Genomic DNA, 116746 nt, shown 5'->3' with positions numbered 1-116746 from the left:
CATCGCCACCCGGCTCCGGATCAACTCCATCAGGGCGACAACTGCAGCGGGCAGCGGGTAAGAGACGGTAAACCGAGCCGGAGGAGAGAGGTCGCTATCCGGGCTCGGTTCCTAGTGCGCGTGTGTGTTCGGAGCACCGATTACAAACGCAGTTTCTTTTTTTTTCTTTTTTTTATGAAGGAACACAATGTCTCAGTGACGGGCTGCAGAAGGAATAGTTGTCTATGAGTGCATGCACGCGTTTAAGAGATTAGGAAGTGAATGCTCCACAATTTTGAGTGACAATGCGTCATTTGTTATAGTGCGTAAAACCACTTATTTTACGCTTTGTGCGTAATTTCTCCCGACAGGTCAGTTGTCGGTGTTACGTATCAAAGTCGATTTACTTTCCACTTCCGAATTCTTTATTGCACTTTGCAGGTGTGTAATGTAACGGTTTCTGCGTTTATCGAGTAGGTTTGTGCTTCGAATCCTGCAACACGAACGGTTCGGTGCGCCGTCCACTCCTCCTCCACCTCACCGGTCTAGACGCTCGCTCTGTGTTAGGTTACGTAACGGAGGGGGAGCGGACTCTGGCTCGGTGCTTGATCCCATGGAGCCAGTTCATACCAGTGGATGTGTGTGGATCTCGTGAACGCACAGACGCGCTTCTGCCGCGCCTGCGTGCGTCCGTGCCGAGTTGAATACGTCCGGTGAAGAACTTCAAATTAAAATTGAGACATTGCGTGCATCTCTTTAATATTCACAGTGGGACATTTACACTTTTCTTAGATTAAACGTATTCAACATTATTTAAACATGCATTTGCGTAGTTTTCTTTTTCTCATTGATCGGTTTTCGGTTAATGTGGTTTTTTTTTAAGGCTCATTTTCCTCATAAAGTAATTTATGTGAATGAACGAATGAAAGACAGGTTCCGGCCCCGAGGTAGAAGTTCATTGTTTGGAGTAAAGCTCGAGTACATGTGTACTGTGTATAAAATGTTAATTTACTCGATAATATCCCACGTGGGACCCAGTTCGTTCCCTCCAGAGACCCTGTAATACACTTCACATGTATTAAACTAAAACGGCCTCTAAGATCCGATCTGTTGTTGTGATTTTTATTCTATTAAATTGCCATCGTTGAAACATGAACACGTTAAAAATGTCATTCTATCTAGCTGCTTTTTAACTCCTTTCGTTGATCTCATCGTTTTATCATTTTAGAATAATCTGTTACTTAATCACCTTTTCAGCCCCCCCCCCCCCCATAAAATATGACCATTCTTTATTTTCCGCTGGTTTTTTTTTTCATCTTCCACTCTTTTTGTATTATTTGTTCACATTTTCTATTTCAGGGCAGTAAGGGAAAATGCCCTCATGGATGAGGCCTGAGTGAGGTATTGCTGGCATGTAATTTGACCCAAAAAAAAAGAGAGAGAGAAAGAATAACATGCAAGGTGTAAAAAAACAAAAAAAACAACTCATCATAACAGACACTGGATTTTACGGTGGTGTGTTTGCATGAATGTAGTAGAGTCAGATGCCCTCTTCATGTGCTTGTGTTTGAGGGAGCCTTTCACTGTACACACTCACCCACCGACCCCACGACATCAGTGTTACTGGCGTGTTCACCTCACTTACCCAGACTACCGATGGCCTAACATGAATTAACCCACTCCATCAAATTTGATGAAGATCAAACTCCGCCTCTGATTGTCTTTTTGTTGTCGTCGTCTCTCTGCAACTGTGCGCCGCACTCTGCTCTGAGCGCACTCCTAGACAGGAATGGAGGAGGCACGTCTGTTGTTTTATTTAAGAGCTGTGTGTCGTCATGTTGCAGTCATCCGACGTCATGTTGCAGCGTGGCGGAGATCATGTCTGTGCTGTTCTTTCATACTATGAAGTATCATCCAGAAGACCCCCGTAATCCCAGCAATGACCGCTTCATCCTCTCTAAGGTAGCTAACACATCCTCGCACCAACTACTACCTCCATAACAGACCGCCACATGAAAATAAACCCGCTCCCTATTTATTACTATGTTGCAACATTTCTGTGAAACCTTGGATTGATTGAAATGATGTGAGAACCAGCAGCGGTGCATTGATGTGCAAGAATGTCCAGAAACAGATCTATTATCTCCTTTATGGACTTAAAACCTTTGACCTATCCTCAACCTGTCCTCTCAGGGTCATGCAGCCCCTGTGCTGTATGCTGTGTGGGCAGAGACGGGCTACCTGAAGGAGAGCGAGCTCCTCAACCTCCGTAAGATTGACTCCATCCTGGAGGGACACCCTGTGCCGGTAAGGTGATGTCCCAACTGAAATCTCCTGTATTGCAATCTACATATTTCATACTTAAAATACCTTTTTGGATTTATTTGGTGTGTTAGAAATATTATTTGAAAAGTAGCTCAGACAAGACTGTGTGATAATGCAAAACAGTCATGAAACAGAGCTCAGAAGGATGAGGCAATCAGCTCAAACTTCATGGTGCAAATGTGTCCTACATTGGGTAAATGTTTATTTTGCTCCTGGACTCTCCCCACATGAGGCCGCCTGTCAGCCTCTCCCTACCAGCGTGCATATGGAGGACAGCATCCAAGAATGTTCAAATATTAATACGACATGACGTGTTTCACCGGCTGCAGCCATACTGAGACTTCAGAAGCTTCTTTAAAGCTGCTTAGTTTAGTCTCTTCATCCCTGCTGGGATATAACTTACGACGCACAGTAAACACATCAGCCAATAAGCTTCAGTAGGTGAGGTGTTAGCTTCTTTAATCATGAGGAGTTAAAAGCCTAGAATAGTTTATGAATCATTTTTTTAAAGAGCGTGTTCTCCAGCTGCACATTACGAGACTGGAGCAGCGACAGCCGGTGTGACAAAGATGTTCTTGTGTGGCCGAGATGGCGCGGCCTCAGCTCCTTTCTCCTCCGCTGCACACATTAATGACCTTGTGTTCCTATAAACTCAGACGCTGACACACTTTTTGGCTTGAAAAAGTAATAATGTTCATCTGAAGACTTGAACATTGTGCAGTTACTGAATACTCTGTGTGTGTGTGTGTGTGTGTGTGTGTGTGTGTGTGTGTGTGTGTGTGTGTGTGTGTGTGTGTGTGTGTGTGTGTGTGTGTGTGTGTGTTAACAGAAGCAGCAGTTTGTGGATGTGGCCACTGGATCTTTGGGTCAAGGGCTGGGGGCTGCTTGTGGAATGGCCTACACTGGGAAGTACTTTGACAAGGCCAGGTAACACACCTGCAAAAACACACGTGCACAAACACACACACACACACACACACACACACACACACACACTAAGTGCCTTGATTGAGAGGGAAATAAACCTAAATGCAGTCAGAGACCCTCCCAGCGTCATTTAACGTACAAGCGACGTACTGCACTCGTTGAGGTAGACGGTACGAAACGCCACGCCACGCTGGCGAGTGACATTTCAGCCTGCAGATTTGGATCAAACTCTCCCTGACAGGCCTGGTCTGGCTTGACATTTAGGCAGGAGAGCTGACTTCTGATCAGTTTTACCTCATAGTGGGAATGAATGAGATCATGAAACGTTCCAGTGCAGAGATCAAGAAGGAAATTGAAGGATTAGGAATCACTGTATTTTGCTCAATCTGAATTTGACGCTGATCAATTGATTTTCTTACACTGAAAAACAAAAACATTCACACTGATTATTCTGCAGCACCCATTATAATGTGAAAGGTTTTCCTATTTTTACATCAAAATGGATATAACAAGGCTTGTAATACACACCGGCCACTCAGCAGAACTTTAGTGGTGCAGAGCTCAAAAGGAGCATGCGTGTCCTTTGCTCAGCCATGTAGAAAGAACCATGTGTGTTTCAGTGTGATAGCAGGGAAAACAAGAGAGCTGTGTGGCCTGTAGGACATGGTGTGATCCACTCACGTTTGTTTGTTTTTATATAGAAATGGCACCAGGGCTAAATTTTAGGGACATAGCTTGACACATTTTTTTTTGTAAAGTAGAACAAAAGAGGATTGTCTCAAAGGTTGTATTTTTTGTTGCAGGAAACAGAAGCAGTGAAACAGGCGTTAGGGTAATGCTATATTGCTGTCTCTCTCTCTCTCTCTCTCTCTCTCTCTCTCTCTCTCTCTCTCTCTCCATGCTCTGTGTTCACTCAATTGTTTCTGCTCTAATAATCACACATGCAAGAGCAAATTCCTCCCTCTTCTCTTCATATCGCATTGTGCATCAGTCTCCTCCGTCACATTTGCGTCCAAATTCCTTGTCTGTGTCTCTTAAATACACTCATACACTGTACAGTACTGATTAGACTGTGTGTCTCACCACATGGACATGGAGGGTCCACTGTGATGCTGCAAGCAGCTTGTCAAGCTAATTTCATGTAGCGTAAGAGCTCTGCGCACAATTAGAGGGCCACATCACTGGTTTCATAACATAATTGAATCAAAGCTGCTGAATAGACACTATATTGGTCCTATGACCCACTGTGCAGGACAACATGGATCCCTGCCATGACCTTGATCAGGGGCTCATCAGTTGGTTATTGAAAGACATTTGTAATATATTACATTTAAAGGTATTTCTGTAGAAGGAAATGAATCCTGCAGAGTGAAGAGCGCATCAGGGTGTGGTGATCGAACCTTGACACATGAATGAACCTGTCAGATGCACTTATGTGCAGGGCTGAGGTGAGATTGAGAACCAGACGCTGTTAATTACCTCAGGGGTTGTGCTGATCCGGTCCAACTCTGCGACTGGAAATATGGAAATATGAAATTATTGAATGAAGCACCTGCAGGGGTTCTCTTCATGCTCAGAATGCTTTGTAGCATTGAGGAGAAATTACAACAAGTGTGCTGACTGGTTTCTTCTTGACTGGTTAAGCAGTGTGGGGTTAATGGTATAGAAAGTGTGTGTGTGTGTGTGTGTGTGTGTGTGTGTGTGTGTGTGTGTGTGTGTGTGTGTGTGTCTGTGTGTGTGTGTGTCTGTCTGTCTGTCTGTGTGTGCGCATTGAGCTGTTTTCAAGGAGAGTTTTCACCTTGTCCTGATCTGTTATTCTCACATTGCAAGGGTAGACTGAAAGAGACACACACACACACACACACACACACACACACACACACACACACACACACACACACACACACAGAGTTTCAGTGATACTTCAACCAAAATGTATATTATGTGAAAATACAAAATACTAACTAGAAAAGGAATGATAAGGAAACTAAGAGTATAAGACCAGTAGAATAAAAAGACATAGAAAGACATGTATTGAAATATACAATGCAGTAATATAGAGATATACAGTATTATACAGAAGTATTAATGGACTTTAGATGAGTTAGTGTTAATTGCATTCATGGTACAACTCAGTTTTTCTCAGAGACTTAAAGATTTTGAAATCTTTTAAAAGAGGCTCAGCAAATGAGTTTGACAACTCTTCTTCTAATATCTCAAACTTTCCTATCTCTCTAACAAAGACATCAGTTCAGCAGCTGCTGAAATGATGTCGATGTGATTGATCAACACTGGCAGATTTTCCAGATTTGCTTTCGTGCATCTCATTATTATTGAACAGGAGGATCATGAGAAACCCACCTTTCAGGTTTAAAGATCCGTTTGACTGGTGTCTTCTTCTACTGCTTTTCTCCTCCAGTCACACGTCTTTCCTCCTCTTCTCTCCATCTCCACCTTTCCTTTGTCTCCCTCTCTCTCTCCCTGTGCCGTTTGTTTTTTCTTTGCGTTCAGGGTTGGAATGCGTGGTGTAATGTGGCGTGTCTCAGCCTATCTTCCAGCTTTAATGAGAACGCGTCTATTTGACCGGAAAGCTGTCAAGAGTTGTTACTCCCCAGGAGCAACTAGTGAGGATGATCAGAGTGTGGCGGGAGGGGCGATGGGGAAGTGTGTGTGTGTGTGTGTGTGTGTGTGTGTGTGTGTGTGTGTGTGTGTGTGTGTGTGTGTGTGTGTGTGTGTGTGTGTGTGTGTGTGTGTGTGTGTGTGTGTGTGTGTGAGGGTCAGCCGTCACATTGAGCCCTATCAGGAGGAATCAGATGTGACATGCCTCCTCTGTGTAGTCCGTCGTGGAAGCTGTCCATCTGAACTCTGAGTATAAAAATACAAATCTCCTCTTCTTGTAGCTATCAGGTGTACTGCCTGCTGGGGGATGGAGAGATGTCCGAGGGCTCGGTGTGGGAGGCCATGTCCTTTGCCTCCTTCTATCAGCTGGACAACCTGGTGGCCATCTTGGACATCAACCGCCTGGGTCAGAGTGATCCAACACCCCTGCAGCATCACGTGGAGAAATACCAGCGACGCTGTGAGGCCTTCGGGTGAGAAGGGGGAACCTGGCATAGAGCGGACCCCTATTGAGCTAGAATTTTAAGAAACTGGAGTTGCACTTCCCATGTTGGTGTCAGACACGACAGATTAACTTTATAAAATATTTATAAATTTACAAGGATTACAATGCTAGTAGTGCTTTATGTCACATCTCATCCAATGCTAGCAGGACGCAGTTATGAGCCAAAATCATAGGTACAAAGATTCCGGCGCTATGACAAGAGCCATTTGGGTGCTGAGGATTTAAGGGGTCTCCAAAACCTCCAGTATGATTGAATTTAAAGCTGGACCTTTCCTGGATTCGCAGTTGGCATGCCGTCATCGTGGACGGTCACAGTGTGGAGGAGTTGTGTAAGGTCCTGAGTCAGCCCCGCCACCAGCCGCTCGCCATCATCGCCAAGACCATTAAGGGGAAGGGCATCCCAGGTAATTTAATCACACGCGCGCACACACACACACACACATAAATCTGGATAGCTCGTTGTGGAACAAAACTCTGGGTGTTATAACGCATCAAAAGAATACCAATTCAGAATCATTTCATAACTGCGACATCAGCATTTACTTCTGACCTGCTCCTAAAACCTCTTTTTAACTGATGACTTGGTAAAATGGTGGCAACTGACTGGGAATAATAGTTCTGTCAGAAGTTTTCTTAACTACTCCAGAGGCCCGCCGTCACTCCAGTGTGCCTTAACTCGCTGTAATCCCGACAACGCTTTAGTGCCTAGCTGCTACTGCTCCGTAATCCCTGAGAATGTGTAGAAGACACTCTGGACAACAGCTCATTGTGCTCATGTTGTTGTAGCAGCGCAATGGAGTGTTGGCTGGTGTGTGTGTGTGTGTGTGTGTGTGTGTGTGTGTGTGTGTGTGTGTGTGTGTGAAGAGGAAAGAAGAACATGTCAGTGTCAGAAATATTGAGGGCTGTTGTAAGTGTGTGGCTGGATGATTCTAACCTTTGACCCCTGAAGCTGCCTGTTGTGAACTACTGAGCTGGAAAACAGCGACACCTGGCCCTGGTTGATTTTATAAATGCAGTGTGTGTGTGTGTGTGTGTGTGTGTGTGTGTGTGTGTCTGTGTGTCTGTGTGTCTGTGTGTCTGTGTCTGTGTCTGTGTCTGTGTCTGTGCATTTCAGCGGCTGAGGATAAGATGGGCTGGCATGGTAAACCTATTCCCAAAGACATTGCCGAGAGTCTTATCAAAGATCTGCAGAGCCGCATAATCAGCACCAGCAAGCGCCTCTACCCGGCTCCGCCCACCGAGGACGCATCACCCGTCAGTCTCCGTAACATCCGCATGCCAAACGCACCGAGCTACAAACCTGGAGACAAGGTTTGTGGGATCCGCTGCAGGAGAAAGGCTGAATTGTCTGGAATGAAGCTTCATCTCAGTTAGCATATTTAGCGTACCTCAATAAATAATCTGTCAGGCTTTGATCTGATTGATTTGTCTGTCTGTGGTCAGATTGCTACAAGGAAGGCGTACGGCATGGCTTTGGCCAAGCTTGGCCGCTACAATGAGCATGTGGTGGCTCTAGATGGTGATACCAAGAACTCCACCTTCGCCGAGCTCTTTAAGAATGAACACCCCAACCGCTACGTGGAGTGCTACATTGCCGAGCAGAACATGGTAGGTGGGCTCCTCAGCCTGGCAGCTCGACAGGGTTTGTGGCAGTGATGTCGCCGAAAGACACTGAGTTGTTCACTTTTATAGTTTAAAAACTCCTTTAACCGTGAGATCAAGTGTGATAACGTCAGTATCATGAACTCCTGCCAAGTTTCCTCATCAGTATCGTCGTAGTTACCGCTGTAGGCTACTCATTTCCCCATCCAAATTCTTTGCCAACATTTTCTATGTCTACAAGAGCAGCACGATGAAATTATTTCACCACGTTCAAGTTAGCACAGGGCTGAGTGGAACAAGTCAGCTCTACCAACAGAGCTGGAATGTCGCCACCTGCGCCATCTAGTGTGAAGTGTAGATGGACTGACGGTGCAAAACGGTGTAAACCATCCTATTTCTCGAGGAAAAGTCTGGCACCTCCAAATACTTAATGACAGAATGAAATCTGGATCCTTTATCTGACTGAGGTTTGTACCAGATTGAGGCTTTGGCTGATAAATCTACGGAGCTGTCCGCGGTGCTGAAGTTGCAAACACCCTTTTTTTTGTGTGCTTCTTCCTCTCCGAGTCCCTCCTTCCTCTCTGTTGCTTCTTGGATCTAGAATAAAGATGATTCTGAAATGTCAAGTTACGTTAAAAGTAGGGATACTACATATTTAAAGAGCATTTTACTTCACTGAAACAGAAAATAACATTAACAGGTAGTTACAGTATTTTTATTGATATTTTGTATTATGGGCCCATTATTATTATTATAAGATCAGGTTTACACTGTCACATTACCATTATAAAAATTACTGTGCTTTGTAAGTCAATTGTTAATTCGGTTCATCGTCTGCTGGTGTGAAAGCGAGTGTGAATGGTCGTTTCTCACCATGTCCTCTTCACTCCCTCGTTACAGGTGAGCGTGGCGATAGGTTGTGCCGTGCGGGACCGTAATGTGGTCTTTGCCAGCACCTTCGCCACATTCTTCTCCCGGGCCTTCGATCAGTTGCGCATGGCCGCCATCTCCGAGAGCAACATCAACCTGTGTGGCTCCCACTGTGGCGTCTCCATCGGTAAAATAGCCGACCCCTCGTGCCGTTAACCAGCTAGTGATCAGTGTTGCAGTACATGTATGGACTGCTGTGGGTTAAACCTCTCCTCAGTAGTTCTTCCTTTTATTTTCCTTGAATCCTAAACTTTTCCCCCATCTTCTCAACCCTCCCTCAACTGTCCATCCACCTGTCCCGGTATCAGCACCCCTCCTTCCTCCGTCTCCCCCTCTCTCTGTTTCTGAGTCACGGAGGTGATGACCACCACCTCCTCCTCCTTCCCTTTCACCTTCTCCTCCACCTCCTCAGGTACACAGCATGCCCACTTCTGCAGCCTGATTGCATGCCAGTCTGCTAGAATTAATTCACAGACTAAACCAAATGTGTGTGAGTTGTACTTTACCTGTGTGCTGATGCTGAAGTGTGTGTGTGTGTGTGTGTGTGTGCGTGCGTGCGTGCGTGCGTGCGTGCGTGCGTGCGTGCATGCATGCGTGCGTGTTTAGGAGAGGATGGGCCCTCTCAGATGGGTCTGGAGGATCTGGCCATGTTCAGAGCCATTCCCACGGCAACCGTCTTCTACCCGAGCGATGGTGTCTCCACTGAGAAGGCCGTGGAGCTCGCTGCCAACACAAAGGTACCTGCACTCACTCGTCATTATTTTAGTGACAAACCCTGAAAAAAAAAATACAACACAGTGATTTGTATGGGATGTGTCCTGAGTGTCTTATTATCCTCTTTTTTTCCAGGGCTTGTGTTTCATCCGAACAAGCCGCCCAGAAAACAACATTATCTACAACTCCAACGAGGACTTCCATATCGGACAGGCGAAGGTTTGTGGTATTTAGCTGTTCAGCTCGTGCAATGTCTACTTTGTTGCCTAGCAAAACAATTGACAATTTACATTTGACGAGAAAAACAGTGGAAAACACTAAAAAGAAAAAAGAAAGTCCCTCTTTTTGCATGATACTCTGAGGAGTCCATAAACAAATATATCTCCCCTTTCAACTCAGGTTGTATACAAAACTAATGATGACCATGTGACTGTGGTCGGAGCAGGGGTGACCCTCCACGAAGCTCTGGCTGCTGCTGAACAGCTGAAGAAAGGTACCCAGCCACTAACCAGCTCACGTCATGTCTTTTTATATTTTCATATTCAAAATAAAAACCTAAAGTTTCTCATATGTCTTCTTTCCACTTTTCCCCAACAGAGAGAATTAACATCCGTGTGATCGACCCGTTCACTATCAAACCTTTGGATTCTAAGACCATCATCGACAACGCCAGGGCGACCAGGGGACGCATCATCACAGTGGAGGACCACTACTACGAAGGTGAGGAGTTGGGCAGCACTGGGAGAACATAACCTGATACTGATGAATTATTTTCTTTAATTTCAGTAAACTCGGGCACAGAATCGACTTTTCAACACAAATCATTGTTCCTGTATCTCATCAGTTTCTTTATACCAAAGGTTTTCTAATAAGTAAATCCATTTAAAGGAATATGTTTTTTTGAGAGAGAGATACACTTTTTATCCTTCCCTCGAGCCAGAAAAGATGAATGATACCTTTGTCCTCTGTGTGTGCAGTAAGGAGCTAAGACCCAAACTAGTTAGCTTAACACAATGAATGGTAGCGGATGGGAAGTGTTAGCATACCTCAGGCAAAAGTCCAATAGACAAGGCTCAGGATTGTGGTTTCTACGGTAGTAATCCTCCTCATCCTCTTACAAAGTTGATTAATAGCAGCTGGCACTCTTGTAGTCATCAACTGGCGGAAGTTACTACGGGGTTTTAAAGGTGTTGTGCCAAATCCCTCCGCCTAGTCAGGAAAGTAGTCCTGACTATGGTCTGACTGTCACATTATTGTAAAATGCCTTGTCATTTTAAAGTATTCCATAATGGTTGTGATTCACAATCCTAGTTTTATGAATTCTGACAAAGTCTGCTTTATAGAAAAGTGTATTTGATGACTTTTGACAGAGGTGTGCTAACATTTCCCACATGCGACCATTCATTGTGCTAAGCTAACTAGCTGTCAGCTGGTCTGTGTGGGTCTCAGCTCCCGAATTCAGCACAGAGGAGAGAAAGGAATCCAGTTTCTTGTCTGGCTCTGGGAAGGATGACAAATAAGTCAGTCTCCCAAAACGTTGCTGTGTTCCTTTAAGATTCATTAAGAAAAGAATACATCAGGTTATCAAACCACACTTCAGAAAGTCAAAGGGAAGCCATTTTTATTATTTCCTGTGGTATGTTCATAAAATAATGATTTCTAGTAGTTTAAATAGAATGAATGCTGAATGCATGTCCCATCCAGACAATACCACTTGATCAATTATGGACTATACATTAATCAGAGACTAAATCCACTGAATGTTATTATCACATCTAAATAAAATGAGGACAGTCAGATCTGCAGGGGGTCTGTGGCATTATCAGGAGCTTTAACTAGCAGGCGTAGAGATTATTATGCAGCTGCTTGTGTGTGCATGTATCAGCTCATGAATCAAAAAAGCCAACCAAGGACAAAGGTGGAGAGAGAGAGAGAGAGAGAGAGAGGGAGAGGGAGAGGGAGAGAGAGAGAGAGAGAGAAACCATGAGGATGCTCTATGTGCCAGAGAATCAGAGGGAAGGTTGTGGGTACAAGAAGTAAAAGAGATGATGTGGACGGGGGAGGGGGGGGGGGGTGAAATAATAAACAATATGTGTGTGTGTGTGTGTGTGTGTGTGTGTGTGTGTGGTGGTGGTGGTGGTGGTGGGGGCGGGGGGGGGGGGGATGTCAGTGTTTCTTAATTTCAGCTCCGGCCTTTGGGCTCTCGCTGACCTACATACAACAGCAGCATGACAAAGACGGGTGTCCGAAACGTTTTCTCCCTCTCCCCAGTTGTGTTTTTATCCTTTGTGATTAAAAATGCAGACACGCACACACACACACACACACACACACACACACACACACACACACACACACACACACACACAACTGTAGACAACCATCAGTCGTTGATAATATAGATAAAAGTGTGCACTTCTTTCTTTCTATTTTCTACTCTTTTTGCCATTGCTAAACACGTTTTGGTGCCGCTACATCATTGCAAAGATTCCACTGGTCTCTTCAACTCATATGTGTCACATACATGTTTTTTTATTTACTTCATTTTAGATACATATTTAATATACTTTTTTTAAGCACAAACAGTTTCATGTACTCAAGGCATTTTACTCTATTCCAAAAAAGAAAAGGTAGTTCAGGTTTAGGGAGCTTGAGATCCCTGATAGTTCTAAAACAAATTTTTTATTTCAATTGAACAAGATAACCTGGTTGCTAAGGATAAATGATTTTTAAAAAAACACCAAAAAAACCATCACCTTTCAGGAATGTGGAATGTTTCATATGTAGAATGTAAGAAATTCCTTTAACAAAAGTTTGTGGAAGAAACTCAGCCACGTAGTTTGGCCACAAAGCCTTGAATGTTGGGAATGTAAACAGTTCTAACTTTAGGAATATGCTTGAATTTGAATGTACCCTTGAAATGTGTTTCATCTAAAGTCTGAGACTGTCAGGATCCTGTAAAATTTTTCACAATTGGATTTAATGTAATCATTTTGATGTGTTGATTCAGGCCTCGAGAATCGAGAAACTTGTAGTTCAGTTGCAATGAAGTGCCTGAATTTTACTTAAAATACCCTGGGCTTACTGTAAAGTAGACAGTGGCTGTGTACTAATGCAGTAATGCTGCATTCATAAGGATTCAGGAAGACTGTAGATGGGACACTAGATATTTTAGCGGATGAGAGCTGACGGGACAAATTAGTTGACTTGATAGTTGTTGTTTTTTTTAAAACAACAACAACATGGCAGCTGAGGTAACAAAAGATAACATGGGAATAGCAGTTAGTTACCAGCATAAACCGAAGGAGTGGGAAAAATACAGGAATGACTTATTGTTTTTTCATTTCTGAGCTTTCCAGTTCACTCAATCAGAAATATTTGGGTGACGGTTAAATCAGAGCTAGATGAGGGTGAGAGAAGGAAGTGGAAGATGTGGGAGTACAAGTGAAATGGATGACAGGAGAGAAAGTGGAAAGAGGGCGGCGTTGGTCCTGTCAGTCCACATCCCGTCAGCGCAGGGCTCAGTCGCCTGTGGAGGTGTGAGGGATTTAACGTGACAGAGGGGTGGAGTTTACTGGATGGATGGAAAATAAAAGAGACCTAGATCCATCAGATTCTGTGTGTGTGTGTGTGTGTGTGTGTGTGTGTGTGTGTGTGTGTGTGTGTGTGTGTGTGTGAGTGATTAAGATGGACTAACCCTGTAATTATTCTGTTATCCATCAGGTGGTCTCGGTGAGGCAGTGTGCTCCGCGGTAGTGAACGAGACTGGTTTCACTGTCCACCGCCTGGCCGTGTCCCAGGTGCCTCGCAGCGGCAAACCCCACGAGCTGCTCCACCTCTTTGGCATTGACCGTGACGCCATCTCTCAGGCAGTCCGCAAGGTTCTCAGCAGCTCCGCCAATGCCAAGTAAGAATGTGCTGCAGCAGCAGCAGCAACACGGTGAAGGACTCTGTGGTGAACTCGTTATCTCCATGGAGACAACAGACAAACGAAGCAACACAGGAGGGGGGTGCACTTCTGTCCCACGTACGCTCTCCTCTTCATAAAACAACCTCAAACATTCATATGAATAAAAAGAAAGAAATTGTTTTAACTGTCATCTATGTGTTTTAGACACCCCCCCCCCCCCCAGATCAGTTTGTGAGTTCAGTAAACACCCCCCACCTCTTTTCCTCACACACGTCCACCCCTAACCCCTTCCTACCTCCCAGAGAAAGTTCTGGTACTACTTCAGTAGTGTTTCAGTAAAAGCAGTGAATGTGATTTGGAGTCAAGTGACGTCTCTTTTTTCTCTCTTTTTTTAAAATCAGTTCTGTGGAACCCCTCTCTCATTTCTTTGGTGCAGCCAGTACAACTCTGTAAACCCCCATTTGAGTCAGAGTAAGGACAAACTCTGGTTTGGCCTGGTTTCTTTTTTTGAGCACTGACTGTTTTTAACCCTTTCGAACCCTGACTTGGATGGGACAGCTTCACACCAATAAAGGGATGGTTTCTTCACAACACTAGTGTCTGAGGTCTTCCTTGTGTCGTTGCTTGAAATATCACATTGAAAAAAAAAAAGATCTAAGTGGGAATTTTTTGACTGATATTGCGATATGATTAGCGATATTGAAAGGAAAGTTTATTATTGTTTTCATTTTCATTGGAAACCCAGTTCAAATGATGATGTAATTTGTGGGAACTTTGTATCAAACAAAAAAATGGTTTCTTGAGTCTGCAATATTGAACTTAAAATGGCATTTTGATGTACAAAATAGTCTTTAACTCATATTGAGCAGTTAGCCACATATCAAAAATGACAGTTTAAAAATCCTAATGTGCATGACTATTCCAACAGTATTCCAATGCTAACTTTAGCATCGTAGCAGGACAGGTATTAGCATGTCCCATCTCTAGCTGTATGCTGGCATACTGATGATAATTGCAATGCATCATACATCTACATTTGCATTTCAAATAGGTATTTTAAAATACAAATGCTGCTCGTTGGTACGGCTATGTTGCTAACGTTAGCATGGCTTAGAATCACAGAAAAAAATGATAGGAATTGACGGACTAGCAATGTTCATCGGTCAACAAGTATGACTTTTTCCACAGAGGACCTGTTTTCGAGGGGAAAAGCACAGGTGGGAGAAATGAAATTGATGATGGCTGAATTCCACCTGGCTTCTTTAGCTTAGGGTTGGTTTCTTATTTGCTGAACAGAGATGAACTGTTGTTGATGTGATTAGTAATGCTTATGCTTTCCCAAGGCCCACACAGGGCATTGGTGACACTGTGAATAGTTAGAAGCAGACAGTTTCTTCCACTTATCCTGTTAGGGGTTGCGGGGGGGGGGGGGGGGGGGGCTGGAGCCTATCCCAGCGGGGGGTTCACCCTGGACAGGTCACCAGTCCATCACAGGGCCAACACATAGAGACAGGCAACCATTCACACTCACAGTCACACCCACAGTCAATTTAGAGTATCAATCAGGCTCGTCCCCTCTTGATGTCTTTGGACTGTGGGAGGAAGCTGGAGTACCAGAGAGAACCCACACAGGAACAGGGAGAACATGCAGACTCCACACAGAAAGATCCTGTGCTCGAGCTGGGACTCGAACCCGGAACCTTCTTGCTGTGAGGGGACAGTGCTGACCACTGCACCACCGTGCAGCCTGTTTCTGTGACTGTAAAGGGATTATTTCTGATATACGGTACAAGAGTAGCCAAATAGAAATTCAGCAAAGTGACTGTTAGTTCTGTCTGTTGTGTAGAAATACACAGTGACAGCTAGCAGATCACTCAAGAATGCAGCTAGGAAGCACATCAGATTGAGTTGAACCAAAGTGATGATTATTTTATCTGAAATCAATGTTTAGTAAGGAAGAGAATGTGTCATTTTCTCTTTTTAAAGTTAGCGTATTGCAACCCGCTTCTCTGAAAATTAAATCTTGTCCAAAATTCAGACACAAAACACGTATATATTACATATATTCCTAATTCCAAATGTCATATTTTTCAAAATGGTTGATAAATAAGGATTAATGAGTGATTCAAAGGTGTTTTTTTTTTTAAGGGTATATAATACAAATCCATTCTTGGACCAAACTCTTAACCATAACGGAATGATTTATTATTAATAAGATACAATTAGACTCTCAATCCTGATTGTCTGCCAAAACATCTCACTCATCAATACTAATGTACCAGTTAAGCAAACACTACTGTGATGTAAATGTAAATTAATATACTACATACTTCTTACTAATTTACTCAGCAGAGAAACAACAATTCACTTTGTGCAGGATAAAAACCTGCTAAGAATATCTGTGTATTTCAGTATAAATGAGGACCTCCGTCAGCAGACTTGTGATAGCGTTTAGATGAAGTGTGTGTTGTTTAAATGTGCTGACAGCTGTGTGTGTCCAGGCCTCCCATCCACTATGTGACGTGCATATTTTATGTGTGTTAATAATTTAAAGGCCTATTGAAAGATTCACCTTTCTGTCGTTATTCCTTTGAGTCACAACTGAAAAGAATGAATGAGAATCTCATACTGTTGCAGCTCGATGGCAACAGGCCTAAAGAAAAAAAAAAGACTTGAATCCGTAGATGGTTTTTACAGTTTAACCAGCAAGCATCTGATCGGTTTTACTTTTACTTTTTCGATGCAATTCTAAATTCAGAAAACTATTTTTATTGCTGATGGGAAATTTCCTACAGCTAAGACAGCACATAGATCATGTCATTTTAGATTTCAACACATCCACTGCTGCTGAACCTGTTCTCTTGATGTCTCCATGCAGAATAAAACAAGTTCATCTCGCCTTGGTGTCGCTACTGTCCCTTTGTGTACTGTACAGAGTGAACCCCAGCCGGCGCAGAGCCAGGATAGATTAAATGTGAGATCTGGGACGACCTTTGACCCCATCCCTATAGCGCACCAGGGGTCTGTCTGGTCCATGTGGTAGACAGTGTATGTCAGCAGTGTGTGTGTGAGACAGACAGACATACATGTAAAAAAAAAAATTTTTTTTTTTTTTTTTTTAAAAAGGCCGACAGATTGTACATGTGCATATACAGTGTGAGTCTGGGCGTGTCGGCCATCTGAGCAGCTGTCATATGGATTCTTCCCCACCAATGAACACACACACACTCACTACTCTATAGTATGTAACACGTGGAGTGGCTCTCACATTCCCTGTCAAATAAAAAATGCTACTACTTAGGCACATTGAAAACACACACACACACACTGTAAATTTAACCAAAAAAAAAAACAAATAAGGACACAGACTCACTATTCACACAAGGAAGCACGTATTTATGTGTATTATTGTGGGAGTTCCAGATTTCTGTTAGTGAGGGTAGCTGGTGCTACTCCCTTTCTTCCACCTCACTGAGCCCCCGCCCCCATCAGTTTTACACTAACCGACGTCCTCACAGCAGTTTTCTCAGAAACAAAGAAAAAACAATCGTCTTATATCGTTTTAAAGGCTCAGTTCACCCAAATCACGCACAATAAAGGGGGAAATATTGTGTGCCGCCATGACGCTCCCCACCATGCTGGAGGAATCTGTGGTGTTTAAAATCAAAAGTGCTCCAAGCATTATTCTTTCTAGAAATAATCCCTGAACACACCACATGGCTGCACACCACTGACATTGTGAGTGTGATTTGGTCCAACAATGAATGATGAACAATTGTTTTTATAATAATGTACAAACAGTAATTTCCCTCTTTTTTATTGTATCTGTTTTATGCTTCGTACATTGTTCATATACGTTCTTCCCCAGCTGTGGCATTTCCACCATGGCGCTGTTCCGTCTTCTCCGCCTCCTTCTCCTGTCAAATCCACTCAGTCACTCCCCTTCTCCCCCCTCTTAACTCCTGTACTCGTCCCCACAGTCCCCAATGAGTACCACGAGATCCCTGGAGCGCTGTGTTACTGCTGCAATGGCGGCGAGATCTTCCGTCGACAGCTTTAGGTCAGGGCTACAGCTAAGCAGGCTGTCGCTGATGTGCTGCCCCGATCCTGCGACGCCCAACCGACAGCCTACAATGACCCCGCCCACAGCAGGGCGGTCCAGCACGTAACGCATTGCCACACTGGCCACTGAGCAGTCATGTCTCTTGGCAACAGTCTCCAAGGTGACGAGGAGGTCCTGGAAAAGGCTCCATCCACCCCAAGTGTCGATCATGTTCTTGTACTTAGAGAGGGAGGCGGTGTAAAGTTCCGCCCTGGAAGTAGGCTCCACCTTCCCAAGATAGCGCTCGGAGAGCAGACCTCCCGCTGAAAGACAGGAATGTTGGAGGGAAGATGGTGGATGTAAAGAGGACAGGAGAAGAGGAGGAGGAGGAGGAGGAAGAGAGAACACAAGGAAAGGGAGGGAACAGTGATGGGGTGTAGAAACGGAAGGAGAAGGTCAGTCAAAATGAAAGATCAGAGAGGGAGGGTGGAGGAGGAGGAGGACATGCAGGCACTGACTCCATCTTAGAAACCCTCCATTTTACATCTATACACACCCCTGGTCATCTCATAAAACACCTCTCTATAGAGTAACTGCTCCAGTGGAGTGATCTGGAGTGAGTCTCACCCAGAGTGCCGTAAGTGAGGAGCTGAATGTTGTTTGCCAGACAGAAGGACTCCATCCTCGCCGCAGGTCGCTGGTCAATCAGGGAGTACTGAACCTGCAGGACCGACATGTGTAAGACCACAGAAGGAAGAGAGATTCAGAGTGTGGGGGGAAGTACTACCTGGTTACTGGAGATGCGGATGCCTCTGTTGGAGATCTCCTCCAGTCTCTGTGTGTCAAAGTTTGTGAGAGCGAGTTCTCCTGGCAACAGAACACATGGGTCCCCATAAATGTGATAAATCACAGAAATCCCACTTCAGGTGAGCAGCTGCGTACGTACGTATGAGTCCCTCCTGCTGCATGTCAGACAGGTGTCCCAGAGCATCCAGGTATCTCTTATCTCTATAGTCCCACCAGTGGAACTGTACACAGTCCAGACTGTCCACCTGCATGCGCGTCATGGATCGCTGCAGCGCCTTTTCCACCACCTGCGTAAAAGGTTGCCTCAGTGTCAATTTCAACATCATTAAAAGCAACAAACTCCATTTAATGGTGGAATTGTTAAAAGGAGCACCCCGACTTTTTGGACAATACACTTATTCATCCTGCCTGAGGCCACATGAGGGTGGATTCCCTTCTCTCTTTTGTGTGATTATTGAAGAACAACGAAGGGAAGCATGCTGACTGCTAGTTAGCTTAGTACAATGAATGGTAATGGGTGGGAGGTGTTACCATATGTCCATAAAGTCATCAAATATACTTTTCTCCAAAACGGTCTTTGCCTGTATTCATATCCTAGGGGCGTGCGTACCATTCGTTCAGAAATACTTTAAAATTACAGGACAGCGTGATCTCATGTTGGAAATTGTTATATTCATATGCTACGTCATGTTTACATGAGCTTAACTTCTCGGCCCACCCCAAAGAAGGTTTAGGAATTCAGTAATGAAGTACAAAGTGTCAGTGCTTTTTATCTCCAGCAGGAGTTGTCAATAGTGAAGGACAGTTCCCATGAGGATGAGCCCATCACAGGGACGTGCTACCGGTCTGCAGAGCATGCAGACTGGACATGACTCGTAACTGCTGTGCACTCTTGACCTTCAATGGATAAAGAAGCAGGTGGGGGGAAAGATGTGTGAGTGTGTGTGTGTGTGTGTGTGTGTGTGTGTTTGTGTCAGATAATTATGCTTCTCAACAGATCATCACCGCCATACACAGAAATGAAAGAGTTGTCCATCCAATCAGAAGAGGGAACCGCCCCACGGTTGGGAAGATCTACTTACATTTGAAATATTGTTTAACTCTCTATAAAACACTCGTTCAGGGACAGAATGGCGTCTTTGTCAGCCTGTACGTGTCAGGTGAACTGACACATACTCTGTTGTGGCCAGGGAGCAATAGACATCGACCCAGAGCTCTGAACAACTTGGGTGATTCATCTTGCACTGTGCAAATAAATACTCTTGATTGTACTCATTGGTCTCCTGCATGTTTGTGGTTACGAGCGCCAACCATCAATGAACACGGCAGGCTAAGGTCGAGCGAGGTTCTGTGGTCGAACCCGACACTCAGAATCACATGCACAGTCGGAACTACTTTCCTGCACTGCGTGGAATGATTTGACACAGCACCTCGACCTTCAGTAATAAAACCGACTGAAAAAACTTCAGTTGCGGTTCCAGGATGTCCTCTCTCTAATGGATCAAACTAGCCTGGGTGGGAGTCAGTCAGTGGCTCACCTTGCGATCCATTGGTCCTGGTCTTGGCACATATTTGGTCAGACCCTGCAGAGCTGGGGGGGGGCTCCCAGATGATTTGGACTTCAGCTGCACATCACATAAGGAATCAAACACATGACACGTTCAGCTCTGGTTTGTTTCTGTATCTGGCTCTTAGCTAGTTATACCCCGCCCGCTCCTTGATCACTTGACAGAGATCAGATATTTGCACTTTAGTTTTGAACCAAAGTCAAAAATACTGCACTACAAATTTTGGTAAAAAGAAAAAAAAGTCTTTTGAGACCCTAAAAGCCGGATGGAGAATCACTCACCGGGCAGGAGTCCATCACAGGTACCTCTGTAAAACTGGATTGAATGATATAGGCCGCTTATAGTTTACTGACGTTTGAAGATAAAATGTGAAAAAGTCATATTTCTGACATATGTGCATCAGAAACATTTATTCTTTCAGTGATTTCCAGGATACTGGCATTTAGCATTTTATTTGCAGAAGGAACAGTTGATGTTTGTAGTTTTCTTTTTTTTCCTTCTTTGTTTTATTATTTATCAGAGGACAGAATGAGAGAGTTTCAGGAGCCTCATCATAGTAACGTCTTTCTTGTTAACCACACACAAGCGCCCCTCTAGGGGCCATTTCCCTCAACTATACTGCATCAGCGCCCTCTGGTGGCTGAATCGAACAAAAATTCCACTTTTGCTTCACTCTGCTCTGTGACTGACTACTGGAGTTCAAAACTCCCTAATTTATAATATTTTTGTCACAATAATGTTGAGATATTTTGCTAATTGTTCCAAATTAGGTCAGATAACTCCACATCTGCATTTTTCTGTTCATCTATGATGCTTTAAAACATCTCAGCACCACAGAAATCAGCTGTCCGAACACACAGCTCTCAAATATTGCACGTTCCAGTGCTGTAATTCCAGAGCTTCTCACAGCACACTTTACTGCGTGCAAGATGGATAGTTTCTCAGTTCACATTAATTTATCAAATGAAAAAAGAGGAATTCCTTACACCTGAAAGGACTATTATGATTTACAGCCACATTATTGCCATTTTACTGAAGTTTCTCCTATCAATAAGTGACTGGCTATTTAACTGTCATATACTTAGTTCATCTGTGTGTGTGTGCGTGTGTGTGCGTGTGTGTGCGTGTGTGTGTGTGTATACCTGGCTGTTGAACTGTCCAAATATGTCCTCAGCGGGCCCATAAATGTCTGCCATATCAAACGTGGTCAGCCCAGCATCTACATAGGCCTGCATAGCTTCCACTAGAGAGATGAGAAGAAGCAGCAGTTTATGGATGGAAAAGACAGATGGATCACGAGGCTGTATTTCATTCGGAATGTTCATTTTTATTTACATTTGATTACACACACACATTGCAACTTCCTCAGACCTACAACATGTTCATCCTTGCACTGGTTTAGTGAACAATCGCTTTATAAAGGAAAAGTTGCTTCATGTATAAACTTTCTATTTATTCATTTATTTGCAATGCTCAGGCACACCTCGTTTTATAGGGGCACACAGGTCAACCTGAATGTAACAAAATTTTGACTAACAATGTTGTCTTCTTAAATCCCGTTTTCGTTACCTGCTCGGACTTTATCCACCGGGCCGTGCGCACCGGACACCTGCCACATCCCGTTCAGGACCCGGCATATCTCAAGACCTCCGGAGAGTCTCACTTTGGGTACCGGGGACATCCTGCTGGAGAGGCCGTGGAAGGCGAAGCGAGAGTCGGCCAAAGGTTCTAATAGTCGCACGGTTGATTAATATCTTCTATGGTAAATAAGAAATAACATTGCGTTTTTTTCCGTTTCCCATCATTTACAAAGTCCAAACCATTTGACAAGTAATAGTTACTTACTTTCCTTCAACTCGTGCTTTAACTGACAGCGCAACGACACCCTTACAAAACATTATCTACGCAAGTTACGAAAGGTTTTGTAAGGATAACAGTGGATGTTTTGGCCAATAGCTGACTGTGTTTGACCGGAAATTATCTTCTTCTTCGGAAAAGGTTCACTAGTAACCTACACCCACGTACAGTACTGCCCCCTGCCGGACACCAGATGTTACGTCTTTTGAAGAAAACTAAAGAAAAAGATCTCTAAGAAAAACACAAATAATAATAAATGGGGAAGTTTTAAATGACAAAAGACAATAATTCGTGATAAAACCAAAAAATAACCTTTACTTTTGTCACAAATACTGCTTCCAGGCAACATAGAAAAGATTTTCTTTAGGAGCAGTCCCTCCCGGTACCATGCTGCCACATTTTAAGGTGCTTCTTCCTCCACTGCAGCTGCCACCTTCTTTTTCTTCTTCCTCTTCCTCCTCTTCTTCCTTCCTGGTGTAGTTTCCATCTGTCCTGCGGCAGGTGTCGGTGTGTCCTCAGTCTCTGCTGCTTCTTCTGAAGAGTCTGCAGATCTCCTCTGGCAGGCAGGGGGACTGGATGGTGTCACCTGAATGTCACTTCAACAGAACACAGATGAGTGAAGCTGGCGAGCTAATTTCAAAATAAAAGCGCTCATTTGGGCAATCATTAAAAAAAAAAAAAAGGTCTTTCAGTAGCATTCAGCACCTCATCAAAAAGTGATAACCGCACATGTGGATTTACCTCATCTGGACAGTTGGCTCCTGCGTCTGACTCCCACCATCTCTGTGTTTCTCCAGCAGAGCCACAAAGAAGCCGTGTGTGTGGGTCCTGGTGACACTGGCACGCAGACACTGGGTGAATGGCTGCAGGCCTCTTTCAGGCCACTGAGCCAGCAGAGGGACCAGTCTGTAGCCAAGAAATAAAACAAAACGCAGATCCACATCAAGTTATAGTTCCATTCTAACATTACAGCTAATTTGGGATAAAAAAAAGTTTGCTCTATTTGACTGATTGTTGCTACCTGAAGCTGGGGTTCTGCTGCAGAGCCGCCGCTACCACGTCCTCATTCTCCTGACGGTGGACGGAGCAGGTGGAGTAACTCAGGCGCTTCAGTCTGGGGAACCTGAGGCCATGGTTCAAGCAACGTAGCTGGAAGGAGGCCAGGGACGCCAGACGATCCACGGAGGACGTGTTGTCCCTGAGACACACCATACCTGTAACACACACTCTGATTAGAGAGATTGTGTAAACCACACACACACACACACACACACCTACACCTGCTTTGGGTCTCGACCAATTGAATTTAAATTATAAATGGTTGAGTTGTCAAATAAAGACACTGTACCTGATCCGCTGCAGGAGGGATCCAGCAGGATGTACTCCACATCTTTATACTGCTGGCTCTCAGGGTCCACCTTTAGGAAGTCCTGGTGGGCCAGTTGCTGACAAGTGACCCCTGCCCTGAGCAGGAGTGTGGACATGGTGGCCAGACGCTTTGCATCTAAATCAAAGGCAAACAGCTTGCCTTTGTTGTTCATGATGGCAGCCAGGTGGCTAGTCTTGTTTCCAGGAGCGGCGCAGGCGTCGATGACGTGGCTGCCAGGTGGGGCCTTGAGGAGAAACGCGGGGAGGCAGCTGGCTTTGTCCTGAAGGATGATGTGGCCTGCCTTGTACAGGAAGTGGTTATGGAAGTCCATTTTAGGGGAGAAGACAAGCAGCTCTGGCAGGTGAAGGTCCCTCACAAACTCTCTGGCCTTCAGGGTCAGGTCATCCACTTTGGAGGCCTCACCCAGGTAAGAGAAACCGTCCCTCTTCAGGTAGTCAACAGCATCCTCCACGGTGGTCTTAAGGGTGTTTACACGCACATACCTGGGCAGCTGGTCCCCGTCGGGCTGCTGGACGCTGCTGGGGAGCAGGTCTTCGTTCCTGCTGACCTTATGCTTGACTTTCATTCGAGCCAATGCAGCCTGCAGCCGGGAGCGATGCTTCATCAGCAGTGCTTTCCAGGAGCCGCCGCACTTTAGCCCTCGGCCCATCAGCAGATCGTAGACCAGCACTTTGGCCAGGGGCATCTTCAGTTTGCTCTGCTTCAGGAGCCTGGTGGACTCGATGATCTGCTGCAGGATGGAGGAGAACTTGTGGGCCCCACAAACCAGCGCGAACAGCTGCTTGATGTTGGCGAACTTGCTGTCGTACACCAGAGTTTTGAGAGCCCCCTGCTTCATCTCGACCCTCTCCAGGATCTGAGCTGCGGTCACGTACAGAGCCATGCTGGAAATTCACGCGTAGCTAGCGGAGAAAACTGGACGATTGTACCGCAGCCTTTTCTACTAGTATTAATTCTGCTGACCAGACGCACGCACTTCTTATCATGCTAGAGGATCGATAAGGAGATAGCAAGACATTTTTCTGCCTTTGCTGTTTAAAATCAACAACGTGACTATATAGCAACCACATGCATGCTTTACAGAGGACGGTCTAACCCGGAAGTACAAGCTTATTCTTTGACGTCAGAAGCCTGTCAAGCCAATCAGCGGTTGCGTTAGACAAAATCCCTCCTCTTCGCAATTCTGATCATATGAATTGACTCAAATATAGACAATTCATTTTTTATTTAAAAAATAAAAGAATAAAGATTAACATTTTTTTTACTAAATTCGGATACTGTAAGGAAAATGGAGTTCAGGCAAATTTGTTCCGTTTTATTCTTAAATATATAGGTACATTCTCCAAATAGTTCCAATACCAGCTGATGCATATTCAAAAACAGAGGTCAACCAAGTTGCAATATGAGCAATTTGCAATAAATTCAGTTAGCTGACATTCAATGTGAACTTTTTAAGAAACTGAACTATCGATGTGAAATTAATATAAATGGAATTCCAAAACAAAACCACCAAACATAACTACAAATTCAAGAGCAGCAATCATCAAGGCTTTAGAAAAAATATTCTTTGCGGCACTTGTAAGATAACACAGACAAACATAACAACAACCAGTAAAAGGCTTATAAAATGAACATGGTTTTAAGCGGCAGTCGCTCAACCTGTTACTGCAATAAAACAAATGCATTACAATCAGTGAACAGGGAAAAAAGAAAGCGTTTTAACAGTGCAATTAATGGCAGCTTTTACAAAACTTGACGCTATGCACTCCCTGCAAAAAAAATAGTCAAAGGCTTGGTCTGATGCTCAATTCAGTTGCTTTCAGTCTGATGTTTGAAGAACTTAGGCTGAGCAGGATGGTGTATATTTGCAATTCTAGGAGTTGTGCATAGTTTGTGTTTAATGGAATGTCCAAGTGAGGTGAAGCAAGTGGGGATCCTCTCTGAGGAGGGATGAACCAACGGCACTATCGGTGCTTGACCTATCGAGCTTTGGAGGGTTTTTTAACAGCCTTTGCCTTTAAAGAGTTTTTGTAGAGAAGTAGTCTCTCCGTGGTGTGAGGGGGCATGCGGTTCCTTTTGGCTCTGACGATACATGCTGCCATTGGGCAGAGCCGGTCAAAGCCTCCTGAGGTGGCTGGTACAGCTAGCAGAGTCTTAGCGATGCTCTGAAGTTGAGGGAAGCGAGTAGCAGCTTTCCAGTACAGTAACACAGAGCTGCTCTCCCACAAGGGTTCGGACAGATACGTGTCAAGTTCTGATATCTTCATCTTCTTGGAGGGCAATTGTCGGAAGTTGAAGATAGACTTGCGCTTGAGGTCACTTTCGTTGATTCTGTCGCAGCTACTGACTGAACTACCATCTGTCTGCGCGTCGGCTTGGCTTTCCTTCCCGTCATCCTGCTCCTTGCATGTTTGGTTGTCATCTGCCTTCTCACAGGGAACAGCTGCAGCTTTTAGGCAGCTCCCCAGTGCAGCTTCCACAATAGTGTGAACCTGATTCTTTGAAGGAGGCCTCAGGAAGCCAGTCTGGTCCTCTATTTTGGCATCGGAGAACGGCTGGGAAAAGATTTCCAAGTTAAGTTCGGAATTCTCGGAGAAGACAGCTTCAGTATGGAGGTTTATCAAAATAAATGTGTGGCTGAGCAGAAAGCACAGCAATACTCACATTCAGTTTGTTCCTGGGGTCCAGGACAGCTGCGAGTATCAGGTCTTTCTGGTGAATCAAGGACTGGAAGTGAGTGTGGAGACCTGAGCGCAGAGCCTTGCTGAAGTGGGTGTAGTTTGTGGCACAGCTCTCCAAAGCCTTATCAAGGCCAATGAGGGCGGGTACAATGTAGGAGATGGTCACACCATTTCCTTGCAGGACCTGGTATCATGAGGCAGACAGGAGATGCTCACAAGACCATCTCAAGGCATATGCTGACTGCACTTTATCAACAGGGGAGGCTTGGAGTCAACAGTCAAGAGTTACCTGCAAGGCTTCCTGGAAGAGCTCAAGGAGACCCAGGATGTCAATGACTTGCTCCCTTTTGACCATGATCAGAGGCGGGGCACTTGCTGGCTCACTGGCCTCGATTCGAGCCTGGGCCAGGAGAAGCATGACAGTGCTCCAGGTGGACTCCTGCACCATTCGCCGAATAGACACCATCATAGAGTTCCAGCGGCAGTTACTTGAGGACGGGCACAGGGACACACTGGTCTCCTTCATCAAAACCTGAACACAAGGACACACACAAGGCTGGAGTAAACTCACAGTCGGAGTCTGGACTGTACACAACATCTCAAATGACTAAGTAACTCTTGGAACTGAAATAGAATTGTGTCTCCACAGTTTGAACGGCATTTGTATGCTGGGATATCTCTGCAGCGTTGCAATACATTATTTAAAATGGCATTTTGACATGTTGCATTTCTCCAACTGTGCTCAGTGTGCTTTAGCAAAGCTAATATGACCCTGATAGAAAATAATCCTCCAAAATGCATCTGACTGTGTGGTTTTTCCTACCTCAGTCCAGTAGGCGCTGCTTCTAAAGAAAGCCACCACATTGTGGACCTGTGAGAGCAGATTCTCTACAACCCTGGAGTTCTTCAGGGCCTCCTTGATCACTTGCTGTAGTGTTCTGGCGACGCAAGTGGTCATGGTCCCGATCTGCAGTTCTGAAAACGGGGACTCCGTTTCAGACATCTGGTCTGATAAAAATGCCACTATATCATCTCCATCTGGTTCTCCCCTATTAGATGAGCACATGATCTTGTAGTCGCAGAACAAGTTGTTAGCTAGGGCTTCTTTGGCGCTGTTGACAAGGATGTAACCGATGCTGCGGGGGAAGATGCCATAGCTCAGCAGCACGCCTTCGAGCTCCCCGGCCACCGCGGTGCTGAGGTTTTTGTGGCTGAGGTGGCGGAAAGCAACGACAGGACGGCGGATCTGCCAGGAATCGCTGATGAAGTGGAGCTGCACTATGATGATGGGCTCTTCTACTAAGCTGGACTGATCCCCTGCCCAGAGGTCGAGGGTGACATGAATGGCGCCCTCTCCACCTTTCGTTTTGGCAAGACAGGCTTTGAGGTCGCGAATGAGCTGAGGCTTGATGGTTCTCTCCACGTCATCGTACAGCTGTAGGCCGATGGCTCGCTGGGACAGCTTGTTGTACTCAGGGCTGACGGTGCTCATGAAGGACCTGAAGCCAGCTCCTTCAACAAAACTGGCCATAACAAGCAGAGAATACACATTCTGATCAACATGTTTTCAGGTCGTTGAGGCCACTTTTTATAACCACACATTCTATGTGTTAACAAATTAATAAAAAGAAAAAAAAAGAAAAGACAAATCCCTGTCAAAATACACCACATATAAGGATACAAAATGATCGTGTAAGTAAAACCAGGAACTCTTCTACATAACGTCTCCAGATCTGAAAATTATTGTTGTCAAATTCCATGACTGCATAAACTCTTGTGCATTTTAAAATGACACATCTGAGTTTGTTATTGGGACAAACTAAGCATGAATCAATATGGGGTCCACACAGAAAAGATGATGTAACTACTGAAACTACTTGCTCTTAAGTGAGGAAACATGACATCATGAGTTTGGATAATATTCTAGTGATGAATATCAACTCTACGAGTCACCTGAGCGGCAGCATGTCTTCAGCAATCATCCTCAATGCTGCATCAGTCAACTTCTTCTGGTCCACCGGTGCTGCTGCCATGGCTGTGGTGCCTGAACTTGAGGTGGGACTGGGAGTTGAACTGGGGGGCAGTGAGGGACTGCGGGACTGCACCTTTGCTCCAGACGCCTGCGTCTGTGGCAACGGAACGGCTGGTTTCTGCTTGACTTTCTGAACTTCCTTCTGCTTCATCTCTCTCTCAAGCCTGACCTGCAGCAAAGCCCGGAGTGGGAGGGTCAAAGTAAGCTTTGGAGAAAACATACAGCATTCTTCTGTACAACATCCACGCAATTAAAATCGCCTCGTTTAAATAACATTTCTCTGAAAAATTGAAATTTGTTCATTAAAAGTAAATAAAAATCCTTACCACTTCAGGATTTACTGGTTCGGTGTCTAACACAACGTCACATTTGAAGTCCACCTGTCGAGCAACATAAAACGTCTTAGTGCTGCAGAATATGATGCATGCATTTTTCTCTTAAACTTAAGTAGCAGGACTTGTGGGATACCAAATGATTACCATCTTTGTTTTTACATTTTTTGAGAGTAAGGCGTGGCCATATTTGAATAAAAGAGTGGAAGACCCTGAGGAAGTATTGTTGCGCCTCTGACCACGGTTAAGGGATTTTAACGACATTTCTTTTTAAAATACCCCACTTTCTCCTCTATGTTACTCTGAACGGAACCATTATTGATGTGAACTTCAGGAGGTGATACTGGGAACTCATTCAGTAAATGCTGAATAATTTTCTCGGGCTTCCTTTATCAACTCATTTCTTTTTGGAACCAGAGGCACCGCCCCCTGCAGCCCATTATAAAGAATGCAGGTTTAAAGATGTTCTGTCCCAGTCTTAAATAACGTGATTTATCAAACTGAAATAAACCAAAAAACAAACAAAACAAAACCAAAAAAAACCAAACAACACCATTTTTAATTGCTTTTGTAAATTTTATATCTTAACTATTGCTTTTATTATTTTATATTGCATTCAAATGTATTAAGTTGTTAAAAAAGTAAAACACAATTATTAGAAAAATCTGTAAAATAATGGAAAATTTTTAAAAAACAAAAAGAAAAAACAAAGTATGTAGAGTCAAGCAGTGCTGTACCTCTCCTTCCATAAACTGTTGAATATCTAGGGAGATGGTGTCAGACTCGTTTTTGAACTCGCCTGACGCAACTTTATGTTTGACAGTGGCGTTCCAGTGGTTCTTCACGTCACTGTCGGTCCTGCAAGAGAAAATGTATAGGTATGTCAACATTTATGAGCAGCGACTGACTAAAAAGGCTGTAACCAAATCAAGCACCTTTGTCCAGCTTTTTCATTTCAAACATCTTAAGTATCATTTTACATTTGTAACACAATGCAGCGTGCGGTATAGAGGAGTTAAATAGACATATTTAGAAGGGTCTGGGTCTGAGGATGGGTCCTTGCACGTGTGTGTAATCGTGATTTTTAAAGTGATGGGAACAATGGTGTGTAAATCCCTGTTGACTGACCCACCTTCCGGGGAGCAGCCTGGCTATATCCAACCACCGGTTTCCCAGAATGGAATGAGCCTTGTAAAGTATGACCTCTTCTTCGTTGGTCCAGGAGTTCCTGTTGATCATTGGGTCAAGGTGGCTGTGCCAACGTTGACGACAGTGTCTCCCTAACCGCCCCTTTAGTTCCTTGGCAACTAAAGCCCAGTGTCTGGTGCCAAACTTGCCGACGAGCTCTATTATCTGCCCAGAGCAACAAAGTGAAGAAGAACATTACTACATGGAGGGGGGGGGGGGGGGGGGGGGGGGTGGTATGGGGCTCTGTATTAAGACTGTGAGTTTTCAACCTTGTCATCTTCCTCTTTGGACCACAAACCGTTGCCAACATTCGCATCAGGATCCAGGTGGGTTTTCCAGCGGTGCATACACTGTAACTCCGTCCGCCCCTGTCAAAACAACTCCTCCTCTTAAAAATTCTATGACAGGCTGCAAAAATTTTAATTGTTTCATTGTGTGCTTAGCTTTCCAAGGTTATCTTCTCCAATAAATGGGAAAAAACTTTTTTTTAATGTTTCATTAACTTTACAAGTTCACTATTTTCTATTTGATCAAATTCTCCCTCTTTCCTCCGTCACCATGTACATTTTGCAACTTGTAACATCCCTCTCATTCTGCATATCTGTTGAATTATTTATGATTATCTAGAAAGCTGCTGAGATAATTTTATACCAAATGACAGAGCAACAAACTTTTTGTTCAAGTGTGACTTACTGGTAACAAACTGGCAATGTTTTTCCAATCCTTTTTTCCAAAATTTTTTATTAGGATTTTGAGATTTTCATCCTGCAAAGAGGAGGAAATAAGTTCAGACATTGTGTAACTTCAAAATTTGATTCCATTTATATGTTGGTGGTCTTACTGTAAAGACTAACAGATGGTAAGATGCTTCATATTGGGTTAGTAGATGGACATTAGCACTACGTTTAACAGACAATAGTTGTTAAAATCCTCACTCACCTCTTCCTGGGTCCATTTGATTGTACACTTGGAACCATCCTTTTTATCCCCGTTTTCTGAGTCAATGTCAAGGCAGATACTACCACCACCCTCTTCTTCCATTCTACAAACACACACTGATGGTGAGACACATCTCATCGCGTGCAATATGATGTAGTAGATGTCACCTTCCTAGCGGTGCTACATTTTTCAAACGTCATCCTGAACAAATTTTTAAAAATCTGGTTTGGTAGTAGTTTGAGGGGTTTTAGTCGCAGATGGAAAAACCTGCCTGGACATCAACAGCTGTTATTCTCTTTGAGTAGATTGAGCATAAAATGACTGACATGCAGCTGCTCTAACCATGACTCCTACAACGTTGTATATGGTACAAAAATGCCCATTAAACTTGCACCTCACCATTAAGTGCACTGCAATTTCACTATAACATTGACTAGGATGACATTATTAGTAAAGGAAATACGTGCAAAATACATAGTTCATAACACAATTAACGACACAGGTACTGTCTGATATACATCAACTATACAAACTCATATTGCTTTCTCATGCAAACACTGCACATTCCAGATGCTGCCACATTCTACCATGTTTGACAACCAAATGCTTTGCAACAACCACATCCAAAAACTGCTGAAACTCAATTCATGGTAGAATCCACCAATGTATGATTCGAAACAGTTGACCTGTAAAACATATAATGGTCCACAAAAAGCCATGTATGGTCAAAACACTTGTCCGTCTCCCTCACGTCTAACAGTCTAGCCGCTAACAGGAAACACTGAAGAGAGCAGTTGCAAAACTATCCACATATGTTCAACGTATACTGTTACCAGAGCAAACGTGTTCCTTAAATATCACCACGCTATTAAACCACTTATTGACAGCTGTCTGTGTGTTAATCTGCGTGCATTCAGACGTTAATACGGACGCTAGCATCAGGAGTTTACAACAACACGCCATCTCTGCCTCCCAACAGTCAGGAAAGGTCGTGATGTTAGCTAACACACACTCCCACTGTTAGCCAGGTTGAGAGAAAAACCTCTAACTTTCTCACTAAAACGATAGTGCACAAGTAGATGAAGCCCAGACAATCAGCACCGTGTACAAGAGTTTTGAACAAAATCCGACACATTAACAGTTGTATCTAAACGTTTGCTTCGTCGTTTTTCCTGTTACAAGAGCTCTGTGTTCCACCCTCCCCACGGGAAACCTTCCCAAAAAGCATGCTTGTTGTGCCGCCTCCACAGCCTCGAGCTAGCAGCGTTAGCTGGCTACAAAAAAACCTGAAATAGTATTCGCGATAGCAAACCAAGAGAATTACATACACTTAAATGAGAAAAGCTGTTTAAACACGTCGCTGCCGTCATGAAAAAATAGAACAAATAATGAACCAAAAGTACATAGAAACTTACATTTTAAGTTGGCAGCAACTTTGGGCTAGCTAGATATCCTGCATGAGCACTCTACAGTGGAGTGAACTATGCTTCTAGGAGGGTAGAGTGCCCCTTGCGGCGGACGTTGCTACTGCACCGCTGACTTAACGTTAGCATGTCGGAATGATAATGCTTGTGGTTTAGTGATGAAGTTAACCTGGATGTCACTTCTAAAGAACGCTGAATTATGAACCTAAATTTCAAACTTTCCAACTGGTTCTAGTATACAACGACTTTTAAACACACTTTTAATTAAAAAATGATAATGATAATAATAAAAGTACCCCCATATTTGACAGCGCGACATCGCTCCTTCTTTTGTCTTAGCTAGTTTGCCTCAACTTTGGCTTGAATTCGGCTAAAGTAACGCAAACTAAACACTTGGTCACATACTCGAGTAACAAACAACCACATATTTGATAATGATTTTGTAAAATACATAACAGGTTTCAGGATTTGTGCAGCTGTAGGCTACTGGTGAGAATTTTCGGGAGAGAAATGGCAGAAAAGGGCCGCGAAACCCGTCTGACCCTCCCAGATATATCGAAATGTTCGAGTTACTCAACCGTTGACTTCAACAAACAATCGTGGCTGTTCTACCAGCATAAGGACTGATTAAATTAACCTCGTAGATAATTGCGGTCTTTCGTCGCCCGATGATTTTTTTCCACATACCGGTGCAGTAGGTGGCGCTGTGGCGCCATGTTATCTGTAAGGATGTTGCGGAAGTTGTAGAGGTCTAACAAAACCACAGTTAGGAAAACTTGTCAAATGATCCAATTTCAGGAAAAATGCCCCCCCCCCCCTCCATTTAATTCTAATATATGGGAATTTTCACAGTCACAACAAGAAATAGTCACACAACACACACACTTCTGAACTTTTTTTTATGAAGAACTGCATGTAAAATAACTTTAGGCAATGAAAACAGTGTTTCTGAAAAATGTGATGGAGATTCGTGATAATTACTCTCAAAACGAACAGGCCATCAGAAATAAGACTGATGCAGCTATCAATGAATCATTGAGTTGATTGGCAGGGCCACTGCCAACCTCTAATATATTCACGAATAAACAATAATAGATATTTTTACAAAACAGACCACATACATCCAGAGTGATACGCAAAGAGATATCCACATGATCTTTATTTCAGTGACTGACTGAAGCTATCAATTAAAATATTACAATATGGATTATGGACAAAGTATATCTGGGTACGGTTTGTGTTTTCAGATCGACTTCTACTACCTACTACTACCGCTACTGTTACTACTACTCAAAAGATGATATCCAGAAATTAAAAAAAAAAAAAGCCTCTTAGTGCACGTTTGCTTCAACACCCAACATCTTCTGGGATCTCCCAGTGATGGCCCAGTACCAAGTGATGAAATTAATGACTATCGTCTTGATTAACCAACAAATCAGGAACCAGTGAATGAAATGATTAATTAGTTATCAAAATAGCTTTGAATTAATTGTTGCTACTCTATTAATAGCTTTAGCCACGTGGATGCATAATCTGTAATCTCAGCAAAGGTCACTCAGGTCCTCCCTAAAGTGACCGCATTTTAGACACAGAGCCTTACTGAGATGTTGCTCTCCGATTGGCTGGTTTCCCCTGTTATGCACACATGTTAAATGGCTCATTGAAAAAGAACACGTAAATGTTTTGACAGCAGTTTGATTTATTAACAAGCACTTACACACAAACACGCACAGAAACGTGGTTTTGGCATCAGCCCACCATGACGCTGCTGCTGCTGGCAGCGTGACCTGGCGCTCTTTTAACGTCAGCCTCTCTGTTTACAGGATCGGCCAGGGACCAACAAACTGGCACGCAGGGTCACAGTTTGAGGAGCAATAAAGCTGACAAAGAGGGTCAGAACGGGGTTGTTCCTTGAGGGCTTTTCTTCTAACTGTTAAGAGCACGAATCATACGTTTTTTTCTGATACAGACAATACATGAAAAATAAAGCCAACTCATTTTTAAAGGAGGTAAATAGCAAAATAACATATTCAAAGATCTCAGGTTTCTTTAAGGTTGAGAAATAACAAAGACTTCATGTCCTGGGCAGAGCAGCACTGACAATATTTCCAAAAAAAAACATATTGCAAAGTTGCTTCCGCATATTCACAGATGTGGCATTTATTTCCTATTAAATATCAGCTGTTGTTTTTTTCCTCTCTACATACTAAACTCAAACTTATCTTGAGTTAAAATACAGAAGACAAAATACACTGCAGTCCACATCATAATAATGTGCACAACAGGGACTATTTCAAATGTGAAGCTACACGGAGGATTTTAGAACATGAACAAAAACAAGACTACGAGGCCCCACAGTGTCCTACAAACCGCTTACAGTGTTTGACTGAGTGTTATTTTTCAGTAAGTTTTGCTAATTTCTTGGGCTGTTTGTGGATTTTAATTCTGCACTTAAATAATTTCTTACGTTCACTAAAAGAAATGGGTTCGTTTAGTCCAGTTTCTATAAAAGTTGGTTTAGCGAAACAAAGTCACATGATGAAATAAGCGTTTTCTTCAACCAGACACGTGATGATGATGATGATGATGATGATGATGATGATGATGATGATGATGATGATGATGATGATGATGTCTGTGTGTCCCTTTATATTAGATTTTTCAGACTGTGAAAAAGCTACAAGCAAAAACAACAACAACAAAAACTTACTATACTGGACTTTTCCACTACAGGCATTCTGTTTTGAAATTCTGCTACATCCTCAAGTGGAGCATCCCAGAAACCTCTGCGGTAGTCAAACACAGCGGACGCCATGTTGAACGGGGACCAGCAGGGTTTCATATTTAGTTAGATCTGAACTCAGAAGAGGTGTGATCCCTCGATGATCATCAGTCACCCTGTCCCTGGTGAGCAGAGAGCTGGAGGTTCGGTCACAGAAAGCTGTCCTCGGTAGCCACAAAGGAGAAGCCATTGAAGGCGTTGTTGGAGCTGGTGCTGGCGTTGAACTCTGGGGTCCGACTCACTGAGTTAGAAACCATTTCTCTGGTGAACTCCGGGTCAATGTGCTGCGTGTCAGCTGGGCCTCTCTGAAAATAATGAAAGAAAATGTCATCGACAGTGGGCTGTGCAATAAAATACAGCCACATGTACCGCAACATTTTTTTTCACAATAATGCGTTAATATTCTGGTCCTGATGCATTAAGAAAAAAATAAACATTCCTGCTGTGCCTGCAATTTTGAAAGCTGATGTTTGTGCTGTTTTTTTTCTTTGTCACAATGCAATTAGGTATTCAGGAATCACTGTCATGATCATAAGATCATTTAGAGAATTTCCCAGTTTGGGACAAATAAAGTACCTATCTTATAACAGTTGCCTGTGGAGTTTAATGCCATGCAACTGTGTTAAGACCACCCAAATCCATACATACTCACAGCAAAGCTGCATTCTCTGCTCATTTAAAAAAAAAAGAATTGCAGTAAATTATGTAGAGTGTTGCAATATGTGCCAATACCCGTTAATAAGTAGCTGTTGTGATATTTTTAAATGACAAACAAACTACAGAGAGCCATCACTGACTTATAACACCAGAAGAAACTGTCGAAAAAACTACAGTAGATGTCAAATCTCCGGGAGTGAGAACTTTAAGACAAAAGAAAAGAATACCGGGTGTCATTTTGGAGGCCCAGCACACTGGAATGATTTTACAGAGTTGTGCTGATGTCTGGGCAGCTTCACTACGAGGAGCGAACCGTCGGTTTAGAGAATGAGTTGGATTGACTGGAGCTCACCACATTGGGGTTGTAAGGAGGAGTGATCCTCTTGTGATAGATGTCGTCCCAGTTGATTGGAGAGAAAAAAACGTGGTTCTTTATTTCTAACTGTAGATAAAAGAAAGAAGTGTTATCCAAATGTACATCATGATGTTTACATTTCTGTTCAAACACATTTACTGGCCAAGTGGCAGCTCTGGCAGAGCGACTGAGTTTATATCAGTCTGAATCACTGCTGAGGGTTAGGATTAATCCTCCCCTCGAGCATTTAATGGAATTCAAACCATCTGTTGATGTGCAGCCACAGCTGAGATATATTCTTTTACTCACAAAGTCAGCGATGGCCCCGAGGCGTCTGTGCTGGTCCTTCTGCAGGAGCCCCCCCAGCAGAGAGCAGACAGCATCAGACTTCCCTGGTGGCAGCGGCAGCGGCTTGTGGAGGATCCCATCGTACATTTCTCCAACGTCGCGGCTGTAGAAAGGAGGCTGAGGTGGGCGAATGGGAACAGACGCCGACATCCACGTTACATGCCGGTAAAGGTATTAATAATGTGTCTAGTTCTCATTTGTTCACAGTTAATACAAGAGATTAAATGTGGCCTCTTACTGCATTCTTAATTAATCAATTAGTCCCTTGAAAGAAAATGAACTCCCAGTTACTCTGACAATCAATTAATCATTTCAGACATTTTTCTATCAAGGAAAAATAGCAAAAATCCAAACTCCAAACTATTAAATAAGAGGATTTACTACTTTTCTTCATTTATGACAGAAAATGAAGAGTCTTGCACTGTTGGACAGGTGAAAGAATCCGTTTGAACGCATCACTTTGGGCTCTAGGAAACTGTCATGAGCTTCATTCAGATTTTGTTGACATTTTATAAAATAAAGGATTCATTGTTTAATTTTTTTTAAAAAGACAGATTAATTGATAATTAAAACATTAAGGCTCCTGGTTTTTGGGGTAGTTCTTTTAAAATAGTTGCTTGATCTGTCTCGTTGGTATCAGAAAACCACGTCCCGCTGGTTTCAGAGGCGTGTTCAGCTTCAGCGTAGGTCGAAGCATCTCTTTGACCAAATATTTTAATGACTAGATGTTTAAAACTACATTTCCATCCCGCTCTGACCATGCCTCCGGCCGCACCGTCAAGACTGAAACTCCCACTGGGGATCGAGAATCTGATGGGCAGATCCCCAAGACTGCTGTTTTAGACATCAGATTTCCAAATTAAGGTCCAGACGTTCTCTGTTCCCCGTGTACTCAAGACGTGTCACTGCAAAGGAACTCTTGATTATGAATGAACATACCAGGCTGTAGATCATCTCATAGAGCACCGCTCCCAGACACCACCAGTCCACTGTCCGGTCATACGGTTCCTTACGAAGAACCTCTGGCGCTAAGTACTTTAAACATGGGGAACACAGTAAATTGTACTTGTTGGTAAGCGTATGTTATATGATAGCGTGGCGCAATTTTCAGATTTACTTTGGGAATTTAGATAAACGTACCTCTGGAGTTCCACAGAAAGTTGATGTGGTTCCTTCTGGTTCTACACCCTCTTTGCACAGACCAAAATCTGTCAGCACCACGTGACCCTGCACACACAGAAACACGAGCAGGAACTTACTTTGACGCCCTTGTTCCACAAGTCTAATTCAACAACAACATTAAAAACTGTGAAGAGGAATACTGCATTGCGCTGATATGCCTCCCTGATGTCTTTCTGTCCCGGTGACTTTGCCTTTTGAGCTTTGACAATCAAAAGACTTTCAGGTTATCCATTTCTTACTAAACCTGAACTCATTTCCTTAAGGTGTTCCTGAGATATTGCGTTCACATGAGGAGGGCGGGACAGTGACCTTTGACCACCAAAATAATTCCAGTTCATCCTCGAGCCCAAGCGGAGGCTTGTGTTAAATTTCGGGAGTCCCTGAAAGTGTTCCTGACACATCAGGTAAAAGAGAGTGGGAGTGAAAACCCAAACATCTACAGTAATACAGTGAGACATTAAAAGAATTCTTAGAAAATGTGTTACCTGGGAGTCTAGGAGAATATTCTCTGGCTTCAGATCTCTTAAACAAGCAAGAAAAAGCAGATTAGAAGCGGACGCTTTGTTAATTTTACGCTTTGCGATAAAATCCTGGTCGGACCTGTAAACGATGTTGAGGGAGTGAAGGTAGCCGATGGCGCTTGCCACCTCTGCGGCGTAGAACCTGGCTCTGGGTTCAGAGAAACACCTCTCCCTCTGGAGGTGGAAGAAGAGCTAGAGAGAAGGAAAGGGATAGTGGATACAATGAAGAGGGAGGAAGAGGATGGAAGGGGACAAAGAAATGAGATCCAGCCCGTTGACGATTCACTTCCAGACGTTTACCTCTCCTCCATTCACGTAGTCGAGGACAAAGTAGAGCTTCTCTGAGGTCTGAAAGGAGTAGTGGAGCCTAACCAGAAACGGGTGTTTCAGACTTTTCAGCAGCACATTTCGCTCTGCCATGATGTTCTTTTGCTGCAAGACAGAAATGAAACAGGACAAATGAAATGGAGAGGGCCAGATGCCTCCGCCTCGATCGTCACTGGGATACATGAGACAACGGTGGACCTCAGTCATGAAAGGTTGAGGCACAAATTTATCCTTCCACAAAAAGTGCCAAAGACGTTTTCAGGTCATCCTTGAATCCCAGTGGCTGTTTGTACAACAGCTAAAGATATTCATTCCAGGTGTTCCTGAAATATTGGATTTGTTTGAGATGAGAGTGACCTTTGACCACCATTTTTTGTTTTCAAATGGGTTCATCCTTGAGTCCCGGTGGACATTTGAGCCAAGTTTGAGGTCATTCTCTCAAAGTGTTTCATAGAAATAGCGTTAAAAAGGACAGAACAGACAGACAGACATCCAAAAAACATAGTGCCACCCATCTACCGCCGTCGTGGAATCATACCTCCGTCTAAGGTCATCAAATCCACCGCTCTTCAAAACAGTGTCTGCCTGCATTATTATAGTCCCTAACATTTGCTGTGAAATAACAATCTACAGCGACAAGATACTGTACTCTTAGAATCAGACAAAGGATCAGATGCACTTCTCTGACTGGACGCAATGATTTAATGCAGGTGACGACTACAAGAGCATCTGCTTCAACTGATCATGGCCGGATTTGTAAGAGAGGATGAGGAAGATTCCAAAAGGGTGGAAAACTAAAAGGAAGGAAATCTACTTTAGTTTGCTTCCTTGTTAAATGTTTGCCTGTGATGAGAACAAATGGAAGGTGATGCTGACTCTTGATTCGAGGGACTGGAAGTGCAAGAAAAATAATAGACACGGGAGGGAACGGCAGGAGGCGAGAGGCTCCTGCAGACTGAGAGGTGGCGCAGGAAGGTGGTGATAATACCGAGGATTAGAGGCTGTTAGAGAGTTACAGTCAATAGGTCATCTGTCACATCTTCTACTTTCACTGAAGCAGAAGGAAACACTCCAGATGAGAGGGCATGTGTGTTTGATAAACACACACACACACACACACACACACATATACAGTATTTATTTTCCGGGAGTTGTAAAAAATGTCCTTTGTACAGAACAAGCTGCAGATTAGATAAGATTGAGATCGTGTTGCTGGGTGAAAACCCTGTTTACTAAAAACACTGAAAGATACTCACACGCACAGACTTTTTCCTCTCGGCTCACTTCTGCCCGATTCAAAGGAATCGTGGAAAACTCAGTGGAAGACTTTAGTTGTTCTTTCTCTGGCCAGATTTGATTTAATCTGATTTAATCTAAATCAGCGCAGGCATGTTATCTTCACACACAGGGAACCTTGGTAAGGAAATGGAATTGCAGCTCGGCCAGAAAACTGTGATAAGATATCAATGTGCATGAGGGGGGGGGGGGGGGGGGGGACCCACCTCTTTTTTCTTCAGGATGACTTTCTTCTGCAGCACTTTGACGGCGTAGAACGTGTTGTTGGCTTTGAGCTTGGCGAGCAGGACCTGCATGAAGGCTTGTTTGTTAGCAGTTTGTTTAGTAAACACGCCAAGCCAGCATCTTTGTCAAGACATTACAGAGGATTCTGAGGTGTGCAGATCCTGTGGAGAACTCGAGTTTATTGTGTGGTGGATTCATTCCATTGTCTCGTATTTTACTGTAGCGCTGACTTGGTGATGTCATGTGACCTTAAGAGGCCTCAGTAGACTGCAGAGTTAATGATTCATGAAGCAGGCAGCACAATTTGATCAGACAGTCAGGTACACTTTCTGACCCTGTCTGTCAATGTCAGACACACACGCACACACATGCACACGCACGCACACACACAGCTCTCTCTTGTTCTTGTCTCACAAGGTCAAAGTTATAAAGCAGTGCCTGCTAACACTGGATCGACGGAGAGGAAAGATCTAAACAGAAACTAGTGCGAAAGAAACTCCTTGTCGACGTCAAAGAGACTGATCAGGAATAAAAAGAGACGTAGATGAATTTCAGCATCACCTTTCCAAAAGTCCCTTTGCCAATAACAGCCAAGAAGTCGAAGTCGGTGGGTTTGGCACTGAAACAAACACAGTAATTGTACCACAGTTACACAACAACCTCCGAGGCGATGCATTTAACAGAGGACAAACAGAGGCGTCAGAGCTGAACTTGCACTGTATTTCTAACTCTATGCACATTTTTCTTCTTAAATATCTGATCTATACTGTGAAATTACAAGTTTTTCCACACTCGCGGAGGGTTCCCGCCTACGTGGCTAGATTGCGTGCTTGATGAGAGAGAGCGACGAGGTGAGTTACTGACTGTGGGTTTGCTGAAGGCCCCAGGTTGACATCGTCATGAGGGGAGGAGGATGGTGACCGCAGCTGGAGGACAAACACATACAAAAACAAGTCAACACAAGGATTGAGACTCAGTCATGTGGATTTTTTAAAAATGTTGTTGGATCACTTTTTTGTTTGAGCCGTGTACAGAGAGAGGAAGACCCTCTGGCGACTACTTCAGATGGCGTAACGCCACAGGCAGCAAGGTTTACGACTGTTATTGATGTTAAGTAAGGATCGACGATGAAAGTTTCCTCTCACCTCAAATTGCAAATGGCAGGAAATAACATGTTCAATAGTGTATTACAATTACTGTGAGCGTCCCTTTATCAAATTTTAAAAATAGTGGGGAGGAATAAAAGCACAACTTTCCAACTGGTAGTGTTTAATATGCAGGTGTACGTGGTGCACTCCATTAAGATTGTACTGTATTTTACTTGAAACTGGTCAAGGATGTATGAGCATAGTTTATGTGAAGGTTTTTAGGAGAAACACGCTGAAACCTGCGCGATTGTCACCGAATACGAACGCGATCTAAAACACAATCCTGTTATGTAACTAAAACACGATCCTCTTTCCTCAGTGAGCACAATTCAGAAGCAAGAGCTGCATCTGTCTGATTATGACTATTTGGAATCAAGCAGGAAAGCAAAGTATTGGGGGGGGGGGGGGGAATTCAGCAAGCTATTTTCAAAGACGGAAAGTAGCCTCCTGGGTAATGCGTCCCCTTGAAATTGCAATCACCATCAAAATTCTTGCAGCAGATGGAAACTTGAGCTTCTGAGATACAGCTAATGAAAAGGACTTCTCGATATGTTCTTTTTTATGTAATTATAGTTACATTTATTCAAATTTGGAGTAAAAAGTAGCAGGTAATATTGATATAGGGTGAAAAGAAAGCTCCCAATGTGAAAAAAAATCCTGCAACAATTTTTTGTTTTAGCCTCTAAATACCTACTTTGGAACAGCTTCAAGAGTGTGTGAGGTGTTTGCAGGTGATTGGAGGTAACCGAGTGTGTGTGGAGGGAAGGGGGTCAATGAGATCGTCACGGTGCAGCACTCTGCACTAGAAGTTTAGTTTAGAGTTTATTGCCATTTGTACAGGTTAAAAATAATTTTAAACAAGTAGATTGGAATTCTTGTGCGTGATCCTGAGTCAGTTGTAACAATAAAAACCTTATCCTACAAAGAAACACAAAGAAAAAGAAGAACAACGTGTTATATACAAAGTGCTAAATATATACCAGGGTTGCAAAATTTACAGAATTTACAGTCAAAATCCCTATTTCCAAAAAAAAGGAGAATAAAACTCAAAGATATAAGTTATTGCCATGCTTTGATTCATTTGCAGCTACGGAATTTGACTTTTTCCCACAATTTGACGCACCTTTAACACTCATTTGCATGTTAAAGTCCATCAAATGCCAAACAAAAAGAAAAAACATTCCTGCCTCAGTATACAAGCAAGAACATTGAATGTTACAACAGTGGTAAACAGACCTCTCTCTGTCTAAACACGCTGAATTTTCCCCAGCAACTCGAGTCTGAGATTTATAACCGCGAGGAAAATCAACGTCTGATTAAAAGGCGAAACTTCTAGGAACAATGTTGTTGTTGTTTGTGTGCTGTGTGGAAATAGCTTGAATGAAACTGCCCGTTACCATCTGTAGGAGAGATGCAGCACTGACAGGAAGCAGTCGAGTATTTAGAGCACATCTAGCATGTGACGTTTCTGTCAGAAATTCGTCCTATTTGTTCTAATGCGTTACATACAATGGTTTCCATGGCCCCAAGATGACGCATGAGGCTTCCATCACATGAGAACCACAAGAACTGTGAAGAACGTTCAGTGTTCCAGAACTGTTAGAGATCATTTGTTTGACGGTTTTGTGCCTTGGAGGATTCTTTTTTTTTTTTTTTCAATGTATTTTTGAATATTCTGCAAATTTTTTACTTGACATTGAATGATGTCAGGTAAAATCAACAACACAACAAACCAACAGAGGCACTGTCAAAGATCAAGGGGGCGAGTGATCACATCTGAGATGGACGACGTTCCCGATGACAGCAACTAAAATACACTCACATTAGAGTGCGCCATAGCTTTTATCCATTCCACTTTCACAGGGAACCAGCATCAGTGTTTGACCTGAGAGGATAGGAGGAGAGGAAAGGAAAGGAGAGGAGGGGAGGAAGGGATGGGGGAGGAGAGGAGAAGAGAGGAGAGGAGGGGACAGGAGGGGAGGGTAGAGGAACAGTTTACCTCATCAACTTTCCTCTTTTTCTAATTTAACAGACAAGATTGATTTTCATGACTCAGAAGAAAATGTGGCATGTGTGTATGTGTGTGTGCGTGCATGTGTGTGTGTGTGCATGTGTGTGCGTGTGCGTGTGCGTGTGTGTATGTGTGTGTTTATGTTTCCGAATCAACTGCTGACCTCAGTCAGAGAGGCCGGGGATCCAGAGGAGCTGGTAGTTCTGGTTTGTAAGAGACAAGATGCTGGAACAACAGAGACACAATGAAGGACATTTTGTGTGTGTGTGTGTGTGTGTGTGTGTGTGTGTGTGTGTGCGCGCGCGCGTGCGTGTGTGCGCACGTGTGTGTGTGTATGTGTATCAGTGAACACGTTTACATGGTAAATATTGATGTGTCATTCTCATACCCGTCATCAGATACAGGATGACCCCCCCAATAACACACATGCACACACACACACGCACACACAAACACACACACACACACACACACACACACACAAACACTGAAGTAATACCAATTCTTCTTGTCTTAATTATTTACTATAGGAGTAAAATGATGGGCACTAACAATGACAACAGTTGATGAACAGAGACTTTAAGGCCACAAAGATATCCAGTTATGCCAACAAAGAAACACACAAGATTTTAGAGAGTTTGTCCGTCACAGAGCTATGAGACAAACCAAAGAACATCCGAGCAGCAGACCAGAAACAAATCTCTAGTTTTGACACGCCCATTTGGGATCTTCACTCTTTATTTCTCTCTATCAGAGAACTTTTGCAAAAATGCTTTTTTACTCTTAACTCTCCTTTCCGTGTCATGTAAGAGTCTTTCCACAAGAGCAGACAGCTGTAAAAAAACAACAACAAAAAAACCCTCGACTGAACAAGCTGATGCATGACTCTAAAAAAGTGAAGCAAAACATGCATAAACTGGAAAGTCTGTTTTTATTTTTGCAGAATAAATGCATAAATTAACTCAAATAAATCATGGGCTAGAGAGGTGGGATAAAAATGACCATGGCTTTCAGTATAGCAGCAGGGGAAATCCAAAGCTCTGTTACAAAGGTTTATTCCTCTAAGTGAACTCTCCATTTTCATTATCAAATATCACCGTAAACTCCCAAAATCTGCACTGAGTGACGAACAACTTTGAGCCCTTGCTACTTTTATTATTAGAATCATTATTGCAGGATTATCAAGGGTTTACTGTGAGAAAAAGTTAACGCTGTGATGGGAATGTTACTCCCAACTAGAGGATGAGAAAATTCCACGACAAAATCGTGACCTTTGATCAGAGCAATCAAGTCTATCTACGTCATGATCTAATAAATACTGCAACGCTAAGACAGCAACAATGTCACTTACTGACAAGAACATCTTTGACTGGTGAACCAAACAAACTGGTTAGGAGAAACCAGTTGGTTGCAAACCAACAAATATCAGTTTTATCACCCGCTGCAGAAAGTATTCTCTCAGACATTGATACTATGATAGTTTAAAGGTGGGAGGTAAATTGTCCACTCACCTGAAGGTGGAGGATGAGGAGGTCAATGAGCTGAGGGGACTCTTCTCCTCGCCAGCTGATCTGAAGTCAAGTCCTAGTGATTTGATTTCAGGTGCTCATGCTCAGGAAGGTCGGCAGACAGAGTGAATCATTGATGAAAAGTTCCTGTGCTTGAAAAGGAAGCGGAACTCTGTGTGTGTGTGTGTGTGTGTGTGTGTGTTTGGACTCTTCTTTCCCTTCAAAATAAAACAAGTAGCCTGCAAATCATTCACACTGAGTAATCCAATTTTTTTTTTAACTGTTGCTTGAGACCTCAGCACCTGTAGTACTTTTTTCTTCCTCTTCTTTTTTAGATTTCTTTGAATTTCTAGAGTAAAAGTCGGTGTAACGATCATATTTCTATTAAAAATAACCTTTCACATGTCAAATGATTTTGTAGATCATGGATGACTGTATGAAAATATAATTAATTTGAAGAAGAAAAAAAAAACATCCAAAAATTGTTTGTTCATGTTGTTTCACTCGTGGATGCATTTGGACACCCAGTTAAGAGCAGCACTGTGATTCGTTTTTCTTTTCCTCCTGTGAGGAATTCAGCTTGTATCCAATCACATTTGAATACATCAAATCAACAGCTGATCAACAAGCTTCATGGAAATGTAGTGGGGTCAAAAGTACCATACATGTAAGAAATGATAGAAAGTCATAAGTAACAGAAATAAAAAAACTTGTATTGTACAAAGATGAGTTTAAGGACTGTACTCCAGCGTTGGATGTGACACTGGAAATAATGATTACACTCATTAACATATTTTAAAGGAGTAGTTTACTGGTTCTTTTTGAAAACCTTGTGTGTGATGGGTTTTCTACTGCTGCTAGTGTAGTTGTTGTTGTTGGTGTTGTCTGTCGGACGCGGAATTACACACACACACACACACACACACACACACACACACACTATTATTTTACAGAAGCAAATTGGGTTTTCCCCTCTGTTGTTGACTTCACTGCTTTTCCTGGTGGGATAAGTAGCACGCTTTTATTTTGAAATGAAACCGCGCTGTTGTAGGAGTTCTCCTTCCATTGGATGAAACAGCAACACCTACTTTTCCATTTTTTGTGGAACTTTTGCCACCAAGTGGTCAGGTGGATGCTTTCATTTTGCCATGTTATCAGGTCACTAGTTCTTCTGTAGCGAGACCAGAAGATAAGAAGCGAGGGCGTAAGGGGCATGGGAGGAGTTGTCACCAGTACAGCAACGTGTTGATAGCAATATAGGGGGGGGGGGGGGGGGGGGGCTACTCATATACATGCAAAAACCACAGCTTGAGCCCTAAAATGAAGACAAGACACCGACAGAGCTTTGGACGTTTACTGATTCGTATGGTTGGAATGATATTTGTGATTCAAGAATATCCTGATACACACACGCACGCACGCACACGCACACACACACACACGCACGCACACAAATCCCACCAGAGAGACACAAATAATATCCAAGATACCAAAAGCCCTTGTAAACTTTCATCTCACAATATCAAATTCATACAATTATAACCTCACGTGTGTAAACATTTCCATGAAAAACACTCTGAATTTCCTGCACAAGTAAACTGTTTATAGTGCGTTTACACTCTCTAGTGACCAAGTGTGGTAATATCAGTGTCAACGCCATTTGGGGATTCAAGATTGTGCTAAAAAAAAGAAGAAGTCATTTTTCATTATTTTCAGGAAAGAGTTCAAGATCATCGAGATAAAAACGGAGACGTTGTTTGAGCTGGTCCGGTGGTTCCGGCAGTGGTCAACCATGTTGTGAGAAAACTTTAGTGTCACTCTCCTTCCAACTGAGCAAAGTATTTCATTTAATTTCCTTTCTGTTGAGGTCAAATAACCATAGGGGCTGTTACTGAAAACATTACTGTCCTTCAGCCTTGTTTATTTTCTTTATTGCACAGAATCTGAAGCTTTGACAGCTTCACTCGTCTACTGCATTTAACTCTTCCCACTCATATATTTTGGGCACTTTCCCACCCTCCCCATCCCATTTATATACATCTGGATTCCTATCGGAGCATCTTATATTCTATTTTAATACCTCCATGCTGGTGACAGTCACAGGAGGGAGCATTATGTTTTGAACTTTCAGCCAAACCATTTACTACATATACGAGACATGATGTCTGGGGGCTTTGTTCATGATGGATACTGAGTTAAAACCTCTGACGTTATCCCTCACACACCCCAGCACCCCTCACCCCAATGTGTCCCTCATGTCTCTCTCTGATTCATTATTTGCCACTCACCCCCCCTCCCTCCCTCCCTCTCTCTCTCTCTCTCCCTCTCTCTGATGGGTACAGGACACCAAACACATGAAAAAGGGGTCAGGGTCTTTTCTCCCTGCAACAGAATGAATTTGGCACATGATGATGGGCGTCCTGGCGCCTTGTGAGTGAGGACAGGATCACTTGAGTCCCTCGTCTGTGCTCTTGAACATGAGAATGGCATTGGAGATCTTGAGGGCGGGGCCTAGTTTGATGCTCATGATTTTCACAATGTCGGTCTGGGTCAACAACAGGAAGGCCTCGCCATCAATCATCTGGAGAGATGCAGACACAACAGTGGCCATGTAACAGCAGCTTTAGATCATATCAGTCCAGTAAATGGTCGTCTGAAATCACCTGGAATTATCACTGACCAACCACTGTCGGGTCGTACCTCTGGACCCTTCTGAGTGATCAGACTTCAAAAATAGTGTTTCTTGATGATGCTTGAGGTCCAGACGTTTATTCACAAACACTTTTAACAGGTTGACTGCTCCGGTACAGTAATAACCAAACAGTTAAGGTTAAGAACAGTCTCAACTTCCCATTCAAACTGTGAAACTTGTGGTCAGAACCTGTGTCTGACAATCTAACGTCAGTCTGGTGTTTGCTACTTCCTGTTATGTTGCAATCAGAACCACACGGCTGGTGTGATGAGAAAGTCCTGCTCTTTAGGAGACAGTCTTGACTCAGTGTCTCACAAATTTCCATGTCGTCAATTTGAACTTATTTCTCAGGTTACGATTGTCTCGCGAGTAGAGTGGAGCCATGTTCGCAGTCACAAGTGGACTGATCACGTCTGAATATGAATCTTTAGCACGACATAACAGCACGACTTTCTTCATTCTAAAACGTTTTAACCACATATCACGTGAGTAATCCTATGACTGGAAATCTCACCTCGTCTTTAAAGAGACGGGCCTGTTCTTCACAGCCGATTAGATTCTGAACAAACTTGAAGACCTGCAAAAACATTCCGGATCATCAAAACAGCGTGAGAATTGAGATGCGTCAAGAGAAATTAAACGCGTGTGTCAGTGAGCTCACCTCCTCCACTCCCCACGCTGCCACCTGGCTGGCGTGAATGCCCTGGACGCCCGGCAGCAGCTTACAGTGCTGCTCCCAGCACAGAGACAGAGTCCTGTCTGACTGACCACTCAGGGCTGACATGAACAGCGACGGATACACACCCTCCGATGACATACCTGAGCGCACGCACACACACACACACACACACACACACAGACATATAAAAGGGTGCTGTGATTAAACTGCTGTTAATTTACGATATCAACACAAATATTCCAGCATTTAGAAAACTCACTCTGGTAGTCTCTCTGCTGGTTCTTCCTGTATTTGGGAGGACGACCAATCCTGAAAAACAGAGATTGATATTAAAGTCAAGCTAAAAGCGAACGTGCAGGCAAACCTGCACACACACACACACGCACCTTTACCTGCCACGATAATGGGTCTTCTTGGTCCTCTGGCCGAAAAAGAGGTTCCTCTTGCACTCTGAGTCGGATAGCTCGGCCTTCAGCCTGCCCTGGTTACGCTCAGCCAACGGGCAGCCAGACACGCAGTGATGAGCCGTGAAACGACCAGTCACATGACCTGAGCCATCACAACCAGGAGTTGGACACTTCCTGTTTGAGAGACAGAGGTGAATTACAGGTTAAAGTTACAGGAACATGATGTGGAGTCATTCGATTCTTTCAGGGGCCCTGCAGAATAACACATTTATTAAATGACCCCGTGGCCGAGTTCACCTGTTGTGGAAGCTGTACTTGTTTGTTCTGGGGTGGCTGATGGGTTTACAGGGGACGGAGGAGGGGTAGCTGGACTGGGCTGTAGCAGGAGGCTCCCTCGGTCCTGAACACACACACACACACACACACACACACACACACACACACACACACACACACACACACACAGAAAAAATACAATATTCAGAAAACATTCATAGTCAGTTCAAGATAATATATTTTTTTATAGCTGTATCCTGAAACTGAAGCACTTAAATGGAAGTCAGCCATTAGTCATTTTTATTACTGTTATTGTTATTATTATTGTTGTTATTGTTGTTATTATTATTATTATTATTATTATTATTATTATTATTATTATTATTATTATTATTATTTTTATGACAAAGAGAGGCAAATATATGGAAATCAGACATTTTCCGTCAGCTGTTACTGGTCTGTCACCAGCTCAGTCACTCACATTTGTGTAGCTTTACACAATATTTACTGCTGTCAAGAATAAGTTTGATTGGAACTTTAATACCGTGTGGCTGCTGCGGTTTCACGTCCCGTGGAGGGATTTTGAGCGGGTGACCAGTCGCTTCGCACCAGCCTGCTGGATGGATGTCGTGGTGATCAGAGTCCATCCACTCGTCATAGACGTGACTCCAGCCATCATAATGGATCTGACACAGAGACAGAGACCAGAGAGGTGAACAGTTTTCCAGAGGGAACCTGAAAACTATGAAGATCTCATTCTCTTTTCCTAACTGATGAGATCAGAGCAACAATCTCACTCACAAATAAGATCATAAAAACACACGCACACACACACACACACACACACACACAAACACACACGTTACCTTAATGCGGTGGGTCTCCACCTCCTCTACAGTAGCCACTCGTATCAGACCAGGACTCCTCTTGTCTACGGCCTCCAGTTTCATCTGAGGCTGGAAGCTGTGAGCGGGGCGCTGGACCAAGAAACAGAGGATGATGGGAAAAACTGTCTTTTTAAACTGAGGCGTATTCATATCTAGGAGTTCTATGCACTTTTTGGTTAACTCTTTGTTTTTTCATCAACATTCAAGCCTTGTCCACAGCATGGCTGCTCTTTCTGACACAAATCACACAACTGTCAACTAGAAAACGAACATTCCTACAATAATCTGTCAAATAGTCAAGTCAAGTCAATTTTACTTATATAGCGCCAAATCACAACAAAAGTTATCTCATGACACTTTACAGGCAGAGCAGGTCTCGTACCACACTCCTTCAAAGAATTTACACCCAGCAGTTCTCCATCAGCAAGCACAATGCAAGAAATCTCTGTCTGTTCGTCTGTGGCTTGAATGACTCAAAGACCGTTCAGCCAATCGACTGATACCTGCCGTGCGCACTGAAGTCACAAGATTGTCAAGGAGGTTTTGTGGCATCATACAACCCACGGCCACGCCCCTCAAAGGACAGGCAATGTGCTTGTGTTGATCAAATTTAAAAAAAAAAAAAAATTAAATATATGCTCACCACTTTGAAGGCATCGGCTGCCACCGCTGTGGAGCCGGTCTCTTGCAGGTAGCGAGACCAAGAGAACAGGCCCTGGTCCGGATAATCTGGAGCAAAAGAAATCAGTGAGTGACCACGAACAACACAAATAATCTCTCATACATGTTTTTTGTTGAGCTGTTTTTAAAATGTTTACATCAAATGAACAAAATGAAACAGACTAGATAAAAACTGGTCACCTTGGGGTGGTGTTAGCGGCAGGTTCCTCTCCTGGCACCAACCGATAGGGTGGATGTACGGACTGGTGGCATCACACCTGCATATTTTCACAGAGAACAGACGCCAGGAAGGTCGTACAGGTTTGATAGTTTTGTTGCACATCAGGATGTTGCTGAATTAAATGTGTGAAGCATTTTTCAAAGTATAAGATGCACACCAGTAATCATACGTGTCGTCCCAGTTGTCAAAATGAACCAGGAAGCGGTCGTCCACCACGTCAGTGATGGTTGCTACGCAGATGAGGGAGGGGTTCATACGGTCAACCGCCTCTAGCTTCATTCCAATCTCGAAACCGCATTTCACATCCATCTAAACAGAATGAACATGTGTTGTCATTACTGAATTGTTTATTAGTTATCCAAAGACACGATAAAGACTGTTAGATACTGACGAATACTGAGTCTGAGGGTGCAGAGGACAGTCATGACAGTCTGGACGCCACGTCAGATCAAACATTAATCAAGAACTGTATTACCCTCCCAGGACTGGCGAAGAGTTCTTTGGGGGCCACTTGTGCTTTAGTCATCCTCAGGTAGTTGGTCCAAGTAAACTCTTCCTCTTTACAACCTGGGGGAGAGCAGGCGCACTTGGAAACCTCATGGTTGCCACATACGCAGACACCGACCAACCATAACTTGCAACTGAAAACATCTGTTTGGTTTTGTTGGTGAGTGCTGTCACCTCTGACCTTTTGGAGTGTGTAGTTTGTGTCCTGTGCTCTCACACCAGCCTGCGGGGTGGATGTCCGGGGAGTTGGCGTTCACCCAGAAGTCGTGGCAGTCAGAGTAGCCGTCAAAATGGAGTCGAAGCCGATAACCACAGACCTAGATGATGACGAGGATGAGAAAATCAGGCTGGCGGGAGCTGCTGCAAAGCATTCTGGGATTCATTAAGGTCCAGCGAGCACGTTAATGGATGTCCGGCTCACCTCGGCCACAGTGAGAACAAAGTACATGGAGGGATGCTGGGGGTCGATGCCCTCCAGCTTCATCCCCTGTTTAAAGCCGTTCTTCACGACGGGAACTCTCTGAGTCTGGACACCAGGAAGGAAAGGAGACAATGTTTCAGAGGAGATCAACATGAATTAAAATGAAACCTCCTGCTTAAATCAGACAAAGGAAAGAAGATGCACTGCATTATTGCTATTTCCATATCAGTGAAGGTTTTATTAAAACAATTATTTTAACAGAATAAAATCCTACACAGGGTTCATGCAGATTTTGACAAATCCATTTTCAATATTTTTCCATAACTTTTCAATGCCCGTGTGGAAAATTTTTACAATCACACATTCCCTCGAACGAGCGTTAACATCCAACAAAGAGAGAATCCATTTTTCAGTATATATCTCACAAAAAACAAACTTCATAAACATGTATTGAAATATATACCTTTTTTTTTAAATCCAGGTCTGGATGTTGCTACTTTCGCAAACCCTGATTTTTTTTTCTCCATGTTTCTAATGACCTCATGATCCCTGTCTATATATAAAATTACCTGCAGGAGCGACTCTCTAGTGGTACTTTGACAGACGAGTTAATGGAGTTTCTGTGACACAAGCACGCTGCAGCCGTGGGTAACTCAAACGTACCTCTTGGAAAAGCTTGTTGGGAGCAGCGACAGCTTTGGTTTCCTCCAGATACTGCGCCCATGTCCACTGCTCTGTCTTACTGTCTCCACCTTCAGTATTTAAAAAAAAAAAAAAAGTTGGACTATCTATATTGTTAAATTCTATATTAGCAGAACAGCCAGTCCTCTACCTGGAAGCTGCAAGCTGGACCTGTGTTGCAGATATCTGCCATTCAATTCTTCTGAGTCAAAAAGAACATTGCAGATATCCACAATAATATTCTTCCAAGGACAAATGACGTCGCTTTCGCCATTCATGCATATTGAAATTGACTTCCGAGTATTCACAAGCACATTTTTGATACCTAGACAGAACATTCTGGATGTCTGCAACAGAATTCCTACTAAGAAAATCTCCCATTTCAGATATCTATAATTATATTGCTACTGGTAATAATTTTGATTCCAGATACCTAAAATGAAAAACTATACCAGATATCCATGATGTAATCTTGACATTTCAACTAGGAGAATTTCAATTTAGATATCTGACATAGAATTCTGAAGTGAAGATAAAAACAAGATGATCACCTCTGATGTGTCTGCCATCGGCTTTGGAATCATCCGTCTTCTCATCCTGGGAAAAAAAAAAAATGTAATGAGCACTTTTATTTCAAAAGTCTCTTATGACATATAATAGCAGGGTGAAACAGGGGTAATTAATAAGATTAATAATGGTCCTGTTCTATTTAGGTGAGCCCTTGTATTGTGCATAACTGTCTCAAGTGGATTCAACACTAAATAGAATTAATCTGATCGGTTCCACTTGTGTTTATTCTGCGATGACATATCAAAATAGCATTGAATTAAAGCAAATTGTTAACGCTGTCCCACCGTGCCCTCCATATCAGAGTCTTCCTCGGAGGGACTCAGGTACTCCTTCCTCTTCCTCTTCCTCATGGGTTTCAGGTGATCAGCATTCAGGGAGGAGACTCTCCCGCCTGCTGGAACCTTTTCCACCCCGATGCTCCTCCTGGTGTGGAGAGGACAGATACCGCGACGCTCACATCACCTGCCAGGAGGCTGACTTTTCTCTTATTTTTATCTTGAAATTTCATTTCCCCACATTTTTTTGGGGGGGGGGGGGTTTTGGTGAACATCACTTTTATGTGTGAGTCTGTCTGGTATTACTACTAAAACAGATGTCTAGTTTTTCCAGAAGCTTCTCTTATTTTAGGCAGGTTTTTCCTCTTAGAGTGTACTTGTACAAACAGTGTAGATATAGCAGGATATATGGTATAAATAGGCTACATGCAGTTGTGATGAAGGTACTTGTCAGTGATCGGCTCTCTGCGAAGTTCTTCTGTGTAGACTCTCTGGGCTCTTGGGTCGTGGTTCTGTTGGGCCGGCCCAACCTGGACATCAGGTTTGGCTTGGGCCAACCTCTCTGGCTCCACTGCTGCACCTCGCACAGGACCAACAGGAAGAGAAACATCTGAAACACAAGAAAGGGGCCCAACGATGAAGCATCTCCCAGAGAAAACTGCTGAAAGAAGTTTTACTCAGACAAAAACCATAAGTAGTTAGAGAACTGTTACAAAATACAGAGTTAAAGATAACCAGTTTAAAAATAAAATTAAAAAAAAGAATTGGTCACTCCCACTTTTTCCAAAAAGAGGGACATACAGAAATAACACCAAGGTCACAACCTGGGATGGAACCAAGAATGATGCCAGCATGTAATCAACAGTTTCTCAATTGTGTTACTTGTTTTTGCTTAAAATATACAATGATTAAATATTATTGAGCAAAATACCAAAACACATGCGGCAATTTAATCATTTTAAGCAAATATTTATATATTTATAATATTCATTTACTAAACAAAGAATCCATTTTCTGTTGGTATTCAAGTCTTTTCCTTGATGATCTTGACAAATGTTTATTTGATCAAACATCAAAATTGGCTTGTAACTTGACTTGGCTCGGAACTGCAATCAGGATGTCAGGATTCTGTCGAGCTCTGAAGCTTTGTGACATCATCAAACAACCTACGGCCCCGCCCCTCACAAAACAGACACGACACTTGTAGATAAAACATGAAAATTACATTTAACTTGAAGCTTGAGTTTGCATGAAAAGTGGGGTTAGATACCGCATTTCGATCGGCCAAAGTTCAGAGGAACTGATGCGATGACAGCAAACAGCTACTCCAGAAACTTTTCAATTATTCACGTCTGGAGGTAAACTGAATGAACTTCGTCTTGATGGGAGTTTATGAAAGTCGCCTAAATCACACACTTGATTTGAAATTCCCAAAAATTCAAATATCCCAAGATACTTAACTTTGTGTCAAGTGATAAAATCAACAAATCCTCCTCTCAACTGCGGTCTCCAATAGTGTGAGCGACTGCAGTATTTAGAGTTCAGTCCTTGACTTTACTAAATCCTTATATAACCTGTTTTTATGACGCTACCTGGCTTGTCTGCTGGAGCACTTTCTGTGTCAGTCGGTCTCCCAGAAGTACCTGCTGCTGCTGCTGCTGCTGCTGCTGCTGCTGCTGCTGCTACGGCTGCTGCGGCGTCAGTGGTGCTGCTGGTGGTCCCTGGGGTGATGAGCGTGCTCAGAGCTCCTACGTCACTCACGCAGAACTACACCACACACACACACACACACACACACACACACACACACACACACACAGAAATGAAACCAAAGTTCCAAGAACTGTCTTTTTTGGGAGACGGACTGTTAACTAATTATAGGGATAGGATGATGGACTGTAACTATGGCAACAATCTTCGATCAACATGTTAGTATTACATTGTACCCGATGTTGTCCTAATGAGTTCAGCACTTCATGGCTGCTATGGGAGTACAGCACTGGGCCTACTGTGAGTTTGTCTTCATACTATCATCTTAAATTTCTCCTGACGTGGAGCTGCATGAGCGAGCCACGTCACATCCACCAACTATTCATAAATGAGCTTCGTAAACATGATGTTCCAAATTAATGAGCGGAGCAAATTAGCGAGATTGACGCCCTAAAAATAACCCTTAAAATACCATATAAGGTCAGCTGTCCAGCAGACGATCCATTCATGAAACTGGCACCAAAAACAACGAAGAAATATATGAGCTGTGAGAATACTGTCCTGCTGTAGGAACCAACTGAAACACACAGTGGTGGTGAATGCAACAAAAAAAACAAACCAAGTAGTTTATTATAGCTTCTTCTATTTATTGCGCTTGTACTTTTGCTGCTGTTACTTCTCAAACAACTCTTCTTCTGCTGTCACAGTGCCAATTTCCCCACTGAGGGAGGAATAAAGGTTTATCTTATCTTACCTTAAATTGTTTTAAATCTCTTGTGCGACTGATTTGAGAAGTAGCAGCAGTTCTAAATTTATCACGTGAAAAAGTCAGAAACATCATCTTACCTTAAGGTTGCTGCTGGGCAGGATGGCCATCCCTTCCTTCCATTCAAGGACGTGAACGATGCTACAAGCCCCGCCCACCTGTGCTGTCAGAGTGGGGGTCTCATTGGCCCTGACTCCTTTACCCGGGTCCCCCACTGCAACAGCTGGAGTCACCTCCACTTTCTGATGGCCAGGTGCTGTAGAGAGATTCATGTAATTATGCTAACTTTGGTTGAGTTGGGTTATTTTAGCCATGCTAACAGGAGGGGGCAGCCATGTTGGATTCAAACATCTCAAAATGGATGTGATACTGTGATGTTTTCACATTCGTGGTTTCTAGAGAACGATCCCTCTAGCACCACCACCAGGTTCTTTTGTCACTTAACTTGTCATATCTCAATATCTGTTGTCGCATTTTGCATTTATGGTTCCCAAAGGGGGCAGAACAGTGGTGCAGTGGTTCCTATTTTCCTCACAGCAAGAAGGTTCCGGGTTCGAGCCCCGGCTCGAGCACAGGATCTTTCTGTGTGGAGTCTGCATGTTCTCCCTGTTCCTGTGTGTGTTCTCTCTGGTACTCCAGCTTCCTCCCACAGTCCAAAGACATCAAGAGGGGACGAGGCTGATTGATACTCTAAATTGACTGTAGGTGTGGCTGTGAGTGTGAATGGTTGTCTGTCTCTATGTGTTGGTCCTGAGATGGACTGGTGACCTGTCCAGGGTGAACCCTGCCTCTCGCCCGAAAGCTGCTGGGATAGGCTCCAGCCCCCCACGTGACCCTTAACAGAATAAGTGGTAGATGGATGGATGGATGACAAAGGATGAATATTCAAATGAGCCACAAGTTACATGAGATAACGTGAAGTTGATTTGCTAACCAAAGGTGACCTTAGCTATGTTTCAGTGTGTCTAGCCGCTATCCCAAATATTCTATGCTAAATCTATTTGGCTAACTCTCCATTAAAAGAGTCCACTATGCACACATTAAGAATAAGAATTCCTATTTTCTATCTAAAAAGCACTTTTTGAAAACAACTTAGAAAGTGCTATACAGCAGTAGTTTCACACTGGTCACAGGAAGTAAGCCAGAAATAAAGATCATTTGATACATCTCAAAATTACACTGCTTTGTCTTCATGAGCTGTACAGCAAGATCATACTGCACATATGGTTCATGTAGACACAGGAGGTGATATTAAAAATCGAAATGATATCAGGTGTCGACGTCCTCAAGCTCCACAGAACAGCGGCACACTGTGACATGAGGTGTGCCATCACTGCTTTGACCAAAAGTTCACTTCGCCAAGGCGTGCGCTCTTTATTTTCTCTATTTAAATCACTTTATTGAGTCTGTGCTCACCTTTATTTTAATCTGCTACAACCAATCTCTTCATATTAAACTATATATATATATACAGTATATATATTTATTTATTTATTTTTTGCTGTAATAATAATGAGCTGTTTAATGCAGCAGCAAAATTACTGGCGACGTTCAGGAAACTCGGCAGGATCTCCACAACAAGCAGTTATGTAAGGAAACAGAATCCATCCTGTGTGATTGCTCCCATCCTTTACATCAACAGTTTCAGCCTCTGCCATCTGGTAGCCTCCTCAGACGTCCACCACCTCCAACCAACAGATATGCAAAAACTCCATCATACTCAACTCTCTCCTAAAATCGAGGAGGAAACGGTAGCCACTTGCAGCGCATTTACAAGCCAATATATTATTTTGTTAACTCTGTTTATCTTCTGGATCTTATTTATTGTTCTTTCATGTTTTTTTTCATTGTCTGAATCTTCAATTCATTTTTAACTGATTGCCCCAATGCAGAAAAGTTATTACTTGATCGACAACGCCATTGAGAGGTAACCTGACAAAATGCACCCTTGCCTTGGATCTTGCATGGAGATACACAGCAAAAAAAAGTACAATTTATATTTAAATGAAATACTAAAAATAAATTTTACAGAGTTAAAAGGGAGGTCTTTCTCATGCCACCTGCTCACCTCCTGTTGGATCTATGCTTACCTGGCAGGAGGAGAGCTGTGGTGGTGTGGGGAGGGGGCCTGGCCTTCTTGGCCACACTGCTGTCGGTCCCACAGATGAGGATGGTCTCACTAGGGGACGAGGAGGACGGGGCCAAGGGGGCACAGTCGGGTTCTTTGGGCGGAGCCTCCACGTTCACTTTGGCACTCATAATTACGTCCCTGTGCTTCACTGCGAAGCGCTGGAGAAACACACACGCCGCAAACTAGTTCAGCGGTCTAACAGGAGAAACTGTTGGCAGCAATTAAAGAAAAGATGGGAATATCCTCTTCAGCTGCTGACTGGAGAGTGGAATGATGGTGCTGATCAAGATTCAAGTCCACTGCTTGTGCTAGATCATGAATCTGCCATAAAGTACCACGAGACACATCACCCACACACACACACACACACGACCGAAGTAAATAGCCTTCGAATAAATTCAAACCGGATACATTTGTGGGGTTTTTTTTTGAGGGGGGGGGGGGGGGGCGCACTTTTGATGCGAAATGTGTGGTTTACCACAACCTTATCATGTAACCTTAAAAATAATGTCAACAATAATACTGATAATAGTAAAAAGATAAGGAAACAGCTGTGGTATCTGATCAGAACCGATAAAATGTGGATCTCTGAATACAAATAATAGATGGTTGTGATTTAGTTTTTAACCATGAGTGGGAATAATATCCGTCTGTTATTCACCAAATGGGGATTTCGCACTTTTTCCTACAATGAGTTCTATGGATAGAGTATTTTCCATTGAACAGATTATAAAGCACTCAAGGCAAATGAGTTGTTTTTGAGGAAAAAAACTGCTTTTTGTAATCTTCCATAATTCAAAAAGCATAAAATTATGGTTATATGTCTGATGGCATTTCTTGATACAACAGGAGGAAATAAATTAGATAATAATAGATAATATAAGACAAGTGAGGGGCTCCTAAGACCATTTCTGGAAAGAAGAGAATTCATTACAACCACCACATTTACGTTATATAAGCATAGAAAGTATTTTCCTATTCATGTACATTGCATGCCAACAGTTTTCCTTTCAAAAAAGACCATTTAAAACTTAATTATATCCTGAATTTTTTAGCCAACTTCAGAAACATTAAAAAGCGTTTATTTACGAGTGCCATTTTCCACAATAATGGCAGAACTGAGGCTTCCTCCATCAGCAGCCATGACCCCGAGTGACTTTTAAACAGCCATCCATTCCCTCCAATAAAAAGGCAATCATGGTGACACGCCGATATATTTACGCGTAGGCTTCCCAGTCCACACACACATAAAATAAAACGGCATTTCATTTAAAATGGCGGAGAATGAGAAATCATTGAGGTGTAAAACCCAGTGTCTCAAGTCCCGTGTAGATCCCGTTTAGTGAAAAATGAACCCTGTCACCAATTCCGGCAACATCTCATCTCAATGAGCAACATTGTCGTCTCCGTAACGTTAAAAGCGCTTACATGCAGCGTAGAAACATCACATCGACCGCTTCTAGTATTTTAAAACTACTTAACTCAATTATGACAATTAAAGCGGTGCCATTTTCAAATCTATATTTTTAAGATGAAAAGCCAAGTGGTTGAATATAAGCGCAACGCTTAAACGCTTTCAGGGGAAACAAACACGTGTCGCTTTAAAATTAATGAAGTTTTAAAGGCGCTCGCTTCTGCTATATTTACAGGGATTATTAAAATGTGGAGTAAATTAGTGGCTGCGGATCAATTCGGAACTGAAATTTGGCTTACCAGCTCTGATCTCCTGCGGCCCCGGGGTTCAAACTGCGCATGCGCGGGCTCCAAGCATAGTCACCGCTCGTTGGGCTCCTTGTAACGGCGAGAGACTCGAGGGCAGCCGCTCCGCTCACTATAGTCAATATGCGAATATAATGCAGTGTACGGCTATAAATTGATGGTTGCTACATCCCATTTCAACATTTAAACGGTCGTCAGGTTCACCATTACCCGTCTGCACGTCTTCCGATTACACCATCCTTTAATAAAAGCGCATTTATTATATAATTAGCAGGATGTAGGTCACGTCGATACTGCAGTCAAAGGTTTCCCCCCACCAATTGAAACAAAAAAACAACACCACGACAGGAATTTTATTTAAGACCTTTATTTGAACATAGAAGAAAAAAATAGTTTGTTAGATCTCAAATGCATGGAGAGAAAAAAAAAAGACTTTCACAAAATGGAGGTGAGCATTTATTAGTGTAACGTTTTTTTTTTTCCTCTTGTAACCCCAGAGCGAGCATCTCTCAAGTTCAAGTAGACCCCAATTTGCTGCATTAAAACCCCTAAACCTCTGGATGCACCAAAACAATCTAACAAATTACTTTATCAAGGCTGCAATCAGGAAACGAGACTGCAATTATGGCATTGAACTTTTGAACAAGCAGAAACCCATGAAGTAAAAAAGCGGCTTTCCACAAATATTAAGTTGAGTTCTCTTTTTAATATATATACAAAGAAAAAAAAAACGAGTAGAAACTGAAGGGAACGCATCAATTTTGATCACTCGCCGTAGAGGTTTAAAAAAGGAGACTGAGCTACGAGCATCGACGGTGGAAACTGTTCCAATGTGAAATACGAACCCCAAATTTTGTCATGTTCAAGCCGTCGATCCAGGTTGTTTTGCGTGATCACATGCAGATCGCCTTCTCAAAAAAGAAAGAGTCCATTGACACTGAAGGTCAAGAGAACCACTGAGGTTGTAGCCAAATGCTACTTTTCATCCAAAGTCACGAACGAGTACAAAGCTTAACAGTCATACCGAACAAAGGCTGTCCACATTAGTGGACTGGGGACAACTCTGTCAAGTTTACCAATTTCAGATTTATCGGACTAAAACCAAATTTTGCATTGTTTACAGCCAATTAAAACAGACTGGAGTAACAGACTTCTGGGTCAGAGGCGAGTACCACTTCAGACTGGTTAGGTTGAGCGCTGATGTTGCCAGATCCTTAGAACTGTTCCCAAGACCGACTGGGTACTCGGAGGAGGAAAAAGCAGGCGACTGGTGTTGAGATTTCCTGCTGTTGTTGCGCATCCTCTTAAACTGCATCTAAAAACATGTTTAAGACAAATGCAGACTTAAAGGAGAAAAGTGGACAAATCAGGAAGCGTAAGCCAGTATGACCACACTTGCTCATTATGTACAGCTGACAGGATGCACCTCGAAGACCAAATTTTCCCTCCACCGGTTCAGCTAATCCTGAGAGGCTGATGGGGACCGTGATCGAGACCTGGAGCGGGACGCTGAGCGTTTCTCCCTAGACTTGGATCGGCGGTCATCCTGCTGCGGGGATGGGGAGTGTGAGGCGGATTTGGCAGCATGCACCTCATTCCCGTTCTCCATCGGGGAAGGGGAGCGACTGCGGGACTTCTTCTCACCAGACTTCTCCTTTGATCGGCTACGGGAATCCCGTTCTGACTTCACCTTGGAACGACTCTTTGAGCGGGATTTGGATTTACGCTCAGCTGATCTTGACCTCGACTTGTGGGAGCGAGATTTGGATTTACGGGATCCAGAGCGGGACCTGCGGTTACGAGAGCGAGATTTAGCATCTCCAGACTTCGAGCGAGACTTCCTGCCTGATCTGGATCGGGACCGATTATGTCTCTTGTTGCTGCGGGAACCAGACCTGCAAGAAATAAAAATGCTTCAACATGGCTACATTGTCAAAACCAGTGTATTCTAACTAGGCTGCAAAAGGCTAACAATTATTTACTTATTTAACTGATTCAGATCCTCTCACCTGGAGTGGGACCTGGATCGACTCCTGGAGCTCCTGTGGCTCCTGCTGCGAGAGCGGCGGCGACTGCGAGATCTAGGGAAGATGACAGCAACACAGTAAGGGGGATTGATGTGTGTTCCTTACAAAACATTAAGAGTAAAGCTTTAAAAAAATATGCAGTGGAGGAGAGGACCTCCCACCTTGAACGGCTGGGGGAGTAAGACCTCCGGCGCCTAGGACGGTCCTCCACTAAACGAATCTTCCTTCCGTTGATATCCGTCCCATCCAACTTGTCCAGAGCCCTCTTCATGTCAGAGTGGGAGCGGAACTCAATCACCCCCTCATTGGTGCGTTCCTTGTGGGCGTCTGCGTAAGTCACCTCTCCTGCCTGACGCATGAAGTCCTGGGGAACACAAAGAAATTTAACAAATCCTCATTTGCTCGATGGACACGGGGACTTCAAGAAAATCTAATTCCAAACATTCAAGACGACAATCCACCTTAGCCAAACATGAAGAAAATGGGTTTTTATCGCGTACCTTCAGGTCCTGCCAACTGCAGCGGCTGGACAAATTCTCCACAACGAGACGATATTCAGTACGGACTGGGGGTCCATACTTATCCCTGCCAGTGCGGCTCCGGCTGCTATAACCGCTACCTTTAAAAACAACAGCACACGGAAATAGTTAGAAGCACAAAAGAGTCCAAAATACAAAGAACTATTGGCCTGGGTTATTGACTTGTCAGATAAAAGCCCAAGGGGGAATAAATTTACATGTAATGAAAGAGTCCCTCTGATTCCATTATCAAACACAAAGCTTCAGACAAGTGATCTACAAGCCACTGCATGGGCTCTTTTATAGTTTGTTTTCAGCATTTTGAAGTTGTTCGCTGCTGCAAAGAACACCACTGCATCTGTTTCCGGCAATACAAAGCCCGTCTTTCTCCGGTATATCAGAATGATGGATTAGCTGCATAAACAAATAGGCAGTGATGTTCTTTCAAGACCTCCGAACCCTGGAACACAAACAGAAAGGAGGCATCCACATAGGTTGCCACATAGGTCAAGGACACTGGTCGATCAAATTGTTTTAAAAATTGTGTTTCAGGCCATTTGACTGGTCTGAAATAGGGTTTTCCAGTTTTTTTTTTCCCCCACTTACAATATTTGTTTGATTGCAAGTTTTGTTTGGAAGTTCTTTACCAGAGCCGCTCCACTTATGTTTGCTGTCAACATAGAAACCAATGGCAATCCTCACCATCACCCCTGGTCTATTGGCAAAAGGCTGCTGTCATCATGGCTTCCGGTTAGGTCAGCCAAGGATCAAGGGGGGGGCAAAGGTCACACACACATTGTAAGGTGAAAGCCAAGGCCAAACGGGACAGGCAGTCATCTTAGCCAGTCATCTTTAGCCTCAATGGACTCTCAGCCTCAGCCCGCAACTGGACTCTTTCAAATTGAAACATCAAGGACTTTTGTTAATGTTGAATAAAAAATATATACCAAAATTAAAAAAAGACACAATTCACATCATATATTGGCCTAGTCCTATTGATATATCACACTAGCTACATCAGTGGTGATTAGTTGTGAGGTGCAAAAATAGAAGTACACCTTCAAAACAAGGCTTTCCATAATCATAACAATGGACTTAGCAATTCATGTTAAGAGAGCTTTTCTTTCAGGCCAACTCTACACCCTAGGCTCTCCAGTCTATAGTGAGCTGTGTCTTGCAGATTGTTGTTCCTTCCAAACAGATAGTGACCCATTGGCCAATCAAGCATGGCCTTCTATCAGAGGGCGAAACAACAACCTGCAGGTGAGCGACCCTCTCCTTGTCGATCCACTCTGAGAACTCCTGACCAGGACGAGCTCCAACAAGACGGAAAATGTTACAGTGGACGCCAGAACAATAATTAACAGAAAAATGTTGTTCAACAAGCTACTTGCTTAGTATGTCCATAAAGTCATGCTACTGCTGATCATAACACTGAATAAAAAGGTTATAAATTTACGATACATTATTTAAAAATAAAGTGTATATATTAACAAATGCTATGGGTGCATGTACTCTAAATCATTTCAAACTAACCACCTAACAAAACTTTAAATCAAAATTTCAGGTTGTAATTTAACACTGTACCTGGAAAAAAAAAAAAGTAAAGTTGCAAGTACATCTTAAAATAGCATCAAGCTAAACATCTCTGTGCAGTCCACATCGACACCTCACCCCAAGGGGAAGGGGAGGAGAGGGTATCTTGTAATAGACTGCACTTACTGCGCCCACTACCCCAGTAACCCCCACCGTAGCCATCTCGGTCTCGCCGCGGGCCCCGAGCGTGCTCCACGATCACTCTCTCGCCGCACAGCTCCTTCCCGTTTAATTCGTACACGGCGTCGTCGGCGTCCCGGTTGTCCTCGAACTCCACGAATCCATAACTGTATAGGTAAATGCATCAGTAAAACCTCCGATGAGTCAACAAAAAGTAGACTCAGTCACATGAAACAAGATCTATTCACACTGGAGCAGCGCTAGCTAAAGTTAGCCGGGCCCGCTAGCTAGGTTGGTTAGATGCTGAACAAACACCGGACGCCATGTTGACCATGCGACATGAACCACACACAAGTTGCAGTTAGACAAACAATGTTACTCAAATTAATATCAATATCACACTAGCAAACGTAAGTAGCAGCGTAAACGTCTACGCATATGGAAATTTACGGATAATATTTACTAATTCTTTTCGGCGTTGATATTGTTCAGCGAACTGCTCACGTGAAAACTGTTAGCCAGAAAATGTTAGCTACGTGCATTTAAATGGCTAACGAAACGTACCCGTTCTTTAAATCGATCTCCATGAGCTTTCCGTATCCACTAAAAAACCGCTGAATGTCCTTTTCGCGGACATGATAGCTCAGTCGTCCGATATAAACACGAGGCATGTTTTAATCGTCTTCTCGACTGTTCTCCAACGCTCGCTATCAAGCTGAACGCGGCCAATGCAGCCTGTTACGGTTCCTCACGTCAGTCTTCTGTGACACCCTCTTCTTCTTCTATTACATTTGGTAGCAACTATTCTCAAAGGAGCACTGCCGCCACCTACAAGGCTGGAGTGTGAGCTCGAGTACTAAAAAAGGCCAAATAATAAATAAATAGAAATAGAAATAAAGCTGAATCCTCTTCATTAGTTCAGTTCCTTTTCACGACGCAATCGCTGGGTTATATATCTCATCATAATGAACAAATTCTTATGACTCCTACCACACATTTCATGAGTTCCCCTGCATTGTGTTAGGAACTGTTTAAACATTTTCTCCAAAATTTCTCAGATTAATCTGGGTAAACTATCATTTCTAATCTGTTCAGATCTCTCCACTGTAATGCCAAATGCAATAGCCAACATCTGAGCTGTACATGTGATCTGGTGCTCTTTCCACCATCTTTATGTATATTTATCTGGAATTACTTAAGAAAATCAAATATTTTTCCTTTTGGTCCTTATGCTCCAAACGTATTTGTTGGACTGGACGACTGATTTGATTTTTTCCGCCCTTTTAACTCTTCCCTTCACTTTCGTTTTGAATTTGAATAGAGAAATCTAACCTAACAGGGGAAGTAACTACAGCTCAGTCACTGGGTAAAGCACCATTGCACACTAACTGAATCCCATTTGATCCTGTTCTTCCAGCCAAGGAAAAACATTCCGCCCCTGCATGCCCTCTTTCCCCACACGCTCTGAGGCCCTACGACCTTGTAGATTTTCCAATTTTCTTATGCATTTGAATTTTTTAACCAGTGAAGCTGGATGAGATTTGAAGCTTGTTAACGGTATTAGTCTAAAACATCTCTGGATGCAACAGTTCCAGTTGAGCAAAAGCATGTTTAAACGTCAGCGTCTCATGCATGGAATAATTAACTACATATATTACCTTAAGCCTCAATAGGAAAAATACGTTTTTGGTATTGGTACAATATTCAAATTAGTTGTCAAATTTGAATCAAGGGCCTTCACCTCAAACCGCCTCAGGTCATTTTTTGCAAAGGTTGAGTCATAGTTACTGTGTGTGTGAGAAACAGTGCATGACTCTGTACGACCAAAAATTCCATAATTTGATACCGAGATGATTTTCAGAACAAAAGAAATTGAGGCAACATGGATGTAAACACAAGTGGAACAATAATGGAGAGAGTATAACATTTTATTTTTCTAAAAACCAGATTTTAAAATGATTCCAGGAGGGCCTTCTTCTCCACATTCCTCTCCAACAAAAGCAGAATTAATATCATAAATCCAGTATCACTGGACTGAAACTCAGATCCCTGGCAAGCTTGTGGGTGGAAATTTCTTGAATTGCATTTGAAAACGGCAGCCTGTTCGAAGAGATTAGCCTGTGGCGTCTGCTCAAGGGTGTTTATATTAGGACTGGCGCAAGCTCAAGAAACCCGACCATGAAAAAATGGATTTGTTAAATTTCAGTCTTCCAACTCAATCTTCAGAATTTCAAATGTGTTCACCTGACGCTCTGAAGTTAAAGAAATTATACACATCTGCTCATCAACCACTGCCATAAAGGCACTCCGAGACTTTCCGTTTGTCTCACTGCCCCTTGACCCCTCCCCTTTATGAGTCCCCTGGTAGTGTGACTTTGGGGGGGGGGGGGGGGGTCATCTTCTGCTGGAAATGATCTAAGGGTTTGCGACAAATTACAGAGCAGCTCAGCTCCGTCATTGTAGATCAGACTAACTACAGTTTGGTTGCATTAAGAAATATTTTCCGTCTGTAGTTCTCATGTCTGCTGTACGTGAAGTGGAGAGAAGAATGAATGAGGAAGGATTCAAACCATGTTAAGTCAGAGTTTTCTTGCAGGAATCAAGAATAACAACAAAGAAAAAAAATGTCGAGGGTGCAGAGTTCATCAGCCATACAACCAATCAAATGCATCCAACAGTGTAAGTGGTAAACATCTGCTTCCAGTGCCTCAACCCATCAGTCGGCTCTAGATACTCTCTCACTCCCTGCCCGGCCAGGCCACCACACATCTCTAATCAACAGCCAAACCCCCCCGCAGTTCGATTCAGAGAGTCCTTTTAGCAAAATCAAGGGGGCATCCAACCCCAGCTTCGGCCCTTCTGAGAAGAAAGGGGAGGCCGAGAGAGGAAGGGGAGCCCAGTTTTGGAGGCCTTTAGTTGGCTTTGGCGCGGAGTTGTGCCCTCTTGCCCGTCACGGCCTGGAAGCCGGTCTTGATGCTTGCGACAGAGCAACGCGAGTGGCACGTCTCACACTGCAGGAAATAGAGGCGAGTGTCCTTCTGCAGGATGGTCTCTGGAGAGCGGCAGGTGTGACACGTCACATATTCCTCTGTGGGGGGGGGGGGGGATGAGGAAGTCCATTAGAGCACACTAGTTCCTTCAACTGCTCAAGTTTCTTCTGGAGAAAATATGATAAAATACAATTCAGCAACTTACTGATATATCTTCTCAACACATTTTCTATCTGTTTCTGTTGAAATCTTCCTTTGATCACAAGCTGGTTATTTCCGTCTATGGAACCACTGTAGGAAGTTTAAAAACACACAAAAGCACAATTCAAACTCCCATGAATACAGAATGAGGACGTGAATATGAAATGAAACACGTTTGGTTGACTACATTCACATTTGACTAAAATCGACACAAAACCTGTTTTGAAAACGCATGAAATTTCCTTCCGCCTTTGACTCGATCAACTCAATAAATTAATTTCTCTGACGTCAAACATGACACGTGCATCGCTGGCGCTCTGGGGAAGTGCAGCACTGAGTTTAGGGATGTGAGGTCTGAGCTAACACACAACTGGGACGATGCACTTAGATGCTTTCATACTGTCTGCGTATCGATGCTGTGATCAGAGCAGTCAGATCAAAGATGGTTGACGGGGCACTGCACTGACCGACACGACAGGCAGAATGGGTGAGATCAGAGGCAAAGATGGTCAGGAAGGTTTTGAGATGTTGAAGCAACAGGGTGGCGTAGACGGAGATCTGAGCTCAAAGTCAGAGAAAAGTTCTTGGCGTCCCTCGGTTAGATAAACACTTACCTTGTTCCCAGCTCAGCCAACAGGAAAGCAAGCAGATGTTTAGGCTGACGATGCAACCTGCGATGAAGCACACAGATTCATGATGCGTCGTCTTCCAGTTAGAGAGGAGCACTTACTGCGAGTTTGTAAAGACTGCAGCCAAGCATCGCGAGGAACTGGCCGTTCAGACGTGGGAGACTCACAGTTTGCAGATGTCTGTGAAGTTGACAAAGGAAGTTTTCTTGGTTCCCACTCGGACAACTTGAGGAGGCTTCATCACAAACTTCCTCTTCTCTCCGGCCACCATGTCCGGGTTCTTCTCCTTCATGATTTTGAAAACTCTGTTCAGGAGCTTAAAACAGAAGTAGTGTTACACAAACTGTAGCTTACAGTTGATTTAAATCATGACAATATCCTCATCCTCCACAGGGGTCACGTGCTCCATACAGACCTTTTTGGATTTTGTCAACTTGGTGCCCTTTAAACAGTGTTTCTTTCACAAGTGGCTACATGATGTGAATAATCTATTTAGTGATGCACATTAGGACCTTTACTCATTCACCTCACGAAAAAAGAAGAAAACCTCAGCTACTATTGACTCACTGATGGGTTCAGACTCGAAACAACAAAGCATATACAGATGACACTGTATATACAGACTGACATGCAAACAAGAGGCCATTTTAATCTCGCTATCATTACTTTAGTTTCAATGTAACAGCTGATTTATGATATTTTAATAGCCGACATGTCAACCATGAAACAGCTTTGAATTGATCCCAGATCGCAGGCAGGATTTTAAGCATCATTAACTTAAATATATAGCTAGAAATGAAGGAATGAGCATCTTCCATTTCCTCCTCATCCCAAAGACGCTGACCAGCTCGCTGTGCCAGTTTGCGCGGGGGAAATGCTGGCGTGTTGGTGGTCCTACCTCATCATAGGTGTAGTCTCTTTCAGAGCCAGCCCAGGCCGGCCCTGTAGAGGAACTAAATGAGATGCCATCGTTGTTCTTCCCCTCGTCGTCCTCCAGCGCTGAAAGGAATCAAACAAACACACTCACTGCATCTGTCTCTTCCTTTGATATCGTACCTTTTGAGATCAGACTTGGACGGCGGCCCCACTGGTAAAAATGAAGCCTTCGTACAGCCAAGTACTATTTTACAGGTTTGTACAACACTTAAGTCATGTTACATTACAACTATCACCCCCCCCCCCCCATTCCCTTGTGTTAGTTTGCACTGCTGTTGTGGTTATAGCTGTTTTTTGAAGTGTTTTGACTGTTAGGGCCACCGTAGGAGACCGATTCTTACTGTCATCCTTCTCTAGTATCTCTCCTTCGTCAAAGTCTACTTTTTTAGACTTCTTCTTCTTAGCCAGAAACTTTAGGTCCAGGTTGTCCTCCTCCATCACCTCTGTCTGCTCTCCTTCAATCTTCAGCTCCTGGTTTTGACCCCAACCAGAAAAAGAATTGATTCAGTTAACAAGATGTTGAACATGCACTGTGTTAATGCACTTCAGAGGAGGGAGAGAAGGAACAGTGAGGGCTTTGGTAAATGGCAAAGAATGGAGACTAAACGTGAGATGTGCTTTACCTTTAATCCCTCCTCAATATCATTATCAAATACTTTCTTTGGTTTCTTCTTCTTCTTCTTCTGGTTGAAGAAGTTCAGGTCGTTCAAATCATCGGATGGCTCTGGAGAGGACGAAGCAAACCAGTATTATATCAAGAGACAGGCATGCTTTAGTCCAGAGCTGAACAGATATAATCCTCATCCCAACCTTTCTTCCTGCCCTCGTCCTCATCTAGCTCCATCTCCTTGTCCTCTCCTGCCTCTGGTTCGGCCTCCTTCGCCTCCACCTCTTTAGCCTCTTCACCTCCCATGCCCTCTCCTCCTTCTTCATCCAACATGAAGGGCTTCTTCTTCTTCTTCTTTTTCTTTGTCATGTTGGGATCGAAAATCATCTGAAGGAGGGACAAAAAGGATCAAACAGAGCTGAAAATCTGACAAGAGAAGTAACACCTGAATGTAAGGATGTTAAAAAGGATTCTTTTTTAAACTTTTTCAAGACAAACTGTGTGAAAATTTCATCTAAATATGCAAGGGACACTGCCTGCTCTACAAAACTATTTATTACGTAGGTATTCCGTACTGCATCAACCAAATCATGATATATGAATATAAGAGTGTTTCAACATTGATTTTGAAGACAGGACAACTATGAAAAATAAGCAGGTTAGGATGACTAATTTACATGAATCAATGTAAACACTATTAATACGCGTACATGTCCAAACACATACGTAGATGAGGTTGAGAACTTCTCCCATTAATTCTTACATTTGGGAGAAGTTTAAGAGACATTAGCGCTCCTTTTCATGGATATTAACACGTCTGATAAAATGTTCCGAAACAGGACGGCTTTTGCCGTCGTTGAATAAAAATACGCGTTGATGTGCTCCTACCTGATTTAACAATTACCGACGGACACCTTCGTTAAGTTCATTCTTGACAACAAAACGGTAAGATAAAATAAATGCGTGTTAATACTGCAGAAATTTATAAGCAAAGACAACTGTCACTAAAGCCCGCGCGCAATTAACGTTACACCTTAGAAGCCAATTGTTTCTGGTTACATTTAGAGAACACTAACCATTGAAGCGGCTAAGCTAACGACAAGCTAATGCTAGCTAGTTTGCCACTGACATTCGGTAGGATATCTCCCGCGGCGCTGACAGGCCGGGTAAATGAAATTAAACGAGTATTATTACTCCATATTTCACCTTAGATTGTGCTTCAGCAATACTGTCGTGACATTTTGCGCGGTCGGGTGTTTGTTAGCTCGGCTACAACCATGTGAGAGTTGCGGCGGACAGGGAGGGAGCAGCCGGGCCGAGGCCCAAAGTCATCCTCATCACTAATCTAATCCCAGAACTCAAATAATCTGCGCTAGCACGCCTGTAAACCAACACGGGTTGAAGAATGGACTAACGGGATTACATACCTCGTCTCCTGACATGTTTGCAGACTGAAAATTAAGTGAAATCTGTCTACTTCTTCCCGGATCAGCTCCACACCGATGCGCTGAAAATTTCTTGCATCAGCGTTGGAACAGCAGTACGCAGGCGTGAAGGCACAACTGCATAACGTCATTTCTTCGCGACCGTAAAAATACCACAGTCAACGCTGCTGCCATATTGTGTAGGGGTAGTCGCGCATTAACGATTTGAAATAATCAAAACTTCATGACATTTTTTACGACTTTCAGGCGGTTTAGTTTGTCACAAAAGTGATGACACAAACAATTTGATCATCTTAATGTCAAACAACTTAACTTTAAGGTTAAAGATGTTTCTGTGCTATGTCTAAAATGACAGACATGGGGTAGTTTTGCTGAAAAATTTGGAACTAAATGCTTTTTAAAATTCTAAATGTAGTATATATATATATATATATATATATATATATATATATATATATATATATATATATATATATATATATATATGTTTTAAAAAAAAGTACAGTGTAAGAGCAGCCACACATAAAGGAAAATAAGTTTGGCCGAGGGTTGAAATTGACAACATACATATAATTACTCAATGACAACAGCTATAGTAAACTTTATCACCAAAAACTGCTGTGACACTGGACCATTGACAATTACCACCGGTACGCCGTATACCTCCACCCATCAGTCCAGTTACAGTGCAGTAATCAAAGTCAATGTAATCCCCTCACGGCGTTACTGAGATGGCGTTGAATAATAGCAGGAAAAGGTGTCTTTGCAGACCATTATGATGTCAAGCTCAGGTCAACCTTTGACCCTCTGTACATAAAAGGTCATCGCATTTCACAGTGTGTGATATTTGATGGAGATTTTATCATAATAAGCTCTTTTACTGGAGAATTATGGCCAAAAACACGTTGTGATGTCACAGTGAAGTTGACCTAGACTCCCTGTCCCTGTCCCTCAAGGTGTTCATTGATTCAGTCACTTGCCAAATTAGTAGCCAAGTCTGCAGTCTCTTGTTTTCTCATGGTATAAAAGTTGTGGCCTTTCACTACTCAAGCAGAAGTAGATACTTGTGTCAAGAAAAGACTGGTAAAAGCAGAAGTGCCAATTCATCATACAGCCTATACTCAAGTTAAAGTAAAGACATTTAGGCTTTCAATGTACTCCAAAGTATAAAACAAAAAAAGTACAGTCTTTATTACACCTTCGTGTAAAGTAAAAAAAGTAAAACTGTTTAGAGTACCTCCTTCAGTTTAATTTTGGTAGAATTGGCCATTATGTGCATTAACACCGACCTATGTTGAGGAATACACACGTTATATTTGCCCCTTTAAACCAAACTCTCGTCTGTTGCTCTCATTCCATCTCTTTTGCGATTTTTGTCCAAACTAAAGTTAACAAAAATGGAAAGAATAGAAAAAAAGTTTTTTTGAGAAGTTGTCAGTGAAGAAGTACAGACACCTGAGTATTTATACCTCATTAATTACCATCTCTTTCAGTAGAATTCTTGTCTGTCAGTATAAACTAAGCAGTAACCATCACCATGGCAACCTCTAACTAAAGTCAAACCTTCCCAGCCGATTAAGATCGACTGATTAGAGTGCTGCAGTGATGACTAGGGTGTTCACATATTCTGGAGTGTATGGACACACTGATGCGGCAATCAAACACTGAGTCATTAAAAGTTCACCGCCAATCCAACGTGCAGTGGCTCTTGTTTACAGACATTTGTCATTGACTTCTCAGGAATCATTGCTTCTCTTTCCGTTACAGGGGCCCAATTAGCCGGTTTCACAGCAGCCATTTTGACACGTTCCAGGATAAACACAGGTGAAATTAAGAACTAATTATGGTCAGGACTGACTGGAATAAGTGGGACATATTAAGAAGAGTGGGACCAGAATGAATGGCACTAATGCCACCTATGGGTATCCTGCTGGGACGTATTAACATGGCTGTTGTGAAGATGATTATAATTAGTGCATTTACTGCTATGTTGCTTTAATAAAGTTTAATATGTTCTGACTCTGTGTGGATGACAGCCTACATCCACTGCTGATTTCAATTTAAATAGCCGATACATTGAAAATAAACATTTACAGCCTTTCAAATGTGAGAATTTGTTGCTTTTTGGTAGTAAACAGAATAATTTTACGGTTTTGGATTCTTTTTGGGTCGGATGAAGGAGTTTACGATAATCTGCTCTTTGACCTTTAATTTATAAACGATTAGTGATTCATGATACTTCGGCCCTAGTTGAGCACTAAGGCTGAAAATGGAGACTCAACAACAACAACAAAAACGACTTCCACGAATGAGCGTGTGCGCCAACACTGACGAGACAGGATGAAAGGATACAGCTTCCACGACAACATAAGAATTGAAAACTTTTAATGAGTTTGCAAATAATATTCTCATCTGGATAAATAAAACATAGAAATGCAAACATGCTTGTCCTTCAGTCCTTATGTTATGATGTTTTTTTTTTTTCCTATGTAAAAAATGTACATCGTGAAATTAAAGGAATTAACTCTTTAAACTCCAAACACTGTTGTTGTAGATTGATATTCTAATCTTTTGAAATAAAATAAACCGTCTCCTTCTGGATACAATTTATAAGATGTGACAATAGTTTTTTTGTTTTTGTATTTTTTTTTTAAATGGTATTAGTATTATTTTAACATTATACAATTTGAAATAAAATCCCTTCTGAGAAGGACAGAGACAGAGAGAGCAGATGAAAGTCTTCTAGCCGTGCGTTGTGATCTGTAGTGTGACGTCCCCTTGTTGCATGCTCCACACAACCTCTCGGTGACAGCAGAAACACAGTATAAAAAGAGACACGATCGGGATATTTACACCAAATAACAAGAACCACTGGTGAGAATGGCTTTGAAGGGAGGGAGACGTCGCTTCAATGGCGACAGAAGGTGAAGGGCGGTGGTGGGGTAAAGCACTCGGCACACAGCTCATAGCATCTTCACCCAGCTCATGCTCAGCTGTATCTCTTATTTTCAAGGGCATCTATCAAGTAAAAAGATTTCTTCTCGTCAGGACAAAAGAAACAAACCGTTCGGAAAGTTTAACGCCACAAACACAGGTAGATATAAGAGTCGGACACAAATCTTTGAGGGGTGATCGCCCATGAGATGTTCTCCAGTCCTCCTGTGACACAAACGCCACACAGACCGCCATGATTAACGGACAGTTGTCACACCCCAGAGCTCGTACCATCACCCCACGACATGAGCTCTGCGGGTGCTGAAGTAATTGTGCCCAGCCCAGGGACCATGAAGTGCTACTTTTTGCATTGAAATAGGGGGTTGAAATATTTAAGAGGACCGTTGTAACTCGGTGATGGAGCTGATAGAAAAGCCCCCATACGGGGATGTATGATTCGTGAATGGTACGGGGAGGAGGAGTTAAATGAAGTTGAGCTCTCTCTCTCTCCTCAGACACACAAGAACAATCCTATACAACATCTTATCAGTCCACACTCATCCTCCCGCTGCTCCTTCCTCTTCCCTCGCGGATGCACGCGTGACCTGGCGGAAGCTGTGTTTACATGGCTTCCATGGCCCAGCGCTGCAGGTCCTCCATGTCGTCTTCATCTTCCTCTTTCTTGGCTTTAAAACAACAAAAATTACAGCTGTGAGATTTGAGCTTATGAACTGACGTTGGCCGACTGACTCAACCTCCCCTCAACAAAAGCTCCTTTGAAGGTTTCTCACCGGGTCTGGAAGGTAGTGAAGTAGAAGGCACGTTGGGGAGGGGGACGTTGTCCGGTCCGATGTCCAGCAGGTTTTTATCCAGCGCCTCTTGTTCCAGGTCATCCAGCTCAGCCAGCAGCTCGTCCTGACAAAGGCAGCAAGGCGGAGTTCATGACACATAAGGAAGATTTCTAGACTGCAAGGTGGAGCTACTTCTGATCCTGCTTTTACCAAACATCTCACCAAGTGTTGAATTACCGTAAGAATTTCAGAAAGAGTGTACTCACTCTTTCTGCTTCATTATCACCGGCATGACTGGTGACCGGCAGTTGTGTCTGCATGAATGCAACCATTCAAAATAAAAGCTGATTCAACAGCGGCAGAGTGACCTCTGGAAACGCGCATCAACAGTGTGTTGACATGCTCAATAACAAACAGGTCTCTAGTAGAGTTCTGGAATAACAGCTTATTAAGGTAGTTGTAAAAAAAAAAAAAAAATTGAAAAAACCTGACAACAAAGCTAAGTTTTTTGCCCAATGCTCAGTTTTATTTAGTTCATGTCTGCTGATAAATCTGATTTATTGTGTTGTTGTTTTTAATCCGTGCTTGTGCAGACACGCTGCCAGATACCCAGAAGAAGCAGAAAGCAGATGTGCAAACACAGCAGGAAATGTTGAGTCCGAGAGCTTTAAATGTATTCCCATCCTAACAACTTCCAAATAACAACAGGCTAAAATCCTGTCAGTGATACGTCTCAATAAAATAACCACAAACAGTAGTTTTACGTCATGAATTTGAAGAGAAATCCAGTTGAATCATGGCAAACAGTTTAGCCCCTCACCCCATCCCACCAGATATCACATTATTAAAGGACACGTCAAAACATCAAATCAGATTATTGCCATTACCGGATTATCTGCGGTTATCGGATTATTGTGAACCGCATGTGAGGGTCTGATCTTCCGGGTTAACTGAGATCCATCATTTACTGCGCATGAACTCAGCTGAAAACCAGCACCTAGATCAGCTGACTGCTGACCACCATGGAGCTGTTAGCCGCGAGAGCACCCCCCCCCCCTCCCCCCAGGTCTGATCTCCAGGTGTGAAAATCAAATATTTGATCACCAACCTCATCAAACTCTTCTCCGAAGCCGACGGGTTTAGAGATGGCGTCGGAGATTTCCTGGGCCAGTTCCTGCTGCTCCGTTATGTCCTGCATCAGGTCGTCCACCTTGTCAATGTCCCTGTGAAAAAAAACAAAACAGAGATGAACACAAACACACCTAAGGTGAACATCCGCTTCACTGCAGGAGATGAATTATTCCTTATTATGTCCTGTATTCCTGACATCCTTCCCCTGCTCCTGAGTTTGGATCAGGAAGTTGATGCCAAAATTATGTCTTTGCTATGGACCTGCCGCTCGCTCTTACATCTCAGCATGAGCAGACTTCATGGCCTTGGCGGCGAAGCCCATGTTCTTGAGCACTTCGGTGTTGGTGTTGGCGTTCTCCAGAGCATCTCTCTGGAATTCAATGGTGGACAGCGTGCCGTCAATCTGGGCGAGCTGCTTCTCGTACCGCTTCTTTCTTTTCAGAGCCTGAAGAGCCGCTGTTGGAAGGGCAAAAGCAGATGTGTTATGTACAATGTAATTCCATAACAACAAAGACCAAGTGTGAATTGTCACGGAGGTTTTGTTTTGTTTTGTTTTTTTAATGGGGACAAAAACCTGGAATACTCTTGAACATTTTCATGAACGAGCCAGCACCACAGCACACACACACAGCTATACATGCAGTTGATATGCTAGTAACATTTAACGGCTTCTTTAACGTGTCTTTTTCTCTGCGTTTAAAGTTCACACACACACTTTTTAAAAGATGTACTGCCTGTATACTTGTTCATGAACAAAAGTGTCATTAAACCCATGTCAATTTAACCTGCACCAAACCAAGACGTTTACTTCTTAAGGCCATATTGTGACTTGGATAAGATCACAACTTAGTCTCCAGCCCAATATCAATTACGGTTTATCTTTATTAACCTCGACTGTAATTAATGTACAATTAATTTCCCAGCCATTTTCTCAAATCAGCTTTATACACATGTAATAAACAACAGCTGCACCCGATCTTCCCAGAAAGTGTATATACCTATAAATTATGGGTGAAATTTGTTACTAATCCCGGTTTATCAGTGATCAAGTCACTTTTAGGCAGGATTTCCTAATATCACCCTCTACCAGGGCTTCCTCCCGACAGCTGATCATGCATGCAGCTCCAACACTTGACCCTTGTCCCGGTCGTCACTGAGACGTTATCATTATTGCCAACATATCTGACCGCGGCTGTAAAAACACAGACACTTCTAGCCTCTGACCAGTAGCACCAAAATGAAACGAGCAGATCGCCGGGTTCAGCATCTGCTAGAAAGTGCCAAAGCTAAGATGAACGACAATCGATCTAAGGTTACCGTCGCGAACATAGCGGGCAAATATCTACCAACCTCCGGTGTCACCACGGCCGTGATCACGACGGTTTGTGATGCTGCCAACACTTACGACAGGCTGGCAAAGTTAGCCAACTTAGCTAACATGCTAACACCACGCCTAAGGCTACTGACAAGGTAATTTGAGAACGAGGAGTGGAATCTACTTTAAAATTCGTCTTGATATCTCACCTCTTTTGTTTTTCGTGCCGTTTTTCTTGGCAATTTGCAGCTCCTGTTCGATCTTTTTCTCTAGAAATTCCTGTTTCTTCATTAGCATCTCCTCGGTTTCTCGGAGTTTCTGGATCGCCTCCTGTGGGCTCGGTCCCTTTCCTCCTTTTCCTCCTCCTCCAAATATTTTACCGAACAACGACATAACTGGGATGTTACAACACACTTATTATGTATAGACGAGCAAACAAGTCTGCGAAATACTCCTAATATCAAGCTTAGCTACCTCGCTGTTCGGCTACACTGACACTTCGCCCTGCCTGGATTGTTGATGTTTCTCTACTTCCTGGAAAGGCCCAATGACGTCATGCTGCATGATGACGCAGAGGCGCTGCTTGTTGACGTTTTGTCTCCCTCTGCTGGACAACTGGGCACTGAAAACTACTGCAACGCCTCATCTTGGCTGGACAATAAACTCAAAAACCCACCCCTATACAAAAAAAGCAAAATAAAAGGTGTTAAAATTAACTGCAACAAAAACAGAGATTTATAGAATAACGAAAAGTGGGGAATTCAATAGAATATTAATAATGACAACAACTAAAAGCAAACAGAACACAGAGGTTTCCAACTGTCACTTAAGTATTCACTGGTTGTTGCTTAAATTTGGGATCATAGTTTGAGAAACACACAAAAATAAATTGAACTCTGCAAACTTTTCAATCTGCCATATTTAATCGGCAGATTCAACACACAAGTATTGTAAGTAAATCACAGTAAATGTTTGGGTACCCGAACACAGAGTTTATCTAAAATGAAGTTATCTGTCGACATGTCATGCACTCTTAGCTCCAGATCAACAGCGGTTTTCATTCAGTGCAGTGACCACTATATTTTTAAAGAGACAGTAAGAGTAACGGTACCTCGGTGCGCACACTCACATATAATACGTCTTAACATATCTGCCGTGTATTGTTCAGATTACATGTTTTACATCTTGCGTAAGTGGATTTCTTATGAAACAACTGCATAATAATCCAGTGTACTACAAAGAGTAGTATAAACTGCATACAATTACTTGTGTGATAATTCATGCTTCGGTGGTGTTTACCTGTCTTATGTTGGGCTCTTCCTGTTGTTGTATACCACTGCAGCAGTGTTGGGCCATGCAAATTATCAGCCCCTCACCAGCCCACAGGCCAGGCCTTCGGTGCCAAACTTTTCGTTTTATTTTTCAATTCATTTTTTTTCTTTAAAAAAGTTTTTTCTCTCTTTTTGTCACAAACCTCAGGAAGTAGCCTCATCATTAGATGAAGCTTTTTGAAGCAAGGTTAATTGTTTTCTTGTGTATGCCAACAGTGCAGTGTCTGTGTGTGTGAAAGAGAAAGACTTTTCAACAGGTATTTACACTGGAACTGCATTCCTTTTCTCTCTGCAAACTTCTATCAAGCATTTACATGGTAGACTTGAGTTCTCCGAGGACAGATTCCCCACCCCCACCGCTCCATGATTAGATTCATCCTGTAGCTGACTCTGCACCGAAGCCATGAACACCATTCTTCCAAAGATAGCCCCTCATCTGCTTTGACCATGCTGGTGGAGAATAGCTCACTCATCCGTCTAAAATCTCCAATAGATCGGGTCACATGATTTTAATCCTGTTCAAGAAAATTGTCATCGTTGCACTCATTTCCTCAAGTTTTTCCTCTATCATCTATTTGTGGATTCTGAGCCAGAAACACTCGCTACTCATTGTGAGGATGTGTTTACTGACTCTGACTCTCCTTTTAATAAAAATCATCTGATTCTTTCTCGATTTCTCGTGAATCTAATATTTTACTTTTGTAGAATCAAATCATCTCATGCGCAAACATGTCAACTTGTCACAGAAACAGACATTTTGGGGGTTTATGTAGTTTAATTCATTAGGATGCTACATGGTCCATGGTGGTATTTGAATATTTCTTCCTTTACTACAATATGTTAATAAGGTTGCCAGTTATCTTTTAAAGACATTTTATTTTAATGTACATACAAAAAGAGTATCGAATCACTGTGGTTACATTGCTGAGTGAACGTATTCTCTGCATGTGGACTGAAGCACTGATGCCTTCTCTTTAAATGTAGTGTGTGTGTGTGTGTGTGTGTGTGTGTGTGTGTGCGCGTGTGTGTGCGCGTGTGTTCCCAGGTCAGTCCTTCTCTCAACCACCCACATCTCTGCTGCCTGAGCTCCATCAGCTAACGGAAAACACAGATATTTATTTTAACAACCGAGTTTGCTGAGATGGTCACGTGTCGGCCGAGATAATACAGCTGCACCCGACGGCAAACGAAAGTAAAATGATGATCGAAAGAAAGCAAAAAACAAAGCAAACCCCCCCCCCCCACCCAAAACACACACACACACACACAAACCAGACTCAAGATGGTCCCTTTTTGAAAAGACAGGGTTTTTTTTTGTTTTGATAATATAATTTCAACACTCTCCAGAGTGAATATAGTGATTATAAACAACAGAAGCACTGTGGCTATATGATAATGTAAAGACAGAAAGCAAACTACTCATACACTGGAAGATGAGAGTACAATAATCGGTGGGCAAAAAATTAAAGCAGCGAGAACAATAAAAACTTTGTTACATAATGTGTGTTTTATACTGAAAGGTTTGCATGGCGCTCAATGTAAACGGGAGACAAGAGAAGACGCTCGAGTCATTTTCCCGGTTTACTTAGCGAGCGTTGACCGGGAAGTTACTCTGATCTAGATCACTGTGCAGGTCGTCATCACCCCCCCCCCCCCCCCCAAAAAAAAGTTTTTAGTTTTCATCTTAAGATATCTGATTGTTTGGTCTGGTTGAAATCAACCTTCTTAATCCGATTTTTTTAAACAATCACCCCCCCCCCTTTTTTTCTTTTTTTAAGTTGAGTCGAGGAAATGACCACCCCTGTTCTTCATTCTTCAACTCAACAGCTTGTGATTTCACCGTTTGTGGTCTCCTCACGCACGCAGTCACATCAGCCCTCCTGCAGGAGGACAACAAACAAACAAAACACTACAAGACACGCACGCACACACAAAAATGCTTCTACTGGCTCACATTTTTACCGGAACGCGTAAGAGTTTAGTCTAGAGAAAGTCTTTCACGTCACTTGTGTTCAACTCTCCTTGTGGATTATCGATAATAATTGGAAGAGAGATCATCAGGAGTGTTGGATCTTTTTAGAGACAGTGTGAGTGAAGAACTTGACAATCAAAGAATCGAAGAAAAGACTTGAGACATTCAGCCAGAGTGAAGCCACACATACACACGCTTAACTGTTACCTGTGCAAGAAAGGGAAGATCGTTTAAAGGATGGACGGAAAGAACGGAGCAGAGGAGGTGATTATGCCACAGAGAAAGAAAACAGTCTCATAGTTTAACTTGGAATCACCTTCCTTCGTTTTCTTTTTACAGATTAAATTATTTGCCATCCAGACAACCCATCATAATATTGCCTTAAATGTCAAAAAAAAAAAAAAAGAGAGAAATCAACAGAAACCCAGAAGACATCCCCATTGCTGTCACTGACACGTGTCCTCCCGACTCCAGCGCCGTCCGCGTGTCACTGTGCTCTGTCCGTCTGTGTCTCTCTACATGGCCAGCTTGCCAATGATGACTCCAATGACAAAGAAGAGCACGCAGAGTGCCAGGATGCGGGTGCTTAGACCTTCGTCCCTTGAGGCCGCGGTCGCCATGACGGAGGAGGAGGAAGAGTGAGGAGCAGCCACTGACGTCACCTTTCTCTTCCGCAGCCCATCGTCCTCCTGCGATGAGGAAGGAGGAGTTAGGAACATACACAAGCTACGCATTGGCCATATATCAAGATGCTTCTTTATTCATAACCACAGGTAGACCACCCGGCGGCCCACCCAACAGAATGGAGAGTGGACCCGGATTGCCGCTTTTGTGCGTCTCACCCTGATCTGTTTGTTTTCTTCCCGTAGCCGCTGCACTTCCATCTGCAGTCGTTTGCACTCCTCCATGATCTTCTTCACCTCTCCGTCGTCCAGCGAGGCGCTGGCTGACTTTGGCAGCGCGGTGTACTCAGTCTTAACAGAGGAGGTAGAGGAATACACAGTTTTGATGCTCTCACTCTCATGCTGTGGAGAGAGGCGGCGGCGGGGGGAGGTGGGGCGAAGAGACATGCGAAGACGTGACAGGAGGTGAGATGAAAGTAAAAATGAATCAACAAAGCATGTAATGGGTGACAAAGTGATGTGCTGCATATGTTTTGGTGCACTAAAGGACCTACATTCAACTCAAGAAACATGCAATGTGACTGTTTCAATTGGATTTGATTTTATTTAGTTCTTTTTTTTTTCATACATAAACTTCAATCAATTTTTTTTATTTATAAAATTCAATCCAGTAGGCTTCACTAGTTATTTCTAAACAGATGAATTAGCATTTATTTAAAAATGATTTGGAGGTGATGAGTATGTAAGAGAAGATGATATATGTGTGCATCTATGAAACAACCTACACGTTGGGCAGGTACTTACAGCTTTATCATTTTCTAGAGGCATCTCAAATGAACATCTCAACTTTGAATCCATCAGCTCTTCAGGCTTTGCCTCCTTCCACTGTGGACAACATCAGAGTTCAGTTAGCATCCATTCATCCCTTAGGAAACACAGGACATCATACAGAAAATGTTGTATCACATGTTGTAAAGGAAAAGAAAGAAGAAGAAGGAAAAAAAAAACACATTTTTTTGGATTTGGCTTGAAGGAGCACACTGAATTTTTGGAAGCTGCACTTCATCACCATTTTTTGAGACCTTACAGAGCTCCAAACTCCCACGGGATGACTGACAGCGAGTTAGCTTAGCTGCAATGAATGCTAGCATTGGGGTACGAGTCGGCCATTGGGTGTGGTCACTCGTCAAAACTTGGCGAAGGCAACACTGTCTGCTGTTTGTTTCAACCTGAGATGCATAACTGGTTGTGATAAAATATCTCAACCAGGGAAACACCTGGTCAAACACAAAATACAGGTCAAAGCTTAAGACCCAGTAAAGCTTTGGCTACTTCACCAACATCTTCAGCTAGCCAATTAGCTCGTAGCATACGGTGGGCAAAGAAGGGCTTTTACCGTGAGCTACTGGCTGCAACTCAAACCCTTACCGCTGTGCTACTGATGCTAACAGTATGGTGAGGTTTTTAAAGTAATACAGGGAAATACTGCAATAAGCAAACACTGACGACCACAACATCACAATGGCAAACAGTAACCAAAGCAACTGTTGTATTTTGTCAACATTTCTTCAACAAATTAGTATTAAGTGTTTAAAGTTCAAATCAGTAGTTCTGGCTTATTTATCTCAACAACTGAAATGATGGTCTGTTATTACAGAGACATTGAAATCCAGTCGAATTTCAGGCACCGGAATAAAACATTGGTTATACTGATTTGGTCAAATGTTCAGCTGATGGGAAGATTTGAGTCACATGCAAACCCAGGTGTGTGTGCGCAGCGCTGTGAGGTAGCAGCGAGAGCAGCGAATCCTCTTCTGTTACAAGAGGGGTGGACACAGCAACTTTCTGGTAAAAAGCTATTGATTCAGAGAGTGAAAGATGAGCAGCTAGCTTGTCCAGACTGGTTACAAATGCTCCCCTTTAAAAGCAAAAAACAGTTTCTGTATATTTAAATCTGCTCGAGCCTGAACTCCAGTGTTGAAGAGTTCTGATGCAGACAGGTTTCTGAGAATTACCTCGAGACACACTCAACAGGTCAGGTGTCACATGGCGTGCGGGATCATAGCTTCCCAAATTCAAATATAACATTAGATTCCACGACCAAATCTTGTTTCCTGTTGAGATACTCACAACTCCTTCCATGTCAGTCATGTCGTACGGAGCCAGCATGGAAAGCACCATGAATTTGTGTTTACTCTTTTCATTGGGGTCGTAGTCAAAAGGCTGGAGCATAACTGTGCACAAAAAAAACACCACAAGGACAGAACTTCAGTAAGACAAAAACTTCCTGCGGCACGGGGAACAAAAAAAATAGATGGAGTTCATAACAGATGCAGACGGAGAAGTTATCAGACAGCACGTAACAAATCACGTCACGTTAGTTCTCCTCAGCCAAGTCACTGAAGGCAATAAAATTTTAAAATTTTCAATCTTCAACAGCTTTCTTTTACAGTTCGCTGACATATTACATGGAATGATTCTGGAAAGGAAGACAATCATATTTGTATAAGCTCAATCTTCTTTTTTTGTTTTTTTTCAGATAATGAAAGCAAAAGGGTCCTAAAAACAATAACTAAAACCAAACAAAGACGAAACGTCGCTGTGGACCTCAGCTAGCAAGCTTGCGTTACAGTCAAATTATACAGTTTATCCTGATTTATCTCAGCTTTGCTGCTGGGTACAGAGATCAATAATAATGCCTGGCTGCTGGATCCACAGTAGTAGTGATTTTTTTCCCTCTGAACTGAAAGCACTAAGTCAAAAATAGATATCCGATGGCATCGTTATAGCTCAGTTGTCTAAGCGAGATGGGAAAACTGTGGTTTTCTACTTGAACAGCCATGTTAGAGGAAGAAAATGGCTACGGACCAGAAACATTGATGGAGGTTCCGGCGTCAATTATGCCACTGTTTGGGCGCACGCAGTATCTGCGAGGTGCGGTGGTCTTGACTTTGAAACACACATTTCTATCTGTTGGGTTAGTGAGCTTCAGAGTGGCGGTGACGACGTCTGTAAATGGACCTGAGAAAACACACACACACACACAGTGACCTAAGGATAATAATAATTCAACATTTGTACAGCTTTTTTAAATCACAAGTTTATCAGCTTCAAAATGAAAAAAAAAGTAATCAAGATGAAAAAGACAATAAAATAGAAAACGGCTGTGCCATTTGTGATGTAATTTATTTATAAAATAATTTTTAAAAGACGCTTCTGAGCACGTCTGGGGTCATTCCACGATTTTGGGGTCTATACTTTAAATCGGCCTTGGTCTCAAGCCTCACCCTGGGGACTGAGAGCAACAGCTGGCCTGCACAGCTAAGACAGCGAAAGCAGGGTAGCAGGGTGACAGGGTGCGTGTGCGTGTGCGTTTACACACACGTCCAGTGATGTGTGCACAGATTAAGGCTGCTTATATGAGACAAAAATCATAAACACAATCATTTTGGTCGCTATCTACATGACCCTTTTTTCAGGGGCTCCAGAGAGTTTCAAGGGTCTCTCTGTTTCTCTCCCTCTCTCTCACATTGAAGGAAACCATGAAGAAGAGCCTAATTCATGTGGTTTGGTCAAAGATCTGATTCAGAGATACAGGAGTCGAGGGGGATTTTTACTGTTTTCGGACTTTTCAAGAGTCCTAAATGAATAAATGACGGACAGTTTTCATGCATTTGATGAACTCTAGAGTTAATTACAACAACGATAGTAGGGTATTTAGGCTTCACTCGTTAACTGTTTATGGGACCCACCTACATAATGTCGGCATTTGAGAAAATAAACCAGTCATGTAAGGAGAGGTAAAAGGGCCTTAGTCCAGGCTATTCCACCTCTGAAAACTCCTTTCTTTCTTTAAATTTCGACTCACTGAAAAGGAAACATCATGCATTTATTGAACTTTTGAATGAATTGAAAAGCAGAGTTGCTTTTAATACAATTCCATCTCGAGACTAATTCAAACTAGGATCGAATACATAGTTTATGAGGAAAAAAACGTAGCGTCTTCTAATAGTGCTGAATGAAGGGATTATCCTTTTTATGTAAATTTTCAATTTTTTACAGAAAAACATATTGAACTGATAATGCTGTGGATTTTTGGGGCTCTGTACCAAACCAGGATGTTTTCTTAAGTCTGCTGGACACTCTGCATCACAAAAATGCTTCATTTTGAATCACATTTGGAGACATCGCTTTAAGCAAGTGTTGATCCTCCAGTGATTTGGATATTGCATGGATAGCCGTGGTGTGATTACGATTATATTTTGATTAATTGTTCAGCACGCACGCACGCACACACACACACACACACACACACAACAATGAACTTTTAGGGAGGGGCCAACATGCACCACTGGAAAGGAGGACCCTGAAGGTATAACTAAAGCCAAAACACAAGCATCATTACGAAACAGAATGTGGTTAATTGTTATCTGCCCAGCCGTACTATAGGTGTTTGTTTCTCGTTTGTGTGCATGTCCTGAGGCTCATGCAGTCCTTGAGTCAAAGTTGTGAGCAGGACTTTGATGACTTACAATTAAATTATGTCAGAGAGGGTGAGCGCGTGGATGTACAGCGCCTGCCATAAACATGCACAGTAAACATTAAAACAGGGGACGGAGCAGCAAAGAGTGCGGCCATAATTCTATTATTCATGGCCCACCTTCAGCTGGATCACCCGGAAAAGCTACTCTACAGAAGTCTTGTTGATTTATTGTGGCTTCTATGCAGAACTCTGTATTTAAAATAAAAAAAATGCTCCAAAAAGAACATTACCAAGTGGAATATTCAATCTGCTTTGGCAGCTAAACATTGTTTTTTGTTTTTTTTTTAAAGACAAACAGCCTCATTGTGCCTCAGCTGGGCATCACTAATTAAGAGGGCGTATGCATCTTTTCCTGCTTTATGTTTGCATTCAAATCTTTCAATAATCCATCAGTGCACAGCTCCCTCGACAGAGTCCACCAATTGAAACCCATCACTTCACGCGTTTTACAACAATAATTCTCCTGAACCACTATCTGCCAGCTCGGTTTCCACAATAACTCTGCCCGGATACAGCCATGGAGGAGGAGTGCAGGTCACATAGTGACGATAAACTGTTAAGGACACAATCTCAGTTCACTAGTTCTTGACATTGATAAATAAACATGGAAATAATTACAAGAAATACCACCCTGATGGTAGAAAGCGCTTAGAATAGTCGCTTCGTGGAAGCTGGGCGTTATCAGAAACAGGGGAATGTGTAACTAAATATAAATTTCGGCCCATCAAAGTGCTCACATGCTTTTCGAAGATAAAAAGAAATCACACGAGGTAAATTATAGAAATTACAGAAATGGGACGGCGGGCCTGTCCGCCCTGACGCTGCAATGACAGCTAGCAAAGCAGCTGCTAGCAAGCTAACTAGTTAGCATCGTCGCACGGATATCGTTTCACCTGTCATCCACGCAATATGCACTTAAGCCGGCAGCAGCTGTCCGATTTAACAGCAGGAGCAACACAAGACGACTTGTTGGGTAACATTAACAAGTCGGTAAGGAAATATACCCAGTGACTACCTTGAACGGCCTCTGTATTAGCTACCTAGCCCCCGGCCCTGCCCTGGCGTTACCTCTGAATTTCAGTTCGTGTTGCGGCTCTAGCACCAGGACTTGTTCTGGTCTGGCCATGTCCCAGAGCTTCTTCCTGTCGTGACTGCGAAGACAATTTTACCGCGAGTGGCCCGGAGAGGTGATGCGGCTGGCTCCCGAAGAAACAACCTGGCTGTCCACGGCTTTTCTACGAGAGGGAAGAAGGAGCTGGATGATTACAGACAGAACGTTGCCACCACTCCGACCGACTGGCTGACTGCCACCGACAGCTGCTGGAGGCTAGCGTGCTAGTGCTAACTCGGCTAGTAGCAGAGGGACGAACGGGAAGGAAGGAGCAGCTGACGTTGCAGAGGGGCGGGGCTGATGCGTGACGTGGGATTTGAAGCTACAAAATTATGCTTTCAGTTGTGTTGATGCTGATTTTGTCACTGTCATATGCCAATGGCTAAATAAAAAATTGAAAAGTCTTGAAGCTAAAAATTTGTTTTTTCTTTTTTTCATTGGTGACTGCATTTGTTTGCCTGTTGTTTGATGGGCGTGGCCATAGGTTGTGTGACGTCAGAAAACATTGGCACAATCTCATATCTCAAAAAAAATCTCAAGGGTTTCCTACTTTTAAAGTCAAGAATGACTAGTACACCATTTTCCTTCATAAAATGAGGGAAATAAAAAAATCTTAAAGTAAATTTCTACTATAATTCTTTTAAAATATGATACAACTTCACATTTTAAGAATATTTATGCTTCCTTTCATGTCCCTTACTCCTAAACTGAGGTTGATGATGGTGGTCTACAGGCACCCCTGTATGCTCATATTTGATAAAACTGTACACTTAAAAGGTTCTCTTGTTACAAAGCCATCTCTGCACAGGATAAAATGGAGGGGAAACAAAACAGACAGCTTGTTTTCCACTTTCTTAACCTTCAGACTGGTTTCTTGTAGACACACAACAATGGGCTAAACCACTTTGGTAGCAGATTGTTTTAGACCATTGTAAATAATATTTTCATTCTGTTATTTAGGTAAAGTCTTATAAATTATATGGAATTCCTGAATTTCTGTCCTTTATTAGGAGAACAAAGTTAATATATAATTAGCAATATTAACTAACTGTGCTTCTGTCTGATGTTTGGTGCTAGACAGATGCGGTACAGTTTAGAACTGCTGCTGGTTTTTTGGGGGGTTTGTTTTTTTCTACAACTTGGGCATAACATCACATAAAAGGTGCAGTGAGAGTTAACCACATAAATTGCATTGCTATGATAAGCAATTTTAGCGTAAGAGCTACATTAGAAGTATGACTTGGTTTCTTGTTTGGAAATTCTTCAGAACATGGTTATTGTCTTTATCTCAAGTGACCTGGGCCATGACTTTTGGAAAGAGACATTGCTGTTGAGTTGTCTGTTTTTTTTGTTTTTTTTTTTTTTTTTTTAGAAAGAATTCTTTTAATACTTTGAACACGACAAGACAAATGCCATCTCGTCAGCTTCGACAGACGACAGACATTCCTACAGCCGATCACTTTCCTAATCAGCAGCTCACACCAAAATGGTGGTGGTGGTGGTGGTGGTGAACTGTTCCTTTAAAGCATATAACTGCACACTTGCAGAAACTATTTGTAAACTTCAGTCATTATCTGCTCACCATATTCCAGTTAATCTGACGGATTCATCAAACTACTGGCAGAGCAGCCATCACTGCACAGCCAAGAAAGCATCAAATAGAATATTCACAGGGACAAATCAGAGAGGAGAAACTTGTACATACTCATGAATCAAAGGGCCACAGCACAACTTGTTTTGGGTTGAACTCCGATCTATCGGACGCTGCTGCAGTTTTAAAATGATATAAAAGAAAAATGATTAGTGTTTTCTTAAATATTTGTAGGCTATCTCCTATGGGTTCAGTTATTCTTGTGACTAGTTTCACATCTGACTGTCAGGACATCTGAGGTTGTATTTTTGATATTCATGGTGTGTATTTTTACCATCTGGAGGATAAAGGCACATCCGCTGCACTCTTACAGCGAGCGAGAGGAATTATTAAACCTACAATCTGAGCTTCAAACCAGCGGTCCTCCATGTTTTGTCCTAACAAATGGCAACTCGGCACATCTGAGAGGGGAAATGACTGGTAAACGAACAGGAAACACCACTTCCTCTCTCAAGGATTTACAGCGATTTAGGAGTAAGATTGAGAAAAAGCAGCTTGAGAGAGACAGTAGAGAATAGTAGCCTCTGTGTGCATGTGTGCAATGACAGACCTGTTGCAGTCTGCACCAAAAAAAACTTTATTTCTTAGAGCTCCTGTTCAGAAAGTAGAGACTCATATTTGATGTACACATTAAATGATGACTAGGGCACTGAAATGAGAGATGAATACTGTACAGGCTGCCTCTGCTGTGCAAGGCTAGGAAGGAGGACCCACTCCCCTCCCCCTCATCAGAAAATAAAGTGAAATAATTTCTTTTTTTTTTGGGTGGGGTGGGGGTGGGGTCTTTTGGCAGCAACAGAATAAGATTTGTGTAGAACCAAGCAATGGTTTTGCATCTGACTTTTTTTAACCCTTGAAAATGTACTTTGCAGATGTCAATGGAGGAAAACAAAAGAAACCTGAACACAACTTCAGTTGAAAGGATTTAACTTATACTCAAGATTCATTTGAATTCTAATAAAATACTTTTTTTGTTTGTTTAAAACCCATATACATTTCATATATTTATCCTTTTGGGGTATATGGATCCAAAAATAGACATTTAAATCATAGAGCGAATAAGGAGGATAAGGGGGGGAGAGAAATAAAACTGCAAAAGCTACAAATGGTTGTCCTCCAGCCCAGAGAGGGAGAGAGAGACAGAGAGAGAAAGAAAGAAAGAAAGAGAGGAGGAAGTGGTGAGAGAGGCAGAGAGGGGATTGGCCAAGCTATACAGCGCAGTATGACACCCACTTTAGCTCATTACACACGTACAGTCGTGATCAAGGCACAGGGATCTTCTAAAAGTTATTTTTTTCGATAAAGTTGTACAAAATAATACATTTTACAGTCTGTACAAGAATAATAGTTCAGCAGTAAAGTAAAATAAAGAGACATACAAAGGAGCAAGGACGAAGGAGCAGAGAGGAGGACAGATGGAGGGAGGAGCTTGCAGGTTGTCTGATGTGTCCCTGTTGTTGTTGTTGTTGTTATCATCTTCTTTTTTTTTCAATTCCAGGATTATTATGGTTTATTTTCTCCTAGAACAAAGGAGTACTGCCAGTAAAGTAAAAGTGCATATGGAACAATGGTGGCGGTGAAGAGGGGGAGCAAGAGAGGCAGGTGAGAGACGGAAAGTGACAGTAGAGGTGTGTAAAAAGGGGAGCATGACAAAGACAGAAAGAGTAAAGAGTAAAGAGAAAAGAAAGAAAGAAAGCGCACAGGGCACAATGGCACAAAAGTCTACACAGACAAAAACAGCTGTGGAGACAGTAAAACAGGGTCAATCATGACAAGATGGCGTTTCTCTTTAACTTATATGGTACTGTACTGTAGAAGGATGCTTTTTGCCCTCTGTTAAGTTCCATAAAAGTCGGCTTTTTTTGTTTGTTTCTTTTAAAACTCAGTAAATCCTCCTTGTGTTTTGCTCCACTGGCGACAAATTCAGATGGCAAAACAATTCTGTGGAGGGAGTCCTCGTCCCCGTCAAATGTGTCCAAACCGCGTCGGAGAAGCTCACGTCAAGAGTCTCAGTGCTGTTTTTGTGAACCTCTCCTTCTCAATCCCCGGCAGCCTGGATGACCACGACCATGCCCCTGTCGACACAGGAACTCTGCAGTCCTTTTAATCTCAAAAGCGCTGGGGCAGAAGAATCCGCTAGCAGCTCCATGACCAACAGCTCACTTGTTGGCTGCAGCTAGCAGATCCAACCTGGTAAGAGCAGTCCGGTAAGAAGCAGGTGTGATACGTTTGTGTGCAGCCGATCCTGTGGTTGGATGTCTGGATATGCGTTAAGTGATAGGAAGGATTGGTTTTGTGTGTACACAGTTTGAGTCCTGAGCACAGTGCTTGTGTCTGATACAGTGTTCAGCTGATCTGTTGTTCATTCTCTATTTGCAGTAACTCAACAGTAGTATCTCTCTCTCGCTCTGCACCCTGGGCCCCAACAAGCTCCACCGCAGCTCAAAATACAGTCCCGACTCAGCCACTGGGGGGTTTTGGAAACATGGGAATTGGCGTGTCCAAGGACATTACATGACATTGAGAGGTGAGGAGCTGGAAGTATGGCTGAAGGTGATGGTGGAGTTGGTTTTACTTCCACCAAAGTAGCTCTGTCTACTGCAGGTATGGAGTGTGCATCGAGGTGGAGGTGGTGGTGGTGGTGGTTGTGGTGATGGGGTTCTGGCTTCAAAGTGTGTTTACTGTGAGAGTTGTGTATCATATCTGTATGTGAGTGTGTTTTGTGTGTGTGTGTGTGTGTGTGTGTGTGTGCGCGCATGTGTGTATTGAGTGTTTTGGCCTTCGCAAGAGCTCACACATTTCTGTGGAAGAGGAGAGTTCAGAGACTCAGGGTTCAGGGTGTTTCTTAGTCCGATCTGTTCTTGGCTGAACCCCCTTCCTCTCCCATCACAACAGCTCGTACTGCCGCAGGTGCATCCTCTGGATGATGTCTCGACAGTCATTGAAGACACGCCGGATGTTTTCCGTGTCAACAGCGCAGGTGAAGTGGGGGTAACAGTAGTGCCTGCCGTCCCCGCTTGCCGTGCTGATCCTCTGTAGATGGAGAAAGGACAAGCTGACAAACTGACAGCTGTGACTCCACATACACATTCCTGAGATTGTGACATAGCTGCACACTTACCAGGAACTCATCTCTAATGAAGTATTTTGCTCTTGTTACACGTGGATCTTCTCCAGGCTCTGGTGTCGCTGGAAGAAGAGGGAAAAAAATGTCCTTATCACATACAAACACACACATCACCTCTTGAAGCTGCACTGCTAACTGGTTGTTTTTGCATGTATCAGTGGGCAGGTGTAGATTTAGACATGAGAGGTCATGCAGTGACGTGATCGTGTGTGTGTGTGTGTGAGAGAGAGAGAGAGAGAGAGAGAGAGAGAGAGACCAGATTGAACTCTCACATTTGTAGCAAGGATGACCTCTTGTGGTCAATGACACTAAGTACACCATCTCTTACAAAGGAAGTTACCGTCATCAAGAAAGTTGTGTTTTGATTACTGCTCACCTGTCAGCAAGATAAAACAAAAACTACCAGATTTCCATGAAACCTGGACCAAGGACAAATATTACATTTTCATTGATATCTTTAGGATATATGACATGAACCTTGTTGAAGAGTGAAAACAAAATCTGGGACATTTGCAGTGATAATATTAATTAATAGGCGGCACGGTGGTGCAGTGGTCAGCACTGTCGCCTCACAGCAAGAACGTTCTGGGTTTGAGTCCCAGCTCGTGCACAGGATCTTTCTGTGTGGAGTCTCCATGTTCTCCCTGTTCCTGTGTGGGTTCTCTCTGGTACTCCAGCTTCCTCCCACAGTCCAAAGACATCAAGAGGGGACGAGGCTGATTGATACTCTAAATTGACCGTAGGTGTGACTGTGAGTGTGAATGGTTGTCTGTCTATATGTGTTGGCCCTGTGATGGACTGGTGACCTGTCCAGGGTGAACCCCGCCTCTCGCCCAAAGGCTGCTGGGAGAGGCTCCAGCCCCGACATTGCGTATTACTGAACTTCTATACATGCCATCCTGTTTGCTGGTCTAACTGGAAATATCCCCATTGTGGGACCAAAAGGATTATTTTGTCTTATCATCTTTGTGTTTTCTTATCAAATCAACAAGTTTGCATTTCTGCATTAGATAAAACATCCCAGAATATTTAAATCAAGACCACAGCACAGATGTAAGACTGTTAATTGTAAATGTGGTAGAAGTTTTAAATAATTGTGATACTGATCTGAAGTCATCTTTCATCCAGCTCTAATTTTGAGGAATACAGCAGATATAGATGCAGCTACTGATATACGCGTCAAAGACTATCCTAAAACAATTTCTTTTCAATAATCTGCAGCACTCTGGAAGTCAACTTTTCATATGTTCCAAACAAATAAAGGACAGTTGGAGGCGAAGGTTTCAGCACGTGCGGAGAACCGCTCACCATCGTCAGGCGTGGTGTAGCGAGCAAATTCAGGAAAGTATTCTTCGATTTTGGACTTCCCAGCCAGCACCTTCTCCGCTAGTAGGTCCTGTTTATTTAGGAACAAGATGACAGAAATGGTCCGCAGCCACCTGAAGAGGCAGAGAGAACACAACACTTTGAATTAAGATCGCAAACTGTGTCTGATTGGTTCCTGCAAATCTGTTTACGCCATAGAAAAACTCAGTATAAAGGCACGTCAATACTAAAATTAATTTCAGCAAAAGCATTTTGACTGCTGTCAGAGATCCTTTCTGTAACTTCTATTGCTGCTGCAAGTTGTAAATAAGGTATGTGAGTCATGCGCATGGTTACTCAATCATTCAAGAGAAAAAGCAGGCCAGTTTATAAAAACTTTCCCAGCCTGCACCAGGCTTGGTCAATAGCCGTTATCTGTCTGCTGTAACAAAAGGAGACAAACAAACATCACATTGATTTGGTGTCTACAGACAGACGTCCTTGGTAGTTTGGAGCTGCGTATCCACATTCACACACACATTTCCATTATGTTCACCTGTTGTTCCAGATGTTCTTGAAGAGGTTGAGGGCCTCCTGTAAACGGTTGGTCTGATTGTCCTCTCTGATCACCATGTTGTAACTGCTGCTGGCCACCACAAAGATGATGGCCGTTACATCTGAGGAAGAGAGCGGGACGGGGATTGAGTCGGACACACAGTGAGAGATGGAGATGGGAGCCGAGGCACAAGCCATCAGAGAGCACGAGAGTTACCGTTAAAACACTGAATCCATTTCCTGCGTTCATCTCTTTGACCGCCGACATCGAACATACTGTCAGAAACAAAGAAAAGAGATGAGTTATCAGGGAGAGCACTGCCGTCATGTGGACGTTGACACTTCTCCGAGTTTGTCCATGTCTTCAGAACTCAAGTATTTTACCGCAGCGCCAATTACATACATGGCACGCGGTTCGTACCAAACATCGTCTCTTCAAATATTCACTTACTGGAAATTGACCTTGTCCACTTGGAATCTAGTCTCGAAGATCCCTGAAGTCAGAACTCTGCACCGAAGCAAATCCTGGTGAAGGTAACAGCGTTTGTAACAAAGACTGTTAAGATAGTTTGAGTAGATTCTCTGAAAATATCTGACTCTTGTTTTCTAGGTCAGAGTGAAAAAGTTGGAGGAACTGGGACATGAGATGTTTTTATTTCTGGCCCACATCTTGGAGCTTTGCGCAGGGCAGCTCGGGTGACTTGATAAGTATGTGATGACAGAGATTCACCCACCTGGTCTGTTGGAGTGTAGTCGCTTTGCTTCACAATGTCGATCTTGTCTAGAAAGCTGAGGAGAGACGAGGAAAGAGAACTGTTAGATGGGATTACATAGTTTCTTGCCTGGAAGGTTCAATAAAAATAAAAGCAGTCCTGACATTATTCTCCAATTCAAAATCTCTTTTAATAATATATATTGGTTTGGGCAACAATATCAACTGATATTGGATTATTGTATACTGTACATACAAGACTTTTTTCCTTCACAAATATTTTTACTGGATTCTATTATTTACACCTGCTAAATTCCCCAGTCACAGAGTATTATTTCAGGGCACTGATGTCATTTTGGACAATTACGTTTATTTTTCTCACAGTAAAATATCCTGCCAGCATTACAAATCTTTAATATTGGTTTTGGATCATTGCATTTGATTGATCATTGCAAAAAAAGAAAACCATCTGATAAAAAGAAGAAACATTACGGCTCATTCATGAATGATCTCTCACACACACAAATTTGTTTTTAAACAAACGCAGGTTTTTTTTTAGCCCCCAATTTAGTCTGAAAGACAGGAGGCAGAGCCTGATGAGCCTAACTTCTCCCTCCTGACATCTATTATTCATCTCTTGTAACATTAACGTCTCTGCAAGTCTGGGTGATTGACAGAAGAGGTACACAACAGATGTCTGGAATTACATAAAGATCAAATTGAGAGAATTTGGGTTTTTTTGGGTAAGAACCAATTTTTGCATAAAAACATTTCATGAATGAGGCCCATTGAGTCGCCCCTTTGTCAAACCTTCAATACAAAGTGTCTTTATGGCTTCACAATGCTGGGACTCTCCAACATCAAAATACTCTTCATCGTTTGTGACCATCCCTTTTAACATTGTCATTTCAAATATTCTTCGTATTGGAGCGTACGTTTTCACAAAACTTTTTCTTTTTTGATTAATTGGTTTGGATCCACTGAACCTCTGTGACAAAACCAAGGGCTAAAATCTGAGTATTCCTGTGACTCAAACAGATGGAAGGAGAGATGGCTGGAAAGAAAAATAGGTGGAGGGGAGACGGTGCGCAGAGCGAATCCACGTGTCGGAAGAAGAGAGATGAGAGAGAACGCGAGAGAGGGGAAGAAACACAAGGAGAGACAGAGAATGAAAGCGGGGTGGCGCCTGTCTGACATTACAGAGCAGATTTCAAAAATAGCTCCCCAGCGCCCTGGCCTCCAGCATGGTTACCATGGAGACCCAACCACAAGTGCTATTAATAGTCTATCAGCTCCCAATCTAGTGCAGCTGGATTAGCTCCAGAAGACAGACAGACAGAGAGATGGAGAAAGGGAAGGCAGAAGAGGAGGAGGAGGAGGAGGAGGAGGAGGAGAAGGTGAGCAGGATGAGCTTGTGTTTCTGTGCTGGATTTGAGAGGAAGATGAGGGAGGGAACAAAAGACTGGACCGTACCATCTCAAGCCCCTCAGGGAGGAACAGAGGGGTTGGTTTCTCTTCATGAAAACATTTAAAACACCAAATCAACTTAAAGCTCTAAATAAAAAGCACATAATATTTCCAAGGGTGGATAACGAGTAAGAAGCCTTTCAGACTACAGGCTTGTAGTCCTGCTCTGAACTGAAGGCCCCCCCCCCCACCACCACCACACACGCGCACACACACACACACACACACACACACACACACACACACACACACACACACACTTTCTGGTCTATAGATGACTCAGCCTCGGCCATGTTTGCTCCCAAACACTGCAAACCGCTGCTGTTACATAAAAAGAGGGAATTTCACTAGAATATTCTCTTTTTAAACTTTCCACTCTCTCTTGTTAGAAATGATGACTGGTCACTGACATCAACTCTGAGCTGATGGAAGCAGCTTTGCGATGTTCTCATAAATCTTTAGAAAATACTCGCCATTTGGAGAAGACAAGGAAACCATTATGTTTTAGAGATGAATGATGATAAAGGGAAATGTAAGGAAGGAGCACGTGTTAAATACAGCTGGCAGTGCTGGGCCTAAATATTGCAAGGGCATAACACACCGGGAGGTTCACACACTATAATTGACATCATGTTTGTGTGTGTTGATTACACACTGCAGTGGAGTTTAAATGTTCAGTATCAGTGCTGGTGACTCCACCTTCACCACAATGCTGATCAGCTTGTGATGATTTTGTGCGAGAAAGCTTTCTACTGCTGGCTGATTTATCCTCCATCTGGTAGTTTACACACAGAACAACCAGCCACGGTAAACGTGAAGCGAGATACACATGAAAGCTCAACTTCCATCTCTTGACTCACAGCTCACGGCTTTATCCTCCATCAGCCACTAGATGTCAGCGAAGAGCACAATCCTACACCACCTTGATGATTGGGCAAACTGCTATGAATTCATCTTGAGGAGGACATCAGCCAAATCAAACACGCTTGCAGTATTTCATGCAAACTGTAGAGGAAATCACTAGTTGTCAAAATAGAGTCTCTATTCACTTCTCTTGTGGTCTAGCAGTGTGAACAAATCAAACGCAAAAATGCAACAAGGAAGCAAGAGGTAAAACTATGGGTGAATTTGAATGTTCAACAAAGGTAAGAAGACAATTCATGTAAAAGTGTCACTTTGTGTTAATGTCGGATGATCTAGAACAGTGAAACTACAGATGAACAGATAATCCACGAAATACAAATCTGAAGGTATTTAGCATTTGGTTATTTAAATATTAAACAAAATATATAATATTCTGCTGTTTCAGTTTGTCAGTTGTAAGTGCTTGTTGCTTCTTTTTGTCCTGTGTGATATTAATCTGAATTTATTTGGGATCTTATTCAAAAACAAAAACAAAACAAGAACAAAAACAAAAACAAACAAAAAAATAATACAATGTGATGAAACCACCTTGGACTTTCGGAGACTGATCTGTATCCTTTATTTTCCAAACAATTTATCAAAAGGAGGAAAAATATCCAGATTGTTCAATAAATGATCATCATTAGCTGCAGCCAAAAACCTCCACTGTGACGACAACTTTCAATCCTCAGCAGTCTGTTAAAAACTGGAACATTCATTCATTTTAAGCTTCAAGGTTGTTGTAATGGATTTAATGATACAGGTGAACCCACTGAACCCTGAAGCCAGACTGGCAGACTGTTACTTACTATTGTGCACAGTCGATCAGCTGGTACTCATTGGATCTCTCGTAGCACAACTTGACGCCCTCGTCTTGCCACAGTGTTTTTGCATGGTCGTAAAACTCCTTTGGAGACACAGAGGAGCAGACAAACACATGAGAGACAATAAGAAAGTCACGGGGGGACGGAGCAGATCGAAATAAAACAGGATTAAAATGGAATGAAAAACACCGGAATGTTTTTTACAAAATTTAGTGACATCCTGCATCATCTGCTGTCCATTTTACACTGAATAGAGGAGTTATAACAGAGTGAAAGGCAGGAGGACAGGTTTGTCTTAAGTTCGTGGCGTGTCTTAGGGCACCAGGCACCCAGCACGTTTGTTGACACCACATGCAGTGTACGTTGTGCCTGGGCGATGCCTGTGTACATGTGTGTAAAAGGTAAATAAAGGTGGAGGGGAAGAGAGGATGAACCACTTTCCTTCTTTTTTTTTTCCCTACAGTATTTGCACTGACCTCCATACATTTCTATTCAATAATATGCAGTATACAATTTACACAACTGAGCCTTATTATAACAGCACAGTAGAACACATGATGGCAACAAAGAGTACAGTTATACCTAAACAACTCCACCTATGTGTGTAGTACATACTTAGGCCTTCTTAATGGGCCAGTGTGATCCAAGTGTTAATATAAGGGTGCTATAGTGGTGCCAATATTTCATACTGCCTCAAAGGAACATGCCATTCTTTAAGGAAATTCACTCACTTATCATTCTCCCCAGAGTCTGAAAAGAAGATGGATGACCTTCTCTCCTCTGTGCATGTATTAGACACAGTAACTGCTAGTTAGCTTGGCAAAACGAATGGTGGTGGGTGGGAAGTGTTAGCATACCTCTGTCAAAAGTACCCAAGTACACTTTTCCAAGAGTCTTTATCTGCATTAACATAACTCGATAAGTAGTCCAGGGAAAAAAATTCAGCTGGTAATGAAGCTGTCTCGTTATGAATTGAGTCTGGGGTCACCACATCCAACCCCTGCATTCTGACATCTCCACAATTACACTGGTGCAGGGAAAGTTATATTTATGAGAAGTTACATAAACCCCCTTTACCTCTTTTTGTTCAACTTGTCCTTCGCGTCAGATTCTGCTTTGGAGATGTAAATTCTTTTTAATAGGATCATGACTTAAAACCTCACATCCTTATTTGCCTCACTCACAACATACAAAATTAGTCTCTGTTCACAATTTACATGGGACATAAATCCCATCATCATCCCTTACATGTAAAAAAATAACATAAAATCATCAACTCATCCTGCAGCCCTCTGTGACAGCAAACTCATCATGTGTTTACAAATAGGGCATTCTTTTATAATCAGTCATGTGCTTCAAGAAAAAAAAATAAAACCTCACTCTTCCTTCCTTGATGTAATGCCTCCCCTATCTCTTTTCCCTCCTTAGCTCTTCTCTAGCGTCCTTCTCTTCAGTCACATTACACCCATTCAACCTCCAGCTGGAAACCAGAAGTGAAACTTTCCAGACGCGATGTTTTCACGACAGTAGAAAAAAAAAAGCGGTATGTGCTTGGCCGTTGCCGGTTCGAATAAGGGGAAAAGACTGCCAGAAGACGCAGAGACACTCGAGTCTTGCTCAAGGACACTTCAGTAGGTTGGTGTAGAACAGCCGACCCTGTGTGCAGACAGTCGTTAAGGCTGTACGGAAAGAAACAAGAGGCACTTGAGCTGCCTAATGTTCCTACATAATCACCATCATACATTAAACACAAGCTGTTGTGCTAATGAGGCCTGTTCGCCAATTAATACAGTCATTAGTGTGCGAGTCAAAAATAGTCATCATCCCATAACACATGGATGCTACTAATATGAACTCGGTGCCCTGAGGCGTTGAAAGACCGCTGCAGTGTTTACTTTTCTTAAAGCTTCCAATGGGAGTTATTAAAGAGGACTGTTGTTTTTATTGTTCTGATTCGTATGAAAAACAACTGCATATCAGTGCACGACTGTGAACAATTATCGTCCCATGCACTGGGCGATCCCTGCCCAGTTTGATCGCTTTCTTGGCCCAGGCACTGTTGGAAGAGCCCGGCCTCAGCAGAGAACAGTTGCACATACATGAGCACAGAGGGTGCACGCGAACTCAAGCGGATCGAGTCAGAAAAGCTGTCCAGACATACGGTACGCCGTGTTGCAGAGCGATGAGAGCGTGAGGATGTTTAGAAAATGCTGGTGGCCTCTCATGGATTTACCTTCCCATGCTGCTGTTCCTAACTGAATGAAATGAATCCTGACCCGGGGGATTCCTGACCAAATATCAGCTTCTTGTGTACAGCTCAGAGATGATGAAACATACGTACGGATAAAAAAAGACAAATTGTAATGCTCGATTCAAACAGCAGTTGTACAATGGTTCTAAGCTGTCACCTAATGACATCATCTATGGTGCAGATGAACTTAGATCAGCACTGAGATGCAACTTGATGACTCCTATCAAGCTACACATTACTGATTTTAATGCAAGATGAAGTAATCTCCCAAATTCCCATTTGCTCATAATTTAAGGTTGTGAATATGACACAAGCCCCCCCCCCCTTCAAATGAAGCAACACAATTAACACATTTATTAATTTCAGATCAAACAGATTCAATAAAACATGCCATTCTGTGGCCATAGAGGTGTGAACTTCGGCTTTTAATTTAGAGTTCGGGATTTTTTCAGTGCAGGAACAAAAATGAAAAAAGTGGACTTCTGAAAAAAAATCACAGTTGTGTTTGTGTTCATCTACTCCTGCAACTAACTGCAATCTACTTGAAAACTAGTAAAATATGTAAAAGTGTGCTTTTAAAAATGAGCATTGTGTGGTATGGTGCTCGAGGAAGCTATCATCAAATATTGGCAGGGAAAGAAATATTATAGGAATGAAATCCAACGAATAAGCGAGCCTGTACTGTGGTGCAACTATTACTATTCTGCTGTGTATTTGGTTTAACACACAGATGCCACCATGATGCACGGTGGTGCAGTGGTCAGCACTGTCACCTCACAGCAAAAAGGTTCTGGGTTCGAGTCCTGGCTCAGGCACAGGATCTTTCTGTGTGGAGTCTCCATGTTCTCCCTGTACCTGTGTGGGTTCTCTCTGGTACTCCAGCTTCCTCCCACAGTCCAAAGACATCAAGAGGGGACGAGGCTGATTGATACTCTAAATTGACTGTAGGTGTGACTGTGAGTGTGAATGGTTGTCTGTCTCTATGTGTTGGCCCTGTGATGGACTGGTGACCTGTGAACCCTGCCTCTCACCTGAAGGCTGCTGGGATAGGCTCCAGCCCCTTACCCCTTAACAGGATTAGCAGAAGAAAACGGACGAATGGATGGATGAATGCCACCATGATAACAAATACTGAGTGCTTCAAAAGAAAAGAATTCCCCAGTGTTAGTAAATGCACTACAGCTCCAATTCCTAAGAAGTGAAAAGGGATTCGCGCAGGTGGACATACAGTGAGACTCTGAGCTTTGGTCTCTTGGCCCAGGCAATTAGCTAATGAGAACGTCCCAGTGAGAATATTAAACCCACACAGGTATCACCCACCAGGTCATTAGTGAGCCTCTGTGTTTGATACTCCTGTCAAGGGATTACCACCTGGTATCATTAACTCACACATCGTACAGGTTAATTCAGAGCCCTGGATACTGAGGGAGAGGTGGCGTGAAAGAAAATTAATTTGCAGATGTATTGCAATTTATATCAAGTCAATAATCAGAAATTAAAAAAACAAACTCTCTGTCTTACAATGGAGTGTAATAAGAGTCCATATCTTCAGAGTTGCATGACAGTGAGTGTTCAAAGGCATGAAAGAGTGTCAGGTCAGCAAATGTGACTGACAACACAGTGACATCATGCCCTCGCGCTGAAGTCAACAAGAGTGATTTATTTAGTAGCAAGCAAACAATTTTTACCATCATAGTTAAAGCAGGGCAATACAGAGAAAAAGCCTATCAAACGCTGTTGAATAATGGTATCTGCCAAATATATTCATTCATTTAATTATGGATCATGTTTAAAAGCTGGAAGGATCAATCAAAAAAAACAACAACCCTGAAATATCAAAAGACATAAATAAAAACTTTCCATGCATCAAATGCATCTTTTTAACCATGGAATCCTTGCCCTCTTAGTGGGAAACCCTGCCCCCACATATTAGAGGCAAACAGCTGGAAGATAAACATGTCACTGGAATCACAAAGCAGATTTCCTGAGTATCATAAAGAAGCCTCTCTGGTTCAGAATCTATTGGTTCACTATAGATTTAGAAGGGCAATCGGGAAAGAAGATAATCTCACCCTAACTACTGCTGAGACACATTTCCAAAAGGTGATCACCATACCGTGTGTATGAGAGTGAATGAGAGTGAGTGAGAGAGAGAGAGAGTGTGTGTGTGTGTGTGTGTGGGGGGGGGGGTGGTGCTTAATACTGTAATACTCACAGATGGAAATTCAAAGTCTTTCTGGTTTACAAAGTTGAGGATGTATTCGATCCGGTGCTGGTTCTCTGGACACGCCAACTGCACCGGCGGTGTCAGAGTGCTCATCGCTGTAACTATGGTCTGTTAAAAATACAAAAACAACAAAATATGTTCAAGTCTGGATGGTAGAAACCCAGAGGATGAACCGGATCAGCTTCAGTTCATCTGTCCAAAACCTTTAACCCGCAGAACCGGAGAGAGGAGGCTACGATTGTTCAGAGTTTGGTCAACGTCATGGCTTGGACACATTCGTATGTTTTCAATGGTTTTCAACACCTTGAGGAAAATTTTCATGACCGTGATTTCTCAGTAACATTTGATTATGTATGGAAAAAAATCCAGAGAAATCCATGTCAAAACTGAGTTGAAAACAAGACAGGACTCAAATATCAAACATCTCACAAACTGGAACTCAACTACAGGGGCTCTCTGGAAATGGACGTTTATCTGGCCGAGCCGTTCAACGAATCCCAGTAAAAGGGTCTGTAGCCATATTAGTGTCTGTGAATTCAATTATAAAGCCACTCACCTCAATAGCCTCTTTAATGTTATTCTTGATGTCCTGAATTTTTTGCTTCTTCTCTCTGAAAGACACATAGGTACAGTCACAAATCATATCTGGGTTTACTCCTCAACAGCAAGAATAGAAGAATACAGCAGAAACACTTAGATACATCAGTTTTTTTTAATAGATGTAATTTTCCTCGTCATCAATTTGTAATTATGGGCAATAAAAAAAAAGAAACAAACAAATGAAACTGCACCCTCACTTTCTAATCGATCTGATTTCAGGAAGAGTGAACAAGTAACTGAAAACTTGCGGAAAGTCATCAGAGCAGCAGCCTCACAGCTTACATTATCGTGGCAGCGCCAATGAACTGCTTTTCCTCTCTCCAACACAAAACAGGACAACTGTTTACTTTGCAAATATTGTTATTATGAAGTTTAAAAAGTACTGCGAGGGAGTTCCGTGTTACCATGACATAGTACACAACAGTGTGTTGTATCGCATTTGTTTTTAATGCTGGAAGGTTAAACAAACCTTCATTGGCACGCCTGGTACCGAAATTATGTCTGTCTGCTGTGAAGGATTGCTGTTTGGACAAGACATGTGGACTCTTGGTGACAGAAATATTTCTAATAAAGGCAACAATCTTTCACCTTGAGGCTTTTAGGACAACAGAGCATTGTGTTTACAATAGTTCTATGTCAGTGACAAAGGGCAAGATGGGTCTCTTTGATCTGTGCCAGCTTTTACTTTTTCACAGTGACACTGCAGCCCTGGGCTAAAGGCCACACAAACTTTCCATTCCTTTGCACCAGCGCGGTTCACACAGCTCATCTCCATGGCTCCAGAATAAAAATCGGTTCACAGGAGAATCAAGATCCTGTTCTTACCGACACAGACACTGTTTTTCTGTCTACATATGTGTTGTAACAGTGGACTTTAGACAGCCAATCCTGTAGATGGCGCCATGTCAAATAAATCTGATATGTGGGGTTAGTGATGACTTGTAAAGTACATTTGATTGATTCATCCATCCATCCATTTTCTTCTGTTTAGTCCTGTTAAGGGTCGCGGGGGGGCTGGAGCCTATCCCAGTAGCTACAGGTGACAGGTGGGACAGGTCGCCAGTCCATCACAGGACCAACACATATCGACAGACAACCATTCACACTCACAGTCACACCTACGGTCAATTTAGAGTATCAATCAGCCTCGTCCCCTCTTGATGTCTTTGGACTGTGGGAGGAAGCTGGAGTACCAGAGAGAACCCACACAGGAACAGGGAGAACATGGAGACTCCACACAGAAAGATCCAGAGCCGGGACTCAAACCCAGAACCTTCTTGCTGTGAGGCGACAGTGCTGACCACTGTACCACTGTGCTGCCTTGATTGATTCAGTGTGTTTATTTTCATTTGAGAACTATCATAAATGACATAACTATTCGGTTTTGTCATTTACTGGAGATTTTCAGAATCAGGCAAACAATTAATCCACAACTTCACTTAACAGGTAAGATCTTTTAAGGGAGGGGAACTACTCTAGCTAAAGCTGTATAAGGTGTCATACATGACGTTAGTACTTCTTATTTCAGTAGTAAGTACACACACTTAAAAAAAACTAACTTAAAACCCTGCAGTTTAATGCCAAGTGTTTATTTAGAATTTTCATCAGATTGTACCCTGAGACTGTTAGCGGACCCAAAGACATAACAGAAGCCCTGCAATGTTTAAATACATTGATATGTAGTTTTGAAATAGATCCTATTTTTGATATTCCTCAGTCCTCCATTCTACTTTCACTTCAGCAACCAAAGAGTATACACAAGTCCAAGAGACAAATGTCCTTTGCTATTCTGATTCTAACGTGATGAACCTGAAAACAAATAAACAAAAACAACAACAAACTAACTCCAGCAAAGGGAATGGGACCACCTGCTTTTTTAAAGCAGGTTTCAAAAACCAATATGTACGCAAGAGTGTGCAGTGGGAAAAGGGGTGTGTGTGTGTGTGTGTGTGTGTGTGTGTGTGTGTGTGTGTGTGTGTGTGTGTGTCTCTCTCTCTCACCCAGTGATTGTGAGAGACGGTAGGAACGTGACAGAGCAGCAGCCCAGGCCAGCCACCCTACCAAGGAAAGATTCTGGCAGCTTGTATCAGCGATCTCATTCTTTCAGTCACAACCCGAAGATTGTGAGCATAGGTGAACGCTGGAATGTCAAGTCTGCCCTCAACTCAAGCTAATGAAGTTTCCTTGTTGGGGAATGAAAACCTCAGCTTTCTTGTCATGTGCTGCCTCGTTGATTTAAGATCCTAAATATGAAGTGCTAGCTTGTTCCGAGGAGGAGCAAACTGAGAGAATGAATCAAAATATTGATATCTGATAATACTGTCCAGCTCAAGTTGATGCCATAATCACACGAACTTCAAAACAAGCACTGAGGAACATATGTACACTTAAAAACTATTTATATTATACTCTTCTGCAAATGGTAACAGAGCCGGAGACGTCTGTGAGGTCACTGTGCACTGAGTAACACAAGAATAAGAGGGCCAGAGAAAAGGGAAAGAGGGGTAAGTTTATTGGGTTAGGAGGCAGATTGAGAGGGCCTTGTTTACATTTTCAACCTGATAGTCATTAGAAATCACATGGTCATATGTAACGTGTGCACTCCCAATGCTGGAGAGTGCACACGAGTGTGTGTGAGGTTCATGAGAGGCGGGGAAGAAAGAAAAAAAAAAAAAAAAAAGACCTGACAAAACATTACGGTATTTTTGTAACGATGACGGCTAGTCAACACACGAGAAGAAGATAACAGGAGGTTTTTTTAAATGATAAAGCTGACGTTCATAGATACCAACTAAGTCATCTTTTATGTGTCTGTATATGGATTTTGTCTGTAAAACCTAAAATTAAATGATCAAGTTAAGTTCATTATAAAAACAACAACAAACACCTGTGGACAGTCAAAACCGCATCTTCTTGATCAAAGTCTCAGGGTCGCACCGTGAAGACCAACTACAGGCACTGGCTGTTCAACTCGCACCAATTCTGCGCAGCAAAGTGACTTTAAACTTTACAATAATGGTAAATTAATAACGCTTAGTTAATGCTTGGTTAAATCCACCTAATTTAGCCAACAGCTAAGCAGTTAACTAACGGGTCTCATGATCATTTACTAATGGTGCTCATGTTAAGTTGATAGGTAACAACATGCTTGGATGGAAAAACTAGGCAAGGTTGGGGTGGGATTAAAAGTTTAAGGGTCACAAGAGCGTAAATAAATGAGTATTTGTGCTTAGATAATGCTAATTTGGCATCCAGATGAGGCATTAACTAAACGTTACAATGTACACTTTTTTAAAGTGTTACCAAATACTAATTTTTATCATTTAAATCTCAAAATTGTGAAGAACTCTGTGAATGTTTAACGCGCAGGTCATACAACCTGCAACTCAACTGTTTCGACCTGCGTTTTCAGTTGAATTAGGATTCGATTCTTCTTTAAATCAGTCCAGCAAATGGAACCAGCAGTTACTAACTACTTACTCTGCTCTTTGGGAAACCATGACACTCTCTATCGAAAGCTTTTGTCGCACGCTTAACTAAACCCTTTCAACCCCAAAAAAAGGGCATCAGGATGGAGGCTACTTAACTCTGTTCGTCATGTGGAAACAACTGTCTTGCTTCAAGACTGTTGTTTGACGTATCTGCAGAAATGAGAGTGATTTCTTTTACAAAGTTCATAATGTTTCAGTTTTCGATCAAAACTGTTCGAATTCTAAGTAAATAGAGTGGACAAAATATCAGCTGTCAATATAATACTTAACAGCAATGTAAACGACATCCTCAGTTATGAAGACACAGTTAAATTAAAACCTGCCTGTCAAAACTGAGCGTTACCTTGGAAAGGCAGTTTACGGCAGAGTTGTGCTGGTTCTCGCTCCATTCTAATTTGTACAGTATGAAGTGGCCTGTGAATGTATATGGAAATACTCTCACATCACATTAGGAAACAAGCAGGTCATACAAAGCTTGATTCAAAAAAAAAAAAAAAGAAAAGAAAAGTCAAGCAGATAATCTAAGTAATGTCACATATCTGACTTGAAGTGATGCTGCTGAATGCGTTTGTTGGTCTTGTTAACAAAGACACCCACGCGTACACACAGACACTCAGTGTTGTGGAGTCATGCGCTGGGTCATACGCTCTTGTCTGCCTTAGGTGCTGATTTTCTAGTCTAACCTTGCAAAGATGTTTCCATCCTCATTACAACCAGCAGTGCCAAGTCGCTGACATACACAGATGAAACAAGTCAAGAATGTCATCTGGAAACTACCAAGCAAGAAAAAGAGAGCAGCAGAATCTTCTAGAAAATAGTTGCGTCTGCGGAGAATACATCAAAAAGAAAATGAGAATTCAAAATTCTAAAAAACAAACAACAAAAACATAAAACACTTGTCATGCTCATCCTCGTCGTCCAACAACTCCTCCCCTCCTCCAATCCAATGGATTGTCAAAGTTCGCAAAATCGTTTCAATAATCAAATATCCTATATATCGGCCACATGAACCTAGCAACAGAAGATGTGTTTCCATTCAACAGGAAGGGAGATTTTCAGCGAATTTTAGAAATGCGAATTACAGCCGTTTCCAAGTAGTTTGAAGGTAATTAACTGGACTAAGTAGCGTGTATATCTGTCAGCAGAGGGTGGTCGAGGCAACAATACAATGGCCACAACAGAAAGTATGGAGGAAGACCCTGAAACAACAGGTCAGCCTATTGTACTGGTCTATATCCATCCACCACTGGAGAACAGAGAGAGGTCTTGAGGAACTACTTTTAGTTGGACAAGCTGAAACTGTTCTAGTGTACCAGCTTGTATCAGGAATGCTGCTGCTTCTCCAGAGATGAAGACAAAGTTTTGGAATAACTCAAAAATTGACGGCAGTGGGAAAAGCTAGACAGTCACGAGTTAAAGATTTGCAACATCAGTTTATTCATTCATTATTCATAGTTTTCATAATGCCATTTAAATAAAGAGCAAAATGAGAATTGACATATCATGATGGAAACAAGGCTGTCGACCAAAAACGATACCGATCCAGTGTAGACCTAACTGGACGTGATTCGGTGAGACAAATCTTGAGTTTAAGAGAAGACATAAATGGCAAGTTCACTTTATATCATCAAAGAGGAATTTCTACCTCTGACCATGCAGTAGCTGGGTGCCGTCTAATGTCAGGGGACAAATCTGTGTCCAATTGAGTGTGTCTTTTCCAGCTGAAAATGCATTTCTGACAGTGTCCAGCTGGAAGAGAGCACAGTGGAGGCGCAGCGGTTTTTTTCAGCTGACGTTCTTTGGTTGCTGTGACACAATATCTATTGAAATGTTGAGTCCAAACTCTGGCTGAAAGCACACAGAGAGAAGTGGGACTCATTGATCTGCATGTGTGTGTGAGGAAACATCTTGGAAGGTATAGTCATCATCGGATGAGCCCGGACACGTAGGATGGGACAATTGGTCTTTGGAGCATTTTCTCCACCCCTCCTTCCCTATTAATGGGTCATCTGGGTAAAAAGTGACATTGAAAAGTGCGACATTCTGCGCACACGCACACACACACATGCACACACGCACACGACCTGATAGCAGAACTGAGAAGGTCCCACCTTATTTTGAGGTTATAGCTAATAGAGTAATTAATGTTCCAATTTAGATCATATACACACTTAGTTCTCTCGCCAACTGACTTGTCAGTTAATAGCGTCAACAAATAAACTAACATGTCAGCAACATGGGTTTCTGTATCTCTTGCACCTCCCAACCAACATTTAGTCCTTGGCTTACTTAATATCCCAATTATATAATGCCTCTTTGTATCAGTGATTTGTTAGTTGTGAATAAGTTCTTTCAAATGGTAACTGTGGTTGTTTGGATTGACAGTATGCATCAGATATATTGCCATCCCCTGCTGCCGCGCTTGTTCCACGAACACATCATCATATTGCGTGATGTTTAAAAGATGCAGCCCAAAAAGTGAGCGCTGGCCATCAAATGGAGGACAGAGCCCAAACACCCTGAACCCACTTCTGGTCGTGTGATCATACTTACTCTGCATTGAAGCCGTTGACATGTAGGATCCTCATCTGTTTGACTATGGTGCTCTTTCCTGACTCTCCAGCTCCTGACAGAGAGAGAAGGAGAGAAAAAACTATGAGGGGTATGTAGCTATGTGAAAACAAGTCCACAGATACACACAATCCGAAGATATATAGGCCATAGACATTTGTCTGAAATTTCACTACGCAGTCGGTGTCGTTCAATTTGCTGCATTATGAATGCAAGCATTGACTAAAAAGCTTTTCAATTTGGATATGCCTAAGCTGCTTTGGCTGTGACTTTCTATATTCTACAGGAAACTTCCAATGAACAAGTTTTGTAGGAGACACTAACTTTATATTTGGGGGGAAAAAATGGAGGAAAGGACAAAGCTGCATGGTGAAGGCTGAAATAATGAAATGGATAATACAGCTAACTTTTAAATTAAACCTTTTCTATAAGCAATGTTTAAACCTTCCCATTATAAAAAAAAATAAAATACCAGGTCGGCTTGCAAAGCAATAAGTGCAATAAAAATGAGAACTTTTAAACTGGCATTAATCCATTTCTGTAAATATATACAGAAGTAACCGAAAGCATTTTGATCCACTCACCTGGTCAGGTACGACTAGACCCTAAATAGACAGGAGCTACACTGATTTTGACATTTTAAGGAAGGAAAAATAAAAATGCTGGATCTACCAGGAAGATTTTACAGAAATCTGTTGGACTTTCTTGTGTTTCCCCTAAGCCTTATAAGGCATACTTGTCTGCAGCGGGCCAATGATGCGACTGATACCAAGATGTGCATTTCTGGTTCACTAAATTTCCACAATTTAACTGCTTCTACCTTAGGGAAGTTTTGGATTCTTGAACTTCTCTATCAAGCAATGTTAAACTGTCACTGCATGATCCCACATAAGAGGGTGTGAATTAACAGTCAGTGGCAGACACAATTTGGAAACCACACCAATTTTTTGGGTTAAAATCTGCTCCTGTAATGTGATACCGTCCTCTTCCAATTCTTTTCCTCCACTGATGCTGACAGATCTCTAATAATGAAGAACTTGTTAGAGGCTTATCATTGGCCTCTATGTCCTGTGGAGAATATTTGATCACGGGATGTGAAGTCAGACTAGCATGAAATCATAGTCAACTTTCCATAAGAGTTTGTATACTGTATTTTTGTTAGCTGCTCGTCATGTCAACAAGCAGCATAATTGCAACAATTATTAAATGGATACTGCTTAAAGGCATGAAGAAAAACTGGTACCCTGTGACATTAGTAGCTGGTCAGCGGTTTGCTGCAGGACCCTGGATGGCCCTAATGAGAGTGAAACTCCGGTTCCGTGAAGTAAAACTGAGGCATCAGTTTTAACAATCCTGCTGTGTAATTCTATCTTTAAAAAATTCAAGTGAAAATAATAAAACTAAAAAAACAAAAACAACAACAAAACAACTTGTAACATTCCTATCAAATTAATTACTTTACCTTGAGGAATCAAGCCACTAATCTGGTGAGCATTCACCAAATCGAAGTGTGTTTAAAAAAAAAAAAAATGTTATTTATTTTTAAGTCATGGAAAATCTGTCAAGGGACAATACATTAAAATGCAGTATTACTGAACAATCATATCTTTATATTATGCCTCATTTCAAAACATTTTAGCTTGTTTTTGTCAAATGCTTAGTTTGGCTTTTAAAGGCTTCAATATGGTTTCCCTACGCTGATACAGGACAATGCAAATCAATAAGATATATGAGCAAATGTACACGGCGCGATCTTCCTACTACAGTATAATACAGTAAAACCAGTATATACTACTGCAACCCTGAGAAAGACACAGCCATGGTTTGTGCTGTGCTTCATGGTGAAGCACAGAGACAAAAATGCATCAGGCTTATGCATCATAAGACCTTATATAAAGTCATGGTGTGAGATCACCATCCATCCAGTGACCTCAAACCAATGGTCCACAGCTATACAGTTTGGTAAAAGTGGATGATCTTCACCTTCATCTCACGACAATCCCAAAATCAAACGGGTTAATGCAGTTTTAACTTGGGTATTTAGGTGGCTCAGCCAGCTGTAGTGCCTGTCTGATGCAGAAGCCTACCAGAAAAGTGGTAAATGAATGCAGTATCAGAAATTAGCGAGAGCAATGGGCCATTTGGCCCCCCATTTCACCAAGAATGCCCCCAAAAACCATGTTCCAGGGGCCAAAATTGGCCCTAAGTTTTTGCCAACCACTCATTATTCTGGTGTTAACAAGGTTGCTCACGGACAGTTAAGCCAGTTAGACCACCCACCCACCAAAGTGAACCAGTCACAGTTCCTCCACCAGATCCTCCCAAAACCCCTGTAAACATTACTTTGAGGTACTGTAAGGTTGTTACTGTTACATCATTCATGGTGCCGTGACTGACTCGGTTAACTAGTTTAGCAAGGTAGCTAATATTTCAGCTAGGTTGTCCTAACTGTCTTTAGCTTGCTAACATATATCACGCTCGACTGATAATATCAGTGAAGCGTGACACAATGAAGCACGTCATGGGAAATGGGACCGTTATTAAGTTATTTTTTTATTTCACAAACCAGTTCTTGTACGCTTAACCATAGAGGCAAACTACTCAGCCTAAATCTGGTGGCAGATTAATTGGTCGGGCCCAAAAACGATCAAGCTTATCATTCTAAAAGTGCCCCCATTTTTATACCGTGAGGGCCAAAATTGCCCCCAAAATATTTTCTTAATTTCACACCCTGAATGAATGTAATCTGAAGGCAAGACCCGCTAATACACTGATTTTGACAGCATCAGAATCAATGCTAATACATTGATTCTGACGCTGTCAACTGAATTAATAATGATAGTAAAAGTAAAACAGTAAAAGAAGAACTCAAATGTTTCTAATCCCTGGTGCAGGATGAAACACTGCTACTCAATTCAACATGTCTTGCAGTTTAGTCAGAGATTAGTGTAGTAGTCCATTAACCTGTAAGAACTTCGAGAGTGGTAATCTGCAAATATCATGGTGGTATAGCAACAGAACTGCACTGTCGCTTAAAAAAGTACTCTTTTTGACCATCCCTGGGTTGTCATTTATCTTTCCAGGGAAGTCATTTCAATGTAAACATATGCAAAGAACAACAGGTTAAAAGATGCACTTGGTATTTTCTTATTTGTTCAGACTAATTTTGTAGAGGCCACAGTGGCCAACATGGGCCACAAACTCTGAGACTTTAATTAGGTGATCTAGTTAATCCAATTCTCTGTCTAGTTAATCCAATGACCAGCTTAGTTTTTGTCACTGGTTACAAAAAGACTAAGCAACATAATCCAATGATGATCAGCTTCAGCCTGCTGGACGGATACGTTTTGCTTTGCAAGTGTGCCACCTAAGACTACGACTAACACCACAAATGATGAGCTTTGAGTTTGGATGGCATCTCTACTCAAAAACAACCTAACTTTAATGTATATTAGCGTATTTTTGAGCAGCCTCAGGTTCGAAGTGACTTACCCTTTAATGTTTCTTTTAGTTTTGTTCATTGTTGAAACATGCAACACCACAAATAACAAACAAGTTCCCAAGATAAAGGCGAACTAAAGCTGATTATATAATGGAAAAAAAGCTAACTTTATTACAGACATCTTTGTTTTGATATTCATCTGGGTCCTGTCCTTCTGCTTTCCTAAAGTCACCACAACTTCCTCACCAACATAAATACCGGCATGTTGCACAGTATGCACCCTTGCTGGCATTTCTGCAATCAAATATTAGGATTTTTACAAAGTACACCAGGGCTCCTTGGAAGTGATAAGCCTCCGAGTGGACAAAGGAGGAGTTTACAGAGGAGAGTTAGGCAGGAGAAAGTCAGACACTCTTATTTGTCTCTTATGTAATGTGGAGACCCAGCCCACCACCAGTTCACTTTGAGAGAGAGAGAGAGAGAGACACACACACACACACACACACACACCCACATGTTGAATCTGATCATTGCTGGTTTCCCCTTCTTCTTGCCTACAACCTCATTATATCAATACACTGTTTGGCCACATACGTACAACCTGGCATGTAAATTAATGTTCCTGTACCTTTTCAAGGTTACACGCACGACAAGAACTAGAACGTAGACATAAACTACGTCGGACAGACGTGAAGAAAACACGCAGACTGAAAAATTAACAATGATTTACGATAGGTCTGTTTTTGATTATGTCACTGTTTATGCTACGACAACCGTGGCTAAGTTTACCAACCTGATACCTCTTAAATCAACCTATGGACTATGCTGTATTGTAGTGTGACCGGAGCCTGCTCGAAAAACAGCACAGTACTGCATTTTTAGCCTTATGCAATGGCAAAGTCACACTGTTGACAATGTTTCCCAAAACAACATCCCAGAAGGTTATGCAGGGAGGAAGCAGAGCCTCAACTGTGCAGACCGAGGCCTACCCATGGAAAGTAACAAAGAATAAAAAATGAATACATAAATCAGGACAAAACTTACCTAAAAGAAGCAGTCTGTGTGTTGCTCTGTAGATCTGTTTGTCTTTTTGGAGCTGCTTCTCTATCTTTTTGTTTGCTTCTCTTTGTGCCTTCTCCTCATTTCTCTGGTCTTCAGTCTTACTGTTGCCCAAACAACCCATCTTCCCGCAGGGAAAAAAAAAAAGAAAAAGGGGGTCCAGGGGAGGAGGAAGAGGAGGTGGGAGAAATAAGAACTAGTGGAGGTGGTTATGTAGAAAGAATAATAAATAAATAAAGTGAACTGGTCTAGATCCCACGTCTGACCCGCGGATTTGGCAGCGGTGCCACCCACGTTTACAACATTTAGCGTCCCTGGCCTGGTCCAGATGCTGTCACCGTAGAAAAGAAGCGTATGTTGCTGTCAGAGAAAGGACAGGATACTGCTGCTGCTGACGACACCGAGGCCGCCTTCTCACTTGGTTCAATCCTGCTTTTCTTCCTTCTCGTGTACTATAGTTTTTGTTTTGTTCTCACACCCTATCCCCTTCGTCAACTGTGCCAAATTAAGACTTATAATCCAAGATGTCCGTTAAGACTCCAAAAAGTGGGGTTTCACCTCACACAGAGGCAGAATAAGCAGCCTCATTTGCATCTCCAAAAGCCCGGGTCTTGCGTCTCACTGCTGCCCGTGACAAGGAGCCCAACTCGGCGTGTCCGAACAGCTCGCCCGTACGGTGGCGCGGCTTGTCTCCACGTCTCCTTTCATAATAAACATGTTCATAGGTGTATATTTCCACTCCTTATCTATGTCTCTGTTTCCCCTCGTCTTCTACAGGGGCCCAGCAGAATAGGAGAAGGGGGATATTTACACCCAAACCAGCTACATGTGCGATATTTTCATTGCTTCCGTTGTCATCCGGCTCCTTCTCCTCCGCATCAAATCAACGCCGAACGGCTCCAAACTCACTGCGGCGATCTTCTCGGCCAGATCACCACCTCCGACGTCCAATATTTGTGGATTTGTCTTCCTTATTGGTGATGGCTGTCTCGCTGTGTTTTCTCCTCCAAAGGGCCTTCTGTCTCTATCGCTTTTGTTGCTCAAATGTGTTATCAGCCCCTCACATCGCCGCCGAGCCTCCAAAAACTGCGCACCGATAGACTTTTTGTTAAATTCCCGTTTCGGATCCGACGAATCTCTTCAAGAATACAAAAAAAGACCCCACAAATCATAAAAAAAGAAGAAGGAAAAGGTAAAACGTGACCAAGACGTGAGAATCCCTCGAAATGTATCCACGTTTCTTGCAGGTGAAGCAGCCCCCGCTGACAGCCTCATTTGTTAGCCTACATAAGGCCTGAGTGGACACTCATACATATTTTTATCCATATTCCTCTTGATTCCGAGGAGGCTAAATCGACTGGAGACTACATGTGCATTTACATTCACAAAAAATAGGACACGGGGTTGTAGCAGCAGCAGCAGCAGCAGCACATTCCCACCGCCCAGGCCGCTCCCCTCCTGGCCGCTCGTCGCGGAAGGTGAAAGACAGGAATAACCAATTCTTGGAGGTTATTATTTTCTGCCGTTCTCTCTCTCTCTCTCTCTCTCTCCCTCTCTCGCGTTCTCTCTTTCCGAGAACAGTAGCCTACATTGACGAGATAGACAGCAGCCGAGGAGAGACGGGGTGGGGCCACACAGCTCTCATTGAACCCTGGGAAGGAAGAGCCGAGAGAGGAGGAGAGGAGAGGCCGCTTCGCCCCGTCACGTGGGCCGGGCGCAGGGCAGCGTCAGCGGCGTGGCTCCGGTGACAAAACGGCGCCCTCTTCAAAGAGAGGGACCGCACACGGTTTGGAGGGTGGGGGTCTCGTACAGGAGCCATACTAGGGGCTCCCAAAGCTTTCTGCACCCTCTTGCAGAGAACACGACCCACAGTAAAATCCTGATAACGCAAAACTAACCTTGCATGACTCAAAATGTAAGGTGTTGTCCACCTCAACTGAAAAATATAGTCCCGCATTGTATAGTGACGGTAATTTATAAACCCTTAACACATACAGATCATTTGAATAGCAGTAAACTATCTGAAATATTTGCATTACTTGGCTCAATTCAGTGTTAACAACTAGGGATGGACCTACGAGTTTTTTTTTTTATTATTATTATTAGGGCCTGAGCCTGTAGGTACTTCAGGCGAAGACCCTATTATGTTTGTTATTATTATTATTATCAATAAGTCAAAGAGGACAACAACATATTTGTGCCAGATGTTAACTGTGGTGAATGTTACATTTTCCCTGGCAAATTGTACAATAAAAATCCCAGCACCAGGCTGCCTTCAAAGCGATGTGTTTAACGGAAGGTTTATTGAAAAATGATATATGAACCATAACATTAAATGTAGATTTTGAGCATACTGAAAAATAAATATGTTGATGAAATAACTCTTAAAGTAACTTAAGTGCCCAGAGTTCCCAGCAGGCCTTCACTGAATTGAATAAACTACTGGTACCTACTGCGTAGTGGGGGGGGGGGGGTGGCTGATGTAAAATATCCATCCATCGTCATCTTCCACTCATTCCTTATTAGTAACGGTCGCGGGGGGGCTGGAGCCTAGCCCAGCATCTACGGGCGAGAGGCGGGGTTCACCCTGGACAGGTCACCAGTCCATCGCAGGGCCAACATACAGAGACGAACAACCATTCACACTCACATTCACACCTACTGTCAATTTAGAGTATCAATCAGCCTCGTCCCCTCTTGATGTCTTTGGACTGTGGGAGGAAGCTGGAGTACCAGAGAGAACCCACACAGGAACAGGGAGAACATGCAGACTCCACACAGAAAGATCCCGCGCCCGAGCCGGGACTCGAACCCGGAACCTTCTTGCTGTGAGGCCACAGTGCTAACCACTGCACCACCGTACAGCCATTAATGTAAAATATGCTAATTCAAATAATGTGAAAAATGGCAAATATCTAAACTGATTATCAGCCAAACTGAAAATCTGTCAATCCCTATTTACAACCCTGAGGCGTCCATTTGTAAATCTCTCATATCTTAACCACTCACAGAATAGTTTATTAATGAATCTGACCTGCACCGCCGAGGTCTGCTACGACTCACGCTGATTGATCCACACCAAGAACTTTTGTCTCCCAAAGTCCAGTTTGTTGAGTGGGGTCATCACTCCATGCTGGACAAGGTGGGCATCAGCATGGCACAGATTCACATGCGTAGAAAATGGCGACCAACAAAAAAGACAAAATAATCATCCTTTTTATCAAAGTGAAATGACAGTCCGGTTAGGTGCAGTTGAAATGCGCGTTAATGTGAAATACATGACCTGTAAATCACTAAAAAAGGGAAAATGGCTTCCTGTTCATCATCTCAAACAGAAGCACCCTGTCAGTTCAGCAGCACAACTAATCCCTGACTGTTTCTGACATGATACACGCAGCGACATACAAGCATTCCTGTCCGAAGCAACGATCTGTATTTGCTAACAATACAGGATTTCCATAAATATCATCATTCAGCAGTTCAACAGTACAATTTATCCAAATAATACAGATTTTGCCACCGCATCTTGGGGCTGCTTCTATTGCTGTTTGTCTGTTCAACACTAGGTGGTAGCAGTCTTCAAGACCTGGGCACAGGAGACACTCCAGCAACACAGTAAAATTAACATCTTGTACGTTAATTATTGATGGGGTGTTGAAGTGTCCCTGATGTTCTCTGGACTTCACTAACATGAATAACTTTACATCTATGTCCCTCGTCTTCATCTTTATTTACGAATATGTTACCTGTAGTTAGTTTATAGTGGAATTACAGTAGATAAAAGAATGTACCTCTGCCAAGGAAACTTTTGTTTCATCACAGTCCCAGAAGGCACATTGACTGTAATGTAAGCACTGAGTTTTTGCATCTCACAAATGTTGTGAAACAAGGCTGCACCCCCCCACCACACACACACACACACACACACACACACACACACACACACATAACCCTTGACCCTTTAGCAGCATGTACACTTAATGCATTGTCATTATGTCGGTTGCCTGCTCAGCTGTCAATCTCATCACAGAGTAATAAAGTTGTATCTACTGCTAAGGCCTAATTGAGTGTGTTTTCCTCCTCTGGAGTCAAGTTTATCTGCCCACAGAGATGCATCAATCAGAAACAATGATGCACAATCAGTATTTTAGTTTAGCCAAGTTTAGGTTAAAGAAATCGTGATGAAATGTCACTTAATAATCTCATAAACCTGAATCAAACAAGCATTTTTTTCCCTTTTTCCCCACTATGTGTAAGCCAAGCTGACTCTTTAAAATAAGTAGGCCTACAAGACTGGAGCAGAGAAGAGGGCATGGGGTTTGCTTCAAGACGAGGAATCCACGATATATAATATAGATATAAGTACTTTTTTTCAAATATCAGTATATCTGTCCAGTGGCTGATATTAATATTGGCCTAGTAAATAAAGATCAGTTTCCTAATCTTTATGATAAAACAACAATAAGAAATAGGTTCGTCATTGGTGAATATCAACGATCAGCCCGATCAGTTATAAATTATTGGACAGTTCATATTTTTTGACATTGAGATTTGGGAATAAAGTTATGAATGTTTTTGTTTGTCGAAGTCTTTGCATTGATCACTCCTCTGTAGTCACACTGGCTCTTAATGGCCTCACAGCCATGAATATTACATACACTTCCCTTCACCCCACAGCTCAAATATGATGAGGCAGCCTCACTTGCAGCTGTGGGCAGACAAAGAAAGCGCTGCGTGAATAATATCAATCAGAATCGGAGAAATTATTTTTTTAAAAATCCTGCATAAATAAACAAGAATATTAACGACTTTGAATCCCAATCGTAAAAGGTACACGCGAGTGTGAGGTCATTCCGGTTCACTCTCCCCGAGTTGTTGCCGCTTTTTATTCTGGAGTTTTTATTTATGAGTGGAGGGATGTATTTCAGTCAGGTAATGATAGTGGCTATTCCCTTGAGAAAGATTAGCTTCAGAATCAGCATAGTAAC

At 42.7% G+C, this 116746-nt stretch overlaps 11 protein-coding genes across 25 annotated transcripts in view; 1 reads left to right on the top strand and 10 right to left on the bottom strand.

Annotated features, from left to right (window-relative positions):
• The window catches only part of LOC147256306 (transketolase-like), a 14339-nt gene extending 237 nt beyond the window's left edge, over positions 1 to 14102 (top strand). The window contains exons 1-14 of the mRNA XM_086214216.1: positions 1 to 57; positions 1824 to 1941; positions 2173 to 2286; positions 3134 to 3231; positions 6132 to 6323; positions 6641 to 6759; positions 7470 to 7666; positions 7799 to 7963; positions 8858 to 9014; positions 9494 to 9624; positions 9737 to 9820; positions 10001 to 10094; positions 10199 to 10321; positions 13325 to 14102. The exon at positions 1 to 57 is cut by the window's left edge and continues 237 nt beyond it. Of these exons, the coding sequence (XP_086070342.1) occupies positions 1 to 57; positions 1824 to 1941; positions 2173 to 2286; positions 3134 to 3231; positions 6132 to 6323; positions 6641 to 6759; positions 7470 to 7666; positions 7799 to 7963; positions 8858 to 9014; positions 9494 to 9624; positions 9737 to 9820; positions 10001 to 10094; positions 10199 to 10321; positions 13325 to 13512 (1837 nt within the window). The 3' untranslated portion in view covers positions 13513 to 14102. The remainder of the gene's footprint in view (positions 58 to 1823; positions 1942 to 2172; positions 2287 to 3133; positions 3232 to 6131; positions 6324 to 6640; positions 6760 to 7469; positions 7667 to 7798; positions 7964 to 8857; positions 9015 to 9493; positions 9625 to 9736; positions 9821 to 10000; positions 10095 to 10198; positions 10322 to 13324) is intronic.
• Positions 14103 to 16575: 2473 nt separating this feature from the next.
• LOC147256305 (uncharacterized) lies at positions 16576 to 22037 on the bottom strand. Its single transcript, XM_086214215.1, has 8 exons — positions 21774 to 22037; positions 21498 to 21685; positions 21071 to 21171; positions 19899 to 19985; positions 18500 to 18647; positions 18341 to 18420; positions 18181 to 18274; positions 16576 to 17876 (listed from the first exon to the last, which is right to left on the bottom strand). Exons 2-8 carry the CDS (start codon positions 21607 to 21609, stop codon positions 17467 to 17469), a joined length of 1032 nt encoding a protein of 343 aa, XP_086070341.1. The 5' UTR covers positions 21610 to 21685; positions 21774 to 22037; the 3' UTR covers positions 16576 to 17466.
• A 12-nt stretch (positions 22038 to 22049) lies between these two features.
• Positions 22050 to 24292, bottom strand: nsun5 (NOP2/Sun RNA methyltransferase 5). Its single transcript, XM_086214214.1, has 4 exons — positions 23134 to 24292; positions 22807 to 22999; positions 22527 to 22691; positions 22050 to 22381 (listed from the first exon to the last, which is right to left on the bottom strand). Exons 1-4 carry the CDS (start codon positions 24056 to 24058, stop codon positions 22186 to 22188), a joined length of 1479 nt encoding a protein of 492 aa, XP_086070340.1. The 5' UTR covers positions 24059 to 24292; the 3' UTR covers positions 22050 to 22185.
• Positions 24293 to 24446: 154 nt separating this feature from the next.
• mybl2a (MYB proto-oncogene like 2a) lies at positions 24447 to 32514 on the bottom strand. Of its 5 annotated transcripts, none has more exons than XM_086214206.1 (12): positions 32459 to 32514; positions 30348 to 30450; positions 30102 to 30173; positions 29678 to 29776; positions 29353 to 29573; positions 28958 to 29078; positions 28215 to 28268; positions 27810 to 28057; positions 26680 to 27379; positions 26146 to 26388; positions 25840 to 26040; positions 24447 to 25730 (listed from the first exon to the last, which is right to left on the bottom strand). In XM_086214206.1, the coding sequence occupies exons 1-12, from the start codon at positions 32485 to 32487 to the stop codon at positions 25155 to 25157; spliced, it is 2667 nt and encodes an 888-aa protein (XP_086070332.1). In that variant the 5' UTR covers positions 32488 to 32514; the 3' UTR covers positions 24447 to 25154. The 5 variants fall into 5 exon arrangements, with proteins under 5 accessions (XP_086070332.1, XP_086070333.1, XP_086070335.1 ...); XM_086214207.1 differs by lacking the exon at positions 32459 to 32514 and adding an exon at positions 32068 to 32350; XM_086214209.1 differs by lacking the exon at positions 32459 to 32514 and adding an exon at positions 31763 to 32026.
• A 919-nt stretch (positions 32515 to 33433) lies between these two features.
• sgk2a (serum/glucocorticoid regulated kinase 2a) lies at positions 33434 to 44283 on the bottom strand. 3 transcript variants are annotated; one of them, XM_086214211.1, is made up of 14 exons: positions 44135 to 44280; positions 42787 to 42848; positions 42435 to 42497; positions 40329 to 40390; positions 40026 to 40083; positions 39446 to 39529; positions 37917 to 38048; positions 37696 to 37808; positions 37581 to 37617; positions 37054 to 37140; positions 36853 to 36948; positions 35875 to 36030; positions 35563 to 35652; positions 33434 to 34858 (listed from the first exon to the last, which is right to left on the bottom strand). In XM_086214211.1, the coding sequence occupies exons 3-14, from the start codon at positions 42447 to 42449 to the stop codon at positions 34703 to 34705; spliced, it is 1086 nt and encodes a 361-aa protein (XP_086070337.1). In that variant the 5' UTR covers positions 42450 to 42497; positions 42787 to 42848; positions 44135 to 44280; the 3' UTR covers positions 33434 to 34702. The 3 variants fall into 3 exon arrangements, with proteins under 3 accessions (XP_086070337.1, XP_086070339.1, XP_086070338.1); XM_086214213.1 differs by having other exon boundaries at positions 42787 to 42826; positions 44135 to 44234; XM_086214212.1 differs by lacking the exon at positions 42787 to 42848 and having other exon boundaries at positions 44135 to 44283.
• Positions 44284 to 46441: 2158 nt separating this feature from the next.
• l3mbtl1 (L3MBTL histone methyl-lysine binding protein 1) lies at positions 46442 to 58828 on the bottom strand. 4 transcript variants are annotated; one of them, XM_086212742.1, is made up of 22 exons: positions 58748 to 58828; positions 56994 to 57192; positions 54984 to 55159; positions 54020 to 54194; positions 52854 to 53037; positions 52437 to 52575; positions 52134 to 52179; positions 51565 to 51653; positions 50902 to 51006; positions 50662 to 50797; positions 50449 to 50540; positions 50131 to 50282; positions 49934 to 50010; positions 49716 to 49801; positions 49052 to 49162; positions 48730 to 48871; positions 48207 to 48309; positions 47895 to 48083; positions 47762 to 47811; positions 47485 to 47642; positions 47338 to 47400; positions 46442 to 46712 (listed from the first exon to the last, which is right to left on the bottom strand). In XM_086212742.1, the coding sequence occupies exons 2-22, from the start codon at positions 57160 to 57162 to the stop codon at positions 46578 to 46580; spliced, it is 2577 nt and encodes an 858-aa protein (XP_086068868.1). In that variant the 5' UTR covers positions 57163 to 57192; positions 58748 to 58828; the 3' UTR covers positions 46442 to 46577. The 4 variants fall into 4 exon arrangements, 3 of the variants coding, with proteins under 3 accessions (XP_086068868.1, XP_086068869.1, XP_086068870.1); XM_086212743.1 differs by having other exon boundaries at positions 52875 to 53037; XM_086212744.1 differs by having other exon boundaries at positions 54071 to 54194.
• Positions 58829 to 59196: 368 nt separating this feature from the next.
• On the bottom strand, positions 59197 to 63798 carry LOC147256300 (serine/arginine-rich splicing factor 6-like). 4 transcript variants are annotated; one of them, XM_086214203.1, is made up of 7 exons: positions 63579 to 63797; positions 63021 to 63181; positions 61281 to 61399; positions 60942 to 61144; positions 60763 to 60834; positions 60180 to 60648; positions 59197 to 60068 (listed from the first exon to the last, which is right to left on the bottom strand). In XM_086214203.1, the coding sequence occupies exons 1-6, from the start codon at positions 63683 to 63685 to the stop codon at positions 60213 to 60215; spliced, it is 1098 nt and encodes a 365-aa protein (XP_086070329.1). In that variant the 5' UTR covers positions 63686 to 63797; the 3' UTR covers positions 59197 to 60068; positions 60180 to 60212. The 4 variants fall into 4 exon arrangements, with proteins under 4 accessions (XP_086070329.1, XP_086070331.1, XP_086070328.1 ...); XM_086214205.1 differs by having other exon boundaries at positions 59197 to 60543; positions 63579 to 63798; XM_086214202.1 differs by having other exon boundaries at positions 59197 to 60648.
• Positions 63799 to 65393: 1595 nt separating this feature from the next.
• On the bottom strand, positions 65394 to 69938 carry eif2s2 (eukaryotic translation initiation factor 2, subunit 2 beta). 2 transcript variants are annotated; one of them, XM_086214197.1, is made up of 9 exons: positions 69805 to 69938; positions 68581 to 68764; positions 68394 to 68494; positions 68112 to 68241; positions 67733 to 67833; positions 67002 to 67150; positions 66820 to 66876; positions 66210 to 66295; positions 65394 to 66102 (listed from the first exon to the last, which is right to left on the bottom strand). In XM_086214197.1, the coding sequence occupies exons 1-9, from the start codon at positions 69817 to 69819 to the stop codon at positions 65927 to 65929; spliced, it is 999 nt and encodes a 332-aa protein (XP_086070323.1). In that variant the 5' UTR covers positions 69820 to 69938; the 3' UTR covers positions 65394 to 65926. The 2 variants fall into 2 exon arrangements, with proteins under 2 accessions (XP_086070323.1, XP_086070324.1); XM_086214198.1 differs by lacking the exon at positions 69805 to 69938 and adding an exon at positions 69266 to 69404.
• A 2252-nt stretch (positions 69939 to 72190) lies between these two features.
• LOC147256298 (charged multivesicular body protein 4b-like) lies at positions 72191 to 76546 on the bottom strand. Its single transcript, XM_086214201.1, has 5 exons — positions 76203 to 76546; positions 74957 to 75134; positions 74656 to 74770; positions 73548 to 73671; positions 72191 to 73442 (listed from the first exon to the last, which is right to left on the bottom strand). Exons 1-5 carry the CDS (start codon positions 76384 to 76386, stop codon positions 73378 to 73380), a joined length of 666 nt encoding a protein of 221 aa, XP_086070327.1. The 5' UTR covers positions 76387 to 76546; the 3' UTR covers positions 72191 to 73377.
• Positions 76547 to 79066: 2520 nt separating this feature from the next.
• LOC147256297 (vesicle-associated membrane protein-associated protein B/C-like) lies at positions 79067 to 85845 on the bottom strand. 2 transcript variants are annotated; one of them, XM_086214194.1, is made up of 6 exons: positions 85531 to 85845; positions 82788 to 82940; positions 82050 to 82153; positions 80724 to 80804; positions 80139 to 80270; positions 79067 to 79985 (listed from the first exon to the last, which is right to left on the bottom strand). In XM_086214194.1, exons 1-6 carry the CDS (start codon positions 85586 to 85588, stop codon positions 79812 to 79814), a joined length of 702 nt encoding a protein of 233 aa, XP_086070320.1. In that variant the 5' UTR covers positions 85589 to 85845; the 3' UTR covers positions 79067 to 79811. The 2 variants fall into 2 exon arrangements, with proteins under 2 accessions (XP_086070320.1, XP_086070319.1); XM_086214193.1 differs by having other exon boundaries at positions 80139 to 80321; positions 85531 to 85842.
• A 2289-nt stretch (positions 85846 to 88134) lies between these two features.
• gnas (GNAS complex locus) lies at positions 88135 to 113399 on the bottom strand. Its single transcript, XM_086214192.1, has 12 exons — positions 111744 to 113399; positions 107240 to 107312; positions 101152 to 101206; positions 100584 to 100703; positions 96103 to 96200; positions 92946 to 93000; positions 92663 to 92736; positions 92429 to 92487; positions 92213 to 92333; positions 91660 to 91790; positions 90346 to 90413; positions 88135 to 90257 (listed from the first exon to the last, which is right to left on the bottom strand). Exons 1-12 carry the CDS (start codon positions 111880 to 111882, stop codon positions 90111 to 90113), a joined length of 1140 nt encoding a protein of 379 aa, XP_086070318.1. The 5' UTR covers positions 111883 to 113399; the 3' UTR covers positions 88135 to 90110.
• Between the last annotated feature and the right edge of the window lie 3347 nt (positions 113400 to 116746).

The sequence above is a fragment of the Aulostomus chinensis genome, chromosome 9, assembly GCF_037954235.1.
Source record: "Aulostomus chinensis isolate RoL2024-O1b breed Wild chromosome 9, RoL_Achi_v1.0, whole genome shotgun sequence".
NCBI lineage: Eukaryota > Metazoa > Chordata > Actinopteri > Syngnathiformes > Aulostomidae > Aulostomus > Aulostomus chinensis.
This window is presented reverse-complemented; position numbering and strand designations above follow the sequence as displayed.

What these genes read in the sequence shown, in the direction of transcription:
- l3mbtl1 (XM_086212742.1), bottom strand. Translation starts at nt 57,162, where the DNA reads ATGAGTGCCAAAGTGAACGTGGAGGCTCCGCCCAAAGAACCCGACTGT. An exon ending in AAGTACAGCTTCCACAACAG is followed by an intron (nt 48,084 to 48,206) that starts GTGAACTCGGCC and finishes TCTCTCAAACAG; the next exon opens with GAAGTGTCCAACTCCTGGTT. An exon ending in CCCGTCTCTTTAAAGACGAG is followed by an intron (nt 46,713 to 47,337) that starts GTGAGATTTCCA and finishes GCATCTCTCCAG; the next exon opens with ATGATTGATGGCGAGGCCTT.
- LOC147256297 (XM_086214193.1), bottom strand. Translation starts at nt 85,588, where the DNA reads ATGGCCAGACCAGAACAAGTCCTGGTGCTAGAGCCGCAACACGAACTG. An exon ending in ACACGAACTGAAATTCAGAG is followed by an intron (nt 82,941 to 85,530) that starts GTAACGCCAGGG and finishes GTGTTTTCTCAG; the next exon opens with GTCCATTTACAGACGTCGTC. An exon ending in AACCTCCATCAATGTTTCTG is followed by an intron (nt 82,154 to 82,787) that starts GTCCGTAGCCAT and finishes TTTTGTGCACAG; the next exon opens with TTATGCTCCAGCCTTTTGAC.
- gnas (XM_086214192.1), bottom strand. Translation starts at nt 111,882, where the DNA reads ATGGGTTGTTTGGGCAACAGTAAGACTGAAGACCAGAGAAATGAGGAG. An exon ending in AAGACTTTGAATTTCCATCT is followed by an intron (nt 96,201 to 100,583) that starts GTGAGTATTACA and finishes GTGTCTCCAAAG; the next exon opens with GAGTTTTACGACCATGCAAA. An exon ending in TCATTAGAGATGAGTTCCTG is followed by an intron (nt 90,258 to 90,345) that starts GTAAGTGTGCAG and finishes CTCCATCTACAG; the next exon opens with AGGATCAGCACGGCAAGCGG.
- LOC147256298 (XM_086214201.1), bottom strand. Translation starts at nt 76,386, where the DNA reads ATGTCGTTGTTCGGTAAAATATTTGGAGGAGGAGGAAAAGGAGGAAAG. An exon ending in CGGCACGAAAAACAAAAGAG is followed by an intron (nt 75,135 to 76,202) that starts GTGAGATATCAA and finishes CCCTTCCAACAG; the next exon opens with CGGCTCTTCAGGCTCTGAAA. An exon ending in TCGGAGAAGAGTTTGATGAG is followed by an intron (nt 73,672 to 74,655) that starts GTTGGTGATCAA and finishes TGCCTTTGTCAG; the next exon opens with GACGAGCTGCTGGCTGAGCT.
- eif2s2 (XM_086214197.1), bottom strand. An exon ending in TTCACAGACATCTGCAAACT is followed by an intron (nt 66,877 to 67,001) that starts GTGAGTCTCCCA and finishes GCTTCATCGCAG; the next exon opens with GTTGCATCGTCAGCCTAAAC. An exon ending in TTGGCTGAGCTGGGAACAAG is followed by an intron (nt 66,296 to 66,819) that starts GTAAGTGTTTAT and finishes AACTTCCTACAG; the next exon opens with TGGTTCCATAGACGGAAATA.
- sgk2a (XM_086214212.1), bottom strand. An exon ending in GCAAAGGGACTTTTGGAAAG is followed by an intron (nt 39,530 to 40,025) that starts GTGATGCTGAAA and finishes GCCTTCATGCAG; the next exon opens with GTCCTGCTCGCCAAGCTCAA. An exon ending in TCATCCTGAAGAAAAAAGAG is followed by an intron (nt 38,049 to 39,445) that starts GTGGGTCCCCCC and finishes TCTGTCTTGCAG; the next exon opens with CAAAAGAACATCATGGCAGA.
- mybl2a (XM_086214206.1), bottom strand. Translation starts at nt 32,487, where the DNA reads ATGGCGCCACAGCGCCACCTACTGCACCG. An exon ending in TCAAATGGACCCAGGAAGAG is followed by an intron (nt 30,174 to 30,347) that starts GTGAGTGAGGAT and finishes TCCTCTTTGCAG; the next exon opens with GATGAAAATCTCAAAATCCT. An exon ending in GCAGCGCCTACTGGACTGAG is followed by an intron (nt 26,389 to 26,679) that starts GTAGGAAAAACC and finishes CCTTGTGTTCAG; the next exon opens with GTTTTGATGAAGGAGACCAG.
- nsun5 (XM_086214214.1), bottom strand. Translation starts at nt 24,058, where the DNA reads ATGGCTCTGTACGTGACCGCAGCTCAGATCCTGGAGAGGGTCGAGATG. An exon ending in TCCCTCCTGCAGCGGATCAG is followed by an intron (nt 23,000 to 23,133) that starts GTACAGTGTCTT and finishes TGTGTGTTACAG; the next exon opens with GTATGGTGTGTCTCAGGGAC. An exon ending in GAGCCAACTGTCCAGATGAG is followed by an intron (nt 22,382 to 22,526) that starts GTAAATCCACAT and finishes GTTCTGTTGAAG; the next exon opens with TGACATTCAGGTGACACCAT.
- LOC147256300 (XM_086214202.1), bottom strand. Translation starts at nt 63,685, where the DNA reads ATGCCTCGTGTTTATATCGGACGACTGAGCTATCATGTCCGCGAAAAG. An exon ending in GAGATCGATTTAAAGAACGG is followed by an intron (nt 63,182 to 63,578) that starts GTACGTTTCGTT and finishes TTACCTATACAG; the next exon opens with TTATGGATTCGTGGAGTTCG. An exon ending in TTACTGGGGTAGTGGGCGCA is followed by an intron (nt 61,400 to 63,020) that starts GTAAGTGCAGTC and finishes TTGTTTTTAAAG; the next exon opens with GTAGCGGTTATAGCAGCCGG.
- LOC147256305 (XM_086214215.1), bottom strand. Translation starts at nt 21,609, where the DNA reads ATGTCCCCGGTACCCAAAGTGAGACTCTCCGGAGGTCTTGAGATATGC. An exon ending in GGTGGATAAAGTCCGAGCAG is followed by an intron (nt 21,172 to 21,497) that starts GTAACGAAAACG and finishes TCATCTCTCTAG; the next exon opens with TGGAAGCTATGCAGGCCTAT. An exon ending in CAGGACCAATGGATCGCAAG is followed by an intron (nt 18,648 to 19,898) that starts GTGAGCCACTGA and finishes CCTTTTACGCAG; the next exon opens with GTGGTGGAAAAGGCGCTGCA.